At 32.4% G+C, this 143,549-nt stretch overlaps 16 protein-coding genes across 20 annotated transcripts; 10 read left to right on the top strand and 6 right to left on the bottom strand.

The window, feature by feature from the left end:
• The first annotated feature begins 2,405 nt into the window (after positions 1-2,405).
• On the top strand, positions 2,406-8,033 carry LOC114381133 (GDSL esterase/lipase CPRD49-like). Its single transcript, XM_028340315.1, has 6 exons — positions 2,406-2,818; positions 4,712-4,789; positions 5,083-5,223; positions 5,928-6,004; positions 6,110-6,259; positions 7,429-8,033. Exons 1-6 carry the CDS (start codon positions 2,708-2,710, stop codon positions 7,640-7,642), a joined length of 771 nt encoding a protein of 256 aa, XP_028196116.1. The 5' UTR covers positions 2,406-2,707; the 3' UTR covers positions 7,643-8,033.
• Positions 8,034-9,938: 1,905 nt separating this feature from the next.
• LOC114381767 lies at positions 9,939-10,331 on the top strand. Its single transcript, XM_028340984.1, has one exon. It carries the CDS (start codon positions 9,939-9,941, stop codon positions 10,329-10,331), a length of 393 nt encoding a protein of 130 aa, XP_028196785.1.
• Positions 10,332-10,864: 533 nt separating this feature from the next.
• On the top strand, positions 10,865-16,807 carry LOC114381422 (DNA replication complex GINS protein PSF3-like). 2 transcript variants are annotated; one of them, XM_028340672.1, is made up of 8 exons: positions 10,865-11,170; positions 13,209-13,304; positions 14,596-14,695; positions 14,952-15,017; positions 15,138-15,238; positions 15,670-15,762; positions 16,168-16,307; positions 16,426-16,807. In XM_028340672.1, exons 3-8 carry the CDS (start codon positions 14,651-14,653, stop codon positions 16,533-16,535), a joined length of 555 nt encoding a protein of 184 aa, XP_028196473.1. In that variant the 5' UTR covers positions 10,865-11,170; positions 13,209-13,304; positions 14,596-14,650; the 3' UTR covers positions 16,536-16,807. The 2 variants fall into 2 exon arrangements, with proteins under 2 accessions (XP_028196473.1, XP_028196472.1); XM_028340671.1 differs by lacking the exon at positions 13,209-13,304.
• A 3,771-nt stretch (positions 16,808-20,578) lies between these two features.
• On the top strand, positions 20,579-21,573 carry LOC114382508 (protein EARLY FLOWERING 4-like). Its single transcript, XM_028341979.1, has one exon. The coding sequence runs from the start codon at positions 20,673-20,675 to the stop codon at positions 21,075-21,077; it is 405 nt and encodes a 134-aa protein (XP_028197780.1). The 5' UTR covers positions 20,579-20,672; the 3' UTR covers positions 21,078-21,573.
• A 483-nt stretch (positions 21,574-22,056) lies between these two features.
• Positions 22,057-25,433, bottom strand: LOC114382507 (peptidyl-prolyl cis-trans isomerase CYP19-4-like). The gene is made up of 7 exons (XM_028341978.1): positions 25,161-25,433; positions 25,006-25,084; positions 23,626-23,673; positions 23,493-23,516; positions 23,134-23,316; positions 22,944-23,019; positions 22,057-22,506 (listed from the first exon to the last, which is right to left on the bottom strand). The coding sequence occupies exons 1-7, from the start codon at positions 25,326-25,328 to the stop codon at positions 22,368-22,370; spliced, it is 717 nt and encodes a 238-aa protein (XP_028197779.1). The 5' UTR covers positions 25,329-25,433; the 3' UTR covers positions 22,057-22,367.
• A 4,717-nt stretch (positions 25,434-30,150) lies between these two features.
• Positions 30,151-34,647, top strand: LOC114381327 (phosphoinositide phospholipase C 6-like). 2 transcript variants are annotated; one of them, XM_028340549.1, is made up of 10 exons: positions 30,151-30,281; positions 30,391-30,765; positions 31,387-31,589; positions 31,729-31,864; positions 31,993-32,229; positions 32,370-32,590; positions 32,693-32,810; positions 33,241-33,393; positions 33,474-33,560; positions 34,140-34,647. In XM_028340549.1, exons 1-10 carry the CDS (start codon positions 30,246-30,248, stop codon positions 34,437-34,439), a joined length of 1,866 nt encoding a protein of 621 aa, XP_028196350.1. In that variant the 5' UTR covers positions 30,151-30,245; the 3' UTR covers positions 34,440-34,647. The 2 variants fall into 2 exon arrangements, with proteins under 2 accessions (XP_028196350.1, XP_028196351.1); XM_028340550.1 differs by having other exon boundaries at positions 32,373-32,590.
• Positions 34,648-36,692: 2,045 nt separating this feature from the next.
• LOC114380844 (phosphoinositide phospholipase C 6-like) lies at positions 36,693-42,932 on the top strand. Of its 2 annotated transcripts, XM_028339926.1 has the most exons (10): positions 36,693-37,135; positions 37,210-37,267; positions 40,159-40,355; positions 40,492-40,627; positions 40,718-40,942; positions 41,177-41,334; positions 41,441-41,558; positions 41,707-41,859; positions 41,930-42,016; positions 42,466-42,932. In XM_028339926.1, the coding sequence occupies exons 1-10, from the start codon at positions 36,999-37,001 to the stop codon at positions 42,757-42,759; spliced, it is 1,563 nt and encodes a 520-aa protein (XP_028195727.1). In that variant the 5' UTR covers positions 36,693-36,998; the 3' UTR covers positions 42,760-42,932. The 2 variants fall into 2 exon arrangements, with proteins under 2 accessions (XP_028195727.1, XP_028195726.1); XM_028339925.1 differs by lacking the exon at positions 37,210-37,267 and having other exon boundaries at positions 36,694-37,135.
• A 2,316-nt stretch (positions 42,933-45,248) lies between these two features.
• LOC114381061 (phosphoinositide phospholipase C 2-like) lies at positions 45,249-50,195 on the top strand. The gene is made up of 9 exons (XM_028340237.1): positions 45,249-45,741; positions 46,385-46,581; positions 46,973-47,108; positions 47,201-47,446; positions 47,553-47,782; positions 48,500-48,617; positions 48,840-48,992; positions 49,098-49,184; positions 49,492-50,195. The coding sequence occupies exons 1-9, from the start codon at positions 45,424-45,426 to the stop codon at positions 49,783-49,785; spliced, it is 1,779 nt and encodes a 592-aa protein (XP_028196038.1). The 5' UTR covers positions 45,249-45,423; the 3' UTR covers positions 49,786-50,195.
• A 722-nt stretch (positions 50,196-50,917) lies between these two features.
• On the top strand, positions 50,918-59,019 carry LOC114382500 (NF-X1-type zinc finger protein NFXL2-like). The gene is made up of 13 exons (XM_028341969.1): positions 50,918-52,249; positions 52,342-52,455; positions 52,569-52,624; positions 53,198-53,264; positions 53,961-54,053; positions 55,411-55,496; positions 55,733-55,895; positions 56,037-56,192; positions 56,422-56,612; positions 56,778-56,859; positions 57,027-57,233; positions 58,541-58,630; positions 58,721-59,019. Exons 1-13 carry the CDS (start codon positions 51,089-51,091, stop codon positions 58,874-58,876), a joined length of 2,622 nt encoding a protein of 873 aa, XP_028197770.1. The 5' UTR covers positions 50,918-51,088; the 3' UTR covers positions 58,877-59,019.
• Positions 59,020-68,237: 9,218 nt separating this feature from the next.
• Positions 68,238-70,521, bottom strand: LOC114380878 (putative serine/threonine-protein kinase-like protein CCR3). Of its 2 annotated transcripts, none has more exons than XM_028339989.1 (2): positions 69,568-70,521; positions 68,238-68,818 (listed from the first exon to the last, which is right to left on the bottom strand). In XM_028339989.1, exon 1 carries the CDS (start codon positions 70,465-70,467, stop codon positions 69,769-69,771), a length of 699 nt encoding a protein of 232 aa, XP_028195790.1. In that variant the 5' UTR covers positions 70,468-70,521; the 3' UTR covers positions 68,238-68,818; positions 69,568-69,768. The 2 variants fall into 2 exon arrangements, with proteins under 2 accessions (XP_028195790.1, XP_028195789.1); XM_028339988.1 differs by having other exon boundaries at positions 69,544-70,521.
• A 3,015-nt stretch (positions 70,522-73,536) lies between these two features.
• LOC114381854 (putative serine/threonine-protein kinase-like protein CCR3) lies at positions 73,537-75,076 on the bottom strand. The gene is made up of 2 exons (XM_028341078.1): positions 74,788-75,076; positions 73,537-74,647 (listed from the first exon to the last, which is right to left on the bottom strand). The coding sequence occupies exon 2, from the start codon at positions 74,183-74,185 to the stop codon at positions 73,670-73,672; it is 516 nt and encodes a 171-aa protein (XP_028196879.1). The 5' UTR covers positions 74,186-74,647; positions 74,788-75,076; the 3' UTR covers positions 73,537-73,669.
• Positions 75,077-83,917: 8,841 nt separating this feature from the next.
• LOC114381906 (putative serine/threonine-protein kinase-like protein CCR3) lies at positions 83,918-85,341 on the top strand. Its single transcript, XM_028341130.1, has one exon. The coding sequence runs from the start codon at positions 83,932-83,934 to the stop codon at positions 85,282-85,284; it is 1,353 nt and encodes a 450-aa protein (XP_028196931.1). The 5' UTR covers positions 83,918-83,931; the 3' UTR covers positions 85,285-85,341.
• Positions 85,342-85,748: 407 nt separating this feature from the next.
• LOC114381907 (putative serine/threonine-protein kinase-like protein CCR3) lies at positions 85,749-87,314 on the bottom strand. Its single transcript, XM_028341131.1, has one exon. It carries the CDS (start codon positions 87,307-87,309, stop codon positions 86,095-86,097), a length of 1,215 nt encoding a protein of 404 aa, XP_028196932.1. The 5' UTR covers positions 87,310-87,314; the 3' UTR covers positions 85,749-86,094.
• Positions 87,315-91,622: 4,308 nt separating this feature from the next.
• On the bottom strand, positions 91,623-93,124 carry LOC114381908 (putative serine/threonine-protein kinase-like protein CCR3). Its single transcript, XM_028341132.1, has one exon. It carries the CDS (start codon positions 93,061-93,063, stop codon positions 91,894-91,896), a length of 1,170 nt encoding a protein of 389 aa, XP_028196933.1. The 5' UTR covers positions 93,064-93,124; the 3' UTR covers positions 91,623-91,893.
• Positions 93,125-99,613: 6,489 nt separating this feature from the next.
• On the bottom strand, positions 99,614-102,468 carry LOC114381905 (putative serine/threonine-protein kinase-like protein CCR3). The gene has a single exon (XM_028341128.1). The coding sequence runs from the start codon at positions 102,295-102,297 to the stop codon at positions 99,868-99,870; it is 2,430 nt and encodes an 809-aa protein (XP_028196929.1). The 5' UTR covers positions 102,298-102,468; the 3' UTR covers positions 99,614-99,867.
• Positions 102,469-132,521: 30,053 nt separating this feature from the next.
• Positions 132,522-137,736, top strand: LOC114380881 (protein SMAX1-LIKE 8-like). The gene is made up of 4 exons (XM_028339994.1): positions 132,522-133,174; positions 133,299-134,102; positions 135,100-135,346; positions 135,710-137,736. Exons 1-4 carry the CDS (start codon positions 132,795-132,797, stop codon positions 137,528-137,530), a joined length of 3,252 nt encoding a protein of 1,083 aa, XP_028195795.1. The 5' UTR covers positions 132,522-132,794; the 3' UTR covers positions 137,531-137,736.
• Positions 137,737-143,549: the final 5,813 nt, after the last annotated feature.

Below are 143,549 nucleotides of genomic sequence, written 5' to 3' on the forward strand. Positions count from 1 at the left end.
TCTGATGTTTTTTTTAATAATGTTTATAATTGACGGAAACTTATTAAAAATTTATGAATCTCATTTCTCATTTAATGTTTATCTCTTGTGACTTAAAAATGAGATTTACCTAATAAATTTGAGTAAATTACAATAACTTCGAGATTTCGTGAAATTACATAAGCATTCCATATTTTTTTAACTAGTACTTCTGCTTCCCTATAGGGAGTATTAGTGTAAGATTTAAGAGAATATTAGGATAATGTTTTTTAAACTTATAAATGGGGTTAGTGTAATATTTTCAGACTTAAAAGGAAATTAATGTAGAGAAAAAGTGAGATTATCCGTAGTTACATGAAATCTTAGGACATGTTTGTATAATTTGTTAAATAAATTTCAATCAATTATAAAAAATAATGTTATAATAAAAAGTGTCAAAAAGTGATGGCAATAATAATATTAGTGTCATGATGACAATAACAATGATAAAGATCATACTCAAAAGTAAATAATATGTCTTGTTAAAAATAAAAGTTAAATTCACCATTTTTTTGTTTTAAAAATAAATGATAAAATGTATAAAAATGAGTTAAAATTTGAGTCATGTTTTGAAAATTATGTTTAAAAATTAAAAATTTGTAATCACCTCAAACAAAACCTATTTTTTTTAAGTTCATTAGGTTGAACCAAATTAATAACATTTTTTTAATTCTTTTTAAAAATTATTTTTAATTACAAATATCATGAAAATAGATTCGTTTGCTTGAAGTTTCTATATAATTTTACTATGAAAAAAAACATGTTTCTTTTTCTATATAAATAAGAAAAAGAGAAATCTTATTAAAATTTATGACAAATTTTTTCGTGACCATTTTAATTTAAAATTTCATTCCCAAATATTCATATAGAAAATTAAAAGAAGGATTTTTGACGTAACATCATGATGTAAACATGACGTGTGAGCAAAATTCATAATGTGAAATGATTAATAAATAACTATTTTTATTAATATATGAATAAAAATTTTGAACTCTAAATTTATGTATATAGAAAAATATTTATTGAGAAATTAAGTGTCCGATGTGAAATGTCAATAAATGAAGCAAGACCAACCGAAGTTTTGTTTGTAAAACATTTAGGCCAATTCAATTCATCCTAATTTTCGCGTCTTAATTTGTGGAGTCGGGACAAGTTGAGTGACCTATTTTGATAGCCTTTAAAGAGGCGTTTGCTAGGGAAGAAATTTTTTGATTTCTTATGAATCTTAAATTGAGAATTTTGGTTTCTTATTTTTCATATCTATTTTTAAAAAATATCATTCCTAGGAAATAATATTTTTTGAGAATGTTTTTTAGTTAAATTTATCACAAAATTATTTTCATAAAGGTAAGATACTATTTTTTATGAGTTTGTTTTTTTTTTTTGTGATAAAAATCTCACGTTACTCATATTAGATTATTTAATGTGATAAATAATTAGAATGATAAGTATAAAATATCACATTATTCTTTAATTTTGTCCCAGTAGGATCATTCATAGGTTAACAAAACCTAACCAAACGTGTGTATGTGTAACCTACCTATCCCTGAGTTCAATTTTGAGTTAAATGCCCCTCATGCATCAAATACACCCCCTGATATCTTGGGGGCGGTTTCCCATATCTTGATCTGGTTGTTGCTCCGAAGATCTTTGAGAGCATACCCTAAATGGTTACAATATGATTGAGATTGTGCCCCCTATGACGTGGTTATAATAATTATTGTGAAATTTGTAATCATAATTGGTGTAGGTCGATTATATTTGAGTTATAGGTCAATTTGGGGTTTATACACTCGATCGGTACCCCGATCAAGAGGGTACACAATCCTTTAGTCTTAAGTGCGTAAACACGAATAGACTCGAACTCAATCATGACTCAGTTGGCATATGATCAGAGGAGTACACAACTCCTCAGTCTCAAGTGCAGAAGCACAAAGAGACTCAAGCTCAATTATGACTCGATCGATATATGATAGTATGATGCACAACTCCTCAATCTTGAGTGAGTAAACACGAAGAGTCTCAAACTCAATCATGACTCAATCAACATATGAATGGAGGATGCAAATCCCTCAGTTTCCAGCTCATAAGCATGAAGAGACTTGAGCTCAATTATGACTCAATCAACATATTTACATGGAATAGATAATCCCTTAATCTCAAGTTATATGGCCAAAAGATATAAAGTTTGTTAAAAAAATATATAAACTCCTAAAAGAATATTTAACAACCAAATTTATTTATAGAAAAATATAGTTCCTAGAAATTTTGATTGTGGAACATGAAAAAGCTTTCGTTATACTAATCACTTCCTAAATTCTCGAGAATAAAAATAAAATGATTGTGAGCGTAAACCGACTTTTTATTTTTCCCTTTTTTGGGTGAATGATGATGGGGAGAGTGGAAGGCTGGAAGGTGAGATCATAACCAAACATTTTGAGATGCTTTAAGGAATCAAAATCATCATTGATAATCGATAACCAAACCAAACCTTAAACAATTTGCTTTTAGTATCCCACAAAATACAAACATAGGCTGCATTGACTCCACGAGCTTAGGAACAGACTCCTCTGTATCTTGTATTTTTATATATACTCTCCCTTCTTCTCTCTCTCATGCTCATTCTTAACCTCAACAACTCACTCAACTAACGTTACAGAGAGAGAGAGAGAGAGAGATTAGGAGGGAAATGGCTGCACCTGCGAGGCCTCTGTTCGTTCTCTTCGGATCCTCCATTGTCCAACTCAGTTTCAGCCATGGTGGTTGGGGTTCTCATCTTTCTGACATCTACTCTCGTAAGGTATTACTAATCAACTCATCACTCTCTCAATCTCTCATTCTCTGTTATTGCTTACAACTTTCACCAACAATTGTGATTTCTTCCATTGTTGGTGCTGACCAATACAATTTCAATATAATCATATCATGCATCCTCCAATGACATGTGAATGTTATTTCCTCAACAAACTCAACGCCACTCTTCTCTTTCTTTCACTTTTCCCATAAAGGGTTTCATTCATTGGCTCATCTATAGGGGATGCTTACCAATTCTTCAATTTTAAAAGCTAGTTTGGTTTTTCACTTTTTTGTTCCAATTCACATCACGCGGACTCTAAAAAACTACTCCATGTTGCTTCCCATCTGGGACTGAGAGACAAGATTTTTTTTTATCCGTGAGAATTAAAAATAGTGACACATGTTTACAATAACTCATATATCTTATTCAATCAACTGCAATTTTGGTCTCAAAGTCAGGGTTTTTTGAGTGTATGTGACCGCGATAGTGACCACATGGTTTGCAATTTCCCATAACATCAAGGAACGCGACAAAACCGCGTCTGCAACCAGAATTTAAAACCTTGCTGAGCGACATCTTGGGGCTGGTGAAAAAAAGACCTTTTTGTTGCTTGACTTTTTCCTGGCTTGTGAAGAAAAGTCCCAATAGTGGTTGGTCACAGTGAAAATGGACTACAAGCCCAGGTGACCTTAATTGCAATGTCAGTTAGGGGCTTGAATCCTAAAGTCACCATTCTGGAAAAAAGTTTTACTTTTACCTAATCACCACCCGATTGAAGGGTAGTCTCAGAACTTTGTTTGTGGGGATACCCAGTCATAGACAAGAAAAAAAAACCTCTTTTTGGTCCTTGACAGTTTGGGCTCTTCAATCCTTGAAAAGCAACACCAAAATCATCCTTTTGTGTACAAACTATGATGAGATTGAGGGATTAGATTTGTGTCCAAAGGAATACAGTGTTTTTCACTTATCTTTTAGGGACCAAATTGATGTCAACCCATTTTTTCAGGGATCAAAATGGTAATTTACTCTAAAAAAAATTTAGCTACTCAATTATTGCTCAAATCTTATCTTTGACTCGTGTCTCATTAGCTGTGTATGATTTTCAAAACAAAGAAGTGAATTTGAATAAATTTACTTCAGTGCATGAATGTTGATGATACTAAGCTTCAAGTGTAACATCATGGTTGACTTCTCTAGAAGTATTACCATTATTGCATTTGACTAAGTATTCCCTCATTTAGTTAGAGGCAATTTGGACAAAGTTGTTCTTTACAAGAACTTGTAGGAGAAGAAAATAAGATGAAGTAAGAAGGTAAAATAAATCAAATTTCTCTTATCAGTTAAAATAAACTTATGCATATTAACTTATGAAAAAATTTAAACTAGGAAGCTTCTAAAAATGTTGAGGTACATAAGTTGATTTTAACTTATAGAGAAGTTTGATTCATACCTTTTTTTTTTTTCTTCCCCTTTAAGTACTTATTGAAAAACTTATCCAAATTGAACCTTAATGAGTTTAATAATGGAAATTTGAAGAAGAAAATCATAAAGTTAGTCAATTATTTTAATTTGTAAATTCTTTTTGGTTTACTTTCGTTTTGGTTACTGCTATGTATTTGTCCTGCTCATGCCTTCAAATTTTATATTTTACCCTTCCTAATAATCACCTAAAAGATGCTCTGAATGATTACAAAGTAGGAAGCATGTGCAATGGTTGTATCCAGGCATTTACATCTCATAAGTGTGGGTAAAGAGGAAACCTAAGTACTAAGTAACCATGCATTCTCCTCTGTGCTTATCATGAGCATTTTTTCTTTTTGTTTCTCTTTCGCTAATGAAATATTAAGGAGAATAGTCATCTTTTAAGTTATGACGGTGCAAAATTTCTTGTTGTAGGCCGACATATTGTTGCGAGGATACTATGGATGGAACTCGCGACGTGCCCTCCAAGTCCTTAATCAAGTTTTTCCAAAGGTATTGTACCTCTAAAGCAACCATTCACATGGCAGAACTCAAAACCAAAATGATGCCTTTGGTGCAGCTATTCTTCACTTCAGCTGATGCTTGATTGATGTAGCCTGTAGTTTAAAATGATTTATCAGTTAAAGCACAAAGTTTCTTGAAATGATATATTTTTTCCCCAGTTCTTTATGCATTTTGATGTCCTAATGGGATATCTCACTAATTTTATACTCTTTCAATTTGATAGTTTGATGTAGCTTATTATCCTTCTTACATTATATAATTTTCTGTATCCCACTTCCCAGGATGCTGCAATACAACCTTCTCTTGTGATAGTTTATTTTGGAGGTAATGATTCCATGGGTCCTCATTCGTCTGGCTTAGGCCCTCATGTGCCTCTTCATGAATATATTGAAAACATGAGAAAGATTCTGATTCATATTCAGGTACTTCTGCGCTGTTAATTACCAGGTTCTTTTGCTGTATAGACAGACATCTTCACTTTCAGACACATAGAGCACTAGACAGTTCATTTTTGTTAATATGGAAGCTAAACTATTTCTTTAAAATATCAAGTTTGAGGAAATACACTTGACTTATTGAAGGCTTAGCCATCACATTGATGTATATCTTACCTATCTTTGGTTCTCCAAAGTTGTTTCTCACAAATTTCTCAGTGGAATAGATCAACACAAATCAATAGTATATTCAATTATGAAATGTAGTTTGCCTGAGGTCATTTTATTCACATATAATTTTATATGACAAAACATATTTAAAATAGTTTGGTTGCAGAATTAAGATGTGGAGGTGTCAAGAAAATATAGTCTGTGGATAATAGTGGACACCATTTGAAATGGACAAAGTGAATATTGTTCTATTTCATTTAGTGTATTTTTCCAAATATTAACAAGCTAAACGAACCAGGGAAATGCGAAAAGAGAAAACAGCAAAAATAAAAAAGGATATCTAAGAAAACATAGTGAAAAATATTTGCAGTTATGCAGGAACGGCAGCAGATTGTAACTTCTATATTGAAGAAAAATGAATCTTAAATATGATGATCTTTTGCCTACTATGATGATTAAAAAATGCATTTTTAAAAGGGAAATTATTATTTGTAATTTAATAAGAGGGTATTAATTGTCAGGGTCTCTCTGAAAAGATACGTATCATTGTTCTCAGTTGTCCTCCAGTCAATGAGGAAAAAGTGCGTGGAAACACTAGGTAGCTTGATGATATATTTTTTCCGCTCAATTTTTCATCTCTGTACTTGTGTTCAGATAACACCATAAGTTTTAACCTTGATTTTTAATCCCCTTTCTTAATCAGTGGAATTTTTAGTGAGCTGGTAAGAACAAATGAATTGTGCCAAAGCTACTCAGAAGCTTGTATTAAGCTATGCAAGGAACTGGATGTCAAAGTTGTTGATCTTTTTAATGCACTGCAGAAGAGAGATGACTGGATGAATGCTTGTTTCACGTAAGCTTCTTGACTTTATCGTTCTCTCCCCCGCCCCCCAAATACCACTAAAATTCCGAACGCTGTCATATTGCAATCTAATTGTTTAATACCCAAATCCTTCCCTAGCTCTTTTCCAGTATCTTGAGCTTGTAATCTTCCATCTTAAAAGCATACTGACTGATGCAATCTTCTGATTAATTTAGACCTGCATCAGTTACTTGCTTGCAAGTTGTAGAATCTCTTATTTTCCTTTTCACTTCACTGGTTTGCATGTCCATACAATTCGAACTATTTTTTATCTTTCAAAGATTGGAATGACATTAACTTGGTTTTTGATCCTAATAGATAAGTCATATCAATTTAGTTCTTGAAAGTTGGAGACTGAATGTCCTCTAAATAAATTGACATCAATGTAGATCCTCAATAATAGAAAGATGACATCAATTTACTCCCTAAATCTTGCGGTTTGTGCATAGAAGGATGGTTTTTTGGTTACTTTCCACGGTTGAGGTACTAAATTGATGCAATATCTCTTAGGGAGTTAGAGGACAAAGTGATGTCTACCGAACCTTCCAAGGACCAAAATGAATTTTCACTCTAAAATTTATGTGCACTCCTGACTGCTTTTACATTTAGTGTCTTCATTTCATTGGGTTTCATCTATCAGAATTCAGTGATAAGAAACAGTGCTTCAACAATAGGTTGTGGAACATGTTTTTCTGAGAGGTAAGGTAGTCACAATGAAAAAAAGGACAAAACTTAGATCCAAAGCTATGTTGCATTGATTAACAAAGTAATCACATAATTTTGGTGTCATTTTCTAATAAGAATTGGAGTTTCATCTTGAAAGTTTATGTTGACCTGTAATGCAAACCTGTATTGCATAGATTAGTGAAGTAAAACTTTGTTTTTTATTAGAGAATAACATCAAAAGCATTTATGGATCTGCATGAGTTTTTTCCTAAAAAGGTGTGAAATAGGGGGAAAAAAGCCACACTGGATGTCAAAACCATTGTTCATCTGGTATATATTTTCATCTCCATATGATAGTTTTTTTTTCTTTTCTGATTTCTTGTGAAATATATTAATTAACTGCCTTCTTTTACATGTAAATGAGAATGTTGTTAATTAATATGTTAACCTAAACGATATCTTTAATGTGTTGTCATCTTCTATTCGTTTTGCAGTGATGGTATCCATTTAGCAGCTGAGGGAAGCAAAATTGTGGTTAAGGAGATATTGAGAGTGCTTAAGGAAGCAGAATGGGAGCCATGCCTCCACTGGAAATCCATGCCTACTGAATTTGCAGAAGACTCACCATATGATCTTGTTGCTGCTGATGGGAAAACTACACTGAATCCTTCTGAGTGGACTTTTTACAGAGAGATTCAGTGGGATTAGGTTGTTAGGTTATCAACTTTAATCATAATCATTTGCTCTGGCCTCCATTCAGGAGCCAACCTTTCTGCCAGATCCTGCAGGATTTAGCAGTTTCATATATTATATACGTTCTGCTTAGACATGTTGAGTGGTTATTTGGTGATATCATTGCCCTATATTTTAGATAGTCTTTTTTTATTATTCATCAGGATTGTTATTTCATAATTCAGCTGAAAGTTACCTTAATAGAATAGATCCATTCTTCCATAGCTATCTGCAAATTTCATTAGTTTCATAGAATGGTATCCAACTCCTAAGAAATTATTTTCATCTGTATGGAATGTATAAGGAATGAGACATAATAATTCATTATTTCAAAACTTGATGATATAAGATGAGATTGAATCTGAAATCCTTGCACTTGGTGCCAAAGATTACTATCAACGTGTGCTGATCACCGCGTAATGACATTTGAACAATACTACCTCCGGTCTTTATTATAAGAAACAAATACATTCTCATAATAAGGACCTGAGGTAGTAGACTAGTAGTATCTTTTTTCAATCACCTTTACACCGTTTCACAGCTTACACATGTTGTTACAGAGTATGATGACTAGCATACAAATTATAGGCGTTAAAAAAAAAAAGAAAAAAAAATCATTGCATATGAGAGCTTAGCATAGATACTTGCATTAAAGAATATTGATAGTATGCAAACAGTAATGTTCATAACGCATTCCAGTTGAAATAATTTACCCTGATTTATTCCCACTCTACATAAGGGATGTTAGGACGCACACATGACCGGCGCTAACAGATTATTGTATATAATATATACTTCATTTACACACTCGGACTTGTAGAGCATAAAATAAAATTATTTATTTTTTACAATATTTCTATTTATTGGTATCTCATTGAATACTATAAATTTTCAAATACATTTTAACTCTTTCGATGAGGATAACTCTGTAAAAAAAGTTATTTTACTGTAACAGCGTGTTATTAATGATTTTCTTAAAAAGTATGTATTAGTTTAAAAGATAAAATATTCACTAAAATAAATAAATAGTATAAGAAGGGAAAATAATATTTTATTTTAACATCAATTAATCAAAGTAAACTCCAAAATAGGAATTCACACATTCGATCGGGCTATTTTCTAATCTCCTACATATGAAAAAAAAATAGCCACTTACTGTTGACCACAGGAAAACTTGACTGAAGCTTTTATAATAACTAGAAATTTTGGTGCATTGCACAAATATTCTTAAATTTACCAAACCAGTCACAAGTTCGAGTGAAACTGGAATTTCCTTAAGATTTTTGAATTTGAGTCATATGATTGAAAAAAACTGGAAGAGAAGATCCCACTAAAATCCGGGGTTCTATCTATATATTTCACACTTCATTGTGACATGTGTAATAAAATATAAATAAGTTAAAATTGAAATCAATTGATAATTTCTGTATCTATATTTCACAATTTTGACAACATGTAATTAAATTGAGCTAAGTGCTAAGTCTTCTGCAAGCCATTAAACAAGCCTTTTGTTTTGTTAAACGTGTATTTAAGTTGTAGGAGTAGCAGGCAAGTGCCCATAAATTTCAGCAGCAAAGAATGCACATGTCAGATGTCACCAAATAGACACAGTCACGCAGGCATGCATCATTTAGAATTTGTGATGGCTAATACCCGCGTGCAGGGGCCGCAATACCATGCCAACACTGTGCTATAAATATGGCCTAGACTTTTTCATCCATAACAACACACAAACACAATCAATCATGGCCAAAGTACCTTGGTGTCTTCGGCATCTCCTTTATTCTGCTCTTCAGCCTTTGTCTCCTTGTCCTTATTAATGGTAACATCCTAATCTCTTCACCTACTACTCCAATGTCACATTACCCCTCTCTCTCTCCAACAAGATATATATGCTCACACAAATCCAACAAGATGAATTTTCTTTTTCTTCCAATACTATTTTTTAGTAGAAACCACAGACATTTTCTGCACAAGACAATTTTGTTCGAACGAGAATTTTACTAGTTAAGCTGAAACATTCCTGTACCGATTGATCTACACTAAAAATTTAATATATTACATGCATCTTATTAACTAATAACTACTCCCTTGTCCAAGAAGTGTACATGATGTTAGCTAGTAATATGCCAGTTAATTAAACTCAAATATTTCAATGCCTGGCTTGATTTGTATATCTTAATTTATTAACTGGAGTCAACTGGGTCTAGTTCAGTTGGTTGAGTAGGATGTATGAGTTATTGTAAATCCTCTAATACTGTCTTGGATTCCCATGGGTAAAAAAAAATACTATTTACAGGGACTTGACAATGTCTATCTTAATTTTTTTTTGTTCCTAATCTATTATTATGCAGAGGCACGAGTGGTGGAGGCAAAGATATGCGAAAAGTACAGCAAAACATGGTCAGGGTGGTGTGGCAACTCTAACCACTGTGACAACCAATGCAAGAAATGGGAAGGTGCAAAATTTGGATCATGTCACTGGGACTTGGGCGGAAGGCTTGTTTCTGCTACTTCAACTGTCCAGGTTTATGTGCTAAGCGCAGCAAGACATGGTCTGGTTGGTGTGGCAGCTCCAACAACAGTGGCAAGCAATGCAGGACTAAGGAAGGTGCAATTCATTGAGCTTGTCACGTTAACGTTCGGGCTTGTGACTGTTATGTAATTGCCTTAAATGATATAGAGACCTTATGTAATTGCCTAAAGACTCACATGGCCAAGAACAATTAAAACTATACTGTTGAAAATCATAAAAAAATGAACATTGCCCAATGTGTAGATTTCCATAACTAGTATTTTAGTTTTTACATATCACACAATAATTATTTTTTACATTATTACTAATTTTTATAACAAATAAATATTTATATATAAAATATATTATATATAAATTATATTTTAGATTTATAATGAAGAATTTAAATTATAATATAAGTTGTTTTGAATTCTTACAAAATTATTAAAATTTAATATATTAATAGAGATAAGGAATGTAGATTGAAAAAATAGGTGTTAACAAATATTAATTATATAAAAAATAATGACAAAATAAGAATAGTTGGAGATAGTTATTTTTTTTTTTACTAATAATGTGAGAATTGAAATGTATGTACAAAAAAAAGAGGAGAAAATATTAAAAATATGCAAATAAAAAAGGTGAAAATCATGTTTATACTTTATATACTTAGTTGTGACTTCTGAACCGAGCGGTTAATCCGTTCATGGAAATTTGAAAACGCGCCATCACTAAAACGGAAAATTTCGAAACGCGCCAAGTTTCAAAATCACGAATTCGAAGAATAAACCCTAGTTTCCTTCCCCCAACCAAATGCACGAGTCTGTCCTCGGACAACAAATTCTTACCATCTCTCTTCCTTAATTGTTCAGTTGTAGACAAACCCTAATCCCTAAAGTTTCAATTTTCGTCATTCATTCAGTGCTCGCTCTCCTGCATTCGCACCGAGAGCTCCGTGCGAGACTCCAGCTCTGAATTGGCACCACAAGGTAAAAAGCTCAGTTCTCTCTCTGCGCCTCAGCTTTTGAATCCATCTTTCACTTTTTGGGCTTGGATCCGTTACTCTGTAATGTGTTTATCTGTTTTTATTTTGAATTTGTCAATACGCTCTACATTCTGAGAATGAATTCTTTCGTGTATGTTCATGTGAAACATGGTTGTTAAAATTGCGAGTTTGTAATTACGATTTGAGGTGATTGCTTTACTTGTAAATTTGAATTTGTGGAGATATAAGGTTTGGTTGAGTGGTTGAGAAGGAGAGGAAGGAGGGAATGGTTGTGGGTTTGATCCCTCGTAACAAAAACTAACAAACTAACGATTAATATTTGCTCATAAAAAAATTTGAATTTGTAATTACCACTATAGTCCACGACTCAGTTACTCAACACAGCACTTGCTATGTAACTTACGTGAGTACGCAACCACTGAAGGCACATCACAAATTCGTTACACGACTCAGTTACTCTCAGCCATTGAAGGCATAGCTTTAAGCATCAATCCATTGAACCATTGAAGGCACAGCATAAAGCATTGAACCATTGAAGGCACAGCACAAAGCAGCGAACCGTTGAAGGCACAATACAACACGTAACTCGACCACTTCTCTTGGCCATTGAAGGAACTGATTTGATCTGATTTCATGAAATCCAAATCGAAAATGAGAAACCCTAGTCTCCAAATTGGTAAATCTCACTTTGCAAAATCTCAATTCTTAAATTCATCCCAAACCCAATTTCTTAACCCTAAACTCCAAACTGGTAAAATGTGTGTGTTCTTTGTAGTGTTTTCTTGCCAAAAAAAAGGGCATTGAGATTGGTGAATTCATTTGGAGTAGAACAATACTGGTGCGTTTGATCTTTTATGAAAGGGAACTCAGACATGAATTGAATGTGCTTCTGTTACTGGGAATATTGAACCTTATGAAATGGAACTTACACTTGAATTAATTGCATGAGCTTCTTGTTAGTTTACAAAGCGTATTTAGTGTTATTAATATTTGAATCTGCATAAGAAGCAATGCATTTTTGTTGTTTGTAATGGCGTGTTTGATCTTTTATGACATATTGACATGGAATTTAGACATGAATTGAATGTGCTTCTGTTACAGTATATCAGTGAATTCATTTAAATTTTTACATTGTTTTTATGATTAGTTTATTATAGTTATGATTAGTATAACAGTGAACAAAGGTAATGCAATTTTTTTTGTTTATAATTATGATTAGTTGCCAAATGGTTTGTTAAAGAATGACCGTAAAGTAATGAGATTACATGAGATCTATTAACTTTAAATATCCCTTTTTTCTTGGAGAAAGCTTCTCACGGATCTAAATCACAATAGTAAAACCAAGTTCTTGAGTTCTCCTCAAATATGTTTCACCTCTTATTGTTCAATCTTTATTTTCTTCAGTTGACATTAGAGAGAAACAAAGCCTTTTTGTCATTAATATTATGGTTATTTGGTTATTGTTGTCAGATTTATCCTTGTTTTAATTGTTAGTAACATTATTAACTAAATTTGCTGAATTGTTGGTAAAGTCTATCAGGTTAAGCTCTGACTCTATACATAGCTCAAGCTTAGGTGTTATTCATTTTGACATTAATTATTTGTGTAGGCTTTTGTCCTATCACACTAATTTGTTGGTCCTGATTCTGTGCAATGTTATTGCAACTATCTGAAGTTTGGGAAAGCTTAATTAACTGAGAAATCTTTGGTCATGGATTTTGTCCTAATTGCCTGGGATCTGGATCTGGAATGGTTGCCTGAGGTGAACATTTCTGTGTCTTGAGTTTGCTGGTGAAGAAGTCAGTGATTTTATTTACTCTAATGCCCTACATGCTTTGTTATTCTTTTAATACTATATGTGCTTCTCATTTGAGAGGGGATGATTTCATTCACATAGAGTTATTTTGAAAGTGTCCTATAATGTATCAGATCAGATCTCTCTATCTCTTTGCTATTGTTACTTTTGTAATGTTAAACATTTTATTGATGAAAATGATTCTTTGATAATTATGCTTCCTAAGGATGTTCTGGTGATACGAGGCCTCCTACCAGAGGGTGGAAGTTATCCAAGCATGTATTTTTCTTCCTAAGAATACACTCCCCTTTGACTCCTGAAGGTTATACTCTAAAATTAAGCACAAATTTATTATAGTTTAAATTGCAAAATGAAAGTCACAAGATATGTCAGATAAAAGAAAATAAGCATGTCATATCATAAAGTCATAAAGGTAGAAAGAGAGCTTTGGACTCTGATATTGCTTCTAGTGTGGGGTATAATAATTCCAATTTATACCTGGAGTAGTTTTCATTCAGCAAGTTAGGTTTTGGATAAAGGTGCTTTTTGGAGGGTTGGAAATGGCAATGATATATGAATATGGTCAGATGGTTGGCTACCCTATCAGAATGGTCACCATGTTCGGAGCCCATCCTCACTGTTACCTTCTAAATTCTAATGGTACAGTTTCATCTTCAACTAAACTATATTCCAGTACATGGTACTCAGAATTAATCCAACAGATTTTCCACATGTACCATTTGAAGCAAACCAAATATTTCAAATTCCACTGCCGAACTTTAAAGTTTCAAACCTATTTTGCTGGGATGGTATGAAAGATAAGTGTAGGAAAAGATGAATGATGTGATAGGAAGGAAAAAAACATTATTTAAGTAATATAACTCTTAATTAATTAGCAATGATGCTGTTATCTTATGGGCATTATTCCGTGACATTGTGGCTTTCTTTCTGTTTCCTTTTTTCAAGTTGAAACTTAAATTCCACCTGCAAATTATTTAAACCTATTCCTACAGACATAATTCCAGTTGGAAGATCTTGTATTATGATCTACAGTACAAATCTTTCGTTATGAGTTCCAAACATTAAGATTGTCCTGTATATTGTTTTAGATTTCCCCAAATGCCTGTGCCCAAAATCCATATGGCCAATGTTAACTCACAGTTGGCCTAACCTATAGGGTGAGCTAAGGCGCTAATATATTTAAGACATGGCCTAATTTTATTTGTTTAAATTTAGTGTCTGGCCCTGAGCAACAAATTTTCACATTCAACTAGGAGTTAGGGTTTTGCTTTGCTTGATTCACCTCTCCCCTTCTTCATTTACTATTGACTCATTTTTCATTATTTTTTGAAAGTTGTGTTCTTTTTCCCTTTTTATGTGATGTATATTTTCTGTGCTTTTGTATTTCTTTTAAATGGAACTGCAACAACAGATGCAGGTTCTGAGTTTCATATTGATATTTTTTTTTTATTCTGCCATTTGTAGAACAGATGCTGGTTGTCTTAGCTGATTGATTTTTGTTGTCTTTGTTATTAGTTCAATCACAGTTTGCTTTTGTAATAAAAAATTATAAATGTATGTCATGTTTCAAACAAAGTTTTTTTAATTTGCAGTTCACTCTTTCGATGAGTTAAAAGAAAGTATAGAAGCAGCAAGCTGGAGGATAGGATGGCTAAGTACTATGATATTGATGATATTATCATTGAGGAAGAGGTAGGCATCAGACTCTTCATTTTTTTTTAAAAAAAAAATTGCTTCCAATTGATATATAAGGGAATGGTAGTTTTGAAATATTTGATTTTTTTGTAATTAAGGGAAATTGTTTTGCTACAGTATCCTTAAGATGTCATGGCCTGCGATGTTTTATGTTGTTGCCAATTTTAATTGCATCAATTCATTATATCTACTATACATAATGCAACCTGAAATTCTTACCCTAACACTAGGGTTTGTTATGTTCTTGTCACAGACTGTGTCAGTTATATTTCAGAGGGCTGCATCTGGAGTGGGAATAGATCCCAGTTCTTCAATCTTTGTAAGAGTCATTTACACTCTTCTATACATTTCCCAAGGAAAGAATTGTTGGCAGTGGCACCAGATACCTGCTCTGTGAAACTTAATCATTTGACCTAACATTACATTGTTTGATTTTCAGATTGAAACAGGTTCAAAAGTTGAACTGCCGTTTTGGCTTGCTCATGAGTTACAGTTGAGACAAGCAGTATCAGTCAATGTTCCTCCTTGTTTCAATCAAAAGTAGTGATTGTTTTATGTCTCTTTGAATTTTATAAGTACATTCTATCGTGTAATGGAGCATTGCATGACATTAATGAGTTAGGAAGCACTTTTAAGTGTATATTTCTGTTGCACCTGAAATGTTTTGGCTGACCTTTCCTATTAACTCTTGTTGCATGGGATTTAAATGGATGTTGAAGCCAATTCTTAACCTTAATTTTCATGTACATTTCATCATTAAGTGCATGGTGTCACCTGGAACTATGGGTAAAAACAAATTCAATAATTGATGTACATGGCTTTCAGAGAAATTGTTAAAAACTAATATTGGCATATGTATGCTAAAGCTGCATTGGCATTCATATCAAAATTGTTAAAAACTAATAATGGCATTTGTTGATGGGTTGAAAGTGTCAATCTTTTATCATATAGTTGATGATTCTTGATTTCAGAACAAGGCAGGAGCTCCATGCTGATTCTGCAGGTGTGGATCTGAGGTCCAGATGTCCATTTTTCTATGAATTTGGTTGCAAGATAGCACCCATGTAAGTCTTTCTTATGTCTATATTTTCTTGCTTGCATCATCTGAAATAGCCTTTTGTCTCTCTTTGGTTTAAATTTTACTCACTTATTTTAATATGTTCTCTTATATTTTGCTGATTACTTTTATGACTTTGTCTTGGACGATAGTATATGGCCATGTGTCGTGTCATCATCCATATCTAGAGTGGACCTAGGATTTTCAATTACATGCTTCATGCAGCATCTCATTCAAATCTTTATTACCACAAATTCCATTGAGTTCAGACAACCTAATAAAAATGTGTAAGATAACAAAATGTCCAAAATTTTTGCCAACCAGCTTTACCACAAATGCCATGAGTCTTTTTTCAACAACTTTGGCAACTTGTTCTATTATACATTGTTGATTTATTTTTCACTTATGGCAGAGTTGGCGACCGAACCATTGGGTTTCTGTTGTTGACTGCATTTAAGAGTAGGTACAAGGAAATTCTCACCAAGGCACATACTGTAGCATTTGCACCTGGTTCCAAATTTTGGACTATTCTAACAAAAGAAGAGATCTACTGTGAGATGTTATCCTTGCTAAATAAATGAAGCATGACTTTAATTTTCATTTATGTGGTCACAAACTTTTCCCTCGTGAGTTATTCAATTTAATTTGTTTATTCTAATGCTCTATGTAGTGTATGAGACAGCTCAATCTGCAATGGCATCCTTCAAGAAGTGGCGAATGGGGGGACCCAGATTTCAGATAGCTTCTGTTCTGGGAAGAAAGAGAAAATCTAAGGAATAGATGCTTTAACCTTATTACTTATTAGACATTTGTTAATGCCAATGTTTTGCACCTGCAAATTACAAGATGTTTTGAATAATGGATAAAAAATGCTAAATTTATGTTAAACATACAATACAATGTCTTGTAATTTACAATATTGCTAGAAATAGAAGAAAACTGGATACTGAAAATAGATATACAAGTGAATTTATTGCCCTTCTTGTGGCTATGTTGTGTGCCACGAAATCTGGCGACTTAAGCAAGTTCTGGTGGTTGAATTTTCTGCACTACTGATCATGTGTTATTTGTGCTACTGTGTACTAAGGGTCACCTAAACAGGGTATTACAGGTTGTGTTAAGAAACAAGGCTAACAGTCAAACAATCTTACTTTGATTTTTTTATATATTTAGTAATATCGTAATTAGGATCTTAGGTTTCTTGATACTCTAAAGTATCTTTACAAGCTTTAGATTCTTGGACTGACTATTAATCAGGATTTAATTGCACTTAAAATTTATTATCTTTTATTGAGAATGTATTATGTAAGGTTGAATCTAGATATTCTCCAAGAAACTCAAAATGTGTTGAATTGGTAACATATGGTATTCAATTCCATTAATTTAATAATTTCATTCCCTCTCCTGTGCCCTTTCTTGTAATTATCTCCACTTGTTATCTTGATTTCTTCCCATTTATTATGGAACACAAATAGGTTCTTACATTCATACGTCAAAACAATTTAGTCCTACTACATGAATATAATTCTGTTGAATTTGTTTAGATGCCAATTAGGACCTATTTACTTGTGTTTTTATTTACTGTTTTCATTCATTGTTTTTACTCTTTAATTACAAAATTACTACTTTGTTTTCATTATGATTTTTAAAAAATATTTTGCACATGAAACACCGAAAATAACTTTTTTTATACAAATTTTAAAAAGAAGGAAAATTAAAAGAATAAAGTAGTAGTTTTTTAATTAAAAAAATGAAAATACAGGTAAGTGAAAACAGTAGAATATTCGCTTAATTTATTTTTACAAGATTCTAAGAAAATTAAACCAGATGATCTAATTAAAATTTAAAAGTAAATACAAGCGATATTATCTGAAATTAAATATTCAAATGAAAAACATGCAAGTTAAAAAAAAAAAGGAAAGGAAATATAACATTAAAATAAGGAATAAGTTAAACTCACGTTCGTAAGTCTCTTTTTGGATGCTTATACAATAACATCAAAATTTGTATTCTCTTTGTCGTAGTTTAAGAACTGTTATTATGCCTCTAGTAAGATTTTTTTTAAAAAAAAAAGCATTGAAAAGTGAAAAATAATTACCAAGATATTTGTGCTGCTGAAATTTTTAACTCGTAATTAACCCATCCAAGATATTTTGGTTGAAACTGAATCTAGTTGATGAAGTTAGCCATGCCTGAGTGAATCAACAATCGTATTCGACATTGATATCATAACTACCCCATAACTAGTAAGGTTCTCTTGTGTGTTGGGACCAAATATGTTGCCCTTTTTGCCTTTTTGTTGTTGTTTGAAGGTATATATTCGTCTAACTGATGGTGCTTCCCCTTTTTTTAGGCCTAAACTGTAGTAGATATTTTGGTCTATTCTGAGTTGTGTGTGTGTGACATATGAAATGAGATATTAATATAAGATATTTATTCGACGGCGTATACACTTTCCAATCCACGGAGGCAGAAACACGGTTCTTTCTTATCGTCGTGGCAATGCACTTTTTCACTTTTTGCATCCAACCCTCTTAGATATTTTCAGCTCCATGCTATCCCCACTCGCACCTTGCCGCGTGCAACTTCCTCAACCTTTGTTGACCCTCGTTTTTTTTAATGGACGGATAGATTCATTTCTAAATTTTTAAGAGCATTGACTGAATGACTGATATTATATATTTGTAATTACTAATAAATAATAAAATAAATAAAAGTAATCAAACGTGAATCATTAAATTGTTTTAATTTTTTCCACCCAAAGTTCACCAATTAAATTAGAAAACACTCAATTTTTTTCCTATTCAAATCCTAATATTCACATACTACAAAGTATTTCAAATTTAATTAACTTCTAAGCTTTTAAAATTATTTTATATTCTAAATGAATTATGAGCCTCTAGATATTTGGATAAAAAAGGTAAATTTGAGAATTTTAGATAAAAATTAATAAAATTACTAAATTTGCTTGATTTTAAAAATGGAAAATTTTAATTGACTAAGAAAATGAAATATTAAAATCTTACATAATTCAATTAAGAGATTTTAAGCTGTAATTAAACCTTTTCTAGTTCAAACGAGGGTTCACACGAATAAAATTTGTACATATTATTAATGAGCTACTATATGTTGTTTGTATTAGTTTATTTTAATACATCTAAATTTATACTTTTTTAGTTGAGACGGAATCTAATCTATAATCTAAATTTCACATTTGATTGGGTACTAAGTACACCCAATGCAGAAAAAGAATAGAACTTAGTCAAAACAATAAAAAATATAGAAATTGAAATGTTAATAAATTTTAATCAAATTAAACTAGGGTTGATAAAATAGGTTGAATTAAGCGGATCGAATCACATCGACGGGACGAATTGACCCATTGGCCTGCCATACACACACACACACATATATATATATATATATATATATATATATTAGAAGATGTAAATATTAGTAGGTATTTATGATTTGGATTATCACTTTGTATTTTTATAAAATTTATAATATTGTTCAAAAATAAAAATACATATTTTTTATTATTTTTATATTATTTTATAAATTTAATTTCTCCAATACTTATAGAAAAAATTATATTAAAATAAAATTTAGAATAAATAATTAATATAGTTTAAGTTTTTCAACTAAATTTGCTCCTCTTAACAAAAAAACTAAATTTATTTATTTGAATTAATTGTATAAAATAAAATATATTTTTTTATTTTTAACGAACCAGCCTATCAACTCACTAATTCACCCTTAAGTGAGACATACTAGAAATTTTAACCCACTGTTAAAAGACCGGTGAGCCCACCCTAACCAATTTCTGGCACACATTAGTAGCCGGACGACCAAATCAGGTTGGACTTACGACCCCTAAATTAAATACTACTTGTTTGAATAAAATTTTATAAACAGAATAGCATTAATTAATTTAAAGTGGCCTCAAATGGTATTCTTTCGAACTTTTGACTTTTTCTTCTAAGTTATTATCTTTCCTTTTCCTTACTTTTCTGCCACCTGTGAAGTTATGATGTGGTGGACATTTCACGCGCCCATGGCTAATCGCGTGAGTATCAGGTCCATGTGCGAATGTGTGATTCTCTCTCTTAGATCCAATTATATTGCTAAAGGGGGCTCATATTCTTCGATATCCCAATTCGGCTAAATGCCGCATATTTAACTTTATAATATAAACAATGTTACTCTAATATTTAAATAATAATCTTCTAAAATAAAATCGAAAAGCGTATATATGAAGTGTGTTTTTTCTTAAATAAAAAGATTAAAATTATCAAACATTTTAATTTAAAATAAAAAGTAAATACTTTATCAATACACTGTTGTTGTCGTTAGTTCGAGTTAAGTTTAAATATGTTAAACAAGTTTCAAAATTTTAGTTTTTTCTTTTTGATATCAAATCTTCTTAAGATATTTTCTTTTTCGAAGTTATACTCTTGTTTAGTAAATGAAAAATTGATCTTTTTCAGTTGCTATTTTATTAAACAAAATTTTAATACAAAAAATCATGAATTCACCAGGTTTAAGTTAAACAAAACCATTATAGATAATAAACGTTTTTTTTAATATGTAATATAATTGCATATTATATTTAAAATTTAAATTTATTTAAATTTTAAACTACTAATTAAACTAAAATATCTGTATAACACTTGATGCATTGACTCAGAAGATATTATGATACAAAAGTTGCCTGAGAATACTTTGCCCTTGAATGAAAAAGACCATTGTTGATGTGAATCTCTTGAATAATAACATGATTGCCCCTGCAGTGTTGTGTATATATAAGATTGCCCCAGCAAGGTTTGAACTCACGCACAAAACTTGCAATGTCTGTCTCAACAAGATTTGGTTGAGTCTTCCTTTTCTCCTCCTTTTGTGTTTCATGCACAGCACATGAACTCATCCTCCTCCGCCGCAGAGTCCACCATGGAAGACCGCCGCTCGAAGAAGCACCACCGCCGTCACCGCCACCACCCCGCCACGACGACAACAACCTTGAGCACGACGACCGGGGAGTCGGACGGGGAGGTGGAGGAGGCGGAGGACGGCGACCCGGAGGCGTGGGTCACCCTGAACAAGGGGTTCCGGCAGGTGCAGTCGGTGCTGGACCGGAACCGGCTACTGATTCAGCAGGTGAACGAGAACCAGCAGTCTCGGATGCACGACAACATGGTAAAAAACGTGTCCCTCATTCAGGAACTCAACGGCAACATCTCCAAGGTTGTCTCTCTCTACTCCGATCTCAACACCAATTTCTCCAACGTTTGCCAACAACGCTCCAAAAACTCCTCCAAATAAGTCAATTCAAAAGGTTCTTCCTAAGTAATGTTTCGTGTCTGTGTCCTCTGTCTATGTCTATTGCGTATGTGTCTGTTGTTGAAGTTGAAGAATTTGTGATGGTAATTTTGGGCTTTGTTTTGTCATCAATTGTCGATAAGGACGGTGAAAAGGCGAAGCATTGTATCGTCCTCTTTACTTCTTTTTCTTTTCTTTTCTTTTTATAAAAAAAAAGTTTAGGTGAGTCGAGTTCGAAGCTCACAAAGGTTCAGACCTCAAGCTCAAAGAACACTTACAACATTATTTACATATTACCTACCAACAAATGTCACAGCAGAAATCAGAACTCACGTTCTTTGGGGAATTGAGTTCCTTTCTTATCAAGTGGACCGTCCTTCCCTTCTTTCTCTACACATACTACTATATTGTCGCGTCCTACCATTGAATAGTAACTCCAATCTCTCTGTACTTCTAAATCAATAAATTAACTTGTCATTGGATAACTTGATCATGATCATTGCTTGTGAATGGATAATTGATCCTCTCTCAGTTGCATTTTTTATTTATTTATTGTTATAGAAAGGACTAGTTTGGTTAAATATGAGAGGTTACATAACATTTCTAAAAGCTTTGATCTTCAGAGTGACTAACTGACCACTTAAAGATCAACGGGAATTGAATCTAATAGGAGGAGTTAGTCTCCTAATAATGTAATGAACCAAAGCTCGAAACTCTACTAAAAAGTGTTCACATTTAGTTTTCAACTGTGTCACCAACAATGTTGCTTTCAAAGGAGGATACTTTAAAGAAAAAAAAAAACTGACCACTTAAAGGAGTATAACACTTTTGGAGTGCAATGTCGTATTTGTGATAAATCTGGATAATGATGGCATCTGCCTTTTTCACAGGAGAAAGAAAAAGAACGTTTTGTTTATATTATTTTATTTTATAATGGGCCATTTGTACTTCGGATTTAAATTGCAGTGGTGGAAGTGGAAAATGTAGCAAAAGACATGGTATATGATGCACTTGAATAAATAATTTATCCTCGTACCTACTACATTTAAAAAAAAAAAATAGTTCAGAAAACGCACTTCAGCCTGATGTATATTGTTAATGAGTACCCACTCTGGCAATCCCTAATAAAACTCCTTCCCTAGGAGCAAGACTAGTGTAGACAAGCAAAATAGCATCAATATAGCCTTAAATTACACGAACATCTGCAAACTTATTCATTCTTATATGATGAAGTATGCACACCGAATTTGTGAATCATGGCTGTGGAATCAATCTCAACTTGTATAAACCATGTCATGAAGTTAATTCTCCACTGTCTAATATGACAACCTTGTTCTTTGGCGAGCCGCTTTCACTTCCTTCTGCTTCAATCTTGTACAAAACATCCATACCGGAAAGTACCTTGCCAAATACGACATGGCGTCCATCCAGCCTTCCAAGAAACAAACGGAGGCATGTCAGATTGTGAGCTTGTGAAAAGGCCACAACAGTAGTAATGAATGAAAACTTGAAAAGTTAACTTTTCTTCTTAGGCTCTTTTTCATAGACATAAATTTTTTGAAAACGTTTTTATTTTATATTAGGAAGTTCAATCATGAGTGTCTAAAGTTCAGACTTGTACTCATTTATGTTTTAAAATAAAATCCATTCTTAATAACTGAAAGGAAAAATCCGATGGGCACAAAATGGAATAAACTTTTCTTTTCAACCAAAATTAGAATCATATCTTATTCCAAGAAAATAAAATCATTAAGAAAAATTCATATTTATAGCTGTCACTGTAAGGTTTTCATAAGAAGCTAATATACCAAAATTCAACAACTTTCAAGAGCATGCACAGAATAAGTAACTCAAGTGATTTGAAATTACCAGCTGGTTTTAACTGTTGTAATGAAGAACTGGGAGCCATTGGTGTCTTCCCCAGAATTTGCCATGGATAAGTATCCTGAAAAGTGCCAATCATGCAGCAAAGGTGAACAGGAGAAATAATATAAAATTTATTAATATTGTCATATTTATGGATATAATGGAATATCAGTAACAAAAGCAGTGATCTTACCCGGTCCGGTATGCTTCAGCTTAAAGTTTTCATCAGCAAACTTATCACCATAGATTGATTCTCCACCTCTTCCATCACCACGGGTGAAATCACCCCCTTGGACCATAAAGCTCGGTATAATCCTATGGAATGTGCTCCCTTTATAATGAAGAGACTTCCCACTTCTTCCCACTCCTTTCTCTCCTGAAATGAGATGCTGTTCAAATTTGTAGTTCTTACTACCAAGGGAATTATACATATCAAGATTGATTCCAACTGATCACTATAGAACAAGAAAGGGAGAAAACCATCATCAGCATAAGTAGTGGCTGCTCCACTTTAACGTCGAATAAAGAAAGTAACAATAGTTGCAGAGCTACCTGTACAAAGCGCTCGAAAGTTTTCTGCACAAAAGGGATGCTAAGATTAGTAATCAATTCCTTCACATGAAACCAATATCTGTCTAAATATACATCTGTAGCATATAATTCATTATGCTATAGAATATCATACCTGCAGTTTTCGGTACTGTGTTCCCATAAAGGCCCATGACTATGCGACCTGAATCAAGAAACAACATTTTTAGTGTTTGAGTGACCCACTTGAGATCATAAAGTGATGGTATAATAACTAAGGCCTAAACCATTAAGAACATAACAACCAAGGCAGAAAAAATGGGGAAAATTCCAGCTCTACCTTCTTCAACAATAGTGGATATGATGTAATAAGACAGATGCAGTCAAGACGGCAGTACTAATAACTGCTTTGCATAGGCTTAAATATGTTTTTGGTTTTGGTAAGTTAGCGTTTTTTTTTTTTTTTCATTTTTGGTTCCTGTAAGTTTATTATTCTAATCTTAGTCCCTGTAAGTTGACACTTTTCCAATTTTGGTCCCTTTAAGATATTTTGCTTAATTTTAGTTCCTGTAAGTTTACGTTTATCCAATTTCGGTCTTTGAAAAATTCTAATTATTTCATTTATAGTCACCATAAATTCGCGCTTACAAGGACCAAAATTGAAAAAATGCAAACTTACAAGGACTAAAAATGAACAAAATATCTTATAGTGATCAAAATTGAAAAGACTCAAACTTACAAGGATTAAAATTAGAAAAATGAACTTACATGGACCAAAAATGAAAAAAAACACTAACTTACAGAGACCAAAAACATATTTAAGCCATTTGCATATGTAAATTCTTGAAGGTGAGATCAGCTACATAGATCACATAACATTATTTGATTTGGGAAAAGAACAGATTTTTACAGATATTATTTACCATGAGATTCATCTTAACAACTTCCCCCTATAGCCCTTCTTGGTCTCCACTCTCCCCAAAACATGTTATGACTAAGTGTCACTAAATCATTCAGATGGCAACAGGGTCAGACTGACATAGAGCAACTTTAATGGGTCGAAAAAGTTTGCATTTTAGACTTCCGTGAAATAGAACTACCCAGGTATCCTTTATTTTCCAGTTTCCAATTCCATGATATATGTTGAGAAATGCTATCTCGTAAAAACACACAAGTTGAAATATGTGTTCACTCACTCTCAAAATGACACAAATCCCTATCCAATCCTCCATCACAATATGCAAGATGGTGCCATCATGTGCAATTCCATTTCAGAATCAAATAACCCTTATTTTCCTCGCACCATACTTGAGAATATCATGGCAAACCTCTTCAGATGCACAACACAATTTGTTTAAGTATAATTCTCAAAGGAAACCAGTGAGTGATGTGTCGATTTAATGCATCTAAAAATCCCTGCTTACACTAAATTTACTATCAAATTCCAAATCATTGTCCAAAAATAATTGCCATAATCCAACAGATGCAAAGCATTGACACACATAAAAAATCGTACTTTATAAGGAATGAAGCATACCCGCTAATTTGCCATGGATCTGAATATCAAAATACACCTTGTGGGTGACACCCTCCAAATCCTGTTCCAAAGGGGTATCCTACAGAACATGGAAAAGGGGTTAATAGTGAGAGAAGGAATTGAAGAAAGAGAGAGGCAGAAAGATGAATCCTTACAGCGCTATGCTGTTGAGTTGCGATGAAGTTACTACTGCGAGAGGAAGGGTTGTTGTTGGTGGTTCCTTTGTCTACGAAGTTGAGCTGCAAGAAAGCTATGGTGGCGCATAGGAAGAAAAGCCATAAGAGACAAACCAAAATCAGCGTTCCAGTTCCTCTAGAGGCCATTACAGGCAGATCCAACAAAACATCAATCTATTGCTAAACATAGTTTGTTCTCTACCAATTATTATAGCTATAATTTTGATTTCTTCATATGTTTTGGGATATTTTCGTTTTGTTCCTAATCTTCAAGAGGTAAAAAAATAAACTGACAATGTAGATTTTATCCTTTTAATAATGATTTCTGATTAAACTTAAATAAAAAAAAAACAAAGAATTTTCACTTTCAAATTCTACATCTATAAAAAAAACTCTAATATAAAAGAAAAAGTTTTACTCTTTAGTTAAGTTCTGAATAAATATCAATCAACATTTCATTGAATTATTTTTTTATATTTTCTTAATTATTTATCCAATTCTCAATTATGACAAAAAAATAAAAAATAATTTTTTTTGAATAATCTACTCCCTTTAAACGTGAAATCTTCAAAAATTATTTAATTAAATAAAAAAATATCTCGAATAAATCATGATCAATATATCATCATTGAACTTTTTTAAAATCATGTAATTATTACAAAATATTTATTAGTTTTGTGTACTAATCTCTTGTAAGAAACCTTGATGTTTAAGTAGATTTTCTTTTTTTAGTAATGTTTTTTTTAATGCGACTTGAAGTCTTGAACAAAAGTATTTTTTTTTTCAAGTCTTGATGTTATTTCTTAAAAATAAAATAGTAAAATAACATATCAAAAATACCAAATGCTCCCTTTTAAAGAATAAGTTGTTCTTAACAAGTTAATAAATCAATCCAAAACATGAAATGCTTTTAAATCTATTGAGTGTTATAATATTATTAGATTTTTAGGTAAATAGGTATTTTTGTCCCTTAATGTATAATTTATTGACACATGCGTCCTGAAAATATAAAATTTAGTCTCTGAAAGTTTAAAAAGTGTGACAAATATATCTGACTAGATTGGATGAAAATGTCGATAAAATATTATTTTTTGGATGTATATGTGACTGGATTGGATGAAAATGTCGAAAATATTATGTTTAAACATTATATTAATTTATCAAAATAAACATTGTAAAAGTGTTCTAATCATTACATTTTTTTAAAATTATAATAATTAGTCACAATCTACTATAAATAAAATAAAAGATAAATATATCTCATATTTCACTTCTTTGAGACTATTTTATTAATGATAACGGATAGAGCTTAACGTTCGAATATATTTGTTGCACTTTTTACATTTTTGAGAACTGAATTTTGTATTTTTATCTTTCAGGGACACATTTGTCTGCAAATTACACATTTAGGGACAAAAGTGGCTATTTACCTATTCCTATTCCCATAGAGTGGAAAGACCAAAAGTCAAAAAAAATATTTATGAAAAATATGTTCCTATATTGACAATTAGAAATGATTACGTTCACAATGATTTCAATGACAAACTCATCCCCTTGTACCACGTAGGCTATTTTATTAATGAACAAAATTTAATAGTCAAATATATTTGTCGCACTTTTTACATTTTTGGAAACTAAATTTTATATTTTCATCTTTTAGGAACACATTTGTCAACGGATTACACATTTAGGAATAAAAGTGACTATTTACCCATTCTGATTCCCAGAGAGTGGCAAAACGAAAAAGTAAAAAAAAATATTATATGATAAATATGTCAATTTGTTATCAATTAGAGATTATCACATTAACAATTATTTCAGTAACAAATTCATCCCTCTGTGTTACATAGTCTATTTTATTAACCGTGTTGAAAGAAAGTTAACGGTTGAATATATTTATTCTTTTTACACTTTTGGGAATTAAATTTTGTATTTTCATCTTTTAGAGACACATTTATCTATAAATTATACATTTAAGAACAAAAGTAACTATTTTACCTTAAATTTTTTTGTTATCTGAATGTTCTTTGCGCCAAAATTAGCCATAAACATGTACTTTCACTTTAAAAGAGATAAGTCAAACTATGTATTTAATAAATATAGTATTGAATACATTTCATTGTTTTTCAATCATAATTTTTCATAAAAATGTTGACAATTAATATTTTAAGAGAAGTCAACAATGTTGTTATTTAATTAGCTTAGCATGGGTCTGCAAATTTTATCTTCTCTCCAATGTACTGTAGTTCTTAAATTAGTAAAAACTTATAAGCGGTCTCTAAGATATTAAATGCCTTCAATTTAGTCTCTTGAGTGCATGTTCGAATTTTAATTTAGAAAACTTAAAAGTACTTTTACTTAAAAAAATAATATTTATTTATTTATTTATTTATTTTGTGTATTATAATTCTCAATTGTGCATTAAAATTTGTAAAAATACTTTTCAAACTTTTATCTAAAAATTGCCTAAGTTGGTATATTTTACTAATACTCGATTCAAAGACTAATTTGAAAGTTTTTTAATATTTGAGCGAATATGTAACATAAATTTTAATACTTAAATAATTAATTACATAATTAGTATTTTAATTTGTACATTGCATAAAATAAATGTTTATTTTATACTATTAAAGCCTATAATTTATAATAAATAAATATTTCCCATTATATAAATCTTATTATAATTAAAATCTATAATAAAGAAATTTGTTAGCATGTAAAATATATTTTAAATTTATGATAAATAATTTATATTGTGATATAATGTAATTTTAATTATCGATATTTTTTCTAAAAAATTATTCAAATTTAAGTTAGAAATAAAGTTATTAAAAATGATCATTAAATTTGAAGAGATAAGAATTTAAATTCAGTATAAGACGATATATCGTATTATATTATATAGGTTAAATTTTAATTTTTCTATTTTCACAAAATTTCAATTTTGATCTTCTTATTAAAACATAAATATGATTATTGTTTAATTAAATTAAGTAAAAGTTAATTAAAAACAAAAATAAAATGAAAGGAAATCTGGCGCTGCACCCTCCACGAATTAAACAAATGGCACTCCTCCTCCACCCTCCGCGACGTCGGCGTCATTGTCTTCCAGCGCAAGTTCTGCTGCAAACCCCTCGGCGCCTCTGTCTCCGTTGACCACATATACCTCGTCAATCTCCAACTGACTTTGAAAATGGTTTTTAATATTCTGTTATGTTACATCCTATTAAATTATTTAATTGACAATAAAATTTAAGATAATAAACTATGAAGTATAGACATAGACACGTGTACATCTGTAATGTTTAAAATATAAAAAAATCGTGTTAGTGTTTGACACGGACGCGCAAGGATTAAGGTGTGTGCTTCATAAATCATAAGAGAAACAACATTCAAATTCGAACGTAAGGAAACAAAGACTTAGAATGAAATTTCTCTTCATTATGTAAGAGAAAGAAGAATACTTAAAAGTTGAAATTGGTAGCTTATTCAATCTCATGTTTATTTAACTTTTGATCTCATAAATCCAACTTGATAGTTACGTGACAAAAACTAGACTTTAAAGCAGTAAAATAAACTAGGCCGGCTTGGCTCGTGACTGAACATGCATTTATACTAGTCTTTATTGGCACCAACAAATTCCAGCTTTTGTCATATCGCAATTTCAAGGCTGTGTGATTCGCTAAAAATATTCAAATCAAATTATCCAGAGGTATATACATATTTGCAGAGTGACTTCTGAAGCTGCGTTTGATGTTCCCTTTAAAAAATGAAACGGACGTTCTGTCCAATAACAACACAAATCATGTACCAACCAACATCCATGTATTGACTTAACGTGTACTGATCTTAATATAAAATTTTTAAATTATAAGGGGTGTTTGGTTTGGTTGTTTTTTATTTTTATTTTTACTAAAAATAGAAATCACTAAAAATAAAAAATAAAAATGTGTTTGATTGGATTTCTAAAAACATTTGCAGTGAAAATGAAAATAGAAAACAACCAGAAAATGAAAACAATAAATATTCATTTTTAGTGTTTTCAATTTAAAAGAAACCTCATTTCGCGTAAAATGAAATTACGGTGACAATGAATGTAATTTTAAACAAATCTAAAAATACAAAAAGACAAGAAGTCAATATATAATAAATTTTCAGTATTTTTATTTCATGAAAATAAAAAATAAAAAGTCAAACCAAACATATTTTCAGAATTATAATCTTTTGAAAATGAAAACAGTTTTCAAAAAATAAAAACAAAAAATAAAAATACAAACCAAACACACCTTTTTTTAAACACTATACCATCACTTTGTTGCTTTAAAAAAAAACACATATACTGCTTTATGCGATTTAATTAGTGACTGTCTGGTATAACTAATATTTCAGTAAGTCAATACATTAACCTAGTCAATGAACAATTCTAGGTTTGAATATGAAAACATTAACAACCTTTGACGTTTTCCCACGATCAGAGCATATTTCCATTTTTCTATTAATTTTTCCCCTATGATCCCTCCCGCCCTCCCATAGCACATGAATTAATTGGTACAAAATTATTTTAAGTTGAATCAAATCAGTAATCTGAAATTCAAGTTTTGTATATATAATTATATTAAATTTTTGAAGAATTTTTTTTTACTGTTTATAATAGTTCCACTCAATTCAAAAAGAATTATCTCCCATAAAAATACCAATATTTTGTAAAAGAAAAAAATACACCATGTGAACATACAACATAGTCCTTAATTTTATCAGAAGTTGTAATCTCAGTTTTATTCAGAAAGTTAGTACAACAAACATTTATTGAATGGCCGGACAATACACTGTAATGACTGTATCAACTTAAATTAAAATAATCTTTCAGACTTTCGTTAACTACATTTTATATTTTGGTCTCCGTGACTTAATGTTTTTTAATGGCTACTCTCATGGAAAAAAAATAAAGAAACAATTTTCGTGTGTGAACATTAAATTTACCTTGTTTTCTTCGACTTCGATCGGATTCATAAATATACAGTAATCCAATCGCAGATCCGGTACAAAAACACCAACACTTACCCAATGAAAACAGAGAAAAACAGAGGCTCTGCTTCCAAGGTTGTCTCACTTGTCTTACTCTTAAAACTGCACATTTTTTTTTGTTCAATAACAAGGCATCTATTTGTTTTCTCTCTTAATTTCATTGAGAAATTTGTTTTGTTGGCAGGGCAAGGTGAGAAAGAAAATGGAAACATACATAATCAAGGTGTTAAATTTCTTGACCAAAAAAGGTGAAGTCTACAAGGCAGAGCCACCCTTGGACCTTAAGGAAGCCTTTTCCAAGTTTGCTGGAGGAGAGAATCAAATGAAGAAGGATCAGCTTCTTCGGTTCATGGTGGAACACCAGGGAGAAAATAATATTAGCACCATGGAGGATTTGGATAAAATAGTTGAAAAGTTTTTGCAACTAAGAAATTCTTGTTCTAGCACCAAAACTAGCTCCACAAGAATTGTAGATGTTTATAGGAAACAAGGATTGAGTCTCAATGACTTCATCGATTTTCTGATTCTTGATGATTTCAACGGTCCCTTGAAAGACAAGGTTTGCACTTTCTCTGACAGATTGAGGCAGAAAAATTCTGGAAATAAGCTATTGTTGTGTGCATTATAAATTCTGTCTACTTCTAGTTTATGAACCATTTGCACAATGCCAAAAATATACCTTGTCTAATGTCTTGTCTTGCACTGTTTATTTTCGGGTTTTGTATATATTTTTTAATGAATTTAGTTAAAATGCACTAACAATGTCATCCACTCATAGTTACCACACATGGTAAAGATTGTTGTCTTTTGTATTAATATTTGATAGTGTAAAAATCTTTACACCAATATTGTATGAAAATTAAATTCAGGTGATCTCAAATGCTAGACAAATCTAGACAAAATGTTGCTATGCATAACTTGCAAACTGATTTTGTCTGGTCATGAGATCAGCAATAAGTGTTTGAAGCAGAGAAATCTTGCTGCACCTAGAAACAAGCACAAGTTCAAAGTTCATTGGCTGTCAAAACATTCTTAAATAGCAAAAATTAATAGTAATACATGGTCTTTGTTTCATATAGTGTTTCTTTTAATGTCAATGTCTCTAGTTTGCTTTGGACCTTTATAAATGAATTTATAAAATTTCACTTTTGTTGACTATATAAGTCATATATTTTTCTAGGTACATCATGATATGAATGCTCCCTTGTCACATTATTTCATGTATACGGGACACAATTCCTATCTGACTGGGAATCAACTTACCAGTGAGAGCAGTGACGAGCCAATCATAGAGGCTTTGAAACAAGGCGTACGAGTAATTGAACTAGATTTATGGCCATCCAAGTCTTCAAATAATGATGGAATTAAAGTGGTTCATGGAAGGTACTAGCTGGTTATTAAAATCATATCTTAAGAGAGTTGTTAGCAAAGGAAAAGAATAAAAAAAATAGTTCATCTTAGAGAGTTGGATGATTTCTTTCTTATATCTTCTGATCTTGTGACATTTTTGGAATCAATGCAGGACTTTTACCACTCCAGTTCCGGTATCCAAATGTCTACAATCCATAAAGGATTATGCATTTCATAAATCTGATTATCCAGTAATTCTAACTTTGGAAGACCACCTAACACCAAAACATCAGGATAAATTTGCAAAAGTAAGCACTCATTGTGAATCACCCCCTCTAAATAAGAAAAGAAAAAGGTGTCCTGTTAAATTGACATGCATGCCTGTTATTTTTAATTGCCTTTTAGCCGTAGTTTTTTTTTTTCTCTATTCATGCAGATGGCAACTGAAATATTTGGAGAAATGCTTTACTGTCCTGAGACAGATTGTTTGACAGAATTCCCCTCACCAGAATCATTGAAAAAACGGATAATTATATCAACCAAACCTCCAAAGGAATATCAACAATCTGATAGTATCAGAAAACCTATGCCAAATGGAAGTGAACCATCTGAAGAAGAATCATGGGGCCCTGAATTGCCAGATTCGGTGGCTAAACTGAAAACTGAGGATAGGGTGAGTGAAGCATACATTCTTCATTTCATTAAGGAGGATTTTTTTTTTTTTAAATGATGATATATGCCAAAAACAAAAAAGAACTTTCATTATTTGAATCATTAGTCCTGTGCATTTATGTTTTCTCTTTTGATGGATAGCAGAATTCAAGTGATGAAGATCAGGAAGATATAAATACAAGTGATAACAAATCAAACCAACAAGGCGTGCGTCAATACAAACACTTGATTGCAATCCATGGAGGGAAATCAAAAGGTTCTATGAAGAATCGGCTGAAAGATGATGTTAAAGTTAGACGGCTAAGTTTGAGTGAGAAGAAACTCAAAAGTGCTTCCGAGTCTCATGGAGCCGACCTTATTAGGTACCTATCAAACTCATTTGAACATTGCTAGTTTGAGCTGAAGATATGGTCAGCATTTCTATAGCTAACAACACCCATGACACACGATGTTATGCTTTCCAGGTTCACACAGAGAAATATCCTCAGAGTTTTTCCTAAAGGAGAACGTGTCAAATCGACAAATTTCAGGCCGTATATAGGGTGGCTGTATGGAGTTCAGATGGTTGCATTCAATATGCAGGTTGGAATGTTAAGACAAATCCATAAAGCAAAGTGTTTTAGATAAAATGGTGTTTTGGTATATTTTGGCTTTCTTGTTGTGGTGAAAGTGCAATCTAATATGCATGTTGAAATATTATCGAGCGCATGTTTGGGTTAAAGTTTGCAAACTTAAGTTAAATTTAAGTTAGCAAACTGAATATGCATAAACAACTCAAGTCTTTTTTCAACAAAACAAAGTTTCTTGGTAAAATTTTAATGTGCAGATGTACTTTTTGAGGGTAACTAAACATATCATGAAACTGAGTTTACTCTCCGAAAATATGTTCAGCAATCAAAAGTACTTTTGGAATGGTTAACCAAACATGCCCCAAGTCGCATGATTCATTCTTATCTAAAATGCATCTAGAATAAAAACCTTTCAGGTATTAACATTTGTTTTCTTATGACAGGGGCATGGCAAATCACTCCGGTTGATGCAGGGTATGTTCAGAGCAAATGGAGGATGTGGTTATGTTAAAAAGCCTGAATTTCTGATCCGAACACTTCCACATGAAGAGGTGTTTGATCCAAAAAAACCGCCATCAAGGAAGCAGATATTAAAAGTAGGCGTACCGTTACTCACTATGCTAAAAGGAAATTGGGTTGTTTCATAGCATCTGAATATTTTCATGTTGAACAATAGGTAAAAGTATACAAAGGAGATGGCTGGAGATTAGATTTCAGCCCAACACACTTTGATCGATTCTCTCCACCAGACTTTTACACAAAGGTCAGTTGAATAATTCTCCATACATTTATTTAATAGATTTGGAGCAATATAATGTAAACTCAGGTGGACCTAGTGCCCATACCATGAGTGATCTTTCACCATCAAATTCTATACTAATTTTTCATTATTGAATATTGTTACCTAGAACAAAATCCTTTAATCCTTCTTGTCTTTTGATTTTGTAAATTCATTTGGCTGATCTCTTACTCCAATATCACTATTAAATTGGAATCCACTATCTTTAAGCTGAGCCATTTTATGCCAAGAGATTGTTTAGTGTTTACGTATATTACATATATTTGGTCACGGCTAAGAGTGTTAAAGATACTAATTAGTACAGGAAAAAATAGGACTCAAGATTTTAAATACCGGTCATGGTTGCATTGCAGTTTCATCGCGTTTGTTGATATCATGACAAGTTGTAGACAAATGCACCAATTCGATCCCAATTGCAGTCGCAGACAGTTAAAAAATCTTGATATTATAGCCCAAATCACGGTCGCGGACCTTTCTTAAAACTTGAGGAGAAGTATAAACTGCTATACATTTATCTTACTGTTTGATCAAATTGTTGGACAGGTAAGTATTGTTGGAGTGCCAGCTGATTGTGCCAAGAACAAAACAAGAGTAAAGACGGATACATGGTATCCTGTTTGGGATGAAGAATTTGAATTCAAATTGAGGGTTCCAGAGCTTGCTTTGCTTCGGATAGAAGTAAAGGACAAAGATAAGGGAAAAGATGACTTTGCCGGACAAACTTGTTTGCCATTATCAGAGCTAAGGCATGGATTTCGGTCAGTCCCTCTCTATGACAGAAAGGGAAAGAAATATAAATCTGTGACGCTTCTAATGCGGTTTAAGCTTGAAACTTTAAATTAATTGTAGATATCATTCATTAAAATTATGAATATGTTGTTTTGTAAAATACAATCCATGAAAAGAACCTTCTTTTAGCCAGCTAGAAACAGTAACAGAATTTTGAGGCAATCTTTCAATCTTCGACATCACATGGTTCAGTAACACGTGATTGCTTTTTGGTAATTGGCAATTTGGCATAGTCAATGGATAACTTCATGTTGCTAACTTATTTTGTTAGCTGTTTTTCAAATACTTAATTTCACAAAATTAAATCAGCTCTTCTACCTTTGTGAATAGTACACTCTAATTGTTATTGACAATTAATAGTTTTATCTGTTGAAGTTCATAGCAGCTGGTTCTCATTGTTGTTACGATAAAAATGGGAATCATTGGCTGGCTTGACTCTGCATTTTCTATTGGCAAACGTTTTTTTACTGGAAGAGTGAAATATATCCGTTTTTTTTGGTATAGACCAAGAAGAGCCAGGAGGTAGGACAACAATACCACAACAAAAACAATTATAAGAACAAAAACACGTACATTTATCTAGAATCAATTATAAGAAAAAAGCACATACATTTATCCAATGAGTCTAACTTAGTTGACAATATATGCCGAGTTTGTATGGGGGAGAACTTGAGCTTGATCCCATAGGATACACTCTTGGGGAGGAGTAATGACTTTTAAGGGTGACTAAGCCCCAGACCCACAGGATTGGTCTCATAACTGGCCCACTTATGGGGATATCTGTGAGTTTTATAGGAGAGACAAAAGTGTTAATTATGGTAGTTGAACAAAAATAAACATACATTTAAATCAAATTTAATTTCCATTAAAGAAGCATTGAAGCTTAAGCTGACCCAATAGTTGAAATTGATTGTCATCTGGAGACAAACCTCATACCATATAATTCAACTTGATATTCTAGCCGTCCATGGACCATAAGATTGGCAGTAGCCAACCGGGTGTAATGCTTTTCCTTGGGACCATGCTTCCTAGTTCCTATCTATGATCTCATCGAAAGCTATTTTGTAACTGAAAAGAACCAAATGCAATACCACTGAAAAGCACTTCAAATCAACCTTCATAAAAATTTGTGACCAAGACTTGGCTGGTAAGTAATAAGGCATTATGCATTGCATATTTTAAACCTAAAATATCACAAGTTTGCTAATATATTTAATAAATTTTTCAATTTTTTTCAAATATTTAAATTTAATTAATAATGATATTTTAAAAATTATAAACCAAAGTGGAAATTTCCTTTAATATTTTTTGGGTACATTTTGTTTTTTTTCCTTCATTTTTTTTGGAAGAGAAATGTTAGTAACATGTTCTCTTTTAGTATACATTTTTTAACACTCCCTCTATGATTAGTTTGAACTTCTTGAAAATCACACGACTATGGGTCTCATATCTTATTTTAATGACTCTATTTTATGATGATTTAGTTTTCATTAAATTTCAGCCAATAATAAAAAATTTTAATATTTATGTTTTATTATGCAAAATAGCTTTATATTATTATCTGATAGTAAATCACTATTTGAATTACTTTAAGATAATTATTTTAAAAATTAATAAATTTATTAGTGAAATGTGATTGGATGATTATATAATTTTTTTTACATTGTGTGTATAATCTTTTTTCTCGTAATGAAATATGTATTAAATGAGTATGTTAAAAGAGTGTGTTGTTAACACTTGTCTTTCTTTTAATGCTTTTAAACATTTTATTAGTTGAGTAATAAGAGCATTTTTTATTGGGTGTAATATTTTTTTTGGGGAAGTAAGATATTCTTGTGTTGAAAGTCAATTATTCCTTTAGTTACTGAAATTCATTTAAGGAATTAATCTTTTCCAAACACATATTTTTTCTTACATATAGATCATGATCCAATTCATGACCATGACCACATTGGGTGCAATTTAAACAACCCATTTTAAGTTATTTTATGTTAATTGATTCTTATTGTCAAAGTTTCATATATTACTCTAATGATATTATTTTAAGCAATACTTAAATTACTCTCTCATATTATCCTTAAATTGTAATAATATTTTTTTTACTAATAAGATATTGTTGAACAGAGCTTTAATTATAAATAATCCAATATGATACGTAGATCTCCATGATTAAAAAGTTAAAAGTGTCTAAAAATAGACAATTTATTAAGCAACAAGGATAAAAATACTCTAAAGTGGAACTATTTTATTAAAAATATTTTAAAAAATTAAATATTTTTCCATAAATGGCACTGTTCTTATGCCCTCAAGTATGTAGCATTCATATAGTCACAGCACGTTCACTACAATTGCAAAGTCCATTCCATTCCGCTGCGATCGCCATTTCTTTTCTGAAACACACACACCGACACCAATCACTCTCTTTGATCCATTCCGTTTACACGATTATGGCCAGTCACAACTACAAAGTCTTCAGCTGCTTCAACAGGAAGTTCACCGTCACCGAGCCGGGCCCACCGCCCGACGTAGAAAGAGCGTTTTCTGAATTCGCCGCCGGCGCCTCCTCCCTGTCCGGCGATCACATCCTCCGGTTTCTGGCGGAGCACCAGGGCGATGTGGACTGCACCGCAGCGGATTCGGAGCGGATCCTCCAGCAATCGCGGAAAGAGGATCGGGAAAGTGGAATGGATCTCCACGACTTCTTCCGTTTCCTGCTACATGACGATTTCAATAGCCCCATCAAATCTCAGGTCATTTCTCTATACTCCTCTTTCTTTCCCCAGAAAAATAATATTTAAGCAAGGTTTTTAATCCTTTTCTTCAGGATCTCATACAATTTGCCCCATGATTTGTTTGGCTTAATAGAAACAAATAAGAGAAAGGTAATCAAATACTTTGAAACTTTGAATGTGTTTTTTTTGTTAGTGTTTGAATGTTTTTATTTTTAGAGAAAAAAAATTATATGATAAAAAGTTTTATAGTATTATCTAATCATAATTATATATTTTAAATTTATTAATTTTTATAATAATTATTCAACTATAAATTATAATTATTGGACAATGTAAAAAATCCATTAATCTCTTATCTCTTATTCTACAAAGCAGTTTATAGCAAAGTTTAACGTAAAATATTCTATTCAACATATATTATTTAATGTTTTTTAAACTCAAAATTAATTTTAGACCTTATATTATTTTTTTAATGTGAGACCAATCATGTTCATATTTACCTACTAAAATACATTAATTAGTATTTTAACTTGATTTTGAACCCAAACACAGATGTTCTGAAAGTGTAAAAATTAGAATTTGATATATTTATGAATTTTATTATAATTTATTAATACTATACGCAGTTTTTTAACATTATTATTAAATTATAGATAGATTAGCTCATGGTTAGATTTTTTGTGTGTTGAAAGTCATATGGTTAGATTGTTTATTTATGTAATAATTATTTTAAAAATTATATTTAACTTGACTTTTGATTAGTTAATAGTGTTAAAATCTTTCTATTAATAATTATAAGAAATATTTTTATATTTATTATATAGCGTTAATTTATATACTTTAAGTAAAGTATCTAACAGAAATTTGTCTTTTTACTATATTGTATTAATAAATATTATAACATGATAAATAAATATTTTTTATTAAATATTTGTGTAGGCTCTTGGATTTGAGGATTATAATGCTAGAAGAATCAAATTCTTTATGTAGTTGTAATAAAAAAGAAAAAAAAATCTTTATGGTTTTATTATTGCTAATAAAACAGTTTGGTAAAGCAAGTTTTTTTTTTTGGTTGTCTGATGGGTTAAGTGAAGCTAGTTAATGGAGTTATCTTGCTTGAGTTGTTTTGAGTCCTAGTTAACTTTTATTACGTAATAACAGGAGTAACTTTAAATATTTTTGCACAATTGGGGGCTTTGGGGCATCCATTCTTAAACACTAAAACTATTTTTTAAGGAAATTTATTAAATATAATTAAAATGAGTATTTAAATTAAGCTTAGTCAAATAAACACTAAACCATCTATAATGCGTTATTCTAATTTTTATTCATTTGCCTCCTTATTTTGCCATCTAATGGGACCCATGTTAACTAAAGAAGATCGAAGCAAAATGTTACTACTGTTTTAAACATATGAAACTGGGAATAGCATGAGCTTGTGGGAATTTTTTGGAGTCCCACTAGAAAGTCAGATGTTTACAGTGATTAAAATAAATAAAATTGAGACTCATCTTATGTGTTCGGGAAAAGTTTAATAGAACCTAACGCTTGTCAACTTCAATCCAACACTTTTTTTTTTTTTTTTCCGTTCAGTGTTTAGGAAAGTGCAAACGAACATTCTTAGGCTTTGAATTTTTTTTTTCCTGAGTTTCTTAGGCTTTGAAATGGTAACCTAAATGTAGTATACTCTATTTTCATTTATTTACTTATTTTCTTTCTTATTTCTAACAATCTTATTTCTTTCCTTCTTAACAAACACATCCTAAGAGAGAATTTTTTTCACTTGTTGAGGGAGTAGTGTGTAAAATGTATCTGCCAAAGAGAAAAGAAAGCGAATGTTATGTTTATTTGAGAGTAGTATATGGAGAATTGTGTGTTCTAAATTGTAATATATATTTCAGGAGTATAATTAATTTTGACGTGAGATTCATAGTTTTTTTTAAATATATATGTATATATACTTAAAAATATTGCTTTCAAATTCTCTTAATATTAATTTTTGAAATTAATTCTTTCAAAATTTTAGGATGGGTTTGGCTGTGTAGAAGAGGAAAGAATGGAAGAAAAGTGTAGAGAAATATTTGAATTAAAATAAAGAGATTCTCTCTGGTGGAACTCACAAAATTTTGATTTTTTTTTCTTTATTCTCTTATTTCTTCACTACCAAACATACAGTAAAGAATGAAATTATGAAATTTACTTTATCTTTCCCGTTTTTACTTTAGGGACAGTTTCTTTATTACTTGATTCCATCATAAGTGGCAAAATTGACATTGCAAGTATTTATATAAATATCTTACAAACATTGAATATAGGGCCCTGGCCTAGTCTATATCGTTCATTGCAATTCTCAGATAATAAATCCTGATATATTAATCATAGGATTTTGTTTTGTCATCTGTGTGTATATCGTGTAGGGGACAAGTTTACAATATGTATCATGAATCATGAATATGATGCCATAATAAATCCCAACTAAAAAGCAGATCGAGAATTTTAATAAGGAATAGATGGAGAAATCAATAGAAAGCAGAAGCCATGATGATTTCAATTACGAAAATAAGAATGCACACGTTGAGTTTACTTGTATTAGTTGTATATACTATGCATTAGCCCAATCAGCATTATATAGTCATCCACTGCAAGAATCTCTCTTCAATTGGATCTTACATTTGAAATTGTAACATTTCATTTGTTCATGTTGTGACAATGATATATGAACAATCAAAAGCTATACACTTGAACTCGTGTTTAAAATTAAATCTTCAATATCTTTATCTTTGTTAAAACCCATTTGCAGCTTTAGAAAGCCAACAGGAACAGAAAAATATATAAGAAAGGAATTCATTCAATAAATCAACTTCAAGATTAGTGGTGTATTATTTATTTATTTTGGTGAATTTAGTAGTCTTATTCTTTTGCATATAGTATGGATGTTGTCTACCCATTTTAATGGGGGAGTACTTTTGGATTTTGATGCATATTCAAACGAACAATGATTCGGATATTTTCTTGACAATACGAATGGTATCTTATTCCAGGTACATCATGATATGAATGCTCCATTGTCACATTATTTCATATATACTGGGCACAATTCCTATCTTACTGGGAATCAACTGAGCAGTGACTGCAGTGATGTGCCAATCATAAAGGCTTTGCAAGGAGGTGTAAGAGTAATTGAACTAGATTTATGGCCAAATTCAGACAAAGATGATATCGAAGTAGTTCATGGAAGGTTCTAGATGATCCTGAGTTCAATCTTGTAAAATTAGATGATTTTCCATCCCAAATCTTTTGATCTTGCAGTTTTGTGAGATATTTATTGTGTGACTTTATAAATTACTTATGGACATTTTTCTAAATTCTTGCAGGACTCTTACGACTCCTGTCTCACTCATCCAATGTTTGAAGTCCATAAAAGAGTATGCTTTTGTTAAATCTCACTACCCACTCATTATAACTTTAGAAGATCACCTTACTCCAGATCTTCAAGCTAAAGCTGCAGAGGTAGATCTCCTTTTTATTTCCCCCCTCAAGCATCTACTTCACATCCCTATTTTATTAGGTGTTGAATGTGTATTTCCATCTCATATGTAGATGGCAACTCAAGTATTTGGAGAATTGCTTTATTATCCTCAGACAGATTCTCTGATGGAATTCCCCTCACCGGAATCATTGAAAGGTCGAATTCTTATATCAACAAAACCACCAAAAGAATTTCTTGAATCCAAAGAATGTGATGACAAGGACAACGAAAAGGAATCAGCCGACGAGGTTTTGTCATTGCCAGACCAAACAAGTGAACGGGAAACTGATGATAAGGCAAGTATATTGATGAAAATTGATTTACATTTTTTTCCCTTAAATCCGTAGAATTGTGACTTGAACATACGACCTTCTACCAAAATCTTTAGTTCCCAACTATTTGAGCTATGTTATGCTCAAGTGGCATTTGATTTATATAATTTTATATGCTCTGCATGCTTATGTCATCCTTTCCCTCTTAACTGAGGAAGATTTGAATGCTTATGATATGATGAAAAATCACACTAACAGAGTGCACCTGAGTACAAACGATTGATTACAATCCATGCTGGGAAACCAAAGGGTGATATTCAGGATGAATTAAAAGCTGCTGGTGCTGTTAGGCGCTTAAGCTTGAGTGAACAAGCACTTGAAAAGGCTTCTGAATCTTATGGAGCTGATATTGTTAGGTAGTTTTCTAATAGTGGAACTTGGTAATGGCAAATGCAAAGATTTATATACTTTGGTAGTTTAAAACTTCCCAACTATAAGTCGTACTTTTATGCCCCTTTTCAGGTTTACGCAGAACAATATTCTCAGAGTATATCCAAAGGGAACACGTCTCAATTCCTCAAATTACAAGCCACACATAGGGTGGACATACGGAGCTCAGATGGTTGCGTTCAACATGCAGGTTTGAGACTAGTGAATCAATATTAGATCTTTGGACTAATTTCTTTATCGCGAAGCAATCTTACATGCCTATTGAAATAGTATAAGTTGTGTGCGTCCATCTACATTATTTCTATGCTTAATCTTCAATGTGCTGTTTCCTTTATTAGGGGTATGGAAAATCACTTCGGTACATGCAAGGAATGTTTAGAGCAAATGGAGGGTGCGGTTATGTGAAAAAGCCTGAATTTCTAATTGAAAAAGGTCCATATAATGAGGTTTTTGATCCTAAAAGAACATTGCCCGTGAAGAAAACATTAAAGGTAAGAGATGTTATATTGAAAAGGAAATCAGTTAGTTTGTGACATCTTCTGAACGTCTCCCTCTGTATAGGTAAAAGTCTATATGGGGACCGGTTGGAGCTTAGATTTCAGCCAAACAGACTTCGATACTTACTCACCACCCGACTTTTACGTTAAGGTGAGTTGGGTAATTAATGATATGCTAATGTTTCACATTAGGAAGCACCAATATCCCAATGGATATATATATATATATATATATATATATTTTTTTTTTTTTTTACTATGACATTGGTATGAAGTAGTCTTTGTCAAAAGTGATGACTAATCTTTATTTGGAACTGTGAGCGCATACAAGATGGGTATTTTCTTTCCAATACGATTTATTTCATACCCAAGAACCAATCAAGATTCAAATCTTAGATCACTTGATTAAGGGACACAAACCATTACTACTTGTGTCAAGTGTTGTTGGTTATACCAATGGATATAATTGAACATTTGTTGGTTAAAAAATCCTTTTAATTGGAAAAATATTTGGTTGGTAATGGCTAGAATTCTTATAAAAGAGAGACTTACAAGTTTATTATACTTATCCTAGGCAATTGATCAATTCTTATATAACAGGTTTGTATTGTTGGAGTTCCAGCTGATATGGCCAAGAAGAAAACATGTGTAATTTCAAATAACTGGTTTCCTGTCTGGGATGAACAGTTTGATTTCCCTTTGACTGTTCCAGAGCTGGCTTTGCTCCGCATAGAAGTTCGAGAGAATGACAAGAGTCAAAAGGATGACTTTGGTGGACAGACGTGTTTGCCTGTCTCAGAGCTAAAATCTGGATTCCGATCAGTCCCTCTGTATGATGAAAAGGGTGACAAATTAAAGTCTGTGAAGCTTCTAATGCGGTTTCAGTTTAGATGAATTATAGGATCAGCCATATAATAATCTTTAGTTGCTTGCAATCGGGTATTTCTGGCTTTACTATGTTATATTTTCTGCACCATCAACATCAATATGAAACAGTATTAAGAACTTCCAATATTGTCACATGGCCTTTTTAGATTACACTGATAGCATGCAACTTTTAAAGTTTATACTGATGCTACCTGAGATTGTATCAAGTTGTGGTCCACAACCACGATTGCAGCAATCGCATTTACCAATCATAATTTAAAACATTGGCTGAAACCAAAAGGCCATAATATAGGTCCATAATAGAAGGTCTTTATTATAGATTTTTAACCCTAAGGGTCATTAGTCTTTCAAAAATTCATTTTGCATTAATTTTTATTCTTTTAAAGTTTTGCCATCAAATTAATCTCTTAAACCTTTTGTTCTTTTTTTTATCATCACTGTTATTTTTCATAAAGAACAATATCGATAGCAAAATAAATCTTTATGTGATTAATTCACTAACCAAAATTAAAAAAATACTAATATGATGATTATGTATATAGTTAAATTTAAAAAATTAAATTGAATGTTTTTCTCTTATTTCTTAATAAATTAATAATACTCCAAGGTCTATAGCTAAGCATACATGCAGATATTAATACATACACGAATGGTATTTTGGTATTCCTTTCAAAAGTTTTGGGTGATGCTATCTGCCGACAAGATTGATTTTAGTAACATGTTTTTATTTTTGATTTTCAATTTATTGTTACGAATTTCAAACTGATTCTATCAAAATAAATTTGAGTCATTTAATGAAATTAATATAAAAAAATAAAAGTATATTAAGCTCATTTTCTGTATGACAACGTGGCTCGCACGTGCCCAGCTTTCATTCGTTCTATCGATTGGTGTCACCATGTGAAATTAGACCACCAATCATATTAACAGCTCATTTAATACGGCCAATTTTTTAAGGACCACGTTGCTACCATATTTATCCACATTCATATCCATATATATCATGTTTAATTTCTTTTAATTTAACATTATAATATACTCCATCCAATCTTAAATATAAGAAAAAACTGATTCCCACTAATTAAAAAAATTAGTTAATCACATTTAATTTTATTAATTTCAATTAATAATTTTTTTTTTCAATTTATCCTTTATTAGAATTTAATACTAAGAATAAAAAGAAATCACTAGAATTAAAACTTTAATTAAACAAAAGATACTTTAGAAGATAATAACATTAAATGAAGTAAAATTAGTTAATTTTTTTTTTATATTTGAGATAAGAAATATATATATATATATATATATATATATATATATATATATATATATATAAAAGAGAGAGAGAGATAAATATAGATATTTTATTATATTTGAGACCAAAGTAATTAATAAAATTCTTTAAAATCTTACAAAAAAATTGATATATTTATTAGAGGGTTAATTATAATTTTTATCCATATATGTGATCTTTCTAATAGCCTATCCATTTTAATTTATTCTCTTTTATCTTTATTTTTAAATTTAATTTAATACTATTTTAAAATATCAATAATTACAAATAATATTATATAAAATTTAAATTTTTTGTTATAAATGTAAAATATAACTTATAGATTAAAAAATATTTATTTATTAAAAAGTCTATAACAAAATAAGTAATATAATAAGAAAATGATTTTTTTAATATTCATGCACTATCAATAGGAAAAACTTTTATATTTTCAATCAATTAGAAATGATGGTTAGCATGACTTTTGAGATAATTGTTCCAATATTAGAAAGTTCTACATTACTTTAATGTGAGTCCATTGATAATTTATAAATACTATGCTCTAATGTACCAAAAGGTCCCTAATTGATAAGAGGTTGAAGCCAATAGATGTTTATAAACACCCATCTTTCAAATCCCTTGAGCCGTCTTGTAGAGACAAAATCATAACAATACATTGAGTACCAAAACATATAATATCTCTCATATAATATTTTTGTCACTAAATGATGTGTCCAGGTCACTCTTATTCTTTAGTCTTGATTGGGGCTTGTTTTAGTATTTCTCAACCCTTGGTCTTGACTTTTTGGCATATAGAACAAGCTCGCCTCTCCTAAATATCATCCTTTATTAACTGATCGATATGTTTTTAAGAATAAAATTATGATGGAACATCCAACACTAAAGCAGATAAATTGCATAATTTTATCTTATGAATATAATATTTGAATATTGTTTGTGTTTACTTCTTGTCCAATCTGTATCCTGGTGTTTTTCTCTAAGAAATCTAAAAGATTGTCCAAATTATTCCCCGAAGCCTACTTTGGGCGATCTGATGAACAATTTAGAGAGTGATAAAGTTGAAAAGATGAGCCCACAAACAGAAAGCAATTTCAATTTTCAACAAAGAAAGAGTGCCAAGTGCCAAACATCTAATCCATTGGAGGCTACAAGTGGGTCCCTTCATGCATTCTTCGGAGTCTGGAAACACCCAAACGTATCTTCACGACAAGACAACATCTTCGTTGCCATCAAACACAAGAAACGTATCCATTCTCCGACCAAAAGTTTTATCCTATAATATCCGTATCTACACTTCACACGTCCCGTACGCGTTCACCCCATTAGTTTCCTTCGTCTTCAACACACACAGAGACTGAAAAAACATTAATTAAGACATGTCTAGCAAACAGACTTATAGCTTCTGCTTCTGCTTCCGCCGGCGTTTCAGGATCCCCGTGTCGGAGGCCCCGCCGGAGATAAGGACCCTTTTCGACGGTTACTCCGATGAGAATGGCGTCATGACAGCCACTCACCTCCGAAGTTTTCTGGCTGAGGTGCAGAGGGAGGACAATGCCACTGAGGAGGAAGCACAAGCCATCATCGATGGTCACAAGCATCTCAGTATCTTCCACCGAAGTGGTCTCAATCTCGAGAGTTTCTTCAACTATCTTTTTAGTCACCATAATAACCCACCTCTCTTACCTTCTCTTGGGGTAAGTAAGGCTAACTAACCCTTTTAAGTTTTATACATAAACTTTCTTTTCCATTTCTGAATGAATGCTTTTTTTTTTTTTGTCCTTTATGTTCTAAGGGCTTGTTTGTTTTACCGTTGAAATCCGTTGACATGCATTTCAATGCACCGTTTTGTGAGAAGTAACAAATCCTTGAAGCACCTTCCCCATGGGAAAAATAAACACACACTAAGCTTTTATAGTTTTGTATGTTGGTATGTAAACACATGCTGTTGGACTTCTTACTAATTGTAAACATTTAATAATATCGATTTCAATCAACATGTGTGGTATAGTTAATAGATAGCCATGCCTTTTAAGCATGTTGTTAGCGATTCGATCTTTCGGTATTTGTATATATATAGAATAACATCTATCGGGAGAGGTTAGTTGTTAGTCTGCTGGGGATAACCTGCATTTTGAAAAAAAAAAAACAGAAAAAAAGATCGATTCAGCTGAATTTTAGCGATTCTAGTGTTTCATTTTAGTGATAAGTCTATATCTTCCATCTAAGTCTCCTACAAGTACATTAGCTTGACATAGGTATTGAATTATTATGTATGAGATTATGTGTACTCTGCTGTTCTGGTTATAGTTAATATTGTTTCTACTATTCCATTTGCAGGTGCACCAAGATATGTCTTCACCGTTGTCTCATTACTTCATTTATACCGGTCATAATTCCTATCTAACTGGGAACCAGCTTAGCAGTGACTGCAGTGACGTCCCCATCATCAATGCACTGGAGAAGGGTGTAAGGGTGATTGAATTAGATATATGGCCTAATGAATCAAAGGATAATGTAGATGTTCTTCATGGAAGGTAATTTTTGTAGTTCACCGGTTCAATCTTGCTGACTTTTAAACATGAATTTGAGTCATCTCCCCTGTTTCCCTTTCTTTTTTTCCCCCTCATTTTTTTTCCATACAAATCAGTTCATCCGTCTCAGAAGTTATTATTCATTTCAGTTATCTGTTTCTACTCTGATGTGATCTAGTGATTATAAGCATTCATTACCTAGAGAAGGAAAATTTGCAATGGAAATAAATAATATTTACTACTTGCAAACAAAATGATTCAATCTGGGCATAGCAGGAAAATTATATTTTCCAATATATTATTTACTAATGTAATAGCAATTTGAACTCAGCATTTATTTTTTCTAAATATTTTGGAATATAGTTCTTTACATCTTTATTTTTTTGTAATACAGGACTTTGACTTCTCCTGTGGCACTCATCAAATGTCTGAGGTCTATTAAGCAGCATGCCTTTGTTGCCTCAGAATATCCAGTTGTAATAACCTTAGAAGACCATCTAACTCCCGACCTTCAGGCCAAAGTGGCTGAGGTTAGTTAGTCGAAGTTCTCTAGGAATTCAAAAACAAAAAATGTTTATTTTATGATGGTTGACTCTTGACAGTCCTATGTTCAAATTTCTAGATGATTACTCAAACATTTGGAGACATACTATTTGCTCCTACCTCAGAAAGCTTGAAGGAATTTCCTTCTCCTGAATCACTTAAAGGGAGGATTATTATATCAACCAAACCACCTAAGGAGTACCTTGAGGCAAAAGAAGTACAGGAAAAGGAGGAGGAATCACAACAGGAAAAGCCTGCAGATGATGAAGAAGCATGGGGGAAGGAAGTCCCTAGTTTGAGAGGTGGCACTATCTCTGATTACAAGGTCTGAGACTAAGTGAATGATGTAGACTAACTGCCACTACATTTAATTTTGTAAGGGAGGGATTGGTTGATTTTGATTCTTTTTTCTGGCTTACCATCTTTTGCAGAACATTGAGGATGATGATGTTCTTGATGATGAGGAAGATATTGATGAAGCAGAAAAGTCACGTCAGGATGCAGCGGACGAATACAGACGTTTAATTGCCATTCATGCTGGGAAGCCTAAAGGCGGATTAACGGAATGTCTCAAAGTGGATCCTGATAAAGTGAGACGTCTAAGTTTAAGTGAGCTACAGCTTGAAAAGGCTGCTGAAACTCATGGAAAAGAAATTGTCAGGTTTGTGTCAAATGTTTCCAGTTATTTAGTCCTTGAGAGATTACTCATCGTCTCATTTGCATGTGCTTGGCTTCCCTCAATATGATATGAATTGGCACCGTTATATGAGTTTTTGTTATGCCTTCTACAGTTTCACAATTAAGAAATAGGAGGTAGATGCAATTTCTAGATAGTCCTTGATTATGATTTACTTACAGCTCTAGTGTCTGACTACTTAATACTTTATGCAAATGACACCTATCTGATAGAGTTGCAGCATCTTCAATGTGAGTTGTTTATGGGGCTCTTAAAGTTAAGAACCAGTTCTTATGTAGTTTCACTATTGGAGTAGTTGACGTGACACAAGGAATTTATATAAGAACTGTTGCTTATATAATCAATGTTTTAACATTTCTTAAGAATTGTGAGACAATTGTATAATTCGTTTTAAGTTTCTTAAGAATTATTCTATTGGAGAGAAAACCTGTTGATGTTCTAAAATCCCGTGTCATTTAGGGTCTACCAAAAGTGGAGTTAAACAATTCTAACATGATTGTACCATTGGAGATACTTCAGAGTATTGTGGTTAGTTAGGCAGCAAGCACAAATGGTTTTGTCATTATTTGCAAATTGAAACCAATCCAAAGCTCCTGTATTTAGCTTTGAAGCAAACCCAAACAAGATGTTTTGTTTATTTGCAAATGAAAAGAGAAGTATTTATTTCTTGAGTGTTGGCAGGTTCACTCAGCGGAATATACTGAGAGTGTATCCAAAAGGTACTCGCATTACTTCGACAAATTATAACCCATTGATTGGGTGGATGCATGGAGCTCAGATGGTTGCATTTAACATGCAGGTTTCTACTTCTTCCACCCCTATTGTTCTATTTCATTTTTGTATTTGATTTCTTGAGGGGTGAGAGAAACTTGCCGAACTCAAAATTTTTAAGGATGAAATGTTATTGTCAATGACTTTAGCTTTACACGCATGTAACATAATGCAGTCTATTATTGACTACTGATACTGAGATCATGAAAGATTTCGACTAATCAGTTTCCATGGTTCCATTCCATGACAGGGGTATGGTAGATCTCTTTGGTTGATGCAGGGAATGTTCAAAGCCAATGGCGGATGCGGTTATGTTAAAAAACCAGATCTTCTATTAAAGGTTGGTCCAAATAATGAGGTCTTTGATCCTAGATCTCATTTGCCTGTGAAGACAACCCTGAAGGTATAAGCTTTACTGCATGGAGATATGAATCATGTTCCTTTCCAAGTTTCTGTAGTCTAGAATCTAGATCCTAACAAAGCTCATACTTTTCTTACCCTTATTTAGGTGACTATATATATGGGGGAAGGATGGTTTCTTGATTTCAAACATACACACTTTGATAAATTCTCACCTCCGGACTTCTACGCAAGAGTATGTTAAGATAATCTATTGGATCATTATGTTCCATAGATATTTAACATTTTACTTTTTTTTCTCTTCATATTTGCTTCCCTGCAGTTTATTTATTGCATATGGTACCTTCTATGATGCACAGATAAATACGTGTATCAGATACCATACGTATTATTTAAAAATATATAGGATACACATCAGTGAAGTATCCAAGAGTATCAGTATTGGATACGTATCCAATACGGATATGTGAAACAAATTGAAGTATTGGCGTGCTTCATATACCTTCCGTGTAGTTGTTGTATGAACACTCTTATGTATGCAGGTGGGGATTGCTGGAGTCCCTAATGATACTGTTATGAAGAAAACCGAGAAAGTAGAGGATAATTGGTCACCTTCATGGAATCAAGTATTCAAGTTCCCACTTGCTGTTCCGGAACTTGCTCTGCTCCGCGTAGAAGTTCACGAGTATGACATGTCTGAGAAGGATGATTTTGGTGGCCAAACGTGCTTACCTGTGTGGGAACTAAGAAGTGGAATCCGAGCAGTTCCACTGTATTCCCGCAAAGGAGATAAGTATGCCAATGTGAAGCTTCTCATGCACTTTGAATTCATTTGATTTTGTGCATCCTTATGCTCCATGTTTTTGTACAGTCATTGCTATATGTTGTAGCAAGAGTGTGTATGTATGTAGCTGTGTAATATTGTAAATGTTGCTTATTTGGAGTGATGCTTTTTATTTATGTTGTCTTTTACTGAAAATATAAATGTGAGTGAGAGTGAGACTAATGTATTTGGGGGATATTGATGCTGTCTGTCACAAGGAGTGATTTTCCACGGATTTTGAATAATGCTGTGAAGAAATAAGATGTGTATACTATACACCTGGTTTTGTTTTCTTGAGGAGACATGAAGGAGCTGTTATTTATGTTGTAACTTGTAAGGATTGTCCATTTTATGTATCATAAACGAGAGTTCTATGGTTTGAAAGGCTGGCTAGTACTTCAATACATTACTGTTTCGTACTTTGCATTTTTTTTCTTCCTGTTTTGATGCAGCTTGATGCTTTTCATTTTATTCCATTGCCGATGTCTTTAGTAATTGGATTTTAGTATTATCTATTCGGATATGACATGACAAACACAAACTAGGCTTTTACAAATGTGTCACCCATTCTTAAAAAAAAAGAAAAAGAAGATAACACAATGATTTGTGGAAACTTTGTAAATGATTTAGTGTTTGTGAGGATTTTTCAAAAATAAATACCTGTATTACCCTTAATTCATTGATTACGATTAAGAATAATAATATATGAACACCTTTTAATTACAAACATCTTATCAACACAAGTTATTTATTTTTTCTCTTTTTATCATATCATATATAGTAACTATTATATTTACATTTATTCTCACTTTTTCTTCATCTTATTTGATGTCTAATAACATATCAATGAAAACTAGATAAAATAAGATGAAAACTACTAAAAGTAAATTTGAACAACTTATAAATCAGTCATATTAACTTATAAGCTTTTATAATATGATGTTAAATACACTCTTAAAGTCATATTAACATAATTAAAACAAATTTTTTAAGTTATCAAATTTATAAAATAAGAAAAAAATTACTACTACTATAAAAGTAATAAATAGATACTAATATTACCTAAAAATACATTATTACTCTAATACATTATTTATTATTAAATATAATTATACAATTTTATTAGATATTAAAGAAACTTTATTACACTAGGAATAATTAAAGCTCACATTATTTAACTGTAAAATATACTTAAAATTCGTTAAGAAGTAAAATGCAGTAACAAAACACAAAAACAGAGACAACACCATTAACAGAAAAACCCAGAGTCCCATCACACAGAGGTTGGTGGATCGCAGCAGTGCCAGTGGCAGATCATGACATCACCGTGGAATAAGATTCACATTCACCACTCTCACCCTTCCCCTTCCCCGCCACCGCCACTTTCCGACTCCGACTCCGACGACTGCGGCGGCGATTCCTCCTCCTCCGCCCCCCTCCGCCACTCTGATCTCTCCGACTCCATCTTCAAGCCCTACCTCGAACTCTCCGGCCACTCCGGTGCCGACCTCTCGAAGATCCAATCCTTCCTGACCTCCTCCTCCGCCGGCGCTCTCTCCTGCCTCATCTGCCTCGAACGCATCAAACCCTCCGACCCCACCTGGTCCTGCTCCTCCCTCTGCTTCGCCGTCTTCCACCTCTTCTGCATCCAGAGCTGGGCTCGCCAAGCCTCCGACCTTGCCGCCGCCCGCGCCGCCACGCGCCTTCCTATTTCCCCCGCCACTGCCTCCGCCTCCGCCCTCTGGAACTGCCCCAAATGCAGATCCGAATACCCCAAATCTCACATTCCCAAAACCTATTTCTGCTTCTGCGGCAAAATAGAGAACCCTCCTAACGATCCATGGATTTTACCTCACTCTTGCGGCGAGGTTTGTGGAAGACCGTTGAAGCACAGTTGCGGCCACCATTGTTTGCTACTCTGCCACCCCGGGCCGTGCCCCTCTTGCCCCAAACTAGTTAAAGTTCGATGCTTTTGCGGGTGCCTTGAAGATGTTCGGCGATGTGGCTTCAAGGAATTTTCGTGTAACAAACCCTGTTCCAAGTTTTTAGATTGTGGGGTTCACCGTTGCATTGAGCTTTGCCACCCTGGCGCTTGCCCTCCTTGCCGGACACGTGGAGTGCACGCGTGCCAGTGTGCGAAGGTTAAAGAGGAGAGGGAGTGCTGTGATCGTGTTTTCCAGTGTGGGAATCCGTGTGAGAAGAGGCTTGGCTGTGGGAAGCATGTTTGTGAGAGAGGGTGCCATTCTGGTAAGTGTGGTGAGTGTCCCCTTAAGGGGAAGAGAACGTGCCCTTGTGGGAAAAGGGTTTATGAAGGAATGCCTTGTGATGCTCCTGTGCAGCTATGTGGAGCTACCTGTGATAAGATGTTGCCATGTGGCTACCACAGGTGCCCTGAGCGGTGCCACCGTGGACAGTGCGTTGAGACTTGCAGGGTTGTTGTGAAGAAGTCATGTCGTTGTGGCAGCCTCAAGAAAGATGTAAGCGATTACTGCTTTTTTGAATTTGGATGTGTGTTGGTTTATGGTAGTGAAATGGTTGTGGTGGACATTGTTGATTGAACTTAGAGTAGGTTCCTTGCTATCAAGATTTGGCGTGCGAAAGGAAGTGTCAGAGGATGCGTGACTGCGGTCGGCATGCTTGTAAGCGGCGCTGCTGTGATGGCGATTGCCCTCCCTGCTCTGAGGTGTGTGTGCCTGTTTTGTAGCTGTTATCTTGTTTTGGCAGAAGACTTGTGAGTTGTGATGGATTGTGTTGGTTGATTTTCTTTTATTTTTTATTTTTTTTGAAAATTGTTAGATATGCGGCAGGAAGCTTCGATGTAAGAACCATAAATGCCCTTCTCCATGCCATAGGTATGTCTTCTGTCTGTATTTCGTCGACCTTGGTCTGTATTCCTTTAGAAAACAAGGTGAATAGCTGAAATATTGCTTTCTTTAATGTTTAAACTTTAAAGATTAGTTTCATGATCCCCTGAACTGAAACCTATTATGATCCTAAATCTGAGCTGAAATCAGGTCAGCCTGTTCAATTTTTAGGCTGAAAACCGCGCTGGCCAGATTGCTTTTAGGCTGAGATCAGGCCATCCCAACTGCCTTATGGTTAATGCTGATATGTGGCTTCCCCAATAATTATCTCTTCTAAGTTCTTATTCAAATGCTTATACCAAGGTCTTTTTGGCACATGAATGTTAATTAATGTGTCATTATCATCTACTAACAATGTGATCACAATGGACTGCATAGAGAACAAACATATTATTGTTATTATTCAATAAAGTCAAATTAGTTATTGATCAGTTTATTTAAGAATATGGGCAAAAAAAAAAAAAAAAAAGAATAAAGGGACCAAATTGATCTCTTGAAGCATGAAGTATAAGACAGAGGCAGAACACATCATGATGACACTTAACTTTGTTCATCTTGCAGAGGGCCTTGTGCTCCTTGCCCAATAATGGTGACAATTTCATGTGCATGTGGAGAGACACGTTTTGAGGTATGAATGTGGACATTAGGATTTTATCCATGAGAGTAGATCTAAATAGTTGTTGGATCTTATCCTGTTACATGAAATATTAGTCTTCAAATGTGCCATGTTTGTTATTATTGTGAAGCCCATTTTACAGTTGTGTTCCCAAAACTTTATTGCTGTTTCCTTTGGACTTCTGTATTTTAATTTAAATAAAGGCTTACATATGCTTTTCATATGTAATATATTCCTTTTCTAGTTTACAACCTAAAAAATGTTTTTTATTTATTTTGTTACCCGACATTTTCAAACTTTTACTTTTGATACCTGCCGTTAGCTAACAGAGTGTCACATCATCATTTAACGGACTTAGACTAATGGTAGATACCAAAATCAAAAGTTTGAAAATGTCATGAAGTAAAATAAAAAAAGATTAGGTAGTAAACTGAAAAAGGAGTATATTACAATTTTGAAAAACATATTTAAGCCTTAAATAACTTGATAATTGTACTTAATCTTGCTGATTCTTTGTGTCAATAACCACACACATAAACACACTGATATTCTTTGTTATTTCTTGCTTTGTGTGTGTTTATGGTGGTCTATTTTCTCTTCTTTTTGTCAATATTCTGGATCGTGAATCTTGATGCTATGTACTCGGATTTCTTCAAATTTTGCTAGCACTTGCCTGAATTCTGTGCTGAGTTGTGGATTTTGTACCAGGTTCCTTGTGGTACCGAAATGGACAATAAGCCACCTAGATGTCCTAAACCATGTCCTATCACTCCTTTATGTCGGCATGCATCAAATATCAAGGTACCATTTGATATTGACTTGGTTTGATGCAGGCTTTTATTTATTTACATTTGGAAGCAGAGATATACAGGATTTGTAGTTAGCTGAGGCTATGGTAGAGGAAATTAATTTTGAAAAAAAAATAATGTCTCTTTTTTCTGCAAATGGTAATATCATGTCTTTAATAGGGTGTATCTATCCCCATTCTACTCTGGTAATTTCTTTTTATCAAACCATTAAGAAATTTGAAATAAAATAATTTAAATTCCCCAATAGGGTTTGGGATTCGCTCCTTGGCATGGTTATGCTCTTGATATAATGAATAAATAACCTGTTGTACATCCGTACAAATGTATTGGAATATAAGTGAAAGTCAGAGAAAATAATAAAATTTGATTCTCCTTGAGGTCTAAATTTTAAACTAGTGTGTACCGTGTAAGATAAAAATGTGCATGTGACTTTTAAATTTTTTTGTAAAGAAGCTTATTTCATCACAATCATCATGAGCGTCTGATTTCTCCACATTTCTCCACGTTGTAGCTGATTTCAAATATTCATGAGATGCCCAGTATTTGAGTAGAAGCTAATTATAGGAAGAATAAGTTTTAGGTCTTTGTATCCTTTATATGAATGCTAATTAAAATGGTTCTTGAAATATTATCCACTCTTTTCATTTTACTGTTGGATAATTTTCTACCAAGACATGTTTGTACTTTGTAATATTGTAGAATATCTTGAATGAGTTTGGAGAAGGTTTGGATCATACAGTCCTTTCATTTGGTTTAGCTATAACCATTTATACGATGCGCTACCTGCTGCTATCCCTATTTCATCATTGCTATTTTCTCTTATTATAAGTTAGGACTTATGCTTTTTAACTGCTATTAAGAAGTTTATGAATTTGCAGCTTTAGGTCTTTTAGATTTCTTAAAGCTAGCTCTCAGTTGAAGCTTCAAATATTTTTTCTTTTTTTAAATGAAACTTTACAGATTTATTTATTATAAAACTTTGTTGTGTATATTACTAAAATTAAATTTTTAATTTTGTGAAAATGCATCAGTAAGTCTATAAAATAAAATATACTTTCTTGAGGATCATGTTGTTCTTGGATTGGTTCACAAGTTCCATAATGGAAAATGTATGTAATTGGTGAAATGAAATAAGATATTAATATATATTTTTTATAAAATAAATATTCATAGTATATATTGATGTGTTTCTATTTTTGCATTTCTCTAAGTCTGAATGAATAGAAACTATCCATAAATATCTTTATTGTACTTATATAATCATTAATTAAAAAAAGTGTATGCTTAATTGTTGACAGTGCATCTTTTTTTCTTTTTCATGTTATTAACAAAATATTATTTCTGTCTAGCCACATAAATGCCATTATGGAGCCTGCCATCCTTGTCGGCTACCTTGTGCCAAAGAGTACCAATGTGGTCATACATGCAAATTAAGGTTTGATAAGTTTCTGTCTTTATGTGCAATAAAATTAATGCTTACACGTTAGGACTCAGGATTTTTTGAGCATTTAGTGTGAACTGAAAATCTAAACACAGATTCATTTGTCTCTACTGATGTCTTGAGTCTTGACAAAGAGTTGCATCAGAATCTAGTATCACATGATTAAACAACCAGTCCATACATTTAACTTTTAGTTAACATCTTTCCTCAACTCTTTTGTCTTTTTGAAGGTGTCATGGTGCTAAGCCTCCTCCTAATCCAGAGTTTACTCTTAAACCAAAGAAAAAGAAGATTATACAACAAAGTGAAAGTGTTCCTGGCACTCCATGCCCTCCGTGCCCAGAACTTGTGTGGAGATCATGTGTTGGGAAACACATTGGAGCTGAGAGAATGGTTTGTTTTGCTTATCTTCAAAGCTCTATATGAACTTTGATAAGCAAGATTCTTTATGATAATTTTGCTAAAAAGCAATTTGCATTAACTACTTTTATGCTGCGAATGTAGTTACTGTTTTTTTTTCCACCCTTCTATCAGATGGTCTGCTCTGATAAATCACAGTTCTCCTGTGAAAATTTATGTGGTAATCCTCTACCATGTGGTAATCATTATTGTACAAAAACCTGCCATGCCTTGGAGAACCAGTTACAAGGAAGCCAACCTTGTGAAGATTGTTATCTTTCTTGCCAAAAGGTGTTAAATCTTTATTTCCATTAATCCATTTTATTTTATTCTTTATTTTGCACTGGTGCCTTTGTCATTCATGGTCTGTGATGTATTGTCTCTGTCTTATCGCTGGATTTAAGCCGAGTCAATGAAGCTTCTCATTTGTCTTCCTGTGTAAAGCTGAGAAACTCTCCTGTATACTTTTTAAAATCAGAACTGGTAATTTGTTGCTTGATGTGTAAACTGCATTGATCAGGAAAGAGAGCCTGCATGTCCACATCACTGCCCTCGGCGATGCCATCCTGGAGACTGTCCTCCATGCAAGGTGCTCATTAAACGGTCATGTCACTGTGGTGCAATGGTCCATGTGTTTGAGTGCCTATATTACAACAGCTTGTCTGCAAAGGGTCAAGAGACTGTCCGCTCATGTGGTGGGCCATGTCACAGGTAATTTAGAAAGTGGCAAATTTAACTTTAAAAAAAAATCTAGTTTAGCATTTGAAACTAACTGTAAGTTAAAAATCTGTTAGGCTTTCGTTCCTCCTTGTTCCTTGTTCTATTAATTGATTATTGAAGTTAGATGACGGCTCTATTGGTCACATTGCTTTGCAGAAAGTTGCCAAATTGTACACATTTATGCCCAGAGACATGTCATTCTGGTCAATGCACAAATGCTGAGAAATGCTGTAAAAAGGTACAACACAATTCAATCACTATAACTTCATGCCTTGAATTTGAATATTACACAATCAGCTCAACCAGTGCTTTTGTATTACTGTTCTAGCTACTGCGTTCTAAGCAAATGACTACACTTATTTTGTATCCAATTTGACTTCTTAAATATGAAATCATTCTTCACAGGTCACTGTTCGATGCAAATGCCATACATTGAAAAAGGAGTGGGTTTGTCAAGATGTTCAAGCAGCATATCATCTTGCTGGTTGCCATCCTAGGGATATTCCAAAAAATCAATTTGGAATTGGACTCATTCCTTGCAATTCTGATTGTAACAGTAAAGTGCAGGTTGTTGAGTCAGAACTACAATTGCGTAAAACTAGAGTTACAGAGGTAATCATGTTTTCTTCAGAAGTTTCCACATACACTCCATATCATCTTTTTGCTGCTTTCTTTATTTTCATCATTGCTATTAAGTTGGATTGTACTTGTGGAATTGTAGCTCTTGTAAAGGCATCTTTGTGTTTGCATTGTCATTTAAGGAAATGGTGTAAATTTCAGAACCAAGTTAGAGTTGTATACCAAATCACATATACATATAGATATTGATGCCTGGCAAAATGTGGAGTGCATTTTTGGATGCTCTGTTGTTTCATAACTCAAATTACAATACTTACTCCTTTAGAGGGGGAAAACAGCATAGTGAAAGAGTGAAATTCTTTGGGTTTTTCGAGCATGTTTACATTTATTCTGTTGATACAGATTTGCAACACCTATAAATATTATACATTTGAGAATGTTAGACCCATTTTATACTTTGACAATACCCCTAAAATTAAATTTTCAACCAACACAATACCTTTAATTTCCATGAATCTTTAGACCTACGTATAAAGTCTGAAAAGGTGGTAATTGTGGGTATTAGGAATATTATTCGAAGACTAGGTCAAGTGAGTGAGTGAGGGCGTGAGGCTTGAAAACCCTTATTGGCATTGTCCATGACCATTATATATTGATATGAACTAACAGAATCAGTGAATTCTACCACCAGGATAAATCTTTAAATGTGCTGCTATCCATTCTTCTGAAAGAAGTTCTTTTATCTGGGCATGCTCCTCACAGCACTTCAAACTCCAGATAGCCACAATAACCTGGAATAATGAGGACATGGGGATCATTGGTTAAAAATTGAGTGAATGCATGTTACCAATTAAGAAAAAAACCATTTCTATTTACTCCATTTATTCTAGATAAGACCAAGGTGATCCCATGTCTGATGCTTTGGCTCCGTTCCCCTTGAACCTCAATCGCATCTAAGCTCATGAAACAACTAAACGGTTCAATAGTGTGGCCAAAATTGTTGGACCACATGATATTTTAAGTTCTCTCTCTGTGTCAGTAATGCTACTTTGTTTTTATTAATTACCTTATTCCCAATATTAAATGGCCTTAACTTTGAGAGTTTAATTTTATGCATTGTCACTGAATTTTTTTATACTGTCAATCAATTAGTTATTGAAAAAGTCAACAAACCTACCATACATATCTAATTGTGATTGGATGACGCTTTATGGTGTCAGATGCTAAACTATTAACTCCTAAATTATATTGTTTTTCAATGTTTTCATTAAATTGAAGAGGTATGCTTTTATTAGTCAGCTCTGCAGTGGTAGTGTCTAATACTCTAGTAATTATTGAAGGTACAAGAGCCAGATGTAGAAAAATCAGTTCGGAAGCGGCGAAAAAGGCGGGAACAAGTTCTAGAATCCAAGGAAACTTCAAAACTACAGGTAATGTTAGTTTTCTTAATAAAAGAGCTATATCTATGTTCCAATTGCCTTTTTCTTCGCTGACCACTTGTGAATGTAAACGTTGAACAGAAAATTATTTCAAGAATGAAGCGGCTTCTTCTATTTGTCTTTATTTTGGTCATACTTCTTGCTGCTACATATTATGGGTACAAGGGACTTTTATGGCTCAATGATTGGATGAATGAAGTGGATGAACGAAGACAAAGATATTCTAGAATCAAATGATTATTTATCAGTTTGATTGCCCCCTTTATCCACCATTTTTTTCATTAGTCTGATTACATTTTTTTAAGGACTGATTACATTATTTTTCTTCCCTTTCAATGAGGATATATAATGCGTTAAATTCAATATGCTTTGGATGGCTTCATACGTTATTTTTCCGTATAGGAAGGAAATTACCATTTAATAGATATTTAGACATGTTGAGAGTTTCCCAAAGTTTCGACTTTGGGTAATTATGGTCGAATAAGTTTTTTGCTGAACAATAATTATGGTAGAGATATTTCAAGATATAAATCATAATTCATCTTTGAAGGCTGAAGAGATTAATTATCAACTAGTGAATACTTCTTACCAATGTCTTTGTAATAAATAAAAAGAAAAGGCAGAGAAGACTGAGCATTTTGGTATGCCTCAACTTGAAAGGGAAAAAATAGTTAGGAAATTTATGGATAGTTTGGCGATAACGTGTTTGAAGAGAAAAAACTGTTCGAAAAAATCATAAAAGTTTATAGCTTAGATGCATGAAAAATATATTTTTTTTCAAAAAAAATATAGTTAATGTCTCAAACATAACTCTTAATAGTCACTGACTAAGGTCCAAGACAACCTAGTTCTTGATACTAAATTGTTGAAAGTAAAATAAGGTGCAAATGTATTTTACCCTCTATCACACACTCAGAACAAGAAAGAAATAGATAAGATTGAGTTCAATTCAGTTAACACTAAGAAAAAATAACATACAACGTACGCTTCTTTATAAGTCAAGTATTACATAAATATAGAAAATCCATCCGAGTAAGTGAACTTTGGGTTACAAGGGCTGGAAACACTGGAACAATCATGGGTCAAATTTTTCAACTAAATTGCAGCTGTAGAATACAGCTATGTAGTGTTGCTGAACAATTTTTGTTAATATAAGAGATTCTTATTATTGGAACATCCGAGATCGAGATATTACTGTTGGAAACGTTATCACTTGAGTCTGTATCCTCTTCATGCATATACTGGAATATTCTGGAATCAAATGATTATTTATCAGTTTGATTGCCCCCTTTATCCACCATTTTTTGGTCGAATAAGTTTTTTGCTGAATAATAATTGAGGGCTAGAGATATTTACTTCATTTATTTCAAGTTTTGAAATACTTTTTGATCTTATAATAAGCACAATAATCACAATCAAAAAGCTAGTCGAACAAACTCATTAATACATAAAACTATTATCAGTAAAAGGTCTAACAGGTTAAATAATTCTCGGTAACTGTGGGTGGCAGCAACAGTCCTCATACCCGCTGCCGTAGCAAAAACATGAAAAGGGGATGTTCCCAAATCAGTTCCACTACTACTACTCCTCATCGCCCTGTCTGCTGCCTGGACAGGGGATGATTCCAAATCTGCTTCAGTAGCATTACTACTCCTTATGGCACTGTCCACTAACGAAGCAAAGCTACGGACACGAGATTCTCCAAAAATGGACCCAGTCTCACTCCTTATGGCGCTGTCCACTGCCCAGCTAAAACTCCTTGCATCATCTGTGACATCAATGCTCTCAACCATTTCAGTATCCATTTTATTTGCTTTGGCGGAGGCACTGAGCACATATGTCATATACAGACACCAAACCACATACATATATATATTAATTGAGAAGGTGCGAGGCAAGCCAAGAGAAGCTTCACTTTAAAGTCAACGGTCAATCTCTCTTTAGTCCTAGCATTCACACCTGTCTTCTTTTTCGTTCTATGATTTTTTGTTAAGTATTTTTACTGAGTTCTGTCATCTTATTGACAAATCTACTAAGTGGAAAAATTAATGTATTTTTTTTGGTAAGCAAAAGTGATTTAGTATTAATAATCTGTATCACAAGGAGTGTACAGAGAAGTTGCAACTGACAATAACACTGAAATTTTTACTGAGAATTAGTGCTTTGTCAGTTGGCTTTTACACTGAATTTAAGTGTTATTGTACATGTGCAACGAGCTACTAGAACAGTGTTTTCATTGTAAACTTCTCGGACACGTTCAACGAGCTACTAGAAAAAAAAGTGGAAGAAGAATGATAAACAGAGGACTAGATCAAAATGCAAGAAAGCATGTTGTGATTGAGAGATCTATTGTACAAAGAATGAACATAGAAACTGTTTTCAAATCAAGTCATTTAAGCATTAGCATAAATGCTGTAGAGAAATCAAGAACAAACAAGCAAATAGAGAGTGGGTGGTCAGCAAACTTGAGGCCAAACTCAGAATGCAGCCAAGTCTTACATGTGTTAAAGTTTTGGATTATTTCAAGCAAGAGTTTGGAGTTCACATTGAAGTGACAAAGATGTGGAGAGCCATGAAAGAAGCAAAGCAACTAGTAGAAGGGAGTGATGATAAGAATGACCAAGGATTATGACTCACTTGTACCAATTATCGTACACGTACAAAATTACCACGACGGTACAAAATTATTGTGGTTGTACAAAATTATCATGATCGTGGTCTTTTGATTAGATCCAAAAATTCATAATATTTAGCTCTTTTTCACATGAAACCTCTTAAGCACTGGTATTTTAGAAAATTGCACTAAAACATGAGTTTTGCCAAATAAAATATATCAAAATGCATAAATATGACATTCAAATCTATATCAAAGTACAATTAAATTTGGGTTCAAGAAGGTCCGGTAGAGATTAGTTTATCTCAGCCTAATTTGTGTTGGTTAATTTGAAAATCGAGATGATACTGGATAAATCTGAAGTCGTGTATAACACTTTCAGATTGAATCAAATTTTGGGGTTCAACCAAAATTGTTCAATCGGATAAAATCAGAAGATTATAATTCAAGAGTTTTGTTTTGGTCTTGTATGTTTTGTCACACGTTATGTTTTCTGAACCAGAATGATTATTTATGATCAAAGAACAAGTGGTTTTTGGCGGTTGATGGAAGTTTTTTTTTTTCTTTTTTTAAAAACTGTCGTTGATGGAAGTTTTAGTAACTTCCATGTAACTTCCAACCGTTGATGGAAGTTTTAGTAACTTCCATGTAACTTCCAAAATTTGCCTAAACCGAACATCTCGTTATTACATTAAAACAAGCACGCACTCTTATTTTAACATAATAAAGAGATCAATTACACTAAAATGTCCAACAAACCTCCCCCATTTTAGTGTAATTACCGATCAAATCACCAAAGTCATAACATACCACAAACTACTGCATAGATGAAATATCGTGACGATTGAATTTCATCTTAGCAAATTACACGTTTCAAATATTCGAATATCAGGGTGTCACTAAGGATTGAACCCTTTCTATTCATAATGAATACATGAAGATAATCTGCACAATAGTTTATAACATTACTCTTGCTCGACACTAGTTTACTAGCCTGTGTCCCTATCCTTCATAAGCATATCAAAGCCAAGTCCCAACTTCTTGAAGCGGCTAAACTTCATGCTTATATAGGTAGTCCTTTTCTTTCTTGCACCTGCAAATGCAATTTTTCAAAAGAACCATTGAGAAGTTATACTTCAACCTCCTTAACTTACAGAATCGAACACATTCCTTTTGGGATACTTTCGATGATGTGTTCCAATCTCTACATGTTAAGTTTTCCACATTGAATTCAGCACCTAATGTCATATTAGATGGGAATTGGGTATCTTAACATAAGAGATTTCAAATGGACTTTAATCCTAATCCCACAGCCGACCTTTTCACGAGATCTCTACTTAACCCTTTGGTTAAATGATCGGCCAAATTATGCTGAGTTCTCACAAACTCCACTGATATCACACCATGCATGATTAACTCCCGAACCATGTTGTGTCTAACACCCAAGTGTCTAGACTTCCCATTATACACTTGACTATATGCCTTAGCCAAAGTTCATATGGGGTAACCTTATTCCTTTAGTTAGGAATTCGGTTCAACAAGTAACAGGTTGTCAACATAGCCTCACCCCAAAATCCTTCACTTAAACCCGAATAGGATAACATGGAATTCACCATTTCTTTCAAGGTTCTATTCTTTCTTTCGGTTACACCATTCTGTTGTGGTGTATAGGGAGCTGTAGTTTGATGTATTATTCCAGTAGATTGAAAATAAACCGGATCATAATACTCACCTCCCCTATCCGTATGAAGAGTTTTGATTAGCCCATTTTGATGAAGTTCTACCTCTTTCTTATAAATTTTAAATTTATCAAGAGCTTCATCTTTTGTATTTAATAAATATACATAACAATACCTTGATGCATCATCAATAAAAGTAACAAGATATTTTTTATGACCTAATGATGGAGTAGCATGCAAATCACACAAATCACTATGAATAAGGTCTGAGACTTTAGTCTCACTTTTAACATCCTTAAAAGGTTTCCTAGTGGTCTTGGTCAACATGCAAGTTTTGCATTTTTCAATGTTCATATCAAAAGGAGGAATCATACTTGTTTTTGACATATCTTTTAATCTTTTGTAATGAACATGCCCTAATCTAGCATGCCAAATTTCTGATTTTGTCATATTAGTTATAGAACTACACGAGGCCATACAAACAGATTCATGAACAAAAGGAACATCAATGTTTAATTTAAACATTCCATTACAACGATAACCAAATCCAACAAACGAACCATGTCTTGACAAGATGTACTTGTCACTTTCAAGTACTTGCTTGAAACCACAATTATTTAAAACTATACCAGACAATAAGTTCTTATGAATACCAGGTACAAATAAGACATTATCCAAATATAAACTTTTTCCGGAAGTAAAAACTAAATTCACACAACCTAATACTAGGATTGGTTTAGTTGCAACATTGCCCATCTTCACAATAGAGCCATCATCGATTGGTCTAAATTCCTTGAACCAACGACGATCTTTGCACACATGGCTTGTTGCTCCCGAATCAAACCACCAAGCAACATCATCATCCTGCCCATAGTATGCATCAGATATTGGTGATACATAATTTGAATTCGTATTCGAATTAAAATTATTCACTACAATCTGACCTTGTTGCTTTTCAGGATCATTAGACCCACTTGGACCAGCGTTGTTCTTTCCTTTGAACACCCGGCAATCCCTCTTTAAATGACCAGGTTTCCCACACTTCCAACATGACAATTTTGTCTGTTTGTTTGGACCTTTGTTCTTATTTCCTTGAAATTTTCGTTTGTTACCTTTAGCATTGTAATTTTGCTTAACTGTTCCACTTTCCTCTACCATATTAACGAAAGAGGAACCTGCTACGTTTTTATCATTGACTTTGTCAATTTCCTGAGCCCTCAACGACTCCTCAATCATGAAATGACTACCAAGTTGAACCAGAGTCAACTCTTCCTTCTTATGTTTCAAGGTATGCTTGAAGTCTTTCCAAGAAGAAGGCAGTTTATCAATTATAGATGAAACTGCAATGGATTCATCCATTTTCAAATCATGTTGAGTAAACTGACCCAAAATTCGCAGCAGTTCATTATATTGTTCCATAACAGGCCTCGAATCAATCATTTTGTAATTAAAGAAATTACTAACTAAGAATTTGTTACTTGAAGCATCTTCTGCCATATACTTGGACTCAAGAGAGTCCCATAATTCCTTAGCAGACTCAACATTTTGATAAATATCAAAGAGAGAGTCAGACATACCGTTCAAAATGTGTCCACGACAAATGTAATCGTCGTTCTCCCATTTCGAACGCTTCCTTGTTTGATCCAGAGTTTCGTCTTCCATATACACCGACATCGGTGTACTCAGCACATACACCACATTCAATGTTGTCAAGAGAAAGTGCATCTTCTTCTGCCATCTTCTGAAATCCTGCCCTTCAAACTTGTCTAACTTCGCAAACTTGCTTGTCATCTTCGAACTATCGTTCGTCATCTCGAAAGATTTGATTTAATCTTTTATTGGTTAATTTGAAAATCGAGATGATACTGGATAAATCTGAAGTCGTGTATAACACTTTCAGATTGAATCAAATTTCGGGGTTCAACCAAAATTGTTCAATCGGATAAAATCAGAAGATTATAATTCAAGAGTTTTGTTTTGGTCTTGTATGTTTTGTCACACGTTATGCTTTCTAAACCAGAATGATTATTTATGATCAAAGAACAAGTGGTTTTTGGCGGTTGATGGAAGTTTTTTTTTTTTAAAAAAAACTGCCGTTGATGGAAGTTTTATTAACTTCCATGTAACTTCCAACCGTTGATGGAAGTTTTAGTAACTTTCATGTAACTTCCAAAATTTGCCTAAACCGAATATCTCGTTATTACATTAAAACAAGCGTGCACTCTTATTTTAACATAATAAAGAGATCAATTACACTAAAATGTCCAACAATTTGTCACAAGATAGTGACATGGAGTTCATGGTAAATATTTTGTTCTCCTAAGACTTATATTACAAGTATTATTCATGTTTGACATTTGCATGTAGGTCCCTGCACCTATTGTTGATGTTCCACCTGTAGCAAGGTATACGCTAAACATAAGAAGACTCAAACAAAAGAACATTTCAGACACTTCAACAGTAGACGCACCTGTTATGATGGCCCACCAACAACACCCTTACTTTCATGCCAACACCAAGGTTCACTAGAAGGAAGGCTGCTGATAAAGATCCAGTATAAAAATGAAGAAAAGTGAAGACCCATTTTTTGTTTTATTTTGTTATTAGGATGTGTAGTTGGATATGACTAATTTATATTCAGTAGGTACTAGTTTATGTTGTGTACTTTGGTACTTTAAATTTGAAAGCTTGAACAATGTAAACATTATGGTACTTATCTATGAAAGCTTGAGTTATCTATTTTGGTTTATGGTGTGAAAGCTTGCCCTGCTGAAGGATTGCTTGTAACTAGCATGCAGTGGTGCATGTGCGCATCATATGCTTTGGTTTATGAAATGAAATTATATTTTCCCTTCTATCTGCTATTGTTATTGATGTGATTTCTAATATGCAAGTGAAGGGCCCATATCACATGCACAACTGTTAGTCGTCATTTACGACTAACTTTTGTATAAAAAAGTATTATAAAATGTTTGTCTTTTCCCTAATTTATGGTTCTTTTTGTAGGTTTGTACATATTTTTAGGTTTAGCTTAATTTTTTTCAGTAGAAATGCCCAACATGGTGAATTTAATGTGTTTCAACTTCAATTTCAGGTAAAAAAGGATGAAATTTGTGAAGGCTAACAGTTGGTGTTTTGCTAAGCGAGGCTTGTACACTTAGCGAGAGTCATGCACTAAGCGAGACACTCAGTCCGCTTAGCAAGTTAGGAGAATCTGAGAAGCATCAGCACGCTTAGCGCGTCATCAGCTCGCTCAGCGAGGCGTTTGTCTCTTCCTGCGCTAAGCGCGCCTTGCTCGCTCAGCGGATATTCACTAACTCGAGTTAAACGCGAAAATGGTGCTAAGCGCGCCTTTGAGGACAGAAAGTCCTTTTTAAAGCCTGAAGAGAGAGAGAGAGAGAGAGAGAGAGAGAGAGAGAGAAAATGAGAGGAGATCAAAACATAGAGAGCAGAACAGAGGCGAAAAACAAAGCAAGGAAGCCAAAAACCTTAGCTTTCAAGAGGCTTTTAGGTTTAGGAGTAATTTCTAGGTCCCTAGAGGTGGAGGAGACATCCCCACCCCTGTGTAATTTGTTATTTTCTTCCTAAACCCTCTTCTTGTAGCTGAAAGGTGATGCCTTGTGATGGAAGGCTAAGTATCTCTGTTGGGAAATTCTGCTGGAATTTGATGTAAATTCTTAACTATCTATTTAAAGTTGTTTTATGTGTTCATTGCTTCTATCTGCACTTAATTATTGCATGCTTTTGGTCTGATCACCCATTGGTGTGTAAAATTAGGATTTTTAGCATTGGAAAATGTATTAATCCTTAGAACTGGATAAAGCAGGGCTAGATAACTACATTGCTAGACATAGAGTGCAGGGTTTTAGTTTTTGATATGCTGTGATTGTAACGTTGTTCGATTAGGCTAAGTTCGACGAGACATCCGAGAACGAGGTTTGATTAGAATTAGTCCATTCACGCGAGGAATCGGTGTTTGGTATTTTAGTCCTCAACATAGAACACAAAAATAATATTAAATAAAGAAAAATATTTTAATTACATCAAGCGTTCAGTAGAAGGACCCAACGTTTTAATCATCTATTTTCTCTCCCGTTTTGATAAGCGTATTTGTAGTTTTTTCAGATTTACAACACATACATCTTTGATTTAATTCTATTTACATGGCTTTATATGAATGTCTGCTTGTTGAATGAAACTTCACCAAATGACACAAGTTCCCTAAGTTCGATACTCGATTTCTTACCATTTTATTATTACTTTAACGACTCGATACACTTTCTGATAAAGTTCGGGATTGTCCTAGAGCTCGAACAACCATATATCGTGCCTTCAATAACAATATTTAGTATCTACAAAAAAATAAATATGATATGACTAGTGACTTCATGCAAAATCTGCATGATTGAAAACGGAATCAGAAATAATTATGTAAATTCTGAAGAGAAAATTTCCAATTTGGAATAAAAAATAATGTTAAATTCATTTTAATCGCATCACAATTCACAACTAATCTAGCATAGGAAATTATTTAAAAATGCTTTTAGATGTATCACTAAAATTCTCTTATTGAGATGCACAGAGCCAGAGGTACTTGTGCACTAGATACTAAATCAAAAGCTGTAAAGTACTCATAATCATAGCAGTGGGAGAAGGTAGGCAGATGAGTGAGACATATCATATTTTTCATGAAGCCAAAGGACTAGGGAACAACAACAAGAAAAATGTTGATAAAGCCAAATTAACTCAAATTTCTACTGGTTGTCAATAAAAAAATGCTAAGAAGCATTATAAGCAAAAAATATAGCAATTACTCTGTTGTACTACATCTGACAGCAGTAGACACCAATAATTAACAATTTAATAGAATATCACTGGTCTTAATCCTAACTTAATCTTTATACTTTTCTATCAATGCATAGCAGGCCAATGAGACACACATAACTGATCAACACGCACATAACACATGAGAGCAGAGGCAAGGAGGCAAGGTGAAGAGGTGGCAGAAAGCCAGAAGCAATAGAAGTTGCACTTATAACACATAAATGAATATGTTTAGATAACGATAAATAAATATAAATAAAATTATATTTAATTGAAGTGGGTTTAGGTGAATTGATTAAACTACATTTTTTTCCCTTTAATTAGCAAACATCGACGCAATCAACACTAGAAAAGTATAACCAATTATATGATATTTGATCAAGTTGAACATCATTCTATTGTTCTGCAAAGTAATTGACAATAGATAGATCCAAATCAATTTTCAAATGAAAAATTTGAGGAACAGCAAAGTAACTAATAATAACAACAAAAACTTGAGGAACTTCATTCACAATATTTCTTCAGCAAAACAATACTTATAATATCAGAAGATGCTACTACAAATTTTTCCTAAAATATATTCCCCCTAAAACTAACATTATAATTAAAATTGAAAAACCTAACAACACAATGTTTGGTAAGTTTCTCATTTTCTTCTGCAATGCTTCAATTTGTAGGTTCAAATCAGTCACTATCATTGATTTTCTTGTGACAGAAGAAGGATTAGAAACTTGGTTTTCTTCTTCAACCAATTGAAAAAATTGACAGTAATCTAGGTCTGTTTGGGGCAATGCACAAGTATAGAATAACCTTCTTGGGTTCCTCCTTGTTCTGACAGTTCGAATAGCTGCACGTCTTCCATGGTGGCATTGGCGAATGGTTCTACCAGAAAATGCAGAAGAGCTGCCACTTGCAGACATGGAGAAATCAAAGCCCACTAGGAAGAAGATGGAGTGAGGGGAGGAAAAAGATGGAGCGAGGGGGACAAATAAGACCAGGGAGAAACACACACACTTAAGACTCCACCATGTTGGAGTTGAGAGGAGAGAAGCTTTAGAAATCCTAATTTGAGGAAGAAGAAGCAAGTGAAGAAGAAAATATTTGTCAACTTTTTAAATTTTACATCAAAGTTCAGTCTACATGTCACAATCTGGGACAATTTGTCACGTTGGATAATCTATGTGGCACTAAAATTGCCAACAATACACTTCATTAACGACGTTACTTTTAAATTTAACGGCAATGACTATTTTGTAAAATTTATACAAAGATAGGAACTATTTTTTACATTTAAAAAAGATAGGGACTAATTTGTAAAACACTTCAAAAGTCAGGAACCAAAATGTCTATTAACTTTATTTTTTTTAAGAAAGAAAATTAACATTATACTAACCTATGCAAAGAAGACACGTACTGAAAAGACACAACCTTACCTTTTATTCTTATTATTTTAATATTTCTAACTTAAAAGATAAAATAAAAAAAACCTTTTGTGCCTCTTGTATCCTAGAGCTATCATTATTTCTTTATCTTATAAAAGTTAAACTTTCTTTTTATCCACCCATAACATCTTTTAATATTCTAATCCTAAAATAAATAAATAAATAAAAATAAAAGGTGTTTTTTAACCCACAATATGAAGGTAAACATGTGGTCAAAATGTATTTATGTATTTTATTCAGAGAATAAACATTTGGGCTGTATATATACATACACGAATTCATGAAACCAAAAATTAAATGAAGAAGCCAAACATAACAACAAATAAATGAGAGAAGAAAAAGTACCAGATCTTATAGCAGCATAATCACCTTTTGAGACAATTGTGTTAAAAAAAAATCTCTGCTTGTGTGCCCCTTCACCGTATTCTTCTTTTTTTTTCGTTCCCTTCCTGAGTGCCAACGAGTCTCCTATTTTTTTTTAGTTAAACGACTGTTATTCTAGTGTTAGTGTGACCGAAGCATCCTCTTATAATCAAGTCTTCCTGTAACTGTTACATCTTTTTATCTTTTTCACCTTCTGTTAAAAATATAAAAATACTTTTTATTTAAAGGATAAAAATAACCGGTATAAAATTGGATATTCACATCCACATTGTTCTTGTCATGCAAATGATCATGCAACGACCCCTTCTTCGTATACTCATACACCAACAACCATTCATATCTGTTTTTGCATAACCCAACCAGCCCAACCAAGTTCCGGTGGGGTAAACGGGACAAGATGGCAAATTCAGACTTACGAAACGAGTCTCTCCTGAATTTTATCATCTTCTTGATTGCAACCTCACGACCATCAACAAGTTTGCCCCTGTACACCTTATAACCAATCATGTTGTCACGTGAGAAATTATTGGTGGCTGCTTCAAGCTCAGCCAGGGTAAATAATAATCCTGGGAAATTGTTGGTGGCTGGTTTAAGCTCAGCCTTGTCTTCTGCCATTGCAAAAACATGGACAGGGGATGATCCCAAATCTGCTTCAGTAGCATTACTACTCCTTATGGCACTGTCCACTAACGAAGCAAAGCTACGGACACGAGATTCTCCAAAAATGGACCCAGTCTCACTCCTTATGGCGCTGTCCACTGCCCAGCTAAAACTCCTTGCATCATCTGTGACATCAATGCTCTCAACCATTTCAGTATCCATTTTATTTGCTTTGGCGGAGGCACTGAGCACATATGTCATATACAGACACCAAACCACATACATATATATATTAATTGAGAAGGTGCGAGGCAAGCCAAGAGAAACTTCATCTTACCGATTGGATCCATATGCATGTGCTGGTCAATCACTCCTAACATCCACAGCTGTCTTCTTTTTCTTACTGTGATATTATTGAGAAGGTGCGAGGCAAGCCAAGAGAAGCTTCACTTTAAAGTCAACGGTCAATCTCTCTTTAGTCCAAGCATTCACACCTGTCTTCTTTTTCGTTCTATGATTTTTTGTTAAGTATTTTTACTGAGTTCTGTCATCTTATTGACAAATCTACTAAGTGGGAAAATTAATGTATTTTTTTTTTTTTGTAAGCAAAAGTGATTTAGTATTAATAATCTGTATCACAAGGAGTGTACAGAGAAGTTGCAACATGTACAATAACACTGAAATTCAGTGTAAAAGCAAACTGACAAAGCACTAATTCTAACTCACATGTTGACTGTGTCCTACCTTTCCTCCTAATAAGTGATTTGGTATCAAACTCAATTACCATCAATAACCCACCAGCACCGACTCATTCTTGTTCCCAACATACTTACATACACGAAAGCAATAAAATACTCCCTTGAAATTAGATTTTTTTTAACATTTAAAAACAGAATATATAAATAATAAAAACATAATGCAAAGCTTTAGATGTCCTTTCCCGGTTCTTAGAAAATAATCATTTTTCAATATATTATTCCCTAGATACTACATGAACATGGATGATCAGATCACAATCAATAAACAAATAAGCACAGAAAAGATTAACATAAATTGGATTGCATTCAATAGATAATAAAAAAGAGTTACATTACAAGTGTTGGTTTGTCAAGGCTCCCAACAATGAGGTTTAACATCTCATTGTCATGAGAGACTTTACACTTTAGGGAGGACTGATGTGAATAGAAGAATGGATAGATAGAAAAAAGAAGGAAAGAATGGCTAGAGAAGGAGGATATATTTCCCTGATTAGAAATACTGAGACTAGACATATATTCAATAGAGAGTTCTGAGACTTGGTATCTTTTCGTGTTGTTTCCTACTCCTTTCATAGGCCTAAGTAGTTTAAAATTCATGCGATCTGACACTGAGCGCGTACTCCTGGGTTTAGCGGAAATGTTGGTGTAATCACGCACTGAACGGTAATAGCGGCGATAATGCGCTTAGCGCGGACTCCGCCCAAAGTGCACTTTTGGGCTTTCTTGTGAGTCTTCTTCGCACTAAGTGTGAGTTAGTCACTAAGTGAGGAGATGTGTTAGGTTTGTCTTGTGCGCTAAACGGACTGTTTCAATCTCCAACTTTCCTTCAAATTTTTTTTTTCAATTTTTTGCATCAATTTTTCTTTAAAACACTCGAAATTTTTTTCTTTTGAATCATATTTGTCAAAAATTACATTAATATTAAATTCTTCATTATTTCATTAAAAACAACAAATGAAAAAATCATAATCATTTTTATCTAAAATTAACTATTAATTAAACTCAAATTTCACGGCTATTATAATGTAACTACAAAGAGGTTTGAAATAGTAAAGGCAATTAACATACAACCAACCAAAATTGACTTTAATTTTTTTGTATACTTTAATTACATAAATATTTAACTTCTAACATTAATATTTAATAAATAATAAATTTTATAAAATTGTTTATTAGTTTTACAAGTAAAACTAAAATTGATTTTTATTAATATATAATTAGCTCAAACGGTATGTTTTTATATTAGAGGTCTAGCTCTTGCATTATAACAAATGAGTAGAGCTGTTATTGATCCAATTTGACTTCTAAGATATGAAATCGTTCTTCACAAGGCCACTGTTCGGTGCAAATGCCAAAACATTGAAAAAGGAGTGGGTTTGTCAGGATGTTCAGGCAGCATATTAGACTAAATTAATACTTAGGGGAAGATTAATCTGACACTTAAGGCACCTCAAAGAGAGAGAGAGAGAGATGAAAATATGCCTCATCATTTAAACAAGACAATTGATAGAGACGGTTGTGGAATTATTGAATTAAACTAGCAATTATTTATTGAATTATTTGGATGTTTTTAAATTAATATAAAATTTAAAACAATAAATAATATTTAAAATTATAAAATTTATATTTAACTAATTCAAACAAATGATATGACGGGCATATTGACATGGTACGTAGGCTGAAAATTAGAAACCATGGCTATGGATGGGAATAGTTTGTTCATCGTTTTGCAATGGAAGATTGACTTCTGAAAACCTAGTCCAAATGTCATAATCTAATTAAAATTTCGGAATGCCTTCGTATCGTAATATAGGAAAGGAAGTTAGAGAATAACGCGTAAATATATCTATAAAACCGCGTGACGGCAGAAGCAGACTAAGACTAAGAGTGTTGTGCGTCAACTTCTCAGACAAGTCTTCTTGTGCTGGGGACCATGGTTAGAATGGTCAAAAGGATGAGTTATAAGCTAAGTAGCTTCCTGGTCCAAATGGAATGCTATGTTTTTACTTTGAAAGAAAGAATGCGATATTTTCTCTTAGTGACACGGTTTTAAGAGAAAATATCGCAGAAGCAGCAACCAGGCACTTTAAGAGTGACGTGCGTCGTCCGCTCCAAAACCAAAGAAACTAAAGTAAACAAGTCTACTTGTGCTGGGAACCATGGTTAGAATGGTGAAAATGATTAGTTATAGTGGCTGCAAGCTCAACTTTTCTTTCGAATAACACCGTAACTGCATAGTGTTTTCATGCTCTCAGCCAAATTAACTTCTTGTTCACTTATTTCTGCACTATGCTCATCCAATGGGTTCACATTGTAAACTTTTAGAAGCTTCATTCCCAGTCCGAACTCGAATAATTAGTTTCTTAATTCCTTCCCAATTGAATCCTATGGTGCACTAATTTAAAGGCTATGATAACAAGTGCAATACTGATCAGACGAGAAGTACCCCAAATTTTGACGGACAAATATTAAAGGAAAATTTGACAAAAATATTAGTATGATATGCATCAGGCATTAATAATACTTTAATCTGTCATGCCATGTGTAAATACATTGTGAATAATTAAATTGCGAAAACAGTGTGTAAATGAACCAATTTTCGGCCTGGCAGTTGGTAATTTCGCGAAATTCAACAATCTGCAATACTACAGGGTAATGTACATGATCCCCCTAATCTTTACCCGCCAAGAGATTACCCATGCAATATATCAGAAAGAATCAATAAGTAATCATAAATTCAACAATATTTGCTCCCAACTTTCCCCGGGTTGAACTATATCATTGTGAAACAACAGAAATTTTTCTTTTTTCTTTTTGGTAGGTAAAACAACAGAAACAACAGGGATAGTAGCGCTGGAAATCCTTTCATGGCTGCTATGACAACAACTAGCCAAAGCGCTCTCCAAATTGACCACTACTTCAACAATGGTTGGTCTATCTTTCCCTTCCAATTTCACACAATGGAGAGCTGTGTAGGCCACTAACTCGACTGCATCTGCTTCATTCTCGTCAGGAGGTCCAATCCTTGGATCCAAAATTTTCACCCATTCTCCAGACAAAATATGAGGCACTGCAAAGTCCACCACACTGCCTCCATCGTCCCCAGACTTGAATATAGCTGTCTTACCCGTTAAAAGTTCAAGAAGTACAACTCCAAGCCCATACACATCACTCTTTGCTGTCACCACATGTCCAGCTAAGTACTCAGGATCAATGTATCCAACGGTTCCAGCTGTCTTCTTCATAAATGACAATCCAAAATCAGATACTCTTGCCGTCCAAGTGGCGTCAAGAAGAATGTTGGAAGACTTAATATCTCCATGAATAATACATGGAACGGCATAGTTATGAAGATATTGTATTCCTCGGGAAGCATCCAAGGCAATTTTGATCCTCCTTTTCCACGAATTCAACACCCCGCTAACCTTGCAATGTACTCAAACACCAATCAATACCCAAGTACAATCTCTTGAAGCTCCTTTCTCTTTGACCACCTGGTTTCAATCTCTTGTTGGTGGCTGCTACAAGCTCAGCCAGAGGGTATAATTGAAAACCATGCACAGGGAAACTTGATCCTCCCAAATCTCCTCCATAACTACTAATCGCATGGTCCGTTGATGAAGGAAAACCATGGACATGGGGATGGGATGCTTCCAAATCTTCTCCATCACTAGCCATTGCATTGTTGATTTATCAGAGCAGACCATCTGATAGAAGGGTGGAAAAAAAACAGTAACTACATTCGCAGCATAAAAGTAGTTAATGCAAATTGCTTTTTAGCAAAATTATCATAAAGAATCTTGCTTATCAAAGTTCATATAGAGCTTTGAAGATAAGCAAAACAAACCATTCTCTCAGCTCCAATGTGTTTCCCAACACATGATCTCCACACAAGTTCTGGGCACGGAGGGCATGGAGTGCCAGGAACACTTTCACTTTGTTGTATAATCTTTTTCTTTGGTTTAAGAGTAAACTCTGGATTAGGAGGAGGCTTAGCACCATGACACCTTCACAAAGACAAAAGAGTTGAGGAAAGATATTAACTAAAAGTTAAATGTATGGACTGGTTGTTTAATCATGTGATACTAGATTCTGATCCAACTCTTTGTCAAGCTCAAGACATCAGTAGAGACAAATGAATCTGTTTTTAGATTTTCTGTTCACACTAAATGCTCAAAAAATCCTAAGTCCTAACGTGCAAGCATTAATTTTATTGCACATAAAAAGAGAAACTTATCAAACCTTAATTTGCATGTATGATCACATTGGTACTCTTTGGCACAAGGTAAAGGATGGCAGGCTCCATAATGTCATTTATGTGGCTAGACAGAAATAATATTTTGTTAATAACATGAAAAAGAAAAAAAGATGCACTGTCAACAATTAAGTATACACTTTTTTTAATTAATGATTATATAAGTACAATAAGGATATTTATGGATAGTTTCTATTCATTCAGACTTAGAGAAATGCAAAAATAGAAACACATCAATATATACTATGTATTAGCATAGATTATAAAAAATATTTGTTTTTCATTTTTCATTCTGTTTTTCTTTTCATTTTGTTACAACAGCAGAATATTCTTTGATTAGTTTGTTATTTTGCTTTTAGCCTTTGCCAGTTATATTGATAAGGGCGGCTACTATAAATGCTCCCTTCTGTATTCAGTTTTTATCAAGGTGGAAAATATGAAATACACCATTCAGATTTTTTAACCTTTCTCTCTAAGATGGTATCCAGAGCCATTTGGTCTAGTGGTAAACTCTAATTATTTTTTACCCAACTCTTCTTTTCGTCTATGGCTACCTCGAATCCTTCCCCTTCCACGCCTCAATCTTTTCCTAACTTAATAGCTGAGAAACTTGATGACTCTAATTATCTACATTGGAAACAACAAATTGAACCTATCATCAAATCGCACAAACTTCAGCAATTTGTCGTTAACCCTTCAATTCCTCAGCGATATCTCACTGATGAAGATCGTGTTGCAAACAAAGTGAATCCCACGTTTGAGGCTTGGGAAGTCCAAGACCAAACGCTCTTCACATGGCTTCAATCAACATTGTCGAAGTCGGTTCTCTCTCGAGTCATTGGCTCGATTCACTCATATCAAGTCTGGGATAAAATTCATGAGTACTTCCATATGCAGACGAAGGTGCGTGTCCGCCAACTTAGCACTGACCTTCACTCCACCTCCCTTGACGACAAGATGATGCATGAGTTCTTATCGTAGATCAAGAACATTGTTGACGAACTCGCAGGCGTCGACAATTTGGTACCTCATGAAGAACACGTCAATGCCATTCTTGAAGGCCTACCACCGGATTATGCACCAATGATCTCTGTTATTGAAAGCAAGTTTGAGACTCCTCCTATTGCTGAAGTTAAGGCTCTCCTTCTTGCACATGAATCTCGAGCCAACAGATTTCGTAAACAATCATTTTCTCCCTCTATCAATTACACTCAAGGGTATGTGCTCCCTAATTCAAATGATACTAGAACTTGCAATAATTCTAGTGGTGGATATGGCCGCGACAGTGAAGGTCGTGGCAACAATGGTGGTCGTCGTGGCGACGGTAATGGGAGGGGCCGTGGAAGACGTTTTGTGAACTTCCAATGCCAAATTTGCTTGGAATATGGTCACACTACCAACATTTGTTTTTACAGGGCTGATTCAAATTATCATCCTCGTGAGTCTCTTGTGCTCTATGATCCCCAGACTCTACAACCTGTGTAGATTAATCCTTCTCAGTCCAACAGCAGAACTTCCAACACTTGGGTGAATCCCAATTTGAAAAATTTCAGTCAGGATATTAATGTCACCTCAGCTACTCCCAGTGCCATGCTTGCCAACGTCTCTTCTACAGGTGTTGCCCATTCTGCATGGATCCCTGACTCAGGCGTATCATTTCATGTCACCGGTGAGCCTTAGAACATCCATCAGCTAGGTCACTTTGAGGGTCTGGACCAAATTTTCATTGGAAACGGTCAAGGTTTGCATATTAATGGTTCTGGTTCTTCTTCCTTTTTTGTCTCCTATTAACTCACATGTTTGTTTTAGACTAAACAACTTGCTTCATGTCCCATCTATTACCAAAAATTTGTTAAGTGTGAGCAAATTTGCCAATGACAATTCTGTTTTCTTTGAGTTTCACCCTCATCATTGTCTTGTCAAATCTCAGGGGACTCATGAAACATTGCTTCAAGGTGTTGTTGGTGTTGATGGTCTGTATTCCTTTCCCAACCTAAAGCTTCAAGAGTCATCTGTGTTGTTGTCCTCTGCAGCTAAATCACCTTCAAGTTCTGTTGATTTGTCATCTAGTTCTAGGATTGTTTTTAATTCTAGTGATGTAAATAAAGTTTCAAATGTTTCTTTGACCCCTAGTTCTCACACTTTGTGGCATACTAGGCTTGGTCATCCTAATGCTCATGTTCTTAAACTTGTCCTTAATCATTGTAATATTGCTCCATTCAATAAAAATGCCTCTGAGTTTTGTTCTTCTTGTTGTGTAGGAAAGTCACATTGACTTCATTCATCTGTTTCTGAGACTGTTTACTCTACTCCCTTGGAATTAATTTTTACTAATTTGTGGGGACCCTCTCATATTACCTCCCCTCTGGTTTAATTACTATGTTTCCTTTATTGATGCTTATTCTAAATTTACATGGATATATCCTTTGAAATCAAAATCTGAGACGCTTTTTGTTTTTCAACAATTCAAGACTATGGTGGAACTTAAACTAAACCACAAAATAAAAAATGTCCAATCTGATTGGGGGGGAGAATACAGGCCTTTCGCTACCTTTTTGTCTAATCATGGCATTACTCATAGATTGATTTGCCCCCACACACACCATCAAAATGGTGTGGTTGAAAGAAAGCATAGACACATTATTGAACTTGGTCTTACACTCCTTCATCGTGCTTCTTTGCCTCTTGCTTTTTGGGACTTTGCTTTCACTACTACAGTATATCTAATTAATAAACTACATACTGCATCTTTAAATTTTAACATTCCTTTCACAGTCATGTTTAACAAATCACCAGACTACAAATTTCTAAGAACTTTTGGATGTGCTTGTTTCCCTTTCTTGAGACCTTATAATACTTACAAACTTGATTTTAGATCACAAGAATGTGTATTTCTAGGCTATTCGTCTTCCCACAAAGGCTATAAATGTTTATCTATTTCCGGCAAAATTTACATTTCCAAAGATGTCATTTTTAATGAAATACGATATCCATATTGTGATCTTTTCAAGCAAAGTCCTACTCAGGCTACCTCTTTCTCTCAATATTTTACACTTAATCCTGACTTGTCTCCACCTTGTCATAACTCCCCTTTGACCTCTCCAACCCCTACACATCAGCTTTCTATTTCCTCTCCCATCTCTGTTGATGTCCCCTCACAGCAACCTAGTTTTTCCTCAAATAACAGTCTCCATAATAATGAAACCAGTCCTACATATGTGTCACAGCCTGAATCTGATTCTTCATCCCCTCGTGAATCCCTTGAACATGGTGAACCTATTTCTAGAACTACCAATGCTCATCCTATGCAAACCAAGTCCAAATCAGGGATATATACTCCTCGAATTCATCATTCATTATTTTTGGCTCATAGTGAACCAAAAGGTGTTAAACAGGCTCTCACTAATCCAAATTGGCTTTCTACCATGCAACTTGAATATGCTGTCTTACTAAAGAATCACACCTGGGATTTAGTTCCCTTGCCCTCTAATAGAAAGGCAGTAGGGTGTAAATGGGTTTTTCGGATCAAAGAAAATGTGGATGGGTCCATCAACTAGTACAAAGCTCGGTTAGTGGCCAAGGGCTTTCACCAAGTCCATGGTTTTGACTTTCATGAGACGTTTTCTCCTGTTGTTAAACCTATCACTAATAGGCTTATCATTACTCTTGCCCTTACTAATAATTGGGAGTTATTTCAGTTGGATGTGAATAATGCTTTCCTCAAAGGCCTTTTAGATGAAATAGTTTACATGGTGCAACCTCCAGGATTTGAAGTTCAAGACAAATCCCTTGTTTGCAAGCTTAACAAGGTCCTTTATAGGCTGAAACAAGCACCAAGGCAGTGGTTTGACCGACTAAAAATTACTTTGATTCAGTTTGGGTTTCAAGCTAGCAAGTGTGATCCATCCTTGTTCATATATAAGCGTCAAGCTCACACTATTTTTCTTTTAGTATATGTGGATGATATTATCCTTACGGGCAGCTCATCTTCTCTCATCCTGCAGATTACAACTCAACTTCATTCTGCATTCTCTCTCAAACAGCTAGGTCAATTGGACTATTTCTTAGGTATTGAGATCAAGTATCTACCTGATAGGTCTCTTCTCATGACTCAAAGCAAGTACATTAGAGACCTCCTTCACAGGACTCACATGGCTGAAGCTCATTCTATTTCTTCTCCTATGGCCTCTTCTTGCAAACTGTCTAAAACTGGTGGTGATTTATTTCAGGATCCTACTCTCTATAGATCTATAGTTGGTGCTTTGCAGTATGATACTCTAACAAGACAAGAAATTACCTTTGTTGTTAATAAAGTTTGCCAATTCATGGAAAATCCCTTAGACACTCATTAGGGGGCAGTTAATAGAATCCTAAGGTATCTTAAGGGCACCCTCTCCCATGGTCTTCTCATGAAACCTGCTGTTGTTAGGAAACCTTTATCAATTACAACCATGTGTGATGCTGATTGGACTTCTGATGTTTATGACAAAAGGTCAACCTCTGGCTCTGCTATTTTCTTAGGTCCTAATTTGATCTCTTGGTGGTCAAGAAAACAACAAGTTACAGCCAAATCCAGTACTTAGGTTGAATATCACAGTATAGCTCAAACCTCAACTGAGTTAACTTGGGTTCAGGCTTTGTTACAGGAACTCCAGGTTCCCTTTTCTACTCCTATACTGCTCTGTGACAATCAGAGTGCAGTAGCTATTGCTCACAATCCTGTTTTTCATAGTAAAACTAAGCATATGGAAATTGATGTCTTCTTTGTCAAAGAAATGGTCCTGTCCAAACAACATAACTTCTCATTTATCATATTCTATCCTTGGATCAATGAACTGATATACTGACCAAGCCTCTCTCCTCAACTACATTTGAGTTGCTAAGAAGCAAACTCAATGTGCAGCATTTCTCTAGCAACCCTCTACAATGTGCAGTATTGATAAGGACAGCTACTATAAATGCTCCCTTTTGTATTCAGTTTTTATTAAGGTGGAAAATATGAAATACACCATTCAGATTTTTTTACCTTTTTCTCTAAGACTATGAATATTTATTTTATAAAAAAAATATTAATATCTTATTTCATTTCACCCGTTACATACATTTTCCGTTATGGAACTTGTGAACCAATCCAAGAACAACATGATCCTCAAGAAAGCATATTTTATTTTATAGACTTACTGATGCATTTTGAAAAAATTAAAAATTTAATTTTAGTAATATACACAACCAAGTTTTATAATAAATAAATCTGTAAAGTTTCATTTAAAAAAAGAAAAAATATTTGAAGCTACAACTGAGAGCTAGCTTTAAGAAATCTAAAAGACCTAAAGCTGCAAATTCATAAATTTCTTAATAGCAGTTAAAAAGCATAAGTCCTAACTTATAATAAGAGAAAATAGCAATGATGAAATAGGGATAGCAACAGGTAGCGCATCGTATAAATGGTTATAGCTAAACCAAATGAAAGGACTGTATGATCCAAACCTTCTCCAAACTCATTCAAGATATTCTACAATATTACAAAGTACAAACATGTCTTGGTAGAAAATAATCAAACAGTAAAATGAAAAGAGTGGATAATATTTCAAGAACCATTTTAATTAGCATTCATATAAAGGATACAAAGACCTAAAACTTATTCTTCCTATAATTAGCTTCTACTCAAATACTGGGCATCTCATGAATATTTGAAATCAGCTACAACGTGGAGAAATCAGACGCTCATGATGATTGTGATGAAATAAGCTTCTTTACAAAAAAAATTTAAAAGTCACATGCACATTTTTATCTTACACAGTACACACTAGTTTAAAATTTAGACCTCAAGGAGAATCAAATTTTATTATTTTCTCTGACTTTCACTTATATTCCAATACATTTGTACGGATGTACAAAAGGTTATTTATTCATTATATCAAGAGCATAACCATGCAAAGGAGCGAATCCCAAACCCTATTGGGGAATTTAAATTATTTTATTTCAAATTTCTTAATGGTTTGATAAAAAGAAATTACCAGAGTAGAATGGGGATAGATACCCTATTAAAGACATGATATTACCATTTGCAGAAAAAAGAGACATTATTTTTTTTCAAAATTAATTTCCTCTACCATAGCCTCAGCTAACTACAAATCCTGTATATCTCTGCTTCCAAATGTAAATAAATAAAAGCCTGCGTCAAACCAAGTCAATATCAAATGGTACCTTGATATTTGATGCATGCCGACATAAAGGAGTGACAGGACATGGTTTAGGACATCTAGGTGGCTTATTGTCCATTTCGGTACCACAAGGAACCTGGTACAAAATCCACAACTCAACACAGAATTCAGGCAAGTGCTAGCAAAATTTGAAGAAATCCAAGTACATAGCGTCAAGATTCACGATCCAGAATATTGACAAAAAGAAGAGAAAATAGACCACCATAAACACACACAAAGCAAGAAATAGCAAAGAATATCAGTGTGTTTATGTGTGTGTTTATTGACACAAAGAATCAGCAAGATTAAGTAAAATTATCAGGTTATTTAATGCTTAAATATGTTTTTTATAATTGTAATATATTTCTTTTTTAATTTACTACCTAATTTTTTTTTTATTTTACTTCATGACATTTTTAAATTTTTTATTTTATCCTCTGTCATTAGTCTAAATTTATTAAATGATGATGTGGCACTCTATTAACTAATGACAAGTACCAAAAGTAAAAGTTTGAAAACTCACATAATTAAACATTTCATGTAATTAAATATGGTAGTGGTAGGAAAACTCACAGGATTTTACTCTTTCAATGTCCTTTTTTTTTTTCCCTCTTAAATAAGTAGTTGCAATCATATTTGTAATCTGGCTTCTGAAACAACATAGCATCCAGAAATGCACTCTACATTTTGCCAGGCATTAACATATATGCATTTGTGATTTGGCATACAACTCTAAGTTGGTTCTGAAATTTATCATTACCTTAATGCGTGGTTTGGATGGAAAATTCTGACGGAAACATGATTACCTCTCTAACTCTAGGTTTTCACAATAGTTCTGACTCAACAATTTGCACTATACTCTTACAATCAGAATTGCCAGGAATGAGTCCAATCCCAAATTGATGTCAACCAGAAAAATGATATGCTGCTTGAACATCTTGACAAGCCCACTCCTTTTTCAATGTTTTGGCATTTGCACCGAACAGTGGCCTTGTGAAGAACGATTTCATATCTTAGAAGTCAAATTGGATCAATAACAGGTCTACTCATTTGCTAGAATGCAAGAGCTACAAATCTAATATAAAAACACCGTTTGAGCTAATTATATTAATAAAAATCAATTTTAGTTTTACTTGTAAAACTAAGAAATAATTTTATAAAAGTTATTATTTATTAAATATTCATGTTAGAAGTTAAATATTTAAGTAATTAAAGTATAAAAAAAATTAACCTGATCCTTACTCTTCGGTCAGTTCTATGTTAATTGTCTTTACTACTTTAAACCTCTTCGTGCTTACACTATAATTATATTAATAAAAATCAATTTGAGTTTAATTGATAGTTTTGGTTAAGAATGATTAAATTTTTTTTACTTTACTGTTGTTTTTAATGAAATAATGAAGAATTTAATATCAATGTCAATTTTTACCATATTCAAAAGAAGAAAATTTCAAGTATTTTTGAAAAAAATTGATACAAAAACTTAAAGAAAAAGTCTTGAAGGATAATTAAACTGTCATTCTTGCTAAGCCCAAGAGTACAGACAATGTGAGGTTTGTGTAGATTTTAAGCTACTTAGGCTTATAAAAGGAGTAAGAAACAACAGGAAAATATATTAGACACCAAGTCTTAGAGCTCTCTAATGAATATATCTCTAATAAGAAAAACTCTCCTCTAGTCATTATTTCTTCGTTCTTTCTTCTGTCTCATCCTTTCTCCTATTTACATCAGCCCTAGAGTAGTCTCTCATGACAATAAAAGATTAAATCTCCATTGTTGGGAGTCTAGTAGACCAATTCTTGTAATATAACTCTTTCTTATTATCTATTTAATGCAATCTAATTTCTATTGTTCTTTTATGTACTTATTTATTGATTATGATTTGACCATCCATGTTCATATAGTGTTTAAAGGATAATACATTTACTAAGAACTGGGAAAAGGAAATCTAAAACTCTGCATTATGTTTTTATTACTTATATATTTAATTTTTAAATATTTTAAAAATTATATTTCGGGGGAGTATTTTATTGCTTTCGTGTATGTAAGTGTGTTGGGAACAAGAATGAGTCGGTGCTGGTGCGTTATTGATGGTAATTGAGTTTGATACTAAATCACTTATTAGGAGGAAAGGTAGGACACAGGAGGGCGCTCTCAACATGTGAGTGAGAATTAGTGCTTTGTCAGTTGGCTTTTACACTGAATTTCAGTGTTATTGTACATGTTGCAACTTCTCTGTACACTCCTTCTGATACAGGTTATTAACACTAAATCACTTTTGCTTAAAAAAAAAAAAAAGTGCATTAATTTTCTCACTTAGTAGACTTGTCAATAAGATGACAGAACTCAGTAAAAATACTTGACAAAAAAATCATAGAACGAAAAAGAAGACAGGTGTGAATGCTAGGACTAAAGAGAGATTGACTGTTGACTTTAAGGTGAAGCTTCCCTTGGCTTGCCTCGCACCTTCTCAATTAATATCACAGTAAGAAAAAGACAACAGCTGTGGATGTCAGGAGGGATTGATCCGCACATGCATATGGATTCAATCGATAAGGTGAAGTTTCTCTTGGCTTGCCTCGCACCTTCTCAATTAATATATATATGTATGTATGTGCTTTGGTGTCTGTATATGACATATGTGCTCAGTGCCTCCGCCAAATCAAATAAAATGGATACTGAAATGGTTGAGAGCATTGATGTCACAGATGATGCAAGGAGTTTTAGCTGGGCAGTGGACAGCGCCATAAGGAGTGATACTGGGTCCATTTTTGGAGAATCTCGTGTCCGTAGCTTTGCTTCGTTAGTTGACAGTGCCATAAGGAGTAGTAGTGCTACTGAAGCAGATTTGGAATCATCCCTTGTCCAGGCAGAAGACAGGGCGATGAGGACTGTTGCAGCACGATTAACAAAAGCCGTGTCAAATGCAAAAAGACATTTTGCTAAAGGATTATTTACCCGGGCTGAGCTTATACCAGTCACCCAGGCTGAGCTTGAACCAGCCACCAACAATTTCCCAGGATTATTATTTACCCTGGATGAGCTTAAAGCAGCCACCAATAATTTCTCATTTGACAACAAGATTGGTACTGGAGGCTTTGGTATTGTTGAGTACAGAGGCAAACTCATTGATGGTCGTGAGGTTGCAATCAAGAGGGGTAAAACCTGGTCAAACTCATTTGGTAAGTCTGAGTTTGCCTTGTTCTCCCGTTTACACCACAAGAATTTGGTTGGGCTGGTTGGATTTTGTGAACAAAAAGATGAAAGGCTCTTGGTGTATGAGTACATGAAGAATGGGGCGTTGTATCATCATTTGCATGACAAGAAGGGTAGCAGTGTGTTGAATTCATGGAAAATGAGGATCAAAATTGCGGTCGATGTTTCTGAGGGAATACAATATCTTCATAACTATGCATCTATTATTCACAGAAATATCAAGTCTTCCAATATTCTTTTCGATGCTACTTGGACAGCAAGAGTATCTGGTTTTGATTTTGCAGTGGGAACCTTTGGATATGTTGATCCTGAATACTTTCACCTAAATGTGGTGACGGAAAAAAGTGATGTGTATGGGCTTGGAGTTGTACTGCTTGAAATTCTAACAGGAAGGAGAGCTGTACTCAAGTATGGGGCGAAAGATTATGTATGCACCCCAATAAAAAGTGTGGTGGATTTTGCAGTGCCTGTTATTTTGGCCGGAGAATTAGTGAAAATTTTGGATCCAAGGGTTGGACCACCCGATGAGAATGAGGCCGAGGCAATGGAATTAGTGGCCTATACAGCTATTCATTGTGTGAATTTGAAAGGGAAAGATAGACCAACCATGGCTGACATTGTGGTCAATTTGGAGAGGGCTTTGGCTATTTGTGAGAGTAGCCATGTATGATAGGCATTTTCATCGATACTATCTCTGTTGAAATCAAATCTAAAGCTCTTTTATTTCTTTCTTGTTTTACTTTCAACATGATATTGCCATCATATCTACCATTTCTAGCGGTACCGTGTGACACCTTGTACAATTTTTATCTAAATTCTTGTTCAATTACTTCTCCACATGCCCAACCAATGCTCTAAAAGTCAACTTCTTGTTCACACTGTAAATTCTTAGTAGCTTCCTTGTTCGAATGGGACAAAGTAAGTGGAATATAGTGAAAGTACCTTCTCCTCCAACTGTAAATAAATAAATATTTTTTTAATTAACCATGCTCTAATAGTTAATTACTTAATTCCTTCCTGATCATTGAACCCTAAGGTGCACTAATATAAAGATAACAATATTTGTATGCATATACAGGCATACTGCATACACATGCTTCAGTCATTAATGATACTTTAATCTATCATGCCATGTCTATATAAATACAATGTGCAAAATTAAATTGCCAAAATAGAGTGTAATGATACAGAAAGAATGATTCTCCTAATCTATACAGGCCAAGAGTTTACCCATACAATATATCCGAAAGAAACAATAAAGTTAAGTATGAAATACAGAAAGAATGAATACGAATTCACAAAGTTTTCAATATTTTGTCCCCTCTTTCCCGGGTTTGGACTGTATCATTGAGAAACCACAGAGACGGTACCGCTGGAAATGCTATATATGATGGCAATATCATGTTGAAAGTAAAACAAGAAAGAAATAAAGAGAGCTTTAGATTTGATTTCAACAGAGATAGCATCGGTGGAAATGCTATCATATATGGCTACTCTCACAAATAGCCAAAGCCCTCTCCAAATTGGCCACAATGTCAGCCATGGTTGGTCTATCTTTCCCTTCCAAATTGACACAATGAATGGCTGTATAGGCCACTAATTCCAATGCCTCGGCCTCATTCACATCGGGTGGTCCAACCCTTGGATCCAAAATTTTCACTAACTCTCCGGCCAAAATTGTTGGCACTGCAAAATCCACCACACTTTTTATTGTGGTGGATACAAAATCATTCGCCCCATACTTGAATATAGCTTTCTTTCCCGTTAAAAGTTCAAGCAATACAACTCCAAGCCCATACACATCACTCTTTGCTGTCAAGACATTTAGACCATAGTACTCAGGATCAATATATCCATATGTTCCCACAGTCCCCATTGTTCGGTAATCCCAGTCAGGTTCTGGATTCATCAGCGACAAATCAAAACCAGATACTCTTGCTGTCCAAGTAGCATCGAAAAGAATATTGGAAGAGTTGATATTTCTGTGAATAATAGATGCATAGTTATGAAGATATTGTATTCCCTGTGAAACATCGACGGCAATTTTGATCCTCATTTTCCATGAATTCAACACACTGCTACCATTCTTGCCATGCAAATGATGATACAACGCCCCATTCTTCATGTACTCATACACCAAGAGCCTTTCATCTTTTGCTTCACAAAATCCAACCAGCCCAACCAAATTCTTGTGGTGTAAACGGGAGAACAAGGCAAACTCAGACTTACCAAATAAGTTTAGCCAGGTTTTAACCCTCTTGATTGCAACCTCATGACCATCAATGAGCTCGCCTCTGTACTCAACAACATCAAGGCCTCCAGCATCAATCTTGTTGTCAAATGAGAAATTGTTGGTGGCTACGTTAAGCTCAGAGACGGTGAATAATCGTGCAGCAACAGTCCTGATATCCACAGCGGAAGCAAAAGCATGCACTGGGGAAGGGGATGATCCCAAATCTGCTTCACTGGCACTACTACTCCTTATGGCACTGTCCACTAACGAAGCAAAGCTACGGACACGAGATTCTCCAAAAATGGACCCAGTCTCACTCCTTATGGCGCTGTCCACTGCCCAGCTAAAACTCCTTGCATCATCTGTGACATCAATGCTCTCAACCATTTCAGTATCCATTTTATTTGCTTTGGCGGAGGCACTGAGCACATATGTCATATACAGACACCAAACCACATACATACATATATATATATTAATTGAGAAGGCGCGAGGCAAGCCAAGAGAAACTTCACCTTACCGATTGGGTCCATATGCATGTGCGGGTCAATATGGGCAAGCCAAGAGAAGCTTCACCTTAACGTCAACGGTCAATGCTCTCTTGTTAAGTATTTTTACTGAGTTTTGTCATGTTATTGACAAACCTACTAAGAGGAAAAAATTAATGTATTTTTTTTTTAAAGCAAAAGTGATTTAGTATTAATAATTTGTATCACAAGTAGTGTACAGAGAAGTTGCAACATGTACAATAACACTGAAATTCAGTGTAAAAGCCAACCGACAAAGCACTAATTCTCACTCACATGTTGACAGCGCCCTCCTAATAAGTGATTTAGTATCAAACTCAATTGCCATCAATAACCCACCGCCACCTACTCATTCTTCTTCCCAACACACATACACGGAAGCAATAAAATACTCCCCTGAAATAAGATATATTTTAAAATATTTAAAATTAGAATATATATATATATATATATATATATATATAAGATAATAAAAATATAATGCAAAGCTATAAAAAAATAAGGTATGCATAACATAATTTTTTTTAAAATTCTTTCGGTCCAAATATAAAATAAAATAAACACTTTTCTAAATGACAACGGTAATAGCAATAATGCAAAATGGAATAACCTTATTCTGAAAACAAATTTAGATGGCTTGCGTATATGATTAACCATTAACTTAAAAATAGTTCTCAATTAAATTAGTTAGGATAGAAGTTGCATATAATAGGGAGAAGATAAAAAATCATCAGTAAGTGGATTGAACCAACAAGCTGAATTTAATCAATTTTCATGTTTAGTTAATTTAACTGTCTCATGTATAACCATTCAAAATCAGATACTCTTGCCGTCCAAGTAGCATCAAGAAGAATATCGGAAGACTTGATATGTCTGTGAATAATAGATGAATCTGCATAGTTATGAGTGTTTAACTTAATTTTGTGTTATTTATGTTACAAATGTAGTAAAGCAAAGGTTGTTTATACAAGCGACAGTGCTTACATAAACAATTTCATGTCATATGCTACATTAGAAAAAATAAAAAAGAAGCAACATTACTTAAAGTAAAACAAGTCATGTAAGCACTCTCCTTAGATATATACTCTAGGAGCACTATTTGATAGGCGATAATAACAAGTGCAATAATTGCTAACACGAATACCCCAAATATAGACTGACAAAATGATAATTTTGACAAAAACATTAGCATGATCATACACATAAATTTGCATCTGCTTCATTCAAAATTTTCACTAATTCTCCAGCCAAAATAGCAGGCACTGCAAAGTCAACCACACTTAAGGGGTAGGTGTCTCCACATTCGCCATACATGAATATAGGTGTCTTTCCCGTTAAAAGTTCAATACACATCAATCTTTTCTGGAAACCAATTTGTTCGAATGTAAGGTATCCAAAGGTTCCCATTACTAAATCATCGCAGCGATTTTCTGGAACTATGTATGACAATTCATGATCCGATACTCTTGCCGTCCAAGTAGCATCAAGAAGAATTGGAAGACTTGATATCTCTGCGGATAAATTTGGAGGGGCCAAAATAGTTAAAATTATATTGTATAAATTAAAAATAAAAATATAACTTTAACGTCCGCTTTATTTGCTAAAATAGTTAAAATAGTTAACAAATATTTCCGTTCAATGTTTGATGTTTGATTTGAAAAAAAATTATGAGACAACTAAAAATAATCAGAGATGAGGGTAGAACAAAAATTAATTCAATTTTTCGTATTGTATCATTATTTCGAATTCACATTATCTATTAATTAAAAAAACTTTTATAATGATATTAATTGAAATTTACATTATCTATAATAACCAACAACCTTATTATTTGTTTATTTTAAATTCATGTTATCTACTACCTTGTCATGTCAGATATTTCAAATTTTTATTATCATTCATAAAATATAATAATAATAATAGAAATTCTATTAAGATAACTAATATTAACATGTGATGAGCGAGGGTTATGCTTATATTATTATGCATGTGTTGTCCATTGTTAATCAAAAGTTGTGTGACTTAGCTCTCAATAAGGATTAAGAAGACATCTTTTTTGTTAAAATGTAAGGATTAAAACTTTTAACCTTGATTCTGGTTATTGTATTCGTTTTAGAAAAGGGGTTTTCTCAATGAAAAATTGTAGATGAGTTCTACAAATCATTATTTTGAGACGTTCTCGAAGGATTCAAGAAAGACTTAGGGAAGACAAGGGTTGTCTTGTTTTGTGGTCTGATTATAAAGAATTTACAATATTTACTGAAAATTTCAACATGTTTTGTTGAAGACTAGACATAGATCCCATTGATAATGATCGAACTTTGTCTCATTTCTCTCTAACCCTTAACTCTTTTATTCTCTGACCAATGCTTATGTATCTTGATTCTTATGAACTGACATCATAAAAAATTCATATATGAAACATTTGTATTGCATAAATCATTCTCTCTGAATCACAAAAATCTAAATCAAATGTGAAAAATCTTGTAAGAAAATTGTTTAATTTGGTCTAAAATTTTATATATCCAATTCATCCCTCTCTGTATCCTTGTCCTATGCATTTCTATACATCCCGCAACTCATCCCAGATAACTGCAACATATCTCCATTCTGGAGTGGGAGTTTAATTATGAGATACATATCTGGAAAGATGGAAAGAAGAGGTGATTAACATTTTAACAGCATAGTTTGGGAATTTCTTTTTTTCCTTTTTGGTTAATCGTTTTTATACTTTTTAAAAAGTGTGTTAAACTTAAACATTTAAAAAAAAAAATTGTCTCAAAATAAATAAGTAACTCGAATCACTATAATTTATAACCCATTAGACTCTAAGACCCATCAGCTCATGGCATTTAACTTCAGCACATGCTGATTTGCTAGTACTGTGCAAGAGACAAAATCATTCTTGAATTATCTGCTTCATAAATAAGAGCAAATTGAAAGACCGTGTCCTCAAGATATATACTACATTAGGAAAGCACAGAGCCACAGGCGGGTCAATTCAAAGCTTGTGGGCGAGTCATTGCACAATCCCTTTAGTGTAATCAAGAAGCAATTAATATGCATTAATCTATCCGCTGTTTAATTTGGTGTTTCGTTGCCTTCCGTCAAAAATGTGCCCAACGTCAACGTGGAAGTCAGCAACGACATTTCAAAGAGAAACAAAAGTAGAAGTCCACTTGTGATAGGGGACCATTGTTAGAATGGTGAAAGGGATTAGCTATAGTGCCTGCATCCTCAAAACTTTCTCAAATGAGACAGCAACTTCAGTGTTTTTCATGCTCTATAAGTCAAACTTCTTATTCACTTTCTTCAGCAACCTTCCCCACATGCCCAACCAATGTTGGGTTCACATTGTAAACTCTTAGTAGCTTCCTACTCACTTCCTAGTAGGGTGTGCAAAAAAAAAAAAGACTCGGATTGTAACAGAACTAAATCAAATTAATTTTTTTTTAATTAATTTCAAGAAAAAAGAATGCATTATTTTATAAAATTAATTTGATTAACTGAAATATTTCTATATAATCAATTCAATTAACTGAACTGAACTGATTTCATTTGAATATTTTTTTTATTTGAAAAAAACTAGTTTAAAACTAGTTAAAAATCAGTTTAGTTTAGAACCAATATTTTGAAATCAATTCGATTTTAAATTAGTTTTTAAACTAATTTGACTATTTGAATATAAAATTGAATCAATTAAAATAACTTAAAACCAGTTGTATTCAATATTTTTATTCAACTAATTTTTGTACATCCTTATTTTCTAGTCTGAATGGGACCAAATAAGTGCAAGTTTATCAAACTACATTCTCCCACTACCCACTGTATGTATAAACATAAATATTTTTAACAATCATCAATGCTCTAATAGATAATTACTACTTAGTTCCTTCCTATTGAATCCTAAGGTCGACTAATTAAAAGGAGATAATAACAAGTGCAATAAATGCTAACGAATACCCCAAATTTAGACAGACAAAATGAAAATTTTGACAAAGATAGTAGCATGATCATACACGCATAAGTTGTATATACAGCTTGCAAGGGATATGAATGAAATTAGTAATTACCTTTCTTTCTCTTCTTATTTTCCTCTGGAGGCACTGGTTCCTCGAAAACCAGACTATCCTGACTCACAGCACCTAACATACTTCCTGCTCACTTACTTCTGCACCCTCCATTTTTTTTCTGCATGGCCGTTGGTAATTTTGCCAAATTTTACCATCCATAATAGAGCATTTCAATTCTTGACAACAAGGAAGAAAGAAAGAGAGTTTTAATATTATTGATTTCAATTCTTGACAAACACATACAAAACATCGTACAACATATGCTTTTTTTGAAAAGAAAGTGTCCTAATTAATAAACCATTGCTATTACATAAACCATGTGGATAACCCTTCAAAGTAAGTAAACTTTGGGTGATATGGACTGCAGCTGTATAATACAGTTTAGCAGTGTTGCAGAACAGCTTTTCTTAATATAAGAAATAATTATAATTGGTTTTCTTAATAAATCATTCTGAAACATCATAGATGGTACCCCTGAAAATGCTATCATATTCACAAATAGCCAAAGCCCGCTCTAATCTGACTACAATGTCAGCCATGGTTGGTCTATCTTTCAGTTTCAAATTCACACAACGGATAGCGGTATCAGCCACTAACTTTACTGCTTCTGCTTCATTCACATCGGGTTGTCCAGCCCTTTGATCCAAAATTTTCTCCAAAAATCCATTTGAAATAGCAGTCACAGCAAAGTCTACCAAATGCTTTCTACTTAATAGGGTGCCTCCATCTTCCCCGTACACGAATGTAGGTCTCTTTCCTGTTAGAAGTTCAAACAGTACAACTCCAAGCCCATGCACATCACTCTCTGCTGACAATGCACCTCGAATAACGTACTCAGGATCAGTGTTCTCAATTATTCGTCGTCTGTTTCTCATAAACTTCCATCCAAAATCAGATACTCTTGCCGTCCAGGTGGCATCAAGAAGAATGTTGGAAGACTTGATATCTCCGTGAATAATAAAGGAATCTGCATAATTATGAAGATATTCTATTCCTCGAGAGGCATCCAAAGCAATTTTGATCCTCATTTTCCACGAATTCAAGACACTGCTACCCTTGTCATGCAAACGATCATACAAGGACCCATTCTTCATGTACTCATACACACTGAGTCTTTCATAATTCGTTTCACAGAATCCAACCAGCCCAATCAAGTTCTTGTGGTGTAAACCGGATAACAAGGTCAATTTGCTCTCTCTCTTTGGCCAGGTTCCACCCGTCTTGATTGCAACCTCTCGACCATCGACAAGTTTACCTCTGTACACAACACTGAAACAGCCAGCACCAATCTGGTTGTGAATTGAGAAATTGTTGGTGGCTGCTACAAGCTCAGCCCAGGTGAATAATCGTGCAGGAACAGCCCTCATCACATTATTGTCCTCTGCCGAAGCAAAACTAGGGACAGGTGATGTTCCCAAATTCGACACAGTCCTGCTACTCCTTATAGCCCAGTCCACTACAGAAGCAAAACTATGGAGGCGGGATGCTCCCAAATTTGACCAAGTCTCACTCTCACTCCTTATGGCACTGTCCACTTTTGAAACAAAACTTGGTGCGTCAACTGTGATATCAATCATGTTAACGCTCTCAATTTCACTATCCATTTGATTTGCCATGCAAGTATGTATAATATGGATAATGGATTTGTATGTGCTTCAATTTGGGGAAGGTGTGGAGATCTACTCCTCCCTCACATCACATATATAGAGACCCAACGCGTATTTAGATGGCAAAGCATCTTTTTACTGTTTACTAACCAATTGTTTCAACAATTCCAGGAAAGTAGCCAGAACCTGCATTGTTGCATTGAAACTAGCGAATAATAACCGACTAACATTGGTGCATTGTGTTACATGAAAAATTTGTTCAAAATAATTTTCTAAAATTATTTTAAAAAAATTAGTCCAAATTCTCCTTTTAAAAAGAAGAGATGTAAAAATTAAGTTAGGTCAAACATATTTTAATACTATGTTTACTAAATAACTGTTTGGTATAAAATATTTAAAACTTTTAAACTAATCATCACTTAATAAAAAGAGTATACTTATAAAAATAATAAAATGTTATGTGAAATTAATTTAATTAACATCAAATGATAAAAAAAAATGCATAAAAATGTTCAAGTAAATATGCTTAAAATTTTAAATTTTAAAAATGTCAAAATTTATTTTAACGATGATTTTTAAATAGTTTAGTATAGATAGTATTAATTGAAGAAATTTAAATATTAATTTAAAATAAAATATTTAAAAACTTCTATTTAGTTTTTTAATAATATTTTTAAAAAAGGCGAATGAAATTATATAAACGGAATTTAATTAGTAATATCAAATTATATCAAAAAGTGAAATTGGTGAAAATATTTATGAATGACCTAACAGCCGCTGCTATGCTGCAAGGTGATTTCTTTGGAGTTCGAAAAGCAAAAACATGTGTTTACTAACAAATTGCTGTAACAGCCGCTGCTATGCTGCAAGGTGATTTCTTTGGATCAGCATTGCAAGTATGACCGACCAACATTCCTGCATCTTTATCAAAGAATCTATAAAGAATTCAGAATATTAACATAAGTCATGAAAAAGCTGTTCAAAATAACTTTTTTGAAAACTTTTATTTTTATTTTTATAAGCATCCTATTCTTTTTTCTTTTTCTTTTTTTTTTTTTACTGAACCTATTCTTATTCTTACCTCTTAAAGTTTTATCTTTGAGATATTAATTATTTACCGCGTCCATAGAGAAGGACGCCTTAGCCATTCACAGTCAATTTTTGAAGGCTAAAGGCTAGCTAGAGCATTATTGCTAATAACTATTCTATGATCTTTAATGGCCATTGGCCAATAGTTTACCCATATAATATATCAGAAAGAATAAGAATTCACAAAAATTTCAATATCCCCTGCCCCCTTCCACGGTTGTACTATATGATTCTGAAACAACAATTTTTTTTTAAAATTTTTTTCTTAATTCTATCATGGCTACTACCACAAATAATCAAAACCCTTTCCAAATTGACTACATTATCAGCCATGGTTGGTATATCTTTCCCTTCCCTTTTCACACAGTGGATAGTTGTATAGGCTACTAACTCCACTGCCTCTGCTTCATCTATATCAGGTGGTCCAACCCTTGGATCCAAAATTTTCACCAACTCTCCAGCCAAAATAGCAGGCACAGCATAAGGTATCACATGTAATCGGGTGCCTCCATCTTCCCCATACATGGATTCGAATATAGGTGTTTTTCCCGTTAAAAGCTCTAGCACTACAACTCTAAACCTATACACATCACTCTTTTCTGTCAATACACGTCGAGTTAAGTACTCAGGATCAATGTATCCAATAGTTCCTGCTGCCTTCCCAAAATCAGATACTTTAGCAGTCCAAGTGACATCAGTAAGAATGTTGGAATACTTTATATCTCCGTGAATAATAGACGAATTAATTTTATGCTATTTATGTTATAAATGTTGTAAAGCAAAGGTTGTTTATATAAGTGTTTTTATATAAGCAATTTCATGTCATATGCTACATTAGAAAAAATAAAACATAAAAAAGAAGCAACGTTGCTTAAAGTAAACAACTCATGTAAGCACTCGCATTAGAGATACTCTAGGAGCACTATTTGAAAGGCGATAATAACAAGTGCAATAATTGCTAAGACAAATACCCCAAATATAGACTGACAAAATGATAATTTTGACAAAAACATTAGCATGATCAACAAATGAGAAATTGTTGGTGGCTACTTTAAGCTCAGCGGGGGTGAATAATGGTGCAGCAACAGTCCTGATATCCACAGCGGAAGCAAAAGCATGCGCTGGGGAAGGGGATGATCCCAAATCTGCTTCAGTAGCATTACTACTCCTTATGGCACTGTCCACTAACGAAACAAAACTACGGACACGAGATTCTCAACAATGCTCTCAACCATTTCAGTATCCATTTTATTTGCTTTGGCGGAGGCACTGAGCACATATGTCATATACAGACACCAAAGCACATACATATATATATATTAATTGAGAAGGTGCGAGGCAAGCCAAGAGAAGCTTCACCTTAACGTCAATGGTCAATCTCTCTTTAGCATTCACGCCTGTCTTCTTTTTCGTTCTGTGATTTTTTGTTAAGTATTTTTACTGAGTTCTGTCATCTTATTGACAAACCTACTAAGTGGAAAAAATTAATGTACTTATTTTTTTTAAGCAAAAGTGATTTAGTATTAATAATCTGTATCACAAGGAGTGTACAGAGAAGTTGCAACATGTACAATAACACTGAAGTTCAGTGTAAAAGCCAACTGACAAAGCACTAATTCTCACTCACATGTTGACAGCGGCCTCCTAATAAGTGATTTAGTATCAAACTCAATTACCATCAATAACGCACCAGCACCGACTCATTCTTGTTCCCAACACACTTACATACACGGAAGCAATAAAATACTCCCCTGAAATAAGATATATTTTAAAATATTTAAAATTAGAATATATATATATATATATATATATATATATATATATAAAAGATAATGCAAAGCTATAAAAAAATAAGGCATGCATAACATAAATTTTTTAAAAATTCTTTCGGTCCAAATATAAAATAAAATAAACACTTCTCTAAATGGCAACGGTAATAGCAATAATGCAAAATGGAATAACCTTATTCTGAAAACAAATTTACATAATGCATTTCGCATGCGACATTTTAGACTTTTGTATGCTTTCAGATGGCTTGTGTATATGATTAACCATTAACTTAAAAATAGTTGTCAATTAAATTAGTTAGGATAGAAGTTGCATATAATAGGGAGAAGATAAAAAATCATCAGTAAGTGGATTGAATCAACAAGCTGAATTTAATCCATTTTCATGTTTAGTTAATTTAACTGTCTCATGTATGACCATTCAAAATCAGATACTCTTGCCGTCCAAGTAGCATCAAGAAGAATATCGGAAGACTTGATATGTCTGTGAATAATAGATGAATCTGCATAGTTATGAGTGTTTAACTTAATTTTGTGTTATTTATGTTACAAATGTAGTAAAGCAAAGGTTGTTTATATAAGCAACAGTGCTTATATAAACAATTTCATGTCATATGCTACATTAGAAAAAATAAAAAAGAAGCAACATTACTTAAAGTAAAACAAGTCATGTAAGCACTCTCCTTAGATATATACTCTAGGAGCACTATTTGAAAGGCGATAATAACAAGTGCAATAATTGCTAACACGAATACCCCAAATATAGACTGACAAAATGATAATTTTGACAAAAACATTAGCATGATCATACACATAAATTTGTATCTGCTTCATTCAAAATTTTCACTAATTCTCCAGCCAAAATAGCAGGCACTGCAAAGTCAACCACACTTAAGGGGTAGGTGTCTCCACATTCGCCATACATGAATATAGGTGTCTTTCCCGTTAAAAGTTCAATACACATCAATCTTTTCTGGAAACCAATTTGTTCGAATGTAAGGTATCCAAAGGTTCCCATTACTAAATCATCGCAGCGATTTTCTGGAACTATGTATGACAATTCATGATCCGATACTCTTGCCGTCCAAGTAGCATCAAGAAGAATTGGAAGACTTGATATCTCTGCGGATAAATTTGGAGGGGCCAAAATAGTTAAAATTATATTGTATAAATTAAAAATAAAAATATAACTTTAACGTCCGCTTTATTTGCTAAAATAGTTCAAATAGTTAACAAATATTTCCGTTCAATGTTTGATGTTTGATTTGAAAAAAAATTATGAGACAACTAAAAATAATCAGAGATGAGGGTAGAACAAAAATTAATTCAATTTTTCGTATTGTATCGTTATTTCGAATTCACATTATCAATTAATTAAAAAAACTTTTATAATGATATTAATTGAAATTTACATTATCTATAATAACCAACAACCTTATTATTTGTTTATTTTAAATTCATGTTATCTACTACCTTGTCATGTCAGATATTTCAAATTTTTATTATCATTCATAAAATATAATAATAATAATAGAAATTCTATTAAGATAACTAATATTAACATGTGATGAGCGAGGGTTATGCTTATATTATTATGCATGTGTTGTCCATTGTTAATCAAAAGTTGTGTGACTTAGCTCTCAATAAGGATTAAGAAGACATCTTTTTTGTTAAAATGTAAGGATTAAAACTTTTAACCTTGATTCTGGTTATTGTATTCGTTTTAGAAAAGGGGTTTTCTCAATGAAAAATTGTAGATGAGTTCTACAAATCATTATTTTGAGACGTTCTCGAAGGATTCAAGAAAGACTTAGGGAAGACAAGGGTTGTCTTGTTTTGTGGTCTGATTATAAAGAATTTACAATATTTACTGAAAATTTCAACATGTTTTGTTGAAGACTAGACATAGATCACATTGATAATGATCGAACTTTGTTTCATTTCTCTCTAACCCTTAACTCTTTTATTCTCTGACCAATGCTTATGTATCTTGATTCTTATGAACTGACATCATAAAAAATTCATATATGAAACATTTGTATTGCATAAATCATTCTCTCTGAATCACAAAAATCTAAATCAAATGTGAAAAATCTTGTAAGAAAATTGTTTAATTTGGTCTAAAATTTTATATATCCAATTCATCCCTCTCTGTATCCTTGTCCTATGCATTTCTATACATCCCGCAACTCATCCCAGATAACTGCAACATATCTCCATTCTGGAGTGGGAGTTTAATTATGAGATACATATCTGGAAAGATGGAAAGAAGAGGTGATTAACATTTTAACAGCATAGTTTGGGAATTTCTTTTTTCCTTTTTGGTTAATCGTTTTTATACTTTTTAAAAAGTGTGTTAAACTTAAACATTTAAAAAAAAAATTGTCTCAAAATAAATAAGTAACTCGAATCACTATAATTTATAACCCATTAGACTCTAAGACCCATCAGCTCATGGCATTTAACTTCAGCACATGCTGATTTGCTAGTACTGTGCAAGAGACAAAATCATTCTTGAATTATCTGCTTCATAAATAAGAGCAAATTGAAAGACCGTGTCCTCAAGATATATACTACATTAGGAAAGCACAGAGCCACAGGCTGGTCAATTCAAAGCTTGTGGGCGAGTCATTGCACAATCCCTTTAGTGTAATCAAGAAGCAATTAATATGCATTAATCTATCCGCTGTTTAATTTGGTGTTTCGTTGCCTTCCGTCAAAAATGTGCCCAACGTCAACGTGGAAGTCAGCAACGACATTTCAAAGAGAAACAAAAGTAGAAGTCCACTTGTGATAGGGGACCATTGTTAGAATGGTGAAAGGGATTAGCTATAGTGCCTGCATCCTCAAAACTTTCTCAAATGAGACAGCAACTTCAGTGTTTTTCATGCTCTATAAGTCAAACTTCTTATTCACTTTCTTCAGCAACGTTCCCCACATGCCCAACCAATGTTGGGTTCACATTGTAAACTCTTAGTAGCTTCCTACTCACTTCCTAGTAGGGTGTGCAAAAAAAAAAAAAAACTGACTCAGATTGTAACAGAACTAATCAAATTAATTTTTTTAATTAATTTCAGGAAAAAAGAATGCATTATTTTATAAAATTAATTTGATTAACTGAAATATTTTTATATAACCAGTTCAATTAATTGAACTGATTTTCATTTAAATATGTTTTTATTTGAAAAAAACTAGTTAAAAATCAATTCAATTTAGAATTAATATTTTAAAATCAGTTCGATTTTAAATCAGTTTTCAAATTAATTTGACTATTTGAATATAAAATTAAATCGGTTAAAATAATTTAAAACCAGTTGGATTCAATTTTTTTATTGAACTAATTTTTGTGCACCCTTATTTTCTAGTCTGAATGGGACCAAATAAGTGCAAGTTTATCAAACTACATTCTCCCACTACCCACTGTATGTATAAACATAAATATTTTTACATAACAATCATCAATGCTCTAATAGATAATTACTACTTAGTTCCTTCCTATTGAATCCTAAGGTCGACTAATTAAAAGGAGATAATAACAAGTGCAATAAATGCTAACGAATACCCCAAATTTAGAAAGACAAAATGAAAATTTTGACAAAGATAGTAGCATGGATCATACACGCATAAACATGCATCAGGCATTAATAATACTCTAATATGTCATGAAATGTGCAAATACGTTGTGAAAAATTGAATTGCCAAAATTGTGTGTAAATGTTAGATGATTTACATATAGTCGTAAATAGATCATATTTCGCGAAATTCTATAATCTGCAATACTACTGCGTAATGTTAGATGGTTTTCCTAATCTTTACAAGGCAGGGTATTTCCAATATAACACCAGAAAAAATCAATTCAGTTATGAAATTGAGAAAGAATCAATAAGAATTCACAAAATTTTCAATATTTTGTTCCCTTTCCCGGGGTTGGACAATATCATTCTGAAACAACAGAGATAGTACCGCTGGAAGTGCTGTCATGGCTACTCTCACAAATAGCCAAAGCCCTCTCCAAATTGGCCACAATGTCAGCCATGGTTGGTCTATCTTTCCCTTCCAAATTGACACAATGAATGGCTGTATAGGCCACTAATTCCACTGCCTCGGCCTCATTCACATCGGGTGGTCCAACCCTTGGATCCAAAATTTTCACTAATTCTCCGGCCAAAATAGCAGGCACTGCAAAGTCCACCACACTCAATGGGGTGCCTCCATCTTCTCCATACTTGAATATAGCTCTCTTTCCCGTTAAAAGTTCAAGCAATACAACTCCAAGCCCATACACATCACTCTTTGCTGTCAACACATTTAGACCATAGTACTCAGGATCAATATATCCAACTGTTCCCGCTGCCTTCATTGGTCGGTGATCACGGTCAGGTTCTGGACTCATCAAAGACAATCCAAAATCAGATACTCTTGCCGTCCAAGTAGCATCAAGAAGAATGTTGGAAGACTTTATATCTCTGTGAATAATAGACGGAACTGCATAATTGTGAAGATATTCTATTCCCCGGGAAGCATCCAAAGCAATTTTGATCCTCATTTTCCAATTATTCAATACACTGCTTTCCTTCTCCACATTGTTCTTTGCATGCAAATGATCATACAATGCCCCATTCTTCATGTACTCATACACCAAGAGCCTCTCATCTTTCTCTTCACAGAACCCAACTAGCCCAACAAGGTGCTTATGGTGCAGGCGCGACAAGAAGGCCAATTCAGACTCAAATGCACTCTCTTTCTCTTGAAACTTCTTCATCTTGGACCCGGTTTCACCCCTCTTGATTGCCACCTCACGACCCTCCGCGAGCTTGCCTTTGTACACAACACCAAAGCTTCCAGAACCAATCTTGTTTTCAAGTGAGAAATTGTTGGTGGCAGCCACAAGCTCTGCTAGAGTGAACTCCTCAGCCCTGTCTGGATGCTTTGTTGATGAGGTTCCACTCCTCTGCCGCCTCATTATTATTGAAGTCTGACGCATAATCATAGATGATATCGAAGAATTGCTATTATTAGAAGCACCCCCACCACTCGAGCCACTGCTTCCTCTTGTGATTGTAGGCTGCACAGAATTGTGTACTTTCTTCTTCCCAAAACAAACTCCACTCCACAAGCAATGAACTATTGTGCATATTCCAGCAAAAGCTCCCACTGAACCAATAATAGCAAAAGCCAATAACCCCCTTGTCAAGGTTTTCGATCGAGTTGATGATGGTGGGGGTGGTGATGGCGGTGGCGGTGGCGGTGGCGGCGGAGACTGGGATGGTGGTGGTGGTGTTGGCAGCAGGGGAGGCGGCGCTGTTGTTTGAGGCCTACATGTCATTGGCTTACAAATGTTACCAGAACCAGAACATAGAGTTTGAGAATCAACATATGAACCACACTCTGCACAAGAAAATGAAACACAAGGCCCTGGAAGAACACGAGGCAATGGAAGCTCAAACCTCGAACTATTAGAGTAATTAGACCAACCAGGACCCCAACACACCACTTTCAAATTGTTCGTTGTCAATCCACAAACAAAGTTAGAACCAGAAACAATTACCTCAAAGGAAACTCCTTCTGTAACATTATTTACAGAGAATTGTCCATTGCCACCCCAACACACAACCCAACCATTCGACCCTCTAATAGCACAACCATGCTCAGCACCAAGTGCCAACCCTGAATACTCAAAAGCCCCACCTCGAGGAAAATCAAGTTGCCCAGAACACACCAAAAACCCCGTTGAGTTCAACCCACAAATATTCGAACCACCTGCGACGAGACTCAACATGGACATGTTCCCAAACGAATTTTCAATCTGTTGCGCAACGTTGGTGTCTCCCCAACACCGAACCTTAGAACCATTCTTCAAAATTCCGCAAGAGAAGCCCGACCCAGATGAAATTGAAGCGAATTGATCAGACCCAGATGGATTTCGAAACGTGTCACCGGTTCTCCAGCACCGCACCGTGCCATCACCCACCGCGGTGGCGCAAACGTGGGTGTCCCCGACGGCGAGATTCTCCAATGGAACAGAACTTTTGTTGTAAAGCCTTCTCATTTCGAAGGAAGAGTTTGTGTTCCAGCAAAGTAGATTGGAGTTGCTGGACATTATGCCGCAGAAGTAGTTTCTCCCACCGGAAATCGACGAAAAATTAACGTTGGGAGCGATGGGAACTACCTGCCCCTGACGGTAACACTCAATGCGGCGCGTGGACTCGGATGCTACGACGGCGCAGACGGTGGCAGAGGCATCGGAGAGGGCCAGGGTGGTGCCGGAGCCAAAACCATGGGATGAAGGTACCAGAGAGAGAATAAGTACGACGGCGGCGACGGCGACGGCGAGACAGAGGTTAACGGAGGAAGGTGATGTTTTCATTTAAAAGAATGGAAAATGTTGCGGTGATTTTTTCTGCTTCATTGGCAGAGTTGGTTTACGTGGAGAAGTGTGAAGAAGAAGGTATATGGTGGGAACTTTCAGGGAGTAGTTGTGGACTATTCAAACTGCATTCCAAAGACATTTCTTTCTTTCTCTGTGTTCAACCTCTGAAATCTTTTTACGTTTTGGTCCTTAGGTCCTGTTTGGTTCTCCTTTATAAATTAATTAAGGTTTTAATAACCTTCTAATCTCTATTATATGTACATTAAAAACTCTACGTTTTAGTTGTTAAGTAATTATTTCATGTTTTCATTTCTGTTGTTAATTTTTTATTTCCGTAAAATAATAGAAATATTGGGAGGGTAAAGCTTATTATATAATCATCCAATTATAAATTCATATATATTGTAAATTTATTTATTTTTAGAATAATCATCTTAGAAGTTATATAAAAAAATTGATTGGTTGAAAAAAAATTACAAGAACAATATACGTTTTTCTGTAAAAAAAAAAGGACAATATAGCTCATTAAACTCTTCTTTTAATTAGTTTTTGCTATTTAGAGATCATTATTGTACGTGCAAAATTATAGTAGAACCTTGTCAACGAAGCTTGTCCATTGTCTACAATGCTGTCTTACGTATAGTAAGTTGCGGTGTTAGAAACTAACACCAGTTTTTTTTTTTTTTTTATAAGAGAACTAACACCAGCTTGTGTTAGCAAATAAATAAATAACCCGAGTGAATAATTTGTAAAAGGAAAAACAAGTTAAGCTGTTCGTTTGTTGGTAACTCAAAAAAATAGTTTTGAATACTCTCAATTTCTTAATTAGAAACAATTGTTTCACTTATAAACATTTTATTTATATAAAAAGATTAAATTAATCATTTGGTATTATAGTTTCATGATTCATGTATATTAGTTTCTATGGTTTAAAATTAATTTTTTTTAGTTTTTATGATTTATATTTTAATTCTTTTTTAGTCTTTATAATTTAAAAGTGATTTTTTTAGTCCTAATAAATTATATTTTAATTCTTTTTTACTCTTATAATTTGAAATTGATTTCTATAATTTGTATTTTAATTATTTTTTAATGTTTATTATAAAAAATATATATAAATAATTAACTATATATTAGTTATAAATTATCAACTATTTTTTTAATTATAAATTATTTTATGATAAATTAGTTATGAATTACTTGTTAATATTTTTATAATTAATTACAATTGATAATATTACTCATATTTTGTTGATATAATGAAAAATAAAAATATAAAATATAAAAACTAAAAAGATTATTTTCAAACTATAAAAAATAAAAATAAAAATAAAATACAAATTATAAAAACTTAAAAATCACTTTCAAAAATAAAAAATAATTAAAATATAAATTATAAAAACTATAAGATATATATAAAACTATAAGAAGTAAACTTAAATAAAAATGTAGGTAGATGAATTGATGTTGCCTTAAATTTCAAAAAGACAAACAATGAACTGTTAATGGTTAATTACATACAAATATCTTAATAATTATGAATCATAATAATAATCGAAAACAAGTTTTTTCTTTGATCACCAGTGAATGAAACTGAATTCTGTTTGTTGGTTAATGCTTGAACCAAACAGGGCCTTTTGGACAAACGATGAATAGACCACGGTCACATCCACGTAAGTTCAGTAACAAACTAGTACAAAAGTATTCGCCACCGCCACATCCACGTGTACCTCATCGGTAGAAGCATACGTACGTAAGAAATGGGTTTGACCGTAATCATAAAACTTAAAAAGGCTGCGAATGTTCTTTTTTATTATTTTTTAATTTTTAAATCTTTTGTTTTAATTTGGATCATTCAAGGCCAAACCACGGTCTACCATATAGATTTTCAAATTTGGTACCTGAACTAAATTATTTAATAAATTTCCTGTTTCAAGTTATTAATATTTTACTATTTTTTACCGCATCCAAGTACCTGAATCTTCTAAACCAATAGCAATGATTTTGTTATCTTTGAAAATCAAATGTGAGACCCAGACCACAGAATTAATGAGATGGTCAAACTAAACGACTAATATTAATTTTCGGGTGTTAGGTTAATTTCTAAGAAAGAACAAAAAGCCAGAGAAAGAGATAGAGAATGAGAGGTAGTTAGTTTCTCAGTTGGCACCTTGAAACTTTGAGTTGAAGACCAGATCTTGATGAGGATGAGTCAAATAAGTATAATTAAGGGCTCAACATTAAGTGCTAATTAGCTTATCATAGTGAAAACAGAGAACATTCGTGCATGACGCTTATCTTACTCATTTTCATCTTTTAAAGAAAAGGGATGCATAAAATAAATTTGTGCATTGCATGTGTTTCATTACGCCTCTTAGAATAATGATTTTTGTGAGCATATTATATTCAACGGGAATACGGGATTCGTCAGAATCCTCTTTAAAATAATGGTAATTTGGCTTGATATTATGCATACTGCGTGTGGATGAATTTTTCAATATATATAGACGAATAATTTCAGTAAACACGTTCGAATTTTGAAATAATATACAGTAATTTTGTCAATAGGGCTCTGTGGTAGAATATGTAAATATATATGGTATTCGAGTTATAAAACGTAAGAGGTAGACAGCCGATGGATCTGTTGCAAATTTAAATATATTTTTTGCATGCAATTAATGAGAGATTAGGTGTTTCTAACTATTTCCGTAAGTTATAGGTTTGCATAGATAAGTTACTTATTTTTAAATAACTTTTGTAAATGTTCTGACTTAAATAATAATAATATAACTTTTTCCCACTAAAAAACAGATTTTATTAATGAAACACAATGTAGGTATAGCCAGGTAATAGGAGGCGCTTCATTAGGAAAGCCTTATGCAATTATGCATATTCATAATCATTTTTTAACATAATAAATTTCTTACACAACGTATATATAACATTGCCCATATGAATTTTGGGCACATGCATTTTGGGAAATCTAAAACAAGGAAATTTTTTAAACGGTTGGGGAAACTCGTGCGGAAGATTTGTATGCATTACAAGAATGTTTGTTATTACAATAGATTTTTAATCCATTATAATAGCAAAAACTCACTGTAAACCAATGGTTACAGATGACTCATTGTCCCTTTGTGTAAAATCTTTGTTGGTAAATTTTATTGATAATCTCAAAAAAAAAATCATCTGTAATTTGTCTATATTACCAATAAACTCATATAGTCCATTGTAATAATGAAAATTCTTATAGTGACACTAAAAGTTTAGATCATGATATAAGCTTTTACCACTGAAATTATGTCTATGGGAATAGGTTTTACATAGTTTGCAAGTGGAAATTAAGGTTCAACTTAAAAAAGGGAAAAAAAATAAAAAGGCCAAGAAATAAAACCACAATGACGTGGGATAATGCCTGTAAGATAGCATCATCATTGGGTGAAAGAATGCTAAAATAGCACAATTTATTTTAGCATGGTTATTTTAAGTTTTTAAGATATTCCATTCAGCTTTAGATCAAGATTAGTATATCGATTGATACATTAATTGATTTTGGGTGAAAGTAAGTTAAAATTTGTCCAGGTTAATAAGACCAGAAGCCTTCTTGATAAGCCTTTTTCTTTTCTTTTTAGTTGCACAAAAAATCATACAAATTTGTTGTAGAAATATAATTTTTCATCAATTATTTTTTGCAGTGTGCAATAATATATGTGAAGCTGCAAGACAAAATAAAAGCTTTCCTTTTCATCTAGTTCTCGGCAGAAACATGCCTAGTAATATTTTAAAGAGAAAATATTCTACCAGCTAAAGTATGTACGAACTAAATGCAAGAGTCTTTTTCTCAAACTTGGACACACAAAATGCAGAAACAGAAAACTATATGTGTAGGTTACTTTTTGACAAATTTCTTTGTAACAATAATGAAGAGAAACGGATTCATGATGGATGTAGACTGCACAATTAATATCATAACTCATAAGTAGTTTAAATAGGCCAAACCTATGGGGAAATATAATAAATCTTTTCATACGAGTTTTTCAAGTAATAAGATGAAATAAACACAAAACATTAACACTAAAATGTGCAGAGAGAATAATCTGAATATGTGGAATCTTATTTAAAGTCTTTGTCTTTATCTTTACAAGACCATGAACTCATTCTCAATATGTAAGCATAGTTTATAAGTTGAAATTATTATTTTTCTGCTGAACGAAAAGGGGAAGGAAAAAAATTCTGAGAAAGAATGGGGACCAATAACACTAAAATGTGCAGAGAGAATAATCTAATAATTAAAGGTTCCACACACAAAAAGAAAAAAGTGTATGTGTTTCGGAGTGTTAGTGCACAATGAGATATACAATGTCATTTTTAATGTTTAAATAATGAGACAAGGGGTAAGAAAACAACAAGCAGAAAGCCACAGACATTATGTTGTGAGTATAATCATAGCTGCTGCAAAAGTGTAGTGCAATTGCAATAAAAATGAAATATACAAACCAATATGTTCTTGACAAGTGAGATGCTGCTAAATTAATTGCCAAAATACTATCGAAAGACAAGCATCCTTGACATACTTTACAATCAAAACTTCCCTGTAATAAAAAAATGTATATATATCTTGATTAATTTGTTTAATCTTGTGGCCAAATCATGTCTGCAATCGATGCACATGACCACGAGGGCTCGATCATTTTCTCAATAAGACTTATGCTCGTGTCATTTTAGTGGGCACTAGGGTTCGAATCTGATGAAGTACTACATTTCAATAATTATAACCTACATGCAAATGAATATGATATTCATATATAAAATATGATATACCAGCCTTACGTGTAGGATATAGTTAACAATTGAAAGCAGACTTTGAAGTCAAAAAGAGATGTTCTGACAACGCAAATGAATTATTGTCCAAGAATAAGTAAAAGGTATATATAAAATAGTAGTACTATTTAAACAATAAGAGAGCAAGAGCAAGCCACCTAGAGAAAAAAAAAGAAAAAAAAAAAGGATTCTTGTAATCCTAACACCTTTTTGTTAAGGAATTAAGGGATTTTGGATAGAGCTATAGAAACAGGCGTAGCTGGAAATCGTAGCTTCCTTTTGAAAAGAAAAAACGCCATAAACACCTAACATGATGTTAGGTAGGTAACGGATTATTAATTAAATGGTTGATTATTTAACAGCTTATTAAGGCATATATGGCCGTACAGATTAAATTGTCTTGCCAGTAGCCACTAATCAAATCGTTAGAGGCATTATGATTTATGACAAACGAATACTACCAAGAAGTAAATGTTTAGGATAATTAGGCATCCCAAATCTAATAAGAGTTTAATGTTTAGCCTAAAATAATTTTATATTATTATTTAATTATAAATTATTATTTAAATTATTTAATAATAATTATTTTAAAAATCAATAAATTTATCATGGATGATTATTTTATAAAAAAAAATTATATTATCTGTATATAACCTTTTATGTCATCTAATAAAACGTTAAAGTATGTTGACTACATAAGCTGAAAGTTAGGTATCCGAAATTAATTCTAAGATCTAATATTTTATTGCATATTTACGTTTGTTAATAAAAAAATATTCTTGCACACCCTTAACATTTATTTGACGTGCCAATAAAAGAAGAGAAAAATATAAATATAATAAATGATATATTGTGTCTGTGATAAAAAAAAATGATAAGTATCAAACTAGATTTATAAAAGTGTGGAGTGTTCAAATATCATCGCCCTGTTGTATAAACGCATGCACGTTCCTTGATCTTTATCTGAGCTAGTAACTAAAGATGAAGTTGTCAAATCACGTTTCGCAAGAGAACTCGAGCCATGTTCGGAAAGAGGGAAGCTGTTTAGCTACAAGTTCATGCCAGAAAAACAATAAAATGGCGGCTTCTTAGACTTCTTCTCATTGTCCCGTTCCCTCCACCTTCTTTCATATTTAAAAGAAAAATGGGATTGCGATGATGAACTTGAGACTTAGTACCCATCCTCATCCTATTAAAAATGTGAGTTACTACAATCTTTCTTGGAGCCTAATTTCTTGAGAATTTTATTATTTATTTTCCTAGCAAGACTACTTAAAAAGAAAGAAGAAATTGTTAAGTTAAAATTCATTAAAAATTGTATTTTTGTTAATGAATTTCGTTTCTTCATTTAAGGAGTCTCTCATGATTTTATAATTTATATTTTTTAATAAATTTTGATTAATAATAGAAGTGTATTACAAGAATACCCTTAAAAGTATGCTATTAACACTCTTCAAGAAGAAAATGAATGAAGTCCACATTATATATAAAAAAAAATTTAAAAAAAAAACATCTCAAGAATGAAGGTCCATGAGAATAGTAGCACCTAACATTTTATATAGGATGTATAAGTTTCATATTAATCATTGTGAAGGGTGAAGGCCATAATATCTATTAGTAAAATAAAAAATTCACACATCCACCAAGTCATACAAGTGCTGAGTCATACAAGTGCTGAGATGCTCTTTTGGCTAGTTGTTGTTTTGTCTCATTGAGGACACATTTTGGTTTTCTGTTTTGCTTTTTTACCAATTGTATTTGTCTCACACAATCATCTTTGAAGTGTTATATCCGCTCAACTCCGTCATTTCTTACTCTCAGATTTCTGCATCTTACCATCATTTTCTCATGTCATTGTCTTCTAAGACTGAGCCCGCGAGCTACCAAGAGGCTCTTCAGTTCAAATGCTGGAGGGATGCCATGCAATCTGAGATGGAGGCGCTGATGTTAAATAAAACACGGGTTGTTTTGACTAGCAACTGTGCTGAAGAGTTATTCAACATCAAACAGATTCTTCAGCTATGCGCGGATTGGGCTACTTGCATCGACTCTCCGGTCCATCACTAGTTATTGTTTCTTCCTTGGTCATTCGTTAGTGTCTTGGAAAACCAAGAAGCAAGAGATGATATCTCGGTTGTCTTCTAGCTGAAGCTAAATATCATGCACTCGCCTTCACTACATGGGAGTTGCAGTGGATCACTTGCTGTGTTATATTGTGATAATCAAAGTGCATTGCATATTGCAGCCAATCTTATTTTCCATGAGAGAACTAAACATCTTGACATTGATTGCTTCATTGTCAGGGAGAAATCTCAGCAAGGTCTCATGAGGCTACTTTATGTTCCATCTTCTAACCAATTGGCTAATATGTTTACCAAACCACTGCCTCCTGCTCTCTTCACCAAGAACCTTTCCAAACTAGAGCTTATTGACATCTTTAAACCTCTAGTTTGTGGGGGAGGGGGCGGAGGGGGGTATTAGCAAAATCAGAAATTCACACATCCACCAAGTCATACAAGTGTTGAGTTGTCTATTAAGATGCTCTTATGTCTAGCTGTTGTTTTGTCTTATTGAGGACACATCTGATTTTCTGTTTTGCTTTTTTACCAATTGTATTTGTTATCATATTTGTTGTCATTTCCCTTTTGATCTTATCCTTAACTATAGACACAGAGAACGGATATATATATATATATATATTCTCTCCTCTGTAATTAGTGGACCATGAATGAAATGTGTTTTTCATACATCCTATTATAGTCTCTGTCGTTTCTCTCTTTTTCATCCCTTATATCCAAACTTCTTTGAATATCTAAATTTCATAAACCAACCTAGAAGTTCGTATTTCCTAAGGCCATAATCCAAGAATGATTCCATGCCACTTGAATACAAACTGAAAACTGATTTATCTCATTTTGAAATTATCCTAAAGGGGGTCCTCGGGGTTATTAACTGATTATCCTAAGGAAATGGTCTCCTAATTAATATTTTAAGATACTCCAGAAAAACAACGTAGTCATTTCAGTGATCTTTACCCAAGGAAATGCTCCCTCGTTCACTGACTAACATGCATGTTCAGTGATCTTTAATTCTTTATTTTCTAGGCACTTTGTAACAGCAACAACAAAGAGAAAGAAACAAATGTTTGAGTTAGCCTCTATCCTTCAAAATAAAGAGGAGTAAACATTGAAGACGAATCTCTTATATTATAAGAAGAGGAGACAAGGAATAAAGTGAGTTTCCTAATCTTATTTAATGAAAAGTATCTTCTGTTCAAGTTTAATAAGATGACTATGTACAATAAACTCTTTTTAAATATTTAACTAAAATATATATTCAAGACTTAAATTCAAAATTATTAATTAAATAAAAAAAAAATTCAAGAAAATCAACCCAGGCATTCACAAAAATTCTATAAAACTACTACATTAGATAATTTACTTGAGTTTTTAATCTAAGATATATTTTTAGGGTGGCATACTTATCATGAAAATCTAATGAAATCAACCTCAAAACAATTCAAACATGTTGAAAAATGTAATATGAAAAGAACTTAAGAGGCCTTTATTCGAAGCATTTATTCACTACTAATGAACTACATTATAGGATATATATATATATATATATATATATATATATATATATATATATATATATATATATATATATATATATATATATTATTTTTTCCTACTCTTTTTGTTACATAAAATAGATTCCTATGTAGAAGTAATCTCTAAGTATAACATGGCATTCTTACTCTACTCCTTTTTCACACCTCAAATCACTGATAATTTAGATCGGAATGTCTTTGTAAATTCCCTCATTCATACCATTATCAGATAACAAAATTATCGAGAATGATAAAATTCGAACTAATAAAATTCATTTAAAAAAAACAAATGTGAATGTTAACGTACAGTAATAGAAGATGGTCTCATTTTTTCGCGGCAAGTTAACTGTTAATTATTCATTATTGGACTTGGATTCCCAAATAAACTTCTTTTGCCGTTTTATTCAAGCTATCCCCATGTTTTTGTGCTTTTTGTTCTGAAATTTTATTGGGCCTTAACTATGTGAAACTCACACTGTTTATTCGGCCTTTTAAGTTTCTCAAATTGGGGTATTACTTAACACATTTCATTATTCATTATTTGCTTTGGTGCATTTCAAGTGTATTTCGGATGGTGCAATCCATAATATAACTTACAATGTGGATTGTCCCATTCATAATCCACTTGAATAATCAAATGCCTTAAATGATTATGCTTAGGCCCAATTATTGCCCTATTGGACAACGCCCTTAAACTATAGGTAACTGCTTCCTACACCTCTCTTTTTGTTCCCTACATCTTCCAAAAGACCTAAATGGACACAAATACTACCTCTCCCAAGCAAACCCCACCTCCACCCAATACCACCGTTAACCCAAAAAATGCTTCCGCAACCGCCCAACACCATTGTCGATGATCCTTATGCAAAAAAAAAAAAAACGCACAGATGAAGTTGAAAATGAAAGCGAAGTACAAAACTTGACCTATTTTGGAAAGGTCTTTTCATAAATACACTATTTTTTTACACTTCCAAAAATACCTTTCCAAAAGTATATTTGCTTACTTCCCAAAAGCCTTTCCAAAACTAAAAAATATACTTTAAGAAAGGTATTTCCAAAATATACTCCTTTTTTTTTTACAAATTTAGAAAGACCTTTCCGGAAATATAAAAAACTACTTATGGAACAACCTTTCCAAAAGTATAAATATATACTTCTAGAAAGGCCTTATCCAGAATATACTAACTTTTTTACACTTTCAGAATAATCTTTTTAGAAGTATAGAAATTTACTTTCAGAAAGGTATTTTCAGAATACATTCTTTTTTTCATTTCCAAAAAGATCTTTCTAGATATATATTTTTATACTTTTTGGAAAGGTTGTTTCGAAAAGGTGTTTGGGAAAAATAAATGTTCAACCTCCTTCTCATAGAGGTTTGCTTGCATGCTGCTTAGGACCTCACACCAAACATATCCTTTATGTCACATTACAACCCTTTTCTCGACCTTGTGAAGGAGACAACATCGGCCACACTACCAGTCTACCACACATCATCCGCCCTGTCATCATCTGTGCCATGTTGCACTGTCACCCATCATTCACACTGCATCACCCCGCCATCATTTGTGTTGACCACACCACCACCCATCATCATAGGTGAAGAGAGCAAACTGGTATCGCAATTCTGCGTGTAGATCTCCTCATTGCGTCGCACCGCCACCTTTTTTGTTGTGGATGGCTTCTTTGTGCATTAAATTTGTTGTATGTTAGTGATGGTGGTTCATTGCAGACGAAGGCTTCGTCAAAGGGGAGGGTGTTGGCGGAGGGGATTGGTGTAGGGGGGGCATTCTGGTGAGGGGTAATTATGTCCATTCTGATCTTTTGAGAGGTGCAGGAAGTAAAAGTCTAAACTATAAACTATAAAAACCTTAATAGATAGACCAAAATGAAAAGAAGTGACCTCAACTATTGCGATAATCCAAAGGAAACCTTGGCAATCAATATCTATGGACAGGCTTCTTCTTTTTTATTCAAAGGAGGGGCCAAGCTCTGGACACGCTTGGTTCTATTTTCCCTAGCCCAGTCACTCTGTCCTAATTTTAGGAGTAAGTATTTCAATTTAAAAAGGATTAAGTGTATTTTTGAAAATCTGGTGAAAAATTATTTTTTAGACAAAAGTATTTCTGTTAAAGTATTAAGATATTTGTTTATGTTTTTATTTTATTTATCCGTTGGATTTACATTAGAATACCCGTAACAATAATTTGAAGTGCAATTCAAACATGTAATAAATCTTTTAATATCGGGAATTGGGCTTAGCACCCACAACTTACCTTAATTAGTTGGTTTGGTTGCATTCAAATTGTGAAGAAAAATTGTGACAGAAAATTTTCAAAAGTTTGTGAGTCCTACACTTTTTTACTACACATTATGGGAAATTTATGGAAGAAAAATGCTGCACAATGGGTGGATAGTATGAGATAATATTAAGTTAATATGATTATTAATATTTTATAAAGTAAAGGCGTAGGTTGACTGGAAGTAAGTTCCACCACTATCGAAATGTGCTCATGGTGATTAGGAATTTAATTTCCAAACCCAGGACGTTTGAGATTTGACATAATTTGCGTGAAGCCAATGGGAGTGTGGAATTTTTTGGCAAAGCTTGGTGTCTCTTCTGATGAGGACCTCGTGGCATGCATAGCTTTCTTTTACATGATGCATTAGGAGTTTCTGTTTAAGAGTTTAGTCATTACATTATATCTTATCACAAATTTTCCGTCTTCTCTTTAAATCTCACTCTTTTATATAATTTTATGTAAAATATATTTAAAATATAATTTCTCTGTCGAAAACGATAAGAGAACGAAAAAAAGGAAGAGAGCATTATCAAAAAAAAAAAAAACAAGGAAGAGAGACAATTGCATATATAATTATATACTGCTATAATGAAAAAAGTCAAAGTTTTGATGATAGGAGTGAATACAGTAGCGTTGCAGAAGCACGGATGCAAAGCTTTCTCTTTAGGATCATAGGGAAAAAGAAAAATGAAATTGGAAAATTAATGAAGAAGCTTAAATTTATAGTAAAACCTCGTAAAGGATTAAATGTGAAAGCGCAAAATGAGAATGATCAATGTGACATAATTGATGATATCATAGAACGTTATAACAAGTTTCAAATTATTCCTATTGTTTAGTTAAAATAATATATATAGAAAAATCTTATTAAATAAGAACTCTTAGTTGTTCTAAGAAATAAAATATATAATATATTAAAAAAATAATTAAAAATAATGAAAATTGAGTGATATTTATAATCAAATATTTAACTTAAAATATTCAAAAAAAATATAGAGTATTCTTGGTCCTTATAGAAAAAACAATCCATTACTTATATAATTTTAATTTATATAAAAACTAAAGACTACTTTTAATTTATAAGTAGGTTGTAATGTTAGGACCAACATTGCATATTAATTCATGTTTTCGTCTTTAAAATATTTGGAAAAAAATGGTAAAGTGTTTTTAATAGAATAAAAATTATTAAAGTTAACGTTTAAAGTTATCATTTCAATTATTTTAATCTTTAAATTTTTTTCGGTGTATTAATCTTTAAATTTAGTAACTACTCCTCATTTTAACCCTTAATATTAAAGATTTGAGAATTTGATTGTTAATTTTAATAATTATAATCTTTTTATCCCTTGCAGTAAATTAAACTAAAAAAATATTTTGATCCCTAACTTTAGTGTGTATCAATCAATTTAATCCATAACTTATATGTATATTTTAGTCAATTTCTAATTTGTATAATTATTAAATTGATTGGTTTTGTAATGTTAGGAATTAAATTAACTTTAATACTAATTTAGAGACTATATATACTTTTTTATGATACCAAAACTAATTTATATATATATATAGTTTTACGAATCAGTCTGCTTGAAATTCATTGTCAATAATAATCAAATAATTAATAAATAATTTCTTATTAAAAATTATAGTAAGAATATATTGTTAATTGTAAATGTTACATTTTTAATTTCTAATTTCGTAAACTTTTTTTATCCTGAGGATCTAAGATTTTAATAGCATATTAGTTAGGCCTTCGTTTTCAATATGTCAGTCAAACAAATGAAAGGATGGAAGAGGATATTTCACAACAAAGGGAAACTTCTATTTATGGTAAGACATAGGAAGCAGCACCACCAAGGCTAAGCAAGTAGGCCACATTACGACCCCATTTCACTGCCCAGCTATGGAGTATTTGATTTCTGTATTTATGGTATGTTAGTTTCACAACATAGCTAAATACATGTTACAACTTTATATTTATTTATACGCATGAAATTGTAAATTAAATTATAAAACCAGTAATGAATGACATAATGATAGTATGTGTTTTTTAACCAAATGATTTACAATTAAAATCCTAATTTTAGGTATAAGATAAATTATATTAAAATGAGAAAACTTATTCTTAATGAATTTATGGTGTTGGACAAGAATTAATGATTATTTTTAAGGGAGACTATTTCATAACAATATGATCATGAGAAAAAAAAATACACATGAAATTATAAACATCATATTTGTTTGTTGCATTGGAAGTAGATATTGGTTAAAAAGAAGGAAAGTACATATATGATCATCTGGATTTCAACATGCATTGAATCACTTAGTTGAGATTTGATTGGATGAAATTAAGTGACCTAAATCATGAGTTCAAATATTTGAATTAATATTTTAAACTATGTAAATCTAAATTTTGATTTAATTCATCTAATATAATTTTAAAAAGATTTTTTTTCTGAATAAAAGAATTTAATCTTGATTCATTGTTATTGTGAAGATTTTTACACTCTGAAATGGGAACAATCCTAAATATGTTTTTTCAAATAATTATTACAAAAATTAATGATTCTCAATTATAGGACAATTTAATATTAGATGACCAATAAATAAAGGCATTGTTATTGTATTTAATTCTGATCTATATTTAACTTTTATACATCTAAATAATACACATTTATATGATTTTTTTAAATCCTTAAATTTTTTCTTCAAATTCAATTCTAATCTTACAATTTAAATTGTTTGAAAAAATTATCCTATATTTGTTTTTAAATAATAGAAAATATTTTTTATATAATATTTGGATTCTGAAAAATAATTTATAATTAGTTCCTATTATTTTAGTTAACGAACAAATTTAGCCAACAAGAATTAGTTTGCATTATTTTAAAATTATAAAAAAATGACTTTGAAATAGTTTTTTTTCTTGCAATTATCCTTTTTAGAATACCATTTTATTTGAAACATAGTTGAATATTATATATGAAAATACTTTTCTCTAATTGCTATAGATGACAAAAAAAAAATTAACACAACTAACCCTTCTAATACACATATTTATATCTTGAAAGTTGAGTTACATATAATAACTTATCCACATATCCCCGTCTCGCACAACCCACAAGTTGTGATAGGTGGGGAGCATGCTAGGGCGGATTGAGTTTTCGAAACAATTTTTTTCTTTCTTTCTTAATTTCGAAAGTACTTCAAAATTCTCAATACAAACATGAGCATAAGATTATGTTTTCATTTTTAAGTTTTTAAAAAATGATGTTTAAAAACTGTTTTTAAAGAGCAGAAGTGACAGAAGAAGATGCAAAAGTACAAAGAAGAATATAAATAATAGAAATATGAAAATAAAATATATAAAAAAACAATAAAGCAATATACTAGTTTTTATTTTAAAACTAGAAAATAGATATTTATTTTGAAAACAGTCTTCAAATAAGTTTTTTTAAAATAAAACAGAAGACAGTTTTAAGAAAGAGAAAAACTCAAAAAAAAAAATGAAACAAATTAAGAGGCTCTACATCCCATTCTATTGGCTATTTTCTAAGAATTATATTTCCTTTTCTTTGTTAGTTTTAATTATTAAGATGGGATTATCCTTTAAGGATGGATTAGGATTTCTATTTTTAAAAAAATGGTCAATCTATCCTTTTAAGGATTAGGATCAGCAGTTACTTAGACTATACGTTCGTGTAGATTGAACGAAAATCTTTTCGTACTAATAAACATTTCTCTTAGATTAAAGAAATGTTATTTCGTACGAAATTAAAGGTGCTATGCATGAATCGTATGAACTAGCTATACAAGACAATTTTTCTTTTCAAAATAAATAATACTAAAAGTAGTTTTGAAATAAAAGATCAACGGTTAACCAGATTACACGTTCGTGTGGATTGAATGAAAATCTTTTCGTACTAATAAGCATTTATCTTAGATTAGAGGAATGATATTTCGTATGAAAGGTGTTATGCACAAATCGTACGAATTAGCTATACAGAATAATTTTTCTTTTCAAAATAAATAATAATTAAAGTAGTTTTGAAATAAAATATCAACGATCAACCGGATTACACATTTGTGTAGATTGAAGAAAATCTTTTCTTACTAATAAGCATTTCTCTTAGATTAAAGGAATGTTATTTCGTATGAAATATATTATGTACGAATCAGCTATACAAGATTATTTGGTGCGAGTCTCTCACAATAATGAATGGTAGCTAGGTTATTTTTTAGCCAATATGTATGTCTTCTCCAAATTTAATTAGATTCAAAATAATAAAGAAGATTATAAAGAAAGAAAGAAATAAAACGCATTTTACATGCCCCCTTATCTTTACAAAAACTTCTTGTGGAAAAAAAAAAGGATTAGCGTTGAAATTAGACAAAGAATAAATTCTCTCATTTTTTCGTGTGGGCAAATCTAAATCTAGTGAAAAAATAATTTCAGGATGATCGAAGTCACGATTACTAATTAAAAAACTCATATTTGTCAAGTTTTAACTATCTTAAGACTTGCCTAAAATTTTTTTGGCAGTAAAAAAAGACTTACCTAAAAAACTATCCTGAAACAAATTAAAGCATAAAAAAAATATCTTAAAACTAAGCTCTTAAATGAAAATTTATAAATCCTTATTTATATTTCTAACACGATGTTTCTTATCCTTTTAAAAAAAACACGTTTTTTCTTACAACGGGTAAAGACACGGAGAACAAATGCAATTAATATAATACAGGAAAAAAGAATAAACTTTTGACCCACACACACAAAAGAAACGTATTATAGTCAAAAATATTTAAGCCATGAAGGAAAAGCAAAGAATGGTTTTAATTTATGTTTTTGAAGTTCTCCTTTTATCCCCATTCACATTTTTCTTCTTTACTTGATAAAGAAAAACTTTTTCCACAGTTCATGGATCACATCCCTCTGCTGGGACATGATCCCACGCATACCAAAGAATAGGAATCCTCACAAAGAGAAGGGACACAACCACATTCTCTCTCTCTGCTACTAAAAAATTATTGATGTTGCTCAACTTTAGTGATTATATTATAAAGTGGTGATGACTGTGGGGACAAAAAGCACTATAAACACTTGGATCCTACATAAGCAAAAGAAGCATAAAAGATACTATTAGCTAACTAAGTGAATGTTTGATTTTCAGTTCCATTAATCAAAATAATTTTATCAAATGGATCAAAAAATTTCCTATTACATTTATTTTATTTTTCTATGTTAGACCTATTTATACTAAGTGTCACAACATTTTCAATTATAAACTAAAAATAAGTAAGTTGTGCACAACAATTATGCAAGTATTGGCGGCCCCCTTTGCAAGCCTTAATAATGTAAGGATTGTGGGATGATTGTTCTGCTCAGGTGGGGGTGCCCTTGTATGGTGCCCCTCTCAAATTATTAATATTGGTGTCATGTCTTGCTCTCTTCACCTTATTCAACTTCTTTTGGTGCTCATTTCAGGGTCATGTCACCAGTAGGGGGATCCACTTTTGGCAAAAAAATAAAATTAAAACTAAATATTGGACTTGCATGCCTTGGCATCAACCCTCTTCATTATGAATCACTGTTAATCCTAAGAAAGTAATGATCTTATTTCAAGATATGTTTGAAGCATATCAGTACATGATTTCAGGAAAAAGCAAATTAAAATTGAGAGAGAAAGAGTTTAGTCCTATCTCACTAGCCCTTTATGTGACAAGCATGTTGTCCTATGGTGCTCAAGGAGTGAGTGATATTATTCAATCCCTCAAGTGAGAGTGATTTTGAATATATTCGTGGTCATCACTTTAGCTCCACCCTCAGCAGCGATTCATTTAGCATAAGCAATTTGATTTAATTTTGTATGGTTGTTGGCCTTAGAATGACCAATCTTCGCTTTTTGTAACATTAATGCTTTCTTGGTACGAATTGGTTCCGTTGATAAGATTTCCGATTCTGTATGACGATTAGATTTTAGTTTAATTTCTCTCGTTCTTTCATTCTTTGTGAGGGGACACGCGATAGTGTAGTAGAATATTAACTATATATATGCATACTTAATTCGGGTTATTTAAATAAACAAACACACCATTATTGAATTTAACATCATATTTGTTTTCGGTCGAATTATTAAGTGAAATTAAGTTTCATTTTTTAAAATAATATTTTAAGTTTGAATTTTGTGAATTAAATTTAAAAAAATTAATTCAAAGATAAACCCCATTAAAAGTCAATCAGTCAGTTCTCCAACAAATACATGTTATCAATATTAGCTAGTGATAATCAAAGGCTATTTATTACTTTTATGTATGTAATACAAATATTAACTAGAAAGAGTTATATTATATGTTAATGAGTCTAATGAACAGAAGAAACACTTAATATAATAAGGTGCTTTTCTGTTCAGTTAGGATTGTTGAATTGAGCCACTAACAGTAGCTTCCATTTGCAACCACATCACAAAAGGCAGTGGCATCTGTGGCCTACCCCACTTTCTGGTGAATGTATTGCCACGAAAAGGTAAACCTATAGCATATCACGTTCAAAATATATAGAAAATCCTTAGTGCGGTCGAAACGTCAAAGTCTGTCTTTGTCGTTGCTTAATAATTATACTACTGCAAAAATACATTTAGGGCATGAAACTTTTATATATAGACAGAGTTAGATGTAATTTATTTTAAAAAATATAATTGTTGTTATTAAAAGTTAAAATAAAATGTTGTAATAATTTATAATAATTGAGAGTAAAAATATTCAAAAAAGATATATAATATCAAACGAAGATATTTTTTATAATAGTTATATATTATATTATAATTTATATCTTGTGTATAAATATAATTTATTTTTTAGTTTTTCATCCGATAAAAAAACATTTTTCATAAAATAGTTTACTTTAGTCGTGTAAACTATATAACTGGAAATTTTATATCAAGTAACTGAATTTAAACTTTAACGGAGAAAAAAATATGCGGGTAAGTGTATTTAGATACTTGTATAATTTTATGTATCTTGAAATTTTCATTTATTTTTAAATAAAAGTAGTCTTCAATTCTTTAAATTTTCAATTCTATCGATTTAAAATAATAATATATAATTTTTCACATATATACAATGTTTTGATTCAATATGCAGAAATAAGGAACCAATAGTAGAATCACTGTACAACTTTCATTTCTTTAATTTATAAAGCATGTGTATAGTCAATTATTTATATCATTTGATTCTATTAAGTCTGCATATCATTCACTGACGTATTATTCTTTTGGAATGCAGCTACTCATTTTTTAGCCGAAAAAATATTCGCTCCACGCAACTGATATGGACACAAAAAGAAATTTGTTGATCACTTGATCATTATAATCAATTTTCCTTGAAAAAAGGTCAAAATAATCATTCTGCAAATTAATCATAATAAAAAAGAAAAACGTCTATTTAAATGTTTTGTTTAGTTTTTATGTAACCATGAAAGTGGCCATAAAAAAATTATTTGTACAAATATTTTAAAATATACAAAATCTTATATTGGATTTTTTTTTTTTCACTTTTTACATGCATAATTTGGATAGATAACTTTGATCAGTACATTAAAATAAAATTAAGAAGAAAAAAAAGGCACTTCTTTAGTGATGGTTTATATATAGGTTCAACTGATTGCCATTTACAATGTGAAAGTAACAAAGTTGGATTGGAGTAAAGGCTAAAATGCATTATGATTATAGCTTTTAGAAAAGTATAGTTGAATATTAGAGTTGGGAAGGAAGAATTTTGGGTTATGACAATTGACAAGTGGCTTAGAACTCTGACTTTGGATTTCCCTTTTGAAGATGAGCAAGCCATTAGTATCTAATATTAACCCTAGTAAACATCCAACATATGTATACACTATATACCTATGCATCCCCCTCCCCTTTTGGTGAATAAAGAATTTTTCAATTTTAATATAAAAGAGAAGACCCAAAATTTTAAAAAGGATACACCATAAAGGATTCAAACAACTTTTTCATATGGAAGAATAAAAGTCAGCAGAGAGAAAACTTTTATATATATATATATATATATATATATATATATATATATATATATATATATATATATATATATATATAAAGGGATGGAATTGATTAAAAATAAAGCAGAAAGTGCTGTTGGGAAAAGGCATAATAGAAGAAAGGTGACAAAGGACTTAAGAATACAATTCATGCGCACTAGCCACTAATAAGAGATGGTCCATGAGCCATCGAGAAGGTGAAAGTCAAATATTATCACATCTTTATATGAAAAGTAACCTTGGAATGGAACTGTAGATTTGTAAAACAATCTCTCTTTCTTTTTTTTTCCTTTTTTTTCTTTACTTTTCTTTTCTTGTTTTTGAGTTTAATCATTTTTCTTTTCTTGTTTTTGAGTTTAATCATTTGATTCGGTTGCAGATTCTCCCCTTTGAAATTGGGTTTAGAACTTAGAAGAAGACAGAAATAAAAATATAAATATAAATTGCACTGTGTTTCTGATGAGTTCACGAAAAAAGACAAAACTTAAATATAATTTTATATTAATTTTTGGTGTTGTTTTTTCATCAAAATTGAAATTCCACCTCAATAATTCAAGTTGACATTTAATAGAAAACTTAAACTTTTATTAAGCATATTATCAAAATCATACTTAAATTCTGATTAAAAAAAAACACTAGAAATATTTGTGAAACTGCATCTTTATGTTGTCCAATAAATCTCAAGCCTTTTTTTAAGTTTTATCATATATTCATTATATTTGTATCATTCACTACAAAAATTTCAATGTAGAAATCTTTATAATAAAAGGGTAGAGTACAGTAAAGAATAAACTGCACAACTAGCTAGCAGCTATACTATAATATGATTAAGTTGAAAAGGTAGACAAGCACAACTAGGGTACTGGTACTGATAGCAAGCACTATTCTTTTTACCTTTCAGGTGGGATAGTACTTCTGCAGAAGCTTTTAATTAAAAAACATAAGGGAGACAGTGAATAAACACGCATATACATGGATAAACAAACTGATGAAAACTACATTTTAACATCGAATCTCACCAACACGAGCATATAATTAACTTTCAAATTAAACTCCAGGAAAAAATGAACAACTGAAATCCTAAAGAGATATTTATGCTCACTCTTGAAGTAAGTCATATGCATACATATGGCTCCTCCGTAACGTCAAGAATTGAGTAAATATTAACTTTTAAAAACAATATTTACATGAGTATAAATGACATAATACTCCTAAGAAATAATAGAATAATAAAAGAACACACAAAAGGATGTATTTCATTACAAATCTCGATCTTATGAAAAAATATATTATAAATTATTTATAGTCAACTAGCCATATACTATTAATGTCATAAACTCAATACTTTAATTTAACCAACATATCCAACACACCTAGAATCACAAATTATCATTATCAAAAGTTTAAAATACTACTAGATAATAATGTCATAAATCAATATATATATATATATATATATATATATATATATATATATATATATATATAGAGGTATGTTAAAGGTGGGACCTAATTTTGTTTGGTTTAGTTTTTAATAAGAGGAACCAAAACCTGAAGCAAAGTACAATAAAAATATTGTTTTTTGTTTTCGGATTTTTCGGTTGTCAATTTGATTGATTTGTTGTTGTTGTTGTTTTTAATTGGGTTGATGGTTTAAAACAATTTATTCAATTTTGGACATCCTTGTATTTTTTGGCAGGGGCTATATGTATTCTCTATTAAAAGCAATTAGCTAGAAATATGTATGAAATTCAAAATATCCAAAAGAACTTTTAAATTAAACACTCTCAAAAAATATATATCCAACAAATATTCTGCCTTTGCTATAATTAAACATCTTTATAAACTAATGTGGCTGGTAGTAACATATATAGTTAAAATACTCAGTTTATTTACTAAAAGAATCATTTAAACTAAAATGGTCGAAAATGTTTTTGAAACTTTAATTAAGACAGATTATTGAAAGGGTTTAATAGAAATACATTACTATAAAAGTTATTTTCAATATTAAATAATAAAAAATAATCTTTAATATTAAAAAAATACACTATCAGTGCTATATTATTTATTTTTAAAATTGCCTCTCCATGTTTCATTGAACATTATTAATTATTAATAATATAAACTTGTACTTTTGTTCCTATATTAATGCGTATAGCATTGATATGTCGTCATGCTGATTGATTGAATAATTCATGTCAGTGGTATATATTTTCTTAATTAAAGTTTAGTGCTGCTGTCGTAAATATATATAAACTGATACTCCATTGATTAAAACTCAACATTAATTAATTGATCACAAACACACACGCACTTTAATTTGAGTATGAAAAGCAAGCCATCAACATTAGAGATTCGTGAGCTGAGAGATCTTCCAACTGCAGATTCTCTTCCTTTTAACTTTCTTCATCTCAGAAAATTATGCAGATCGTTTGTTTCCCCAGAAAATCTTAGCGAGTTATATTCGGTGGGACAAAGAATGTATGTCTTTTTGGTCCCCTCAGATGCCACGAAAATGACAGTGCCAAGAAGCTTGTACGAAACTCTATAATTAATATAGCTTGTTTTTCCATGTGTGTATGTATCATTAAACAGTGCAAAAGTATTTGTGGACGCAAGTTGCTACACGTGGCTTGAAACCTTTTTATTTATCCTGGGCAGAAAAATATAGTGCCCCGTTAGTGGACAATAGTGATTGCGATATGGATAGCTATCAAGGATATGAAAATCTCGTACGTGATGAGATAATAATCAAATGATAACCCTCGTGGTAACTTTTATACTTTGAACGCAAGTATATTGGAATTGGACACATGTCATCCTTATATGATGCCAAATTATCAATTACAAACAAATAGTCAAGCATACTTAATTAGAATATTATCAAGCACTAGAAATGAACTTCATTAAGAGGCTAGCTTTTGAATTAAAGAAATATTCTTCTAAGTGGATAGTCCAAGTTAATTATGTTTTCTAATTGTCTTGCTAATAAGAAAGAAAAACAATAAACAAGTAGAAGCACTGGTGGGTTCTCTATATTTTTTTATTAGCATTTAAAAAGCTAACATTTTCATATGAAATTAAAATAAATAAAAAACAAAACAAGCAAACAAGGATATGAAACATTTTGGAGTATAGTGGTGGTATGATTAAAGGACTTAACACTACATGTGTGTTTGTGTGTATTTGAACTGTCTCACAAAAAAAGTAGGATTGTACTTGCTAATCAATTTGACCATGGGCATACAATATACTTAAGAATACACAAAAATTCCAAAATTCAAATACGGGCTTGCTATTTAGTATGAAAAAATTAACCGGAGAAAAAGGGTATTGGGTTTATTGCTTTATTAAAAGAATTTAGTGAGTGCTTCTTGCCAAGGGCACCAATATTTACTTCTACTTTGAAGAGTAGTCAATGTCAATATAGACTAGAGTAGCAAGTATATCTACTATACCCTCACACCTATATTTTTTTAATTTAAAGATCATTTTTGATAGATTTTCACTCAAAAGAAGTTGGGGCAGTTGCTGACCCATGTTGTAGGTTGATGTATCATCCTTATTTTATTAAAAAAAAAAACTAATTCTTTGGGCAGATCGACTTCAGTTGACAAGGAAATTAATTAGTTGCTGACCATGCTGTAGAGTGAAAGCCAACTTTTGAGATTTTAACTCCTTTTCCATTAGGAACAAAATATTATATTCTTTCTTTCCCACACAAAAACTATATATATATATAGATATCAAACATTTTTTCCTAAAAATATGTAACTCATTTCCATATTACCCTATTTCATGGGAGTATAAAAAAATGTCATTATGAAAATGATAAAATTGATATATCAATATTAATAACTTTTATGAAAACAACAATTCATATATCATTATGAAACCACTTTGTATGGAGCTTTTGCGATTTTTATTTTTCAATAATTTGACTCAAAATAAAAAAAGAATGTTTTATTAAAAAAATTGAACATTAAAAGGGACAGTAAAAAAATGTCTCCTTTAGTCAAATTGTATTTTTAATATGCATGTGTACAAAAAAATAAAAAATAAAAGTGGGAGATAAAAAAATATATACATTATTTCGTAAAATATAATTAGTTCAAATAACGAAATTCTTTATCAATAACCTAAATAGCTCCAAATTTTATGTGGGTACATGGCTACCAACAAAATTAAATATAAATATTGATGTCATGTGAAAGTGACTATTCATGTTACTACCATACAATTATTTGTATAGACCTTTACAGACCCTTTACCAACAACTTATTAGCCAGCCTAAAGCAATCCACAACAACATACTAAAACGTTTTGACTTGGGGAGTGATGATCTGAAATCACAATTTATTTATAAAGCAATCCACAACAACATACAATAACTTTTTTGGAGTAATAAGCAATAACACAATTTGGGGACTGGCTCAACGAGAAAATGGTTAACTGGAGAAGATAAATTGCACATACACTTATCACTTATTTGATGTTTGAAATGTTATTGGTTGGAAAAAGAAAGGAATAATGATTAATAAGTTAATTTAGAAGAAAATTGTATATATGATCTGTTGGTACTCAACTTGTTATTTTGTGGCATGACACTTGGATCTTTTGGTTTGTCTTCATACATATGTTGTTCTTTCTGAAATCAATCTCCCTCTCGTTGTCAAACACTGTCCTACGAATCCTATGCTGCTCTTCTTTCTCTCTCACTCTCAACATTTCATCTGATTGGTGTCAATCCCATCGCGGTTTCCCTCATCCGATTGAACATTATTAGCTGTATGTTCCCATTTATTTGCAATTCTCTCTAAACATGCATGCACCTTCAGCTGAATTAATCTTTAGTGGACATGTGCAAAAAAGAAAAGAAAAGTAAAGACAAACGACATTCAACAGGATAGATTTGTGTTGCATGTGTTTAATTAATTGATACCATTGCATATACTTTAACTAACTAAACTCAACCTTAATAGCTAGAAGATAATATTTCATTTTTCCTTTTATATTTTTTAGTTTTAAATAAAGTAAATGTTGTGAAATTCAAGGAGTTTAATTATGAGGAAGTGCCATACATCCAAAGATTCGAACCAAGTATCTCTTTCTTCCTGTTTCTCAATTCAATCATCAACTCAATTCTATTATTTCTTAATATAAATGAATCTAATTTTTTTTAAAAATATTTCAAAGTAATATAATTTATATTTAAATGTTTTTTTTTACTTTAAAAGAAAGTTAACAATAAAATTTAGCATAAGTTTTTATGCAACTTAAAAGCTACCCAAAGTTATCTAACTCAAAATCAATTTTAAAATTATAATTATTTTTTTAACGTAAAACTAAACACATGAAAAATAATTAAACGCACATTAGTTGAACATGCACTTCATATGCCATTTAAGATATTTATGATAAAAATTAACAAAATTTTCATACATTATAATTTATTATTAGATAATAGTATAAAAATTATTTATACTGTGTGCATCTACTCAAATTCAATTACAACTATAGCAAGATTAATTAAAACGACACAATTAATAACAAGACAAAAGGTAACACAGTTTGATGTAACGCTACTTTTGTCATTAAATAGTTTGAATTACTAGGTAGCAAATTAAACCCAGAATAGAAGAATTAATATATAATATAGCATGGGGGTAAGGTTGAGGGCAAGCAAGTTCATATCACTATAATTGTTTCATGGAGAGGTCCCAAAACTTGGAGAGGGTGTTTGGTATTTTGGAGTGATTAAAAAAAAAGAAAAGCAATTGAAAACGTTGGCAAAAGCGAACTCACAAGTTAACAACAAAAATGGACGTCAAATCCATAGCTTTTTTTTTTTTGTTACCTTTCTCTCTCTGGTTGGGGTGGGGTAAGAGAGAGAAAGTGGGAAAGAAATGTAAAAAAGCAACGTGATGCTGATAGGGGATGCTTCTTCAGGCCACCTTGAAAAGCAGTGGTTTCATACATACCCTGCCAATATTGCGGTGATGAATGATATATGTGCGGTGGTGGTTGTAGCCTTCTAGGGTTCTTTCCCTCAACCCTTTCCAATTTGAAGGGACCTTTGACCCTTTCTCCTTTTTTATTCATCAAGCCATATTTTCATATCTAAAAATACTTATACATTAATTCAACGTCACTGAAAAAATATAAATAAAATAACACAAATTATTTGTTTAATAAAAATCTATTAATGATTACATGAAACCACAGGAGCTTTATTAGATTCAGGTTGGGTTGAAAAAAAAAATATAATTGAGTACATAAATTAATTAACATAAAATTATTTTTCTTTAACTAGAGTCTCTAGTTCAAATTTTAAATGTTTCTTTAACTTTAGTTTAGTAGAATGTTTAGAATTATATCTAAATCTAATAAAAGATATTTGTTTCTGCCAAAATAAATATATTTTTATTTTCAAATATTTATACCAAAAACAAATTAAAACAAAATGATGATTTCATAAATTAAAAATAAAAACAAAATAAACGGCCATAATAATTATTTTCTCTTCTCACTCTTACTTTACTCTCCACTCTCAAAAGTTACACATTGACTTAGACCTCTGACCGGTGTGAACGCTAGCTAACATTTGACTCGATGAGTCCATTATGGCATTATGCTAAATTTGGGAGATTCTCAGACGGATTGCTATGTGTTTGTAGTCAAGTTTGCATAATTTAAATTTTAACGTAAGGTTTCCTAATTAATAAGCGATACAAAATCTCATAATAAATCATTACTAAAAATTATCATTTGACATAATAATTTTTATCTTAGATTATAAGTATTTTTTATAGAATAAGTTTATTTTAAGTAAAAAAAATATTTATAATATGATAAGATTAAATTCTTTGTGATAATATTTTCATACATATTTTTTAACTTAAAATCTTATTTTTAAAAATTAAACATGCATACTGGTTCAATAAATTAGTGGACAGCAATAATTTTTCTAAATTAAAAAATTAAAAAGTCTTATCTTACTTTAAACATTTTTTTTATGAAAGTGTTGATTTGACTTTCGGTATTGGATTAGTGGGTAATAATAAACTCAACTGCTGGATTAAAAAAATAAAAAATATTTTGGACCGTGAGTTGAATCAATTATGGACTTCCACATAAAAAAAAATGCCATTATCTCTTGGTAAACGCAAATGGTAAGTCAGTGGGGTAGCAGTAAAAAAAAAAAAAAAGCATCTCAATGCTTAAATGATGAATTTATATTTCACCACTCTTAAGATAGCAAGGTGCTAGAATGCCTAGATAGTTAGATGCACTCATTAGGATTATGACTAGTCCTAAACAAGTTTAATATGTTTACGATTCTAAGATCTCGTTTTCCTGGCAAGTGAAATATGTATATAACGTTTTTTTGTTTACCAACCATCCTACTAAAAAATCGGTCTAATGATCATTAGTTAATTTTAAAAAATCAGTTCTTCTCACAAAACCAATCTCAAATCAATATAAAATTGGTAAAAAAAAATCAAAATTGTTTTAAAAAACTAGTTCCAAATGGTATTTATTTTAATTTATCCTAAAATATTTTAAAGATAAATAAAAAATACATATTCAAGAATTACACATATGTATAAATTATTTTACCAATTATTATTAATTCTTTATCTTATAAATATATAATTTAGTTACTTATAATTTTTTTTATATCTTGATTTAATATCATTTTATATGATTTTATTACTTAAATTTATATAATAATAAAAATATGAATTTAATTATTATTGGTTTGAACATAGTTAAACCATGGTAGAACAAATGAATCATGAACAAGTATTTTTAACAGTTCAATTCTCAGTCCATTTTAAAATAAATTAACAAGTCTTGCAATCAAATTTACAAATTAAAATTAATTCTTAGAAGCAATTTTATAATTAATTTTATTTAAATGATAGTTAAATTTATTTTAAAAGTATAAATATAGATCAAATTTAATTATATTCTATCAACAATGTAAAAAAAAAATCAATCATAAATTAAGAAGTTTCAGTTTTTTTATATAACAATTCTTATAATTATTTAACAATTTAATTATTATACACCAAATTATGTACACAAATAGTTATTTTGAGATAGTATATGATATGATATGCAAAATATATGTATATCACAATTTTTATTTTAAATTTTTTTTTAAGTAAGTTGAACTTAAGAATTAGAAATTTTTCAAATGTTTTTTATTTATAGGAATCTAAAATAATTTTTGAATGTTTATAATAAATTACGTTTTATTTAATCAATCGAAATATATATTTTTTTGACAAATTCGTTAAATTAATCAAAAAAATAATGTATACGACGTTATTACTTAGAAGTGGTAAATATTATTTTGGAATTTATTTTAAAAAAATAACAGGTTCCCTTTAAGAGATTAAAAATGAATGAAATTTTACTTGGAATAAAAAAAATTCCAAAGTTACAGACACGAGTACACGACGTAATGAGATAATGAGGATGAGTGTGGTAGTTGGCCCACGGAAAGTAAGTGGACGCAGCATCTCTCTCTTTTTATTCACTTAGAAAAATAAAAAGCAAGCATAAACATGATGATGAAGACGACGAAGGATGACGCAGACACTTTGATACTCAACTCCACCCTCTCCCAATTCCAAAAACACCAAAACAAAGAGATCATTGAATAAAAATCTCCCTCAACTATGTGCCCCAAATAAAAATCTCACCTATTCTCCTCTGTCTACAGTCCATACCATGATTTTAAATAGCGTTTTGCAACTATGATTATGATTGTGACCCCACTATTAAGATATTTTACTTCATTTTAATGCAATAATCACCCTAATTGTGACAGTATTAATCACGTTTTTTTACAATTACTTACCATATAGTTTTTTTTTACTCACCACAATACAACTGTAACCGTAACCACAATCCCAATTTAAAACCATTGTCAATAATGACTATACCATACATCATAATTCATACATACAGTGTACACCCAGAATTGAATATTAATTGAAATAGAGAGAATATATTATACATATGTGCGCATTTCTCATCACTCAATGAATTGCACAATCTTCTTTAGGTCCCGCCGGTCCCGCCATATGCATCTTGTTTTTTTTTTTTTGGAAAAATATAAATTATATTAAACCTAAGATAATATAACAATAAACAGGACATATTTCATAGCCAGAGAAAATAAAAAATATCGTGTTTTATATTTTGCCAATATATATCCATTAGTAAACGAGTTAGTGCTTTTTTACTGTGCAATTTATACTCCAAAATCTTAATTTGCAAGGTCTAAACTGAGTTGTTCTTCCAAAAAAGGTATAAACTGAGTTATATGCATCTACGAATAATGTGTTTACCAGCATTATCAATGTTTGGAAATTGGAACTGCATGAGGATGTCATCTTAACGGGTGATTGACCTATATAAAAGCTATGATATATATGAGCTAGTTTTTGTATAAATTTCTCAAAAGTAATTTTAAACATGAAAAATGAAACGAACTTTTTTTATTAGCCAAAATTAGCTTATATTTTATTCGTAGAAGTTTTACTATGTTAATTTCTTTAAAAGATATTTTCTAAAGGATTAATTAAGTTTTTAGTTATCTTAACTTTTTTAGATTCCAATTTTTAGTTTTTAAATTTTTTTTAATAAATTTTAGTTCTTCGTTGATTTTTCATCAACATTTTTATTCCCTTAATTTTTTTTTGAATTTTTAGTCTCTCATTTATTTTTATTACTCAAGATTAGTCCTTATTTTATCCATTTTTAGTACCACTTTTTTATATAATTTGAATTAATTTTCAGCAATAAAAATAAATAAAAAACTAAAAATAGACTAACTTTTTAGGGACTAAAAATGTTTGACAAAAAATTAATAAAAGACTAAAAGTTGTCAAATAAATTTTGAGGGACTAAAATTTAATTAATCTATTTTTAAATTATGCATAAAATAATTTAAGCAAATGAAAAAATTTGTTTCCTTTTTTTCTTATTCTCTTTTCGAATATTTTTAAAGAAAATTATTTTTTAACATTTATTTTTTAACATTTGTTTTTGTCAAAATGCACTCACTATAAATAAAGCGATGTTTTAACATGATTTTTTAAAAATTTTAAATAAGATAAAGGATTAAAGTAATTTTTTAAACTGACTGTTTAGTAAATTTCACATATAATTTCAAATCTTTTTGGTATTGTATGCAAACAACTATATTTTTCTTGTGTCATTTCCACTCTTTTAGCCTATAATTAGTGGATTCCACATATAATTTCAAATCTTTTTTTTTCTCTTTTTACCTCAACTAAACACACCAAATTTTACCATTTTCTTTTACTTCCATTTTTTCCCCCTTTTCTTTCTTGCCTCTTTCATGCATACCAATAGAATGAAAGTCCAGTCCGAAAGTCCAAAAGAATGACCACTCATAAAATTTGTTTATTTTTATATTGGTTATTTTCGTACTTTTAACCATTTTTCTTTATTTATAATAGTTTTATCTCATCAAGAACCTCAATACAAAATAATATTATACTATTTAATATTATTCTATTACCTTATATTATGCAACTATGCTATTATAGTTAATATATAAAGATAATTTTTTCATATGAAAATATAATAGTAGTGGCATAATAATAATAATACAATATAATATTTGATGTAATAACGTTGAAAGGTTAAAATTAAAATGTAGATAAAAAGAAAATATTTATTTATATAAATGCAGATTATTCAATTTGGATACAAATTTATCGAAGAATTTTTTTTTTCCACATGCAATCCAACCTAACCTAACTGAACAGTTGATCACAGGCCATCATTGAGCACACAAATTGACTAATAAGAGATTATTCTAATTTAGTTAGAGATTTTAATTTATGCGTTTTTATTTTACATTTAAATTATAGATTTTTTAAAAGTTTATGGGGGAGTATTTTACTGGTTATCTTATATATGGCTCAATCTAGGATACTGGGGCCATAGAAAAAATAATAATCATTAATTTGTAAATTAAATTACAGTTTTAGAAAATGTATCCATGTTCAGCATCAGATAAATCGAATATAATTATTTTTAAAGTATAATATTTGTGAAGAAAAAAAAATGCTGTTTGTTAATTTAGAAGACAGATTGTTGTTTGTTAATCAACAACTAATTAACTATTTACTTTATTAAGTATGGTTAGAACAAAATATGTATTCAATCAACTTGAGACTAGTTTAAACTCTGTCACATTAACTAACTTGAAGAATATGAATATATGATTTATAAAACAAAAGCTAAAATTTACTAGTTAACTAGTTGAACTTTCTGTACCAAAAAATTAGTTATACATGAGTTAAGTAAATAAAATAATTAGTGAAGTAAAATTTAAGTAAGAGAAGTGTTAATAGTATTGATATAAGTCAGAAATTTTGATGCAAGCATTTATAGTAGAGGCAAGCAGCTGCAGAATTTGCAGTGTGTTAGTCCTTAATCCTTATTCCTACTTCCACTGTTATACTAATACATTTATTTATAGACATCCCGCGAGCAAAACGCAAAATTACGAGTCACTGAACAACACAAAAGTCCTTTTCCAAAATTCTTAATTCACCAATAATAAAAAAGGGAAATAAACCCAGCCGTTAATGTTTTTCCTCAATAAGGAAACTCCACCAACAAAATTCAAACGCGCCCCTCACTCTCACTCCCCATGCCGACGCCCGTGGCAGCCGCGCGCCAATGCCTAACTCCCGACGCCGCGCGCGCCCTCGACGAGGCCGTCTCCGTCGCCCGCCGCCGGGGCCACGCCCAAACCACGTCGCTCCACGCCGTCTCCGCCCTCCTCTCCCTCCCATCCTCACCCCTCCTCCGCGACGCCTGCTCCCGCGCCAGAAACTGCGCGTATTCCCCACGCCTCCAGTTCAAGGCCCTGGACCTCTGCCTCTCCGTCTCCCTCGACCGCGCCCCCTCCTCCCACAACCACTCCTCCGCCGACCACGACCCTCCCGTCTCAAACTCCCTCATGGCCGCCATAAAACGCTCTCAGGCCAACCAGCGGCGCCACCCTGACAACTTCCACTTCTCCCAAGGGTAAACACATTTAAAACTCAAGCTCAGCACCTACTAATAAGTTAAGTTGGTAAGAAGTTCATCTATCTTGCTAAAAATGATCTGCTATATAACTATTATTATACTTTCTTAAATTTTGATTTAGGTCTTACTCACCATTAGATCGGGGTTGCCAGAAGCAACAGCAACAGCAACAGCCGTTTTCTGTTTCCTCTGTCAAAGTAGAGCTTCAGCATTTGATCTTGTCAATCCTAGACGACCCGGTTGTCAGTCGCGTTTTCGCCGAAGCCGGTTTCCGGAGCTCCGATATCAAACTCGCCATCCTCCGCCCTCTCCGCCCCCGCGGCTCGCCGATTTTCCTCTGCAATTTATCCGAGTCGCCGCGCCGCTTCCCGTTCTTCTTCGGCTGTGGTGACGAGGACGGCGGCGGAGAGAATTTCCGGCGAATCGGGGAGGTTCTGGTGCGGAGCCGGGGGAAGAATCCGCTGCTTCTCGGCGCGTGCGCGAACGACGCTCTGCGTGGCTTTGCCGAGGCGGTGGAGAAACGGAGAGAAGGGGCTTTGCCGGTGGAGTTGCTGGGGCTGCGCGTGGTTTGCATTGCGGAGGAGGTGGCGGGTGGGGATGCGGAGGTGGTGGGGAGGCGCGTGAGGGAGATTGGGAATTTGGCGGAGCAGTGTGTGGGGCCCGGTGTTGTGGTGAGCTTCGGGGACTTGAAGGGTTTTGTGAGCGATGAAGAAGGTGAGGGTCTGAAGAGTGTGGTTGGAGAATTAGCGAAGTTGTTGCAGGTTCATTATGATAAGTTTTGGTTGATTGGTGCTGCGGCTACTTACGAGAGTTACTTGAAATTCGTGGGGAAGTTTCCTTCTATAGAGAAAGACTGGGATTTGCAGCTTCTGCCTATTACCTCTGTTAAGCCTCCTTCTGAATCCTATCACCGTCCCAGGTCCAGGTAAAGTAAAATAGGCCTTTTAAATATAATAATAATTCCATTTCTTGAACTTTGGTGTCGTTTATGTGCATATGTTTATTAGTACTTTTTTAATTTTTAATATATACTACCAAAGTTTCAAGCTTGAGGGGTATGCTAATGTTTCCGTGTTTTAAATTTTTTTATTTATTAATTTATTATTTTTTGTATTTTTCGTAGGATAAACCTCTGTTAATTTTTTTTTTGAATTAAGTGTTTTTAACATGTACGAACAAGTGGTTGATTTGAGGTGATGGATTCAGATCCCTTAAGCAAGTGGTCAGAGATTCAAATCCTGACTTGTATATGGAGAAGGTGACTCGCTTTTGAGTGCCTTCCGATCCCCTGAAAGAGATTAGTCTCAATGAACAACTGGGGATACTCCTTCTGATATGTGTAACAAAAAAGAAAAAACAAAGTGTTTTTAACATTGCTGGCATTCATTTTAAAGCACATAGTTGGGTTTGGGTTTTTGTGTACTAAAAGTTAGGGGTGTTATGTCATGGTGATGATTTTATTGTTATTTTTTGTATTTTTCGTAGAATAAGCCGCATTAATTTGAATCAAGTGTTTTTAACATGCACTAACAAGTGGTTGATTCGAATAGTGATGGATTCAGATCCCTTTAGTAAGTGGTAAGGGGTTTGAATATTGACTTGTGTATGAAAAAAACTTGGTTGGCAGCAGGTGACTCGCTTTTGACTGCCTTCAGATCCCCTGAAACCCTGAAAGAGATTAATCTCGGTGAACAATCAGGAATACTTCTTCCAATGACATGCGTAACATTAAAAAAAAAAGTGTTTTTAACGTTGCTGACATTTTAAAGCACATAGTTGGATTTGGGTTGTGTGTACTATAGGTAAGGGGTGTTATGGTGATGATTTTTTGTTATTTTGAATGACAAAGTGGACTCTGGATCTTTTACATAGTGATTAGTTTTGTGCATGTTTTGTCTAAACTGTAATTTTTTGTTTTACAGCTTAATGGATTCATTTGTACCGTTTGGTGGCTTTTTTTCGTCACAGTCTGATTTGAAAGCTCCACTGAATAGCTCGTTTTATTGTGTTCCCCACTGTCACCAGTGTGGGGAAAGGTGTGAACATGAAGTCCTTGCTGCTTCCAAGGAAAGGTTTTGTGCTTCTTCAGCTGCTGATCCGCATCAATCTAGCTTGCCTCCTTGGTTGCAGATTGCAGAATTTGGCTCAACAAAAGGGTTGAATGTTAAGGTGTGTAGCATTCAGATACAACAATCTAATTCTTTATAAATTTGTGCAATTTTTCAATTGAATGTGGCTATTTACCAACCCTAACAGGGAGAAAATTCAAACAAACTAGATTTAAGGTCAAGACATCCTTGCAGATCATTTGTGAATGTAACTTTAGTTCTGTTGATTGTATTGTAAATCATCTGGAGTTTATCTATACTTTATCAATTAAGTCCCCTCCTACAAGACATCGTTGCAGATCATTTGTTAATGTAACTTTAGTTCTGTTGATTGTATTGTAAATCATCTGCAGTTGTTTTATAATTTATCAATGAAGTCCTTCTTTTGTTTGTGTAAAAACCGCTTTTCTTTCATTCAGTGCAGACCAAAGATAATGGTGTTTTGCTCGATAGTAGTGAATCTGGGCCACTCCATAAGAACTTAGACAAGTTATCCCAGCATCTGCTCCATCGAGATGCAAATACTTTTCCGACTGTTGTGGGGTTTCATTGTGGTGCTGAAAAGAAGAAGGAAGACGTTGACAATTGCCGCAGCAAATCACCTAGTGAATACATCAATCTCAACTCCCATGTACCTGTTGGCATGCAAATGATGCCTACATCACAATCAAGTAGTCCTTTTCCTGCAGTTTTCAAGGCAAAGCAGGAGAAATATAATTCAAAACTTGCTGAGATGTTCCAGAAAGTGGAAGATCACGATTCAGGTGACCGAAGATCATGCAACATGTCCAATTCAAGTGTATGTGATGGCAGTCAAATGTCTCCCACATCTGTAACTTCTGTAACCACAGATCTTGGGTTAGGAATATGCTCTTCTCCTACCTGCAATAAATTGAAGAAACCTGCTGTTCAATATACAATGGAGCCTCCAAAGGAAATCCCAAGTCGATTTTCTCCAAACAATAATGTGGCTGATGGGAATATGTTGAAGCATCCATCACAGTCTTCATCCTGCTTAAGTTTTGACTATTGTGGACAAGTTGATGCAAAAAATCCCAAAATTCTTTTTGAAGCTCTTTCCAAGGAGGTATGCTGGCAAGATGAAGCTTTACGGGCTATCGTCAAAACAATTGTTTGCAGCCCTACAAAGAGGGTTAAACACCGTGGACCAAATCAGCCTGGGGACATCTGGATGAATTTTGTTGGACATGATAGACTTGGTAAAAAGAAAATTGCTGTTTCTCTAGCTGAGCTATTATACGGTAGCCGGGAGAGCTTTATTTTTGTGGATCTAAGTTCTGAAGAAATGAAAGGATGCAATGTGAAATTCAGAGGGAAGACTACCCTTGATTTTATTGTAGGGGAGTGTTGCAAGAAACCCTTGTCCGTGGTTTTCCTTGAAAATGTAGACAAGGCAGATATTCTAGCTCAAAATAGTTTGTGTCAAGCCATCAAGACAGGAAAAATTACAGACTCGCATGGACGAGAAGTTAGTGTAAACAATACAATGTTTGTTTTTTCTTTCTCAGATAACCAAAACAGTTCGATGCCAAGAGGGGAACCTTCTAACTATTCTGAGGAGAGAATACTGAGGGCAAAAGGGGGAGGTATCAAGATAAAAGTTGAACATGTGATTGGAGACATCAGAAGCCAAAGCATCAGTCTAACAAACAATTCAATAGATGCCATTCCTAATCTAAATTTCCTAAGCAAACGAAAGTTGATTGGTGACAATGAATTTCATGATCCGCATTTACTCTCTGATACAGCTAAAAGGGCACATACAACATCAAATTGGCTGTTAGATTTGAATCTCCCAGCAGAAGAGAATGAACAGAAACAAACAAATGATGGAAACTCTGATCATGTTGTCTTGACTGAGAATCAAAAGCTTTGGTTGCAAGATTTGTGTGATCTGGTTGATGAAACAGTTGTTTTTAAACCTTATGATTTTGATGCTCTTGCAGATAGAGTGTTGAAAGTGATCAGAAGTAACTTCAACAAAATTCTCGGATCCAAGTGTGCATTGCAGATCCAGACAGAAGTCATGGACCAATTTCTTGCAGCTCAATATGTCTCAGACCGGGATACGGAGGTGGAGAACTGGGTGGAGGAAGTTCTATGTGAAGGATTTACAGAAATACAGAGAAGGTACAACCTCACTGCTAGTTCTATTGTAAAACTTGCTACGTGTCCTGAGCAAGCTGCTGGTGTACACCTTCCCTCAAGGATAATTTTAGATTGAATTCAAACCAGCAAATGTTCTATTTTCTGTATGGATGTATAATTTAGCTGTAGCATATAGTGAAACTAATTTAGCCTTCAATCCTATTATTTTGTTGGGTTTGTTTGTCTAGGTTTTAACTGTGTATAATATGTAATCTGCAGCTAGTGCTTTGTGTGATTATCCCGTGCAAGTTTAAATCAAATGCCTTCTTTGTTTCTTTTTTCTAAGTTGTTACTTGATGTAATTGATTAATACATAAACTGATGAATCCGTAAAGACCCAAAAATAAGAGAATTTAGAACTTGTAGAGTGAAAATCATGACATTTCTCATTGGTTTACTCCATGGCTTAGGATTCAACCCCCCTCCCCCTAATACAAATCCACCTTAATATAGTTTTGCAAGGAAAAAAATTGATCTTGGAGATTTTCAAACCCTTGATGGATATGGCCTCACTCTTATTAAGCTAAACTTAATATCTCTTAAGGTTATTTATTAAATAAAGTAGATCATAGTTATTTTAAAAATATATATTATTATTTTAAAAAAATCTATATCTAAGAAGTTGACATATTAAATATAAATAATATATTATTATTGATGTATGTTTTTATTATTATTATTTTAATTTCTTGAAATTCTATATTTATTCCTTTAAAGATGTATGTTGTTAGTTTTTTTTATTTGTAGGTGTCGAAGATAATATCAAGTGATTTATAATAATTCATGTATCATATTCAACTAATTAAGTTAGACTTTCTTAACTCATGTTATTAGTTTACATAAATACTTGATTTTTTTTTTTTACCTTATTTAAAAGTAAACTTTTCAAGTTATTTACAAAATAAACTTTTAAATAAGATTTTAAATTAGACCGGATTAGTTTCTTTTTTTAAAAAAAAAAAAAAAACTAGACCAACTTTTCCTGTGGAAAAAGATAACATGTGCTTACATGGCCATATGGGCAACCCCAATGAGTGGTGGGAGGTTGCTCTACCAGCGGTTCCCCTGGAACTTCCCGAAACAGGGGATCTAATTCACACAGATTTCGTTGACACAGCATTGTCAACTAAGTATATGTTTGGATGTCAGTTTAGAGAATTCAAAAATAGTTTTCTTCTCAAAACAAGAAATTCATTAAGAGAATTTAATTCAGTTGGTTGAACAATGTGTGTGAATTGTTATAAATTTTCATTACTTGACCTGATTTCAATTTCTTATGATTAAAAAAATAACAACAAATTCTTCCATCTTCATTTTATGTTCTAGAATTCAAGAATGTACATTGAAATTCTTAAAAGTATGTTCACAAATTTTATCCAGACATAACCTTAAGATTTATTATCATTATTTCTAGTATACATGACTCGAAGTAAAACATTCCCGTGTGTGTATATATATCCAAATCTTCCACAATCCCAAATCCCATTATGAAGACTAAAAATAAAATTGTCCTATACTAACATTTTTCATACTTCTGTTGTTTGTATCATTTTCCCTGGTTCTTTCTCAACCTTTTCTCTTAGGTAATAAAGTTTTAGTTCAGTTCATTAGATTGAACTGTGTCAACGTAAAGATTATAGGAACATGCCAACCTCGATTTTCACTCATACTAACCATTCAACATAGGAAAAGTCTAGCATATTGTTTTACATGTAACTTAGTTCCTTCACAATCGTGTCTCTTCTTAATTGTGAACTACCAGACTCAATTTTACTAACACCCAATGATCATGTTTGACAACAAGAACCCTGATAAATTTGTTAAATCTCGATTGAATGTATAGGAATTATAATTGATTCTCCAGAATCTCCAAACCTAATTTATCTTATAATTCCATTAATTAATTGCAATAGGTACATTGGTCATATAATCGACTAACAATACATTAAGAACAAGCAATTGTTACTGTCAAAAAAAAAAAAAAGAACAAGCAATTGTTGACACATGCACAAAGCAGTTAGATAAACAAAATAAAAAAAATATGAAACTATATTAATATTAATAATAGGAAACAAATGTAACAGTTGGAATGAAATGGTTTGTAGCTGAAAAATATGTGGTGATAATGATCGGAACCCATAACCATAAATAAAACATGATTGCTGGTTTTTAAAAGAAAAGAAGAAAATAAATGGAAGCACGACAGCTTCCTTTCTCATTTGTTCGGTAGTATTGAAAGAAAAAGATGCACGTTAATTTAGCACAAGCAATAGGGATTGGAATGGAAACTGTCATTGTTACAAGTTTATTTATTGAAAGAAAAAGATGCACGTTAATTTAGCAAAAGTTTTTTATATTATAGATTGTCATTATTACAAGTTTATTTATTTTTATAATAATTATCATAAAATTGAATCACAATAATTTTGATTGATTCACCATATAAAAAAATTGTATTGATAATGTATAGAAATTAATTCCTTTATTAAAAGATATATGTAAAAATAGAGTTTGACCTTAAAAAAAATCTCCCTAAAGGGAAAAAAAATAATCTAAATTATGTTGGATTGGTTCTGGAAATTTCTCTAAATTATGTACTGACATTTTGCTACTATGACACTATCATGAAAATTAGTCAATAATTAACAACAAATAAATAAATAAAAAAATAAACATCAAGTCAAATTGATGCTAACAGTTATACTAAAAAACGAACCAACCATTTAACATCTGATTGTTAAATTTGTTTTTTGTACATAAACATAATGAAATAAACAAATTGACTGATAGATAAAGCATCCTGAACCAGGATTTCCGCAGCCTCTATAGGAGACTCGTGCCACTCATGAAAAGTAAAACTGAAACAGAGACACCAGCTAGCTAGGGCAATATGCATGAGATTATTAAAATCTAATTTAATTAGGCTAATAAATAAGTTTTTTTTCTCTGACAATAAACAGTTAACTGCACACAATATGCATGAGATTTAATTATAATTCTTCTTTTGGAATTTTGTATGGACAATATTCTAAATAAAGACATCTAACCACTTTCATTATTTAATTTTATTTTTAATGAATCATTAGGTCAGAAATATATATAACTACTTTTAAGCCCATTGTATTGTAAAAGTTTCTTGTTTTCAACAATGGTCCCTTTAATATTTAGTTCCCCGTAGATGAGCAATTATTTAACATTAAGATATATACCATCAAAAGTCCTATGCTAGCAACGTATGTATCCAATAGTATAATCATTAATTTTAATTTAGCCCAATTCAGACTTGAATATGGTCATGGACAATTGGGCCAGCTACATTAGAGCAACTGAGACAAATGATTATTTTTATTTTATTTTGATAGTGGTGAATGATTTGATTTTGTGTTTAAAATTGGTTTAGAATATGATGTTTATCCGTAAGCTGTTGGATTTGGGACATGGGCACGGTGCACCTATACCTATTGTCTTAACGAATATTGTATGCTTGACATATAGAATTACATATTTAAATGGTCATTGACATTGTGTGTGCATTGGTTCAGTGTTCAACTCTACGGAGTATCCTTCCACATTATTTGAGACAATAAGTGATTAACAGATACCACAAAAAACCAGAATGAGAAAACTTACAATAACATGTAATTTAAAAGGGTGAGCAAGTTATACTATTTTTTTTTTTTTTTTGAAAAAAGTTATACTCACTTTTCATGCACTTTAGGCACAGGTAGTTTGGATAGTATATGCAAGGTTATAAGTTATAACCTCAATGTAATTATTTTACATGCAAAAAAAAAGTATATAAAAGTTTTCATCAGCTCATTATATAGTGTGTTATACTGAGAAATTAGTTCATTTCATATTCTTACAAATACGATCAACGTTAATAGTATCAAGTCTCAGAATAAAATGCGTTATACTTAGAGAATTTAGTCCATTTCATAAATCATCAGCTGGTTATAAAGTGTGTATTCTATCTGTCTCTGAATAAGTGTTATATTTTTTAAAAAAAAGTCCAAAATGATTATTTTGTTAGTTTTTTTATGAAATATTAATTGTTTTTTTCCACTAATATCCTTGATAAATATCACTTCAACTTTTTGATGTAATATTAATTAAAATATTTGTAAAACTATTATTCACTTTTACATATTTATTAACTTTTTTTAATATGTGTAGAACAATCTAAGACTACACTTATTTTAAAACAAAAGAAATATTACATAACTCAAAATACTAATTTTGTTATAAAGTTTCCATACAATTAATAATTAATTTAATTTTTAAATAAAAAATGTCTTACTTCATCCTAAACTTATTTTCATCATGTTAATAGTATGAAATATCTATTAATTTTACTAATGAATATCTCACACAAATGTGATACAAAAATAAAATTATGATGAAATAATCTTATTTAAAGACTCGTCATAATTTTTTTAATAAAATAAATTATGTTTGAGAAAATAGGTTATATACTAACAATATAAAACAAATTTACACTATCATCTAATCATAAATTACTATGTATAAATAATAAATTTATTAAATTTTATAATAATTATTTTAAAAGTCATACATAAAAATAAAAATTATTATATTGATAATACATGACCATTCATCACCGGTGGCACAAACTCGAAAGAAAATTGAAGAAAAACTATATATATATATATATATATATAAAAGTTTGATTAGTATTAACAAGTTTGAAAATTCTGACAGCTTGTAATTTTTCAGACAAATTAATATTATAAAGTTATTTAAAAAATAAAATTTCAAATAAAAAATATGAATTTATTAGTGTGACATTAAGAAAATTACCAAAAGGAACCCAAACCCCATATGGCGTTCTACTACGTTATCTTAAAGAGAATGATATTTTATATATGTATAAAAAAAAAGACAATGAAAGGTTAATATTAACCACTGCTTCCACCATTAGTAGGGAATATGATGCTAGTAGTCGATCGGAGTTCGACAAATTCAACTTTCACACATAGAAAACTGCACTGTCATGTATGAGACATTTATCAAAATAAAGCATTATACATTAGTTTATGCAGCGCTAATAATTATTTTAGGACGACTAAGTGTACTTTTATTTTAATGAAAACTTGACCATACTAACTTTGGACGCTATCGGTGTTTTAGAATATTAAACTCAGGAACCGTTTGTCTTAATAATTGTTGGTTTATCTAGGGATCACACATAAAACAATATTAAGTCAAACTACATTGCATGATAATGATTGTTGGTTTATCTCTTATTATTATTAAGATAGAATATCGTATGTTTAAATAAATAAATAACTGCGACTCTTCAAATCATGCGGATAATTCTTCTATGAGGGCTTCTGCATGCTTTGAAGGGATAGTTTATAATTTTAATTTTCAGGTTATATTGAAGATAGTTTATTTAGAGTTTTTTTAAAAGATAAATTTCTTCGTAAATATTAATAAAAAAAAACTTAAAATAAACTTCTTCTATGAATTAAAATTAACTTATACAAAAATTAATTTATAAAAATATCACGTTAAATTCTCCAAAAAATAATTTTAAAATATACCTAAATTAATTAAGTTTCTTTTTATGATATAAGATGTGATGATACAAAATCCGACACACATTCATTAAAAGCAAGAGATGTGATGTTTTTTGAAAATGAAAGTTGAACATACGCTAAGATAGAAAATCCAAAAAGTCTAAGTTTTCTTTGTAAAAAGATGAGACTGATTTTGATGGACACAAGGTTTTGCAATCAATCAGCCAGGGGCAAAAACGAAATATCCATTTGCAAAGGAAAAGAAAATTATATAATCACATAAGCAAATGACAGGAACATCATTAGACATTAGATTAGGAAAAAAAACAGCCAACAAAAAGTTAAAACGAAAAGATCGTACTGATAGATTTTTTTAGAGATTTCAAGGGGTTGGGAGAATTACAAATAGTTTCTATTTAAAAAACCACTGGCTAGGATTTCCATTCGAAACACTATTGCCGATTAACCAAATAATAGTTTCTAAATATGTTTGGTTGGAAGAAAAAAAATAAGTACAAAATATGATAACTATAAATGAAAAAGGTGAATAGA

The sequence above is a fragment of the Glycine soja genome, chromosome 13 (genome assembly GCF_004193775.1).
Source record: "Glycine soja cultivar W05 chromosome 13, ASM419377v2, whole genome shotgun sequence".
NCBI lineage: Eukaryota > Viridiplantae > Streptophyta > Magnoliopsida > Fabales > Fabaceae > Glycine > Glycine soja.

What these genes read in the sequence shown, in the direction of transcription:
- LOC114381133 (XM_028340315.1), top strand. Translation starts at nt 2,708, where the DNA reads ATGGCTGCACCTGCGAGGCCTCTGTTCGTTCTCTTCGGATCCTCCATT. An exon ending in TTAATCAAGTTTTTCCAAAG is followed by an intron (nt 4,790 to 5,082) that starts GTATTGTACCTC and finishes CCCACTTCCCAG; the next exon opens with GATGCTGCAATACAACCTTC. An exon ending in AAAGTGCGTGGAAACACTAG is followed by an intron (nt 6,005 to 6,109) that starts GTAGCTTGATGA and finishes TTTCTTAATCAG; the next exon opens with TGGAATTTTTAGTGAGCTGG.
- LOC114381767 (XM_028340984.1), top strand. Translation starts at nt 9,939, where the DNA reads ATGGGTAAAAAAAAATACTATTTACAGGGACTTGACAATGTCTATCTT.
- LOC114381422 (XM_028340672.1), top strand. Translation starts at nt 14,651, where the DNA reads ATGGCTAAGTACTATGATATTGATGATATTATCATTGAGGAAGAG. An exon ending in ATCCCAGTTCTTCAATCTTT is followed by an intron (nt 15,018 to 15,137) that starts GTAAGAGTCATT and finishes TTTGATTTTCAG; the next exon opens with ATTGAAACAGGTTCAAAAGT. An exon ending in GGTTGCAAGATAGCACCCAT is followed by an intron (nt 15,763 to 16,167) that starts GTAAGTCTTTCT and finishes CACTTATGGCAG; the next exon opens with AGTTGGCGACCGAACCATTG.
- LOC114382508 (XM_028341979.1), top strand. Translation starts at nt 20,673, where the DNA reads ATGAACTCATCCTCCTCCGCCGCAGAGTCCACCATGGAAGACCGCCGC.
- LOC114382507 (XM_028341978.1), bottom strand. Translation starts at nt 25,328, where the DNA reads ATGGCCTCTAGAGGAACTGGAACGCTGATTTTGGTTTGTCTCTTATGG. An exon ending in CACAGTACCGAAAACTGCAG is followed by an intron (nt 23,517 to 23,625) that starts GTATGATATTCT and finishes CCTTTTGTGCAG; the next exon opens with AAAACTTTCGAGCGCTTTGT. An exon ending in GCTGAAGCATACCGGACCGG is followed by an intron (nt 23,020 to 23,133) that starts GTAAGATCACTG and finishes GGCACTTTTCAG; the next exon opens with GATACTTATCCATGGCAAAT.
- LOC114381327 (XM_028340549.1), top strand. Translation starts at nt 30,246, where the DNA reads ATGAAAACAGAGAAAAACAGAGGCTCTGCTTCCAAG. An exon ending in AACTGAAAACTGAGGATAGG is followed by an intron (nt 32,230 to 32,369) that starts GTGAGTGAAGCA and finishes TTTGATGGATAG; the next exon opens with CAGAATTCAAGTGATGAAGA. An exon ending in CAAGGAAGCAGATATTAAAA is followed by an intron (nt 33,394 to 33,473) that starts GTAGGCGTACCG and finishes GTTGAACAATAG; the next exon opens with GTAAAAGTATACAAAGGAGA.
- LOC114380844 (XM_028339925.1), top strand. Translation starts at nt 36,833, where the DNA reads ATGGCCAGTCACAACTACAAAGTCTTCAGCTGCTTCAACAGGAAGTTC. An exon ending in ATAGCCCCATCAAATCTCAG is followed by an intron (nt 37,136 to 40,158) that starts GTCATTTCTCTA and finishes ATCTTATTCCAG; the next exon opens with GTACATCATGATATGAATGC. An exon ending in CCGTGAAGAAAACATTAAAG is followed by an intron (nt 41,860 to 41,929) that starts GTAAGAGATGTT and finishes CCCTCTGTATAG; the next exon opens with GTAAAAGTCTATATGGGGAC.
- LOC114381061 (XM_028340237.1), top strand. Translation starts at nt 45,424, where the DNA reads ATGTCTAGCAAACAGACTTATAGCTTCTGCTTCTGCTTCCGCCGGCGT. An exon ending in GCACTATCTCTGATTACAAG is followed by an intron (nt 47,447 to 47,552) that starts GTCTGAGACTAA and finishes CATCTTTTGCAG; the next exon opens with AACATTGAGGATGATGATGT. An exon ending in CTGTGAAGACAACCCTGAAG is followed by an intron (nt 48,993 to 49,097) that starts GTATAAGCTTTA and finishes ACCCTTATTTAG; the next exon opens with GTGACTATATATATGGGGGA.
- LOC114382500 (XM_028341969.1), top strand. Translation starts at nt 51,089, where the DNA reads ATGACATCACCGTGGAATAAGATTCACATTCACCACTCTCACCCTTCC. An exon ending in GGCATGCATCAAATATCAAG is followed by an intron (nt 54,054 to 55,410) that starts GTACCATTTGAT and finishes ATTTCTGTCTAG; the next exon opens with CCACATAAATGCCATTATGG. An exon ending in GGTCATACATGCAAATTAAG is followed by an intron (nt 55,497 to 55,732) that starts GTTTGATAAGTT and finishes GTCTTTTTGAAG; the next exon opens with GTGTCATGGTGCTAAGCCTC.
- LOC114380878 (XM_028339989.1), bottom strand. Translation starts at nt 70,467, where the DNA reads ATGTATGTGGTTTGGTGTCTGTATATGACATATGTGCTCAGTGCCTCC.
- LOC114381854 (XM_028341078.1), bottom strand. Translation starts at nt 74,185, where the DNA reads ATGAAGAAGACAGCTGGAACCGTTGGATACATTGATCCTGAGTACTTA.
- LOC114381906 (XM_028341130.1), top strand. Translation starts at nt 83,932, where the DNA reads ATGCATATGGATTCAATCGATAAGGTGAAGTTTCTCTTGGCTTGCCTC.
- LOC114381907 (XM_028341131.1), bottom strand. Translation starts at nt 87,309, where the DNA reads ATGTATGTGGTTTGGTGTCTGTATATGACATATGTGCTCAGTGCCTCC.
- LOC114381908 (XM_028341132.1), bottom strand. Translation starts at nt 93,063, where the DNA reads ATGGCAAATCAAATGGATAGTGAAATTGAGAGCGTTAACATGATTGAT.
- LOC114381905 (XM_028341128.1), bottom strand. Translation starts at nt 102,297, where the DNA reads ATGAAAACATCACCTTCCTCCGTTAACCTCTGTCTCGCCGTCGCCGTC.
- LOC114380881 (XM_028339994.1), top strand. Translation starts at nt 132,795, where the DNA reads ATGCCGACGCCCGTGGCAGCCGCGCGCCAATGCCTAACTCCCGACGCC. An exon ending in TATCACCGTCCCAGGTCCAG is followed by an intron (nt 134,103 to 135,099) that starts GTAAAGTAAAAT and finishes TTTGTTTTACAG; the next exon opens with CTTAATGGATTCATTTGTAC. An exon ending in CAAAAGGGTTGAATGTTAAG is followed by an intron (nt 135,347 to 135,709) that starts GTGTGTAGCATT and finishes CATTCAGTGCAG; the next exon opens with ACCAAAGATAATGGTGTTTT.